We start from the raw sequence: 143,479 nt of genomic DNA on the forward strand, positions 1-143,479 counted from the left end.
AACAATTTTGGCAAGTGTTTGGCATGGTAAAAAAATGAGGGTTATCGAGCCACAAGGTGATCTTAAGTATTTAGCAGATATGTCTACCCTCTCTCTGCTTCTAGATCATCTTGTATTTACATTTCATCCCAGATTGTTGATAATGCAGGGCAAACCACTATTTTCAAAAGTGCAAGGTAGAAAATGCATTTGTATATAATTGGATCCGTTCTTGCACATTCAGCGTTATAGGTGCTTCTGAGCTTTACACAGAACTTTTCATGCCATGATTCTGATTAACAGTTCTGAAGACTGCATGTTGTTTTCCCTATAAAAGTTGCTCAGTTAAATACCTTGCCTGTTACATATACAAACTATGGAACAAATGCAGTTTTTAAGAAGGGGGCTCTTTTTTTAGCTCAAACCTATGTTTGATTTTTAATCAAAACTTAAATCAAAATCTCTGACGATTTGTTTACAAGCTTGGAGGAGACACACACTAGAAGTCATTGTTTTTTATTAAGTTTCATTTTGAAAATAGCACACCTATGAGAAGCGGAACGCTGTGCTGAGCACCTCTAAGTAAATGCACATAACGTGAGCGGGACTTTAGATGCAACATGCTTAACTTTCCATCAATCTGCAAAGTCTGCTACTCTAAGATACCATTTCTTTGCTTCTCTATTTGTGGAGGTATTTGGTTACTTACTGGCCTCTTCTACAAGCTTTTTGCAACCACAAAAGACAGGGAATGTGCCAAAACAACTGACCTGAACAATAAAGGGAAAGAGAGTTAATGGCTATAACAAAACCTGACTTGAGATTTCAAACTGGCCTATTCCACTCTTCAGCTCTGCAAGATTCAGTTTATGACTGTTTTGGGGTGACTGGTAAAGGGAGGGTGGAAAACAATCTCTCTTATCTCAACATAAATGTTACATGCCAGCTATTTTGCTTCCTAAAGTCAGAAGTTATGTGATCAATTAATTTTTGGCGTTGCCATTTGTATCACATTCACAGAGTTTTATAGGCAACTTTGGTAGTCAGTTGTTCTCAGGGTTTCAGCTTTAACTATTTTGGACAGGGCAGGGCTCTAAAAAGTGTGGCTGACAATTTAAATCAGACCAGCTGGAGGCTAAGTGGGGATGGGTGAGTGGTGTAAAACATCTGAGAGGCACTAGGTTGGTAAAACAGTTAAAATAGGACCCTGATTTAGAATCAACTCTCCCCATAGCCATAAAGCTCACCACGTGACTCTGAAACAATAACTATCTCTTGGTGTTAACCTACCTCACAGAACTGTTGTAAAGAGAAATGCAAGTGGGGTAGAATCATATGCTGCTGTGTACTTTGGAAGACAGGATGTAAATATAACTACCAGTGACAACTACATAGAAAAAGCGCTATGAAATATACTCTGTCACATCAAAGATTGGGGAACTTGTGGCCTCCAGATTTTTATCCACAAAATATAGTGAGTTTGGTTTTTGGGTGCCCAAAGGGGAGTTAATAACTATTTCTTAAAACAGCAGCAACACACAAATAGCTTTTGAATCTTTCAGAAGGAATTTTAGATGGGGCAGGTGAACTCTGATTTCAATGTTCAATAAGATTAGGTATGTGCAGCCCCTTTGTGTATAAGCAAATAGTTGTTTGGACTCCAGTGTCTTGTGAAAACATTTAAAAATTACTTTGGTGCACAAGTAGTTACCTAAGCGAATGGTCTTTTTTGCTAAACCAAATGCAGATGATTAAGGTTGCTTGGCAGCAATCATGTATTTGATCTTAAATACTAGCAGAAGCATCCCAGCAGGTACTGGAGGCCTTCTGTTCAGAGTTGTGGCATAACTTCCAGCTGTAGTTAATGGCCAGTTTTGCTCCTGGTACTGGGGTAGCCATTCAGAGCAGGGCTAGCCAACAAGGTGCTTTCCAGAAGTTGTTAGCAAACCATCAGGGTTTGTAAGAGTTGTAGTTTATGCTGGCTGAGGCCAATAGGCTCTGGAAAGCATCACATTGGCTGCTTGATTGAGGGCAAGCAGCTTTTATATCTGCAAGGACTAACTAAATCTCTCAGTTTTAGAGCAGAACCAGCAGTCCACAAGCATTAATGTGCGTGCATGTATTTTTCACTGCCCTGAGCTTCCATGCTTAACTCTACAACCTTCATTGGCATAGACATTAGGGTTTTTATTAAATATTAAGAGTGCAAAGCACACCCGGTCCCTTTTCCAGAAGCCAAGCTCTGAACTGGAAGATCTTAACCTAGATTTAGAAAGGGGATGTGTGTCCTCTGGAATATGTGTAGCACTGATAACATCACAAAAATGGGATACATATATGTCCAAGGCTGGACATTAAGAAGCAGTGTTTGGAGCAAGGCAGTTGCTTAAGATAATGTGCTGGTCAAATAAATGTAACTAGTGGTACCTTGTGACAAGTTCTGTCAAGTATATCCAAAGATGTGGCACATGTCAAGCATTGTGTTAGAACTTGTAGTACTACCCATGAGATGTGTGCATTTCACATGTGAATTAAGGGCAAACCAGCTGACTCCTAGCTCACAGCATTCCTGACACACTTCACACGTTAAACCAGTTTGTGGGATTTGGAGGCAGTTGCTTCAAAGAGGGGCAGAGCCTAATCAAGGGGCAGACAGAGCACTTGCCCCCCTGTATTCCCAGAAGTAGCTTTTTAGGTATGCTGATGCTGAGACACAAATGTATGTGTGTAATGCATAAACTGTGTGTTGTATTCATGCTATATTTTTCATAAAAAAAACAAGTTGCAGGAAACAAATTTGTGTTTTAATTGTAACCTGCTTTGGGAACAACTAAAGAGCCAACTATAAATTTCAAATTAAATAAAGGTGGAGATGAAATTGGTGGCTTGGTGGTGAGTTCAGACTGCATTTATTAGGCAAAGATGCCTAATGGAACAAGCCTACCTTAGCTTGTGGTGGTTTGCACTGGCGTTACTAAATTTTAATTCTCTTTAGAAGAAAGAGCTGGGCCCCAGTGAAGTTGCAAAATCCCACTTTTATTTAAATTTCCAAAAGGTGCATTTTAAACAGAAAGCGGGGGGTGGGGGTGGATTGGTGTCTTACACACACACACACACACACACACACATGCTCATAGATCAGTTTCGCATGCAAGAGAAGAGAAAGAGACAGACTAATTTCATCACACTTTTACAAAATCATCTCTGAAGCATAAACTTGATTGTACATGACATTTACATTAGAAAAAAGGTACTACAATAGTTACAGCTTCCAAAAAGCCTATTTGTGTTGATCCCTTAACCAAACGTTGCACCGCAGTTAGGACATCTTCGTTGCCTCAATGCAAGACAGAAGAGAATTCCAATAGGAAAGAATACGATGGCACAAAAGACACCGAGACAGGTGAATGTGTCTTCCAAAACACCAACTCTGCAAGAGAGAGAGAGAGAGAGAAAGTAAGTTCCTATAATTGCTCTTTAAAAAGAAAATGTATAAAATGAGCACCAAGCTTGACAGAATGGCAAACTTTCTGAAGATTGGTCTCTTGCAGCAATACAGTCTATAAAGCTTTTTAATGTCTCTTTTAAAGCCTTTTTAATGTCTCTTAGATGCACTTTTTTAATGTCTCTTAGATGATAGAAATATGTTTTCGAATAAACTATCCCTAACAAGTTGCTTTTCGCACACTCATCTTCAAAGCTAGCTCACAACTTTTTTTTTTAATTTTTAGCTACACGAAGACCTTTGCTTAACAAATACCATTGTACCTTGGTTCTCGAACGTAATCTATTCCGGAGGTCCATTTGACTTTCAAAAACCAAAGTGTGGCTTCCAATTGGCTGCAGGAGCTTCCTGCACTCAATCGGAAGCAGCTTCGGACATTCGGCTTCCAAAAAACGTTCGCAAACCGGAACACTTCCAGTTTTGCGCTGTTTGGGACCCAAAACGTGTAAGTACCAAGGCGTTTGAGAACCAAGGTACAATTCTAACTTAAAACAGCGCTACTCAAAGTGGTGGTCCCCAAACAACCACTAGCTGCTAGTCCCTGACAACTCCACCACAGCCCAGGTTGGCTGGGATGCTTCAGAGACCAAATATGGTACCAGTCCATGGACATTGGGGGGTGGGGAATTTGCCAGCCCACCACATTGGCTAGCTTTGAAAAGCACCAACTTACAGCACATTTTAAAACAGATAAAACCTTCAATACAAATCAAAACAAAACCTAAAAAATCAAGTTTTTAAAAATATGTGTTTAAACCCTTTGGTTTAAAATTTTATTTCTTGAAGTCAGAAATGTTAATGGACTACAGTAATGCAGCACTTTTTAAAAATTGCTTTTGAATTCCCATGCTCCCTCCCCTTACGAAACAACACTGTATTTTAGCCAAGAGGCCCTGTGATGACTTAGCATTCAATAGCTTTCAAAACTGAGATAAAAGGTCTCCCTTGTTTTGGTCGAGAGGCGGGCGCTTCTGCTGCCAGACCAGATGTTTTGAAGAAACGCCCTTCCAGACATGACTAGAAGCAATTCATGGACAGTCAGACATTACCAAGGCTTACTCTGCATGTTTAAAGTTAGGATGGGAGACGGAGAAGAAAAGAGATGTGGAAATTGTCGCCAAATAGCCCATTACGTAATATGTGCGACAAACGGGGAGAGAGGCTTCTCATCTGCACCAACAAATGAGCTTATTTCCTTTGGCAACTTCTTCGTTTGCTTCCCAGTCCAACGGAGGTCACCTCTCCTAGAGAGAGTTTTTCCAAAGCCGTTCTTAAGAGCCGTGTGAGATTCCTTCAGTCACACAGAAAGCTCACCCTTCACTGATGTCTCGGGAGAAACAGATCCCTCTGGGGGGTTTTTTGTTGTTGGATTTTCATAGTGGGGGGCAGGGGAGAGTTCTAGGCACTGAGAATCCGCTCAGATGGGGAAAGAGATAGCCTCAGCATTTTTACTCTGGGTAAAAGTCACAAGTTTTCTGCCAGGTTTTCTCAAGAGCAGAAGTGGAGCAGTGTTGATTTCACGAAAACAGTGGGCGTCCTTTGGCAATCACATGTGCAAGAAAAGCCAAAAAGAAAAAGAAAGGGAACTGGAATGACCTTGAAATGCAGATGCAAATGTGTTTCAGCAGGGGCCAGGTGCCAGCAATGGACTCTTGCCATTTCTCCAGTGATGAAAAGAGCAAGCTACACAGAACAATGGCACACAGTTGACAAAAGAGACACCGGAGGGGGGGGCTCTGGGAGAACGAGCGGCAGGTGGAAGGTCCATGGTGTCCAAACCTTTTTCAAAGAAGGCCAGATTTGATGAAGTGAAGGGCCGTGAGGGCCGACCAAAGTTGTTATCTTTTTTTTAGGATTAAAGTTGTGAGCCTTTTTTAGGATTTTACCCCAGGTTAGGTTTCGGAAAAGGGAAAGTTTATCTGCTCTACCCACTTTTGTCTCAAGCTCTGCCTACCATAGGGACGTGGCCCCCCAGAAGACTACCTAGAAGGGAATGCGGCCCTCGGGCTGAAAAAGGATCCCTGCCCTTGTCCTAGACCCTAACAGGCTGCATTGCTCCTTTGCTGCTAAAGTAGGGCAGCCATTTATGCATCACACCAAAAAAGGGGGACACAGATTCATATAAAATCTGCCAATGCTAATTTTAGGTGTAGCTCACCAATGTGGTACCTGTGGGTGCAGATGTGCCCAGAGAGGCCCTCCCTGGTGCCCATGAGGTCCCGTTCCCCTCACTGACTTAAAGTACCGTATTTTTCGTCCTATAGGGCGCACCGGCCCATAGGACGCACCTCGTTTTTTGGGAGGGAAATGAATAAAAAAAAAATTCCCCCCCCCAGCCGCGGGTGCAGCCCCAAGCCTTGCGCACACCTGCCCAAAGCACGGGGCACCCTCCGGAGGGCTCCTCGTGCTTCGGGCTGCAGGCTGCCGCCCCAAGCCTTGCGCGCCCGGCAGGAGGTCCCGCCGGGCGCGCAAGGCTTGCAGACACCCGCCCGAAGCACAGGCAACCCTCCGGAGGGCTCACCATGCTTCGGGCTGCAGGCTGCCTCGCGCGCCCGGCAGGAGGTCCCGCCGGGCGCGCAAGGCTTGCAGACACCCACCCGAAGCAGGGGGCGCCCTCCGGAGGGCTCACCGTGCTTCGGGCTGCAGGCTGCTGCCCGCAAGCCTTGTGAGTCCGCGGGAACTCCCGCCGGGCTTGCAAGGCTTGCGGATAGCTTCCTGAAGCCTGGAGAGCTAGAGGCATCGCTGTGCACCGACCCCTCTCACTCTCCAGGCTTCAGCGAAAGCCTGCATTCGCCCCATAGGACGCACACACATTTCCCCTTCATTTTTGGAGGGGGAAAAGTGCGTCCTATGGGGCGAAAAATACAGTATGTACTGGAAACCAGGCTTTTAGTGTTGCAGCGCCAGCTCTCTAGAATCAACTGCAAGCCAAAATCAGACAGAAGCCTAGTGTGATTATGTTTCGGTGCCTACTGGATACATTTTTGTTTAGGAAAGCTTTTCTTGTGGTGTAACCCAGTCATTTTGTGGTTTTTCAGAGTTTCAAGTATGGGTATTTTAGACTTTGTGAAACCAATTGAATTATTCTTGCAATTCCCACTAGCCCCAACCCAGCAGCTCCAGCATCCCACAACCAGGCTAGCTCACTGGATTTGCAGACCAAATATCTGGAGCTCATCAGGTTGCCAAGGGCTAGACATGAAGCCTAAGGGTGCTGCCCAATGAACACAGTGTTTGGTAGTTGTTTGCAGCATTCCCACTGCTTAATTGTAGGCTGAACATTTACTCCCCACTCCTTGTCCTGCCTGTCTTGAGTCTCAAGGTGCCACCAGTAGAGAAGCAGGCTGAGACGGGCAAGGAGAGGATACAGGAGGAAGCATAAAGGAGGAGGCTGAGTCCCAAGAACAGAGGCTGGAGGAGGTGGGTACCTCCCCCTTCCAGGATGTGGCTCTGCCAGCTGGGGAAACAGAACTCCCATCTCCCTGTTGCACAGCAACAGGATCCAGAAAAGGCATCGGCCCATCATTTGAGATGGAGGGACCACAGTCCAAAGAGGAGGACACTGACAACTCACCCAGGACCCGGAGACGCTTCTGTCGCTGGGAACAGCTGCATTCTCCCCAATGCAATGAGCATCTGCACACTGCAGGAGCAAGCACACTTTTCTCATCTTCAAAGGCTGGGTGTGTGGGTGTGCCAACCCATTGGGTCTGCTGCTTCCATGCAGTTCTGACCTCCTTGCCCTGATCTTGGACTCTTTCAGCTCAAGACCACTGCTTCCAGTCCAGCTAGCCTCGCTTTTCCTGCCACAGCAGCTGCCGTGACTCATTACCTCTTGCTGAGCGTGCATCTTTTCTCTGCCTCAATGGAGATTTCTGTCTTGCACAAGAAGAGCCCTGCTGGATCTAGTCCAGCATCCTGTTCTCACTGGCCAACAAGACATCCCTCAAGCAGGATCTGAGCACAAGAACCCTCCCTCCTCTGACTGTGGAGGCAGAGCATAGCCAACATGGCTAGTAGCCCTTGATAGCCTTATCCTCCAAGTTAGTGCCCATTTCCATGGGCAGAGCAGGGGTCAGGATACTACCTTAGCTCACTGCTACCCATATAGAGTTTTGGAAACACAAATAACACACTGTTTCCTTCATGGGAGTTTCCTCTTAAGAACAGATAATGAAGGAAGGGGAAGCCAGGAAGGGGACAGTAACAGGCTTCATTTAAAGACAGGCTAATCTTAGCTATAAAGTAAGAGTTTGCCTGGAGAACTTAAGCAGCTTTCCTGTGGCTTAAAGCCACGCCACTCCCAGAGGCTCTAAAAATAGGCAGTGTTTATTTATACCACAAGCAGGGGCCCTCACTTAAGCTGCCTGGCTGCTGCTGCTGCTGCTGCTTGGTGAACTATTAGGATTTATTAAATAGTTGTCCACAACACCTTTGGTCAAATGTCATTGCCCCTTTGCCAAGCCAGTGACAAAGTTCTAGAGTTAGCATCTCCCACACCAAAATAGAGGAATCTTGTCTATCAAGGACTACATTCCAGGAAGGATGGGGGGGGAGAGATCCATCAGGGGCCACATGCTGGCGGCCAGGGAGGATGATGCCCATAAAGACTGGCAGGACAGAAGGCAAGGAGCCCAAGCAAAGCCAATAACAGGCAGAGGCAACTACCGTATTTTTCGCCCCATAGGGCACACCGGCCCATAGGACGCAGCTAGTTTCTTGGGGGGGGGGAATAAAGGGAAAAAATTTATTTCCCCCCCAGGCGCAGGGCTGGGGCGGGGGAAGCCCGAGCTTCCCCCGACCCCAGCCCCCAGAACAGACAGCTCTCCGCAAGCCTTGGGAGACCGGCACGACTTCCCGCCGGGCTCCCACGGCTTGCGGATATCTGCCTGAAGCCCAAACCAGGTCGGGGAACAGCTGTCCCCCAAGCTTGTGGGGCTGGCGGCAGGGAGAAGCGGGCATCTCCCCACCGCCAGCCTCCAAACCAGGTCAGGGAACCGACCTGCAGCGCGCCCCAGGCTTCGAGATGCAGGCTGCTATCCGCAAACCTAGGGAGCCCGATGTGAACTCCCGTGGGCTCCCAAGGCTTGTGGAGAGCTTCCTGAAGCCTGGAGAGCGAGAGGGGTCGGTGCGCACCAACCCCTCTCGCTCTCCAGGCTTCAGCGAAAGCCTGCATTCGCCCCATAGGACGCACACACATTTCCCCTTCATTTTTGGAGGGGGGAAAGTGCGTCCTATAGGGCGAAAAATACAGTAATTCCACAAAAGCAACACTAAGGAGGAGTGCCACTTCTTGGACAAGAAGTAGGTAAGGCAGCAGACCGGGGGGGGGGGTTGGCAGCGCCCCACTTGCCCCAATGGGCCAGCTTCCTCTGGTTAGCGGGGGGGGGCGTACTCCCTTTCCCCTCTTTCTTCAATCACTCCATCTGTTTCAGGTTTCCCTCCTCCTGCTGTCTCTCTGGGCTGGGGAGCAGCTGTGGCTCTGAGGCAGAACATCGGCTTTGCATTTAGAAAGTCCGAGGTTCAGTTCCAAGCATCTCCAGGGAGCACCTGGGACAGAACCTTGTCTGAAATCCTGCAGAGCCGCACCACCTGTCCGTGTTGACAGTGCTGAGCTAGATGGACCAATGGCCTGACTCTGTATAAAGCAGCTTCCAATGGCCTATCTGGTTAGTCTAGCATCCTGTTCTTAGCCATCATGGCGAGTAGTCACCAACAGCCCTCTCCTCTTCACCCCTTTACTCCTTACAGCCGCAAGGGGAAAAGAGGTGCCTTCTCTCTACAACAGGGGTGAGAAGTCTGTTTCCCAGCCCGTGCTGTTGGAAGCCAACTCCCATCATCGGGCCCAGCCAGCATGTCCAAAAGCCCCAGTGGATGGGAGTCTGAGTCCAGCAATATCTGAGGGGTAAACAAGTTCCCCACCCTCTGGCTCCACAAAGATCATCTCATGACACTTGTGATTCCCTCCTATCCTTTGCAAACAAAAAACACCCTCTTGATACTTCCCAACACAGATCATTCAACATTTCGTTTTCCTCTCCAAATTCCCTTTTACTTTGATCTGAATAATTATAAAACAATGTCAACTGCGAGTCTGTCCCCCCAGAATATTTCACGGCCGGTCAGTCATTTTGCATCTGTGGCACAATAAGACATAGGGAAATATTGTGTTCAGTTTCCTGATTATAATGCTAGCACCTCTGTCCTGTTTTCTAATGTTCTTTTCACACCGCACTACCTGTTGTGATATGGGACTGTGGCTTTCTGGCCAAGACACTGGCATTTCATTCACGCCAGTGGGCATGGTGTGAAAGAACAACAAACTTCATTGGGCAACGTTGGGCATCCATTTCCACACTTGCCTGCTTCTGCTCCCCCACAAAAATGGCGTGGAAGAACTTCAGTCCAGGATGCTGCCTTGAATTTTGTCATGTTACTCCTGCCATTTTCTGGGTTAAGGGGGATGCAAAAGATTCCCACCCACCCCCCGGAAACTAATAACACTTCCTTCAGTGGACAACATAAAGTCAGAAGGTAGGTTTGAAAAAAAGTAATAATACAATAAAAAAACAAAGTGGTCAGTTTATCACTAGGCTGGATACTCCAGGCGTGCTTGGCCTTTTGCCTCTGGTCTCGAAAAACACCCTGACCTTGCTTTTCAACGCTGCTAACGAATAAGCCAATTAAAGTCATGATCTTTGCAACGTGGAATCCGCTGGCTAAGGACTTGACTGGTGCAAGCTGCTCCTTGCTCAGCAGCTTCGACATCTTGGTCCAGGCACTTGTGAGTGCTGGGATAAAACTCCCACCAGCCCCAGTCAATTTGACCAATGGCTGGGGAACCATCAAAGTCTAGTTACGTACTTGCCTGGTATGAGACATTTCGCTCCCCTGAGAGAAAGGATTATTTGCTGTCTGGAGCAAAATGAACTACTGTTACAATAATACAACATCACTATTGCATTTACCACCTGTATTTATTAAAACAGTTCGTTACGATCACAACTGGAGTGGGTCCAAACAAATATACAGCTCAGGTGCCAAAGGCCAGCATAAAGAGGCACATCTTCAGCTGTATAGTGAGAGTGCCAGGCACACCTTGGGGTGAGGAAAAGAAATTCAAGAACTATGGGCTGCCGCAGAGAATGCCTTCTCTCAGATCACCACCTTCCAAACATCTGAGGGAGGTAAGAACTACCAAGAGGGTCTGCTTTGCTGATCTTAACTCCCAAAAGGGCCTCTGCAGGAGGAGGTCTTTCAGAAACCTGGGGCCTACAACATGTATAGAAGCAGATTGTGTGGGCTGTTGCATCTTATATCAACACTGGTGAAAGGCAAAAATATTCCACTGCCACCTGAGGGCAGGAGGCTGGTTACTGGAAAACAGGACAAGCCACACAGCATACACAAGTCTGTTGTCCAATAGAAGGATCCATCCAAGGAACCCTGGGAGCAGCCATTTTGTGTTCTGCCCCACCCGCACAGCAGCCATTTCCTGACAAGAAGAATGCTACTTTTTCATTTAAAAAAAAATGCAGGGGAAGTGACTCTAATCTCTCTTGCTGCAAGCCTCCCCACCCCCCACTCCAGTTTCACATGGATTTTTAAGAGGCCGTACTTAAAAAGAGAGGTGTAACAGAAATGAGAACAGTCCTAATACCTGCAAGCTGGGCAGCCGCCAACGACAACGACGGACGTGGTGGGAGGTTGCTGGATTATCGTGTACGTGGTGTTGGGGTAGTTATGCGCCGGTGGACCCGAAGGCACAACATATCCTGGTGGGGGAAGAAGCAGAAAAGGAGCACGTTAAGTTGCTTTAAAAACATTTTGGAAATTAAGAGGCGAGGCCATAGTTGTCGATATCCGTCTGCCTTGAGAGACAATGGAGTGTGTCTCCGGGGGTGAAGTCAAACCACAGTGTTAGCAGCACCAAAGTGACCTCTCTGGGGTGCAAACCTGGGCAGTTATGTATGGAGGTCCTGGGCTGCCCAGATGACAAGACCCACCCACCCCTCTGAGCCTCGCTGATGTGGTCCAAAGGGAAGCAGAGCAAGACGTTTGGCACCAGAATGGCTGCAGGAGTTGCCAGGAGGAGGCACACAAGGTGCCATCCAACCATCTTAGAGACCCCACTCTGGATCTGTGTAGGGTTTACACTCCCTAGTGTAATGGAAAGCGTAATGCTGCTGGTCAACAAAAGAGGTTTAAAGACTGTCTCAAGGCAAGTCTAAAAAAATGTAGTATGAACACCAACAATTGGGAAACACTTGCCTGCAAGCGCTCCAACTGGAGAACAGCCTTTACCAAAGGTGTCATCGGTTTTGAAGACACTCAGACTCAGGACGCAAGGGAGAAACATACTAAGAGGAAGGCACGCTTGGCAAATCCACACCGTGATCAACTCCCGCCTGGAAACCAATGTCCCCACTGTGGAAGGACGTGTGGATCCAGAACTGGCTTCCACAGTCACTTACGGACTCATTGTTAAAATCATGTTTATGGAAGACAATCTTACTCGGCTACGAGTGATCGCCAAAGATGACACTCCCTAGACTTTTCTTCTCCTGAAGATACTCCGCCAAGGCGGTGGAGATTTAGGATCAGAGTTTTCCTTCTCCTAGATGGGCTCCTTCCCAAGTAGCCAAGTTCCATTTTCCCCTCTACACAGCACGTGTGGAAACTGCCTTCTTGACCATTGGACCCACTATTGGTCTCATCTGCTCAATCCACCAGTGCATGTCTTCGCATGCAGGCGACGTCCCTAACTCACCGAGGGTTTGAGACCCATCAGATGGCTACCCTCACTATAGTGTTGCCAGACACAGGGAGCACTAGTGTTGTGGTTGCAAAAGTTAAAGGAGAATCCTCTTTTTTTCTTGGGAACATTACTCTTCCAGAGTCTGGATTCAGGTCAAGTCACATTTTTGTTTGCTCAGTGGAGAAGTCAGTCAGCTGATTTTTTTATGGGGGGGGGGGAGCATGCAAAAAGAGACTGTACAGAGACTTTAAGCAAACAGAAACTGTTTGCATGTAGAGACATACCTCTCCTGAATTCTCTTATCTATTAGTTACAGAAATTGATAAGCATTTTCTGAATGCTGCTCTACAGTTCGCCCCATGCCTTCCGAACACCAACGCTTTCTTTTTTAAAAAAATATATTTTATTAAATTTCAAAAAAATTCACATAAATTTCCAATACATAATTCTTTCTTTTGTTCTACTGACTTCCCGCCCCATTTTCAGTGGTAGTTTGTTTTTTGTTTTGTTTTTAAATTCATCCCGTTGCTGCACCCAATCTTCACTCTTTTATTTCATAACCATAATTAATCTCCCCCTGCGTTCCCACTATCCAATGAAATAAAAATATTTATATAAACTGACGCTGTATATTACATAAATTAAATAAGGTAACTTATAACATGTGAGAAGTACTGCACATTGTGTTTAATTATTACTAGTAATATTTAATATTACTGTCAAAAAATAAACTATGGTTCGGTGTGATGTCTGAACGCAGAGTGTTTTTATTATTGAAAAACACTATTTATTTCAGGCATTCCTATCTGTTGAATAAAGTCAGCTTTCCAAAATGATTAAATGAGCCAAGGGTGGGGGAAGTGAAGGACAGATCTGTGTTAACACAGGCAATAAATAGGACAGTGGGGCCCTCCCCCTGCCTTGCTTCCAAGTGACCACATAGCTGATAAATCTTTATGGATTGGTATTTTTGTGGATTCATTCTTTCTCTCTCTCTCTTTCTCTCTCTCTCACGTGCTTCCTGGCACTCACTCACGCTCTCATGCATTCATCAAGATGGAACTGGGACAAAGTCTTCCAGATAAGACTTAATATTCACCATATGCAATAGCAAACTGTTCCTAGGTTTCAGTTCTCCTCCGTTTTCAGGCCTACGGACGTACACTCGGCTAATTATTAACTTCAAAGAGCATACTTTAGCACCACGGAAATGGCAAAAGAAAACCTACAGTTTGAGAACTCAGCCAAGGGTCCCAGTTCCCAGCCAAGAAAATGGATAAGTGCTTTATAATAATTAAAGAAACAGCCCACCTCCTCCTGCTTAAAAAAAAATCACGCACCCAGGATCTCACAGGCAAGATGGCTGTGCCACAGGTGTCACTACTCACTACTCACACACCCAGCCCTGGGGCTTTTCACGTGGCCATCAGACATTGCCATCAACATGTGGGGCTACCTGGAATTAAACTCGTTTACCCACTGTGACCCCCAAATAACCCCCCCCAATGGAAGTTAATTATCAGCATCGCTCTACATTGGGAGCCGAGATCTGTGGCCCTCCAGATGTTTGCTGGACTACAACTCCCATCTTGCTTGACCACCAGCCATGCCGGCTGGGGTGGATTGGAATTTGGAGCCCAACAACATCCAGAGGGCACCAGGTTGGGGAAGCCTGCTCTGCCCTCCATAGGCATGGCACGCGTTCAGTCCTTACTGTGGTGTTAATGGAGTGTTTATTAAATTCATATACCGCCCTTCATGCCCTCTTTGGAATAACTTTTTAAAAGTTAGGTTTTTGAAAGCCTCAGGATTCCCTCACGCCTCTTTGCCAGCTCCCCTCAGTTTTGACTACCACACCACCCAAGTTCACTATTAGAAAGATTTATTTTATTTAAAGGTGGGGTGAGGAACCTTCAATCCACAGGCCTAACTAGGCCCACCAGGGAGATCCATTTGGCCAGTGAGGCTGTTTTGGCCCCGCCTGCCTGTCAAATATGGCAGAGTGGCAATACAGTGGTATCTTGGTTTTCGAAAAACTTAGTTCTCGAACAACTTGGAACCCAAACACTGCAAACGAGGAAGTGACTGTTCTGGTTTGCAAACTTTTTTTCGGAAGCTGAACGTGCTCCGTTTTTAGTCCTCCGCTTCTGATTAGAGTGTTCTTCTTCCTGTTTGAATTTTCCGTTTCTGATTTAAGTACCCTGCTTCCAATTAGATATTTAGAGCTTATATTTGGCGCTTTTGTTTTTGATATGCGTGTTTTTGTTTGTGCAGCTATTTCGGTTAATTTTGTTTTTGTGACTGCATAGAACCTAGTTGAGCTACTGATTACGTTGATTGTGTGACTGCAGAAATGGATAAAAGCTGCAAAGCCAAGAGAACTATTAACCGAACAACCATAGAGGTAGTAAAATTCATGTTAAATTTCTGTTTGGGGGGTTGAAGTCTGGAACGGACTAATCCCTTTTGCATTACTTTCTACGGGAAAGCGCACCTTGGTTTTAGAACGCTTTGGTTTTAGAATGGACTTCCAGAACAAATTAAGTTTGGGAACCAAGGTACCACTGTACTCCGAATGGTTTAACAGCCGCTCTCTCCGCAGAGATTGCTCCAAGCCATTCTGGCATTCAGGTCACTTTGCCTGACTGGACTGCGCCCCCTGCACTCTGCTAACGCCTCTTCCTTGGCTGTACAAAGGTGGACATTTGTTGCTCAACCCACTCTTGCCTCTGACCCCACCTACAGTAGCATGTGGCCCCCCAGAAGGGAGTGGGTGGCCCTCAGTTCTCAGGTCACTCAGGTTCCAGAACGTTTTTCCCATCCACCCATCCTCCTTAACCGCAAGCTGAACTCCCCACGGGGTTACTAAAGAAGCATGAGCTCATCACCCTTTGAACTCGAACTGGAATTTTTGTCCCAAAGCACCCTTTCCTGGGCTATTTTTTACTGCAGCTATGACTTGTTGCAAGGGAACAAGATAACCTTTCCTTGAAGCTGATGTTTCCATCAAGGAAAAAATGCTTCTTACAGGCACGCAAGCCTCAGATATGTTGTGCTTTGGGGTGAGGGGTTGGGGCTGAATACATTCCCCACTCCCCCAGCTTCATGGAATGCAAGTACAGTAGAACCTCGGCTTACGCTCAGGTAACGTAAACTTCGGGTTGCGAAAGCGGCAAACCCAGAAGTATTCTTTTTGCCGCATGCACAGAAGTGCTCTACGCACCATGCGCAGAAGCGGCACCCCCAGTTGCGGAAACCTCAGGATCCAACCGGAGCTCCGGAATGGATCCCGTCTGCAATCGCAAGTTTCACAAGAACCTACTGGGCCATGCCTGTGACATCACCTTTCTGGGGTCACGTCCCCAACTCCAAGAAACACTTCAGCATCAAAGTGCTCCCTCATTTTACCGCTTTGAAGAATGTTGTAGTTCGTAAGAAATGCAAGCCAGCTCAAGGGGAAAAGCCAAGAATAAAATATAAAATACTGATAGATGCGAAAGAGAGATGAGCTTTTCCCCTCCTGGATGAGATTATATTATGAAGCATCTTGTCTGTGCTGGTTGAAGGAATGGCTGACATTGAAAAATTTGCATATTTTAGACTTAGAAGGTCATGATATTTTTGATTGGCACGCTTATTTGTGGTATGAAAAGATGAAAGTACATAAGGATTTACAAACCATGTAATCAGGGGAAATTTGTATAGACTATGGGATAAATATAAAAATTTATTGGAGACAAAAACACCACTTTGGCTCTCACCATTGGAAGCCATAGCAGTAAAGAAAAAGATTATGATGGAAGGTTGGGCAACTTATAGAAATTTATTAAGAGAGGAGGGAGGAGAGTTCAAATTTAAAGAATTTGAGGACTTATCAGGAATGTTAACAGCATGGATAGAATACCATCATTTGAACGAAGTATTTAAGAAAGACAGGAAATGAGGGTTTGGTGAACAAATGTCACACTTGGAGAGAGACCTTTTAGAATGTAATGTTAAAATGCTGTTTTAAATGTGTAAGATATTATTGGAATGGGAGACAAAGGATGAGCAAATAAAATCTTCAATGATACATTGGGCAATAGATATTGGTTATAATATAGATATGGAAGCATGGGATCAATCGTGGGATATGGATATAAAATTTACAACATGTTATGGTATAAGAGAAAATTACATGAAAATGTTATATAGATGGTATCTAACACCTAGTAGATTGGCAAAAATGTAAGAATAGAAGTCGAATAAGTGTTGGAAAAGCAAAGAGAAAGGTACTTCTTATCATATGTGGTTGTCTTGTTAAAGCTTACTGGGAAATGATATAAAATGAATTGAAAAAGATGTTTAAGATAGCATTTGTTTTAAAAAACCCAGAAGCTTTTCTCTTGGGAATTATAGGTGTAAAGGTAAAAGGCAGGTAAAGGACCCCTGGACAATTAAGTCCAGTCAAAGACAACTATGGGGTTGTGGCGCACATCTTGCTTTCAGGCCAAGGGAGCCGGCATTTGTCCGCAGACAGCTTTCCAGGTCATGTGGCCAGCATGACTAAATTTATGTATGCAACTATAGCTGCAAGAATGCTACATGGCCCAAAATGGAAAGAAGTCCTAATGAAAGAAGAATGGATACAAAAACTTAAGAACTATGCAGAAATGACGAAACTTACCGGAAGAATAAAAAATCAAGATAATAAACTTTTTGTAAAAGAATGGAAATGGTTTATTGAATATTTACAAACAAGTTTTAAACAGATAAAGACATTGGCAGGATTACGGCAATAACCTGCAGTTTCAAAAGAACATATAATTAAAATAGATGAATAAAACAGTAAGTTAATTTAGAATGTGCAGGAAATGGTAAAAATAAATTTAAGGAACCGCAGAAAGAGGAGGAAGTCGAGGTTTGAATTGTTACAACTATTGTTAAACTATTGAAATGTATATAAACGGAAACTATAAATAAAATTATAAAAAGAGAATAAATGCAAGCCAGCTAAATAGCCCGCTCCACACCAAACTATATTATCTCTGCCATTTTAGGGACTTTAAAAAACCAGTGGCCCTCCAGACATTGTAGACTACAACTCCCATCAACCCTATCATCTCCCTCTTCTCCCTCTGACCACTCATTGCTGTCCCACCACCACACCCCGGGCTCTGAGCCTCCTTCCCTTGGTGATTCCTCCCACCATTCCTCTGCGTCCAACCCAGGCTGGGAAGGCCGCATTTGGCCCCTGGACCTGAGGTTCCCCATCCCTGCTAAAAATAATAAATATGCTGCCTCTGAACCCAGAGTTTCAGTGCAGCCATCATGACCAGGAACCAATGGTACGGGGGATCAGAGGTAGTGGAAACCCGTGAGCCTGTTAAGACTCCCACTCCCATCAACCTCAACCAATATGGCCAATGGACAGGGCTGGTGGGAGTTCTAGTCCAGCGGAATCTGGACCCCCAGAGGATTCTAGAATTCGAAGAGTTCTCTAGAATTGTTGGACGAATAAACCATAACAAGGCCTTGCTGAGAGAGGGCGAGTGGAATTCTACCACCATAGAAAAGGCAATCGTAATTCGGAACCTGACCTAAACAACGCAGGTTCTTAGGAAGACTCAGGACTCAATTCTGGGAGACTCCAAGTTCAATTCACAACCTTCCAACTCTGGTTCCTTTTGTTTAACACGTCTCACCAACTCACAAGGCTCTGGCATATGTGCAATGTAAAGAGCTACAAACAAAACATTTCTAATGTACGGGGTGGGGGGGTATCTAAATTACATATATTTTGTACCTACAATTCCCCCAGACAGTATTAAGCTTTTTATTTTTAAAAAAATCATATTAAATGTTTAAACTGTTTTGGAAGCCTTTTCAATCAGCGTAGCCGGGCTGGCTGAATTTTTGCACTGTCCAATTTTTAACAGGGAAAACAGAAAGGGAAAGCAGACAAGCCTTTCTGAGCTGCCTTTTAAAGGCAGGAAATACAGCTTGTTGGTTTTTTTAAAATATAAAAACAACCCCTGGAATGTTTAGCTTGGGAGCTCTAACAGTAACTGGAAGAAATCCTACTTCTCGTGCAACAGCTTCTGGACTGTTTAAAATCTTAAATCTTAAATCTTAAATTTGAAGCCTTAAAATTATTATCTAGAAAAGTATGTTGTGAAATAACTGGCACTTTTTATTGTATTGTTTTAAGGCTGATGTGTTAAGGCTGATGTGTTTGCCACATTGGGCTCCTTTGGGAAGGAGGGCGGAATATTACTTTTAATAAATAAATTTTTCTACAGAAAACTACCATTCCTGGGAACCAGTTTACGAGTCCCCACTCTTGCATACAGTGGTACCTCAGGTTACATACGCTTCAGGTTACAGACGCTTCAGGTTGCAGACTCTGCTAACCCAGAAATAGTACCTCGAGTTAAGAACTTTGCTTCAGGATGAGAACAGAAATCGTGCTCCAGCGGCACGGCAGCAGCAGGAGGCCCCATTAGCTAAAGTGGTGCTTCAGGTTAAGAACAGTTTCAGGTTAAGAACGGACCTCCAGAATGAATTAAGTACTTAACCTGAGGTACCACTGTAATTTTATTTTTAAATAAGGTGCAACTGATTCAAGAATAAGAAAAATGTTTCCTAACCCAAACTTTTCATTTTTATTTTTTTTTAAGGCAGGAAACTTCCTCAAGTGTAGGGCTTGATGATTTGCATAACCCTGAAATCCCGTTTCCCCTTCTTGACATTGCAAAAGTTCTCCTGCTTGATAGCTGACAACACGCAACAAGAGCAGCGTTTCCTATCGCAAGAACTACCCACTTAGCCTGACTTGGGCGCCCAGTACCTGGGACTCACTCCTTTCCCAACACCCAGGGAGGGTCAAGCCTGTCTCCTGCCCTGACCACGTGACCCGCCTGCACCCACACCCCTCCCACCCCAAACCTCTGTCTGCTGCGGCCGCCAGCGCGCAGTGTGGATGGAGACAGGCGAGCCCCCCGGTGCCTTTGTGGGGCTGCAGCCCCCCATCTCCCAGTGCTCTGAAACCTGCCTCACTCCTACAGGTTCAGGAGAGGGGGTGATCCTCTCCATTAAACGCCCCTCCCGCAGAATCCACACCCAGATCCTCCTTGCCCGCCCCCCTTCTCCCGGCTTACCAGCTCCAGGACCGGTGGGGTAGGTGTAGGGCGGCGGCGGCTGGAACCCGGGCTGGGGCGCCGGAATGGCCCCGTAGCTGTTCGGCCCGTACTCGTAGCCGGCGCCCGCTTGGCTAGCGGGGCTGTAAGCCGGGGGTCTATCCTGGAGGAGGGGCTTGCTGTCCATGATCCTCGAAGGGGAGGGCGGCGGCGGAGGCTGCTCCTGGCCGCCCCCGCCGGGGGATCAGCCGCGAGGAGAAGCCCGCAAGGCAGGCGGGAGAGCGCGGAGGGGCGCGCAACTCTCCGAGGCGGAGAGCGCACGGCAGGCTCGGTGCCCGGAGGGTGGAGAGGGAGGGCGGGAAGGGAAGGCAGCCTCGCCCCGCTAAGCCGGCAGCTCCAGCAGCAGCAACAGCAGCAAGCCGCCTTCGCCCCCTGGGCATGGACGGATCCTGCCCACCCGCCCCAGGAACGCACCCGCGCAACTCCGGAGCTGCACGGCGCGCCCGCCGCGGCAATGTGCTTCGCTCCTCGCAGGCCAGTCACAAGACTCGGGCTCACGTGACGCCGAGGAAGAAGAGGAGGAGGAGGAGGAGGGAAGAGGAGGCTCCCCCGGCGGAGACACGGCGGAGACTCCGGCAGGCGCAGGGAAACCCCCTCTTAAAGGAGACGCCCCGGCGCGCATGCATGTGCGCGCGCGCACTCTCTCTCTCTCTCTTTACGCAGCTGACCGAGGGGGTTCTAGGGCCGGGTGAGAGCCTGGCGGGGGCCGCCCCGCTCAGGGGCAGGAGGAGGGCGGAGGTGGGGCAAGGGCTGGCAGGCCGCCACGTTTTGAAATAAGCGAAAGGAGGCGCATTCTCCCTCGCCAGTCTAACTAGATCAGAGGTTAAGGCCTATTGGATGCAGTGGGACTCATGGGCGTAGCCTGCCCCCCCCATGTCCTCTTTATGGGGTGGTTACATTAAAAAAAAAATCTCAACTATGATTCCCTAAAAAAAAAAAAAGCAAAAGCTGGCCCCTCCACCAACAAAATTCCTGGCTACGCCCATGGTGGGACTGCATACTCCTAGCATAGCCAGGATTTATGTTGGGGGTGGGAACACAGGACACTGTGAGAAGCCATGTTACAGGGAACCAGGCAGAGGGCCTTCTCTGTAGTGGCGCCCGCCCTGTGGAACGCCCTCCCACCAGATGTCAAGGAAATACAGTAGTGCCTCGGGTTAAGTACTTAATTCGTTCTGAAGGTCCATTCTTAACCTGAAACTGTAGCACCATTTTAGCTAATGGGGCCTCCTGCTGCCGCTGCGCCGCCAGAGCACGATTTCTGTTCTCATCCTGAAGCACTATTTCTGGGTTAGCGGAGTCTGTAACCTGAAGCGTATGTAACCTGAGGTACCACTGTAAACAACTCTCTGACTTTTTTAAGACATCTGAAGGCAGCCCTGTTTAGGGAAGTTTTTCATGTTTGATGTTTTATCATGTTTTTAATATTCTGTTGGGAGCTGCCTAGAGTGGCTGGAGAAACTCAGCCAGATGGGCAGGGTATAAATATTATTATTATTATTATTATTATTATTATTATTATTATTATTATTAAAACTACAGTACACTTCTTCAAGGAGAGGTTCAGGTCTCTCTGTTGGGGAAGTGGGTACCTTTTCAGGTCTGTCACCGTCTTCCTTTCGTTTCTCTCCATTTTCCCGGTAAGTCTTCTGTGCCTTTGCAAAACAGGGTGAAATTCAACAGGTGCAGCTTCAAAACTGCATCTTCAGATGAAGAGAATTGCTGCACCTTGCTGATTTGTAACTCTCTGTAGCAAGAACAGGAAACACCCCCACCCCTTTGCTCTGCTGCCTGGGCCCCGATGGGTGGGGGACCACATTCATATTAGCCGCTCCCCCCATCATTCCTGACAGAGTCTGGACCTTTGTCTGACAGGTTGACATTCAACTGGTGAAGTCCTCTGTCAATGGAACTCCAGGCTGGCACAAGGCTACACCGGCTTTATTTCTGTATTGTGATTCTCCCAAAAAGCTGGGGGTGGGGGGAGGCCTCTTCAAGGGGGGGTCCTGATCCCACTTCTGCCTGGGAGCCCCCACCATTGGCAGTTTCTTTCTGCCCTCTCCATATATTCCAGCTGAGCACACAGTGTCCTATTCCCCAAGGTTAAAGAACAATTCGCTCCCTATTAACTAAATGCCTCTCCCCCCCCCCACTTACATTTCCTTTCCTTCTCAATTTGCTTTTTTAAAGAGCCATATCAGGGTCTGTCTCTCGATTTCAGACAATTCACCCACGCGAGTTTTATGTTTTATTTACCGTATTTGTTCCTAGGGATATTTGTGAACTTCCAGCTCATAAGTAAAATATCGCAGAATGGTTTTCATTCCAAGTGAGTTGTAATCAATGAAACTTCTATAAATTTGTGCACAAGTAAATTCACTTTAAAAAAAAAGATTTCTATTTATTTAACGACTCAATAGCAAGGGGCATTTGGAGGGGTGTTCTAGGAGGGAGTCCCCATCTCAAAAGAGGCATTCTGTCCTTTGTGATTAAGTAAAACCACAAATTAATTAAAAAATAATGTTTGGTTAATTAATGACGCCCTTTTCAACTGAAAAGAAAATAATGGATTAATCTTAGCCGATTGATCTACTGATGTTGCAGTCCAATAAGAGAGACAGAACATAACAGCTCGGGTAGCCAGTGTGGTGTAACAGATTAGGACCTGGGAGACCAGGGTTCAAATTCCCACTCAACTATGGAGCTTGCTGGTTCTCAGCTTAACCTACATCACTGGGTTGTTGTGGGACTCAAATGAAGGGGAAAACCTTGTAGCTCCTTGGAGAAAAAGGTGGGCTATAAATGCAATTAGCAAACAAGCAATGACTTATATTACTAGTGCCACATTATATAGCTCAGTTGGTTAGAGTGCAGTGCTGATTGCACAAAGGTTGCAGGTTCAATCCCCATAAGGGACAGCTGCATATTCCTGCATTGCAAGGGGCTGCTCTAGATGATCCTCAGGGTCCCTTCCAACTCTATGATCCTTTGATTCTTTTGAATCGGAAGGGATAGCACCTCCCATACTCCCTATTGGCTAGAACCAATGTGAGCTGCAGTCTGAAAAATTGTGTTGATGTGGTTTGAGTTGAGAAAGTGGCCTTTCACAGGACAAAAGCAGATGTGATTAAGAGAGCAACATTTGCTTATTCAGGTTTCTGCCTCATTCACATATAAACTGAGCACCTGGAGTCCATTTGTATAGTCACACGAAGGGAAAGAGCTGTACCCCCTCCCCTTATCCCCTTGCAGTCCAACTATTCACACATATTTTGGGGAGCCGCTCACAAGCAGGCCCAAACACAAGACTCCCCATTATATGTCCCTAGAATACGTTATTCAGATATACAGCCTCTGAGCATGGAGGCTCCATTTAGCTCTCGTGACTAATAGTCCTTGCTGGACCTGTTCTCTGTAAGTTTGTTCTTAAAGGCCATCCCTCCTCTGTCTAGTAACAAGCGAAGGTGGCTGGCAGAAACTGAGCCCGAATCAGAGCACTGAGAAACCAGAATTGGCATGCTTGGCAGAACCCTAAGTTCTGCAGAAGTACAATAAATATTTGGGACCGCGAGGGCCATCTAGTACCAACTCCCTGCAATGCAGGGAGCCCCATATTGTCTGTTCTGACTGGCAGCTCTCCAGAGCAACAGGAAAATGAATTTTTGCACCCACGTACTGCTTGATCTGTTTTAACTGGATGTATAGCTGGATTCAACCTTCAGCATGCAAAGCATATGCTCTCCTGTTGTTATGGGTCTCTCCCTAAGCCCATCGCACACACATACCCTTTTCAGACAGGCTCGTCCTTTGTCATCTTTCATCAGCAGGAAATGTTCTCATTTCAAGGAAAGCAGCCTTGTCTGCTTAGAAAGGAAAGGGCGGGGAGACAGTATCAATTCTGCTTTCAGAGGCGGCTGCCATCTGGTCACATGCCGATGGATTATCAAATGGAATCCTTTTCTCCCTCCTTATTAAACCTCGCAGTCACACAGAACGGCGTATGGCAGTGTGTGGAAGTGGAAAACGGTGACCAGGATGTTATGAACAGGGTGAACGGGGTGCTATGAGCAGGAACCAAAGTGCATTTAATTTTCCCCAGACTTCGAGATGCCTCTCTCAACAAAGCTTGTGAGATGCGACCTCTCTCACTTCTTCCAAATCCTGCCCGAGAACCCACCTTTCCACGAAGACTTTGGCACACCTTTCTAGTTCAAAGGCCCTAAGTGAGAGGTGGGGAAACGGTAACCCTCCAGTTGTTGCCAGACTACAACTCCCATCGTCCTTGACTGAGGTAGGGAAACTTGGTTCAGCCCAGGGACCTCCTTCTCTTCTAGGCAACCTTGCAAGGTACACGCCAGGGCCAATAACTTTGCCTTTGTACACTGGACTTGTTTCTACGTGCCTTCTCTATCCCACTCCCTGCAGGCCAACAAAAGAGGTGTTATTAGAAAGCAAGGATGCATTCTCACCAGGCAGAATCAAAGCAAAACCTCAGAGAGAGTGCCAAAGAAAGCCAATGAGGGGTATGGCCAGGATAAGGGGTGTGGCTGAGGAGGGGTGTGGCCTAGAGAGAGCCAAGAGGGCGACATTTGGGCCTGGGGTTCTTGCTCAATATTATTAACCACCACAGGCCATGCTAACCAGGGCTGATGGGAGATGTAGTCCAATCTTATGGAGAGTCAGCATGGTGTAGCAAGAGTGTTGGGCTATGACCTGGGAGAGCTATTTCATAGGTAAAGGGTAAAGGGACCCCTGACCATTAGGTCTAGTCGTGGCCGACTCTGGGGTTGCGGCACTTATCTCGCTTTATTGGCCGAGGGAGCCGGCGCACAGCTTCCAGGTCATGTGGCCAGCATGACTAAGCCGCTTCTGGCGAACCAGAGCAGCGCACGGAAACGCCGTTTACCTTCCCGCCGGAGCGGTACCTATTTATCTACTTGCACTTTGACGTGCTTTCGAACTGCTAGGTTGGCAGGAGCAGGGACCGAGCAACGGGAGCTTACCCCATCGTGGGGATTCGAACCGCCGACCTTCTGATCAGCAAATCCTAGGCTCTGTGGTTTAACCCACAGCGCCACCGCGTCCCGAATCATAGAATTGTGGAGTTGGGTGGTCATCAAATCCAACCCCTTGCATCGCAGGAATTGTTTTTCCCAATATAGGACTCGAACCTACGACCCTGGGTCCCATGCTCTACCATCTAAGGGAGATCACGGTTCGAATCCCCACTCAGCCATTGGGTGACCATGGGGTCCACTGCCTCCCACAGCCTAACCTACCATGCAGGGTGGATGGGTGCGAGGATAACTGCAGTAAGCAGTCAGAGGGCTCGTTCATTTAGTCATTTATTCAATTTCTATACCGCCTTTCATCGTAGCATCGCGGGGCGGTTTACAACATAAGAGCACAAAACAAAGCACGCAACATATTCGCAGGCAAAAGCAATAAGCCCTTCCAGCCAACTCCTTCCTACTTCTCTTTTCATTCCAGCTGCAGAAACTGGAAAGAGAAAGTGAGGAAAAAAACCGAGAGCCAGATGGCCCACCACAAACCGTTCTTGCGCACACCCCTTGGCGTCATACGGGAGCAGCCGGTCGTGGGAGGGCGGACGGCTCGCCTTACGACGCAGGGGGGAGATAGAACACCGTGCAGGAAAATAGAACGCCATGTATCCATCTGATTCCGCCCGCAGCCAATAGCAGCGGAGGGCTTCGCGCTCTCGGCCAATGAGCGGCCGGCTCCTGTGGGCCCGGATTTCCTCGTCCTCCATCCAGCTTGCGGTTGCTGGTGGAGGCAGCGGCCGGAGCTGCGCGCGTCTCCTGCTGCCGCTGCTGCCGCTGCCGGTGCGCAAGACGTGGAGGAAAAGCCCAAGGCGGCCGTGCTGGACGTTCAGGTAAGGAGATTAGACCCCGAGCGGGTCTAATAGGCGAGCTTCTCGGGTTTGGCTGGGATGTTCCATCGTAGGTCGCAGTTCGCATCGGGCCCCTTCGCGGCCATAACTTTCGGTTTTCTTATGGTGGTCGCTGAGCTTTGCGTTTTCAGAGATGCAATGGCACATGACCGCTCCGACGCCTCGTTTGCTGTGGCAGCTGACAGCGCCGCCCGGTGCGTGCCTTCTCAGCAGCAGGGTCTGGCCTGAAGGCTCCAGGGTTGCCTCGCCACCTCCAGGCGGCAGGTGGAGGGGCTTGAATCTCCAGGTGGGCGGGGACGCGGTTGAGGATGATGATGATGATGATAATAATAAATGAATAAAAATCAAGAAGGCCGTGCATGAAGCTTGCAAGCTTCAGACTGGCAGGAGCCGGTTGCAAATTGTAGCATGGACATTGGGGAGGATTGGAGGTTTTTTTGCTACCCTCTTTCCCCCATCTCCAGGTCCCACCTCCCTATGACATCACCCGGGGCTGCCCCTTCAGTCTCAGGTTTGGTCCCTTCAATCTCAGGGTCTGGGATGCTCCTGACCTGGCTACCTGTTCAGTGGAGTGCGGCTTATCTCCAAGCAGGTGTGTGTACAGAATTACAGCGTAGGCTCGCTCCTTCTGCATCCGGCTTCAAAACCGAGCTGTGCTGATCTCTGCTTCTCTGTGCCAACGCAGTGCCCCTCTCCTCCCTACACCCTCTGGGCATTCTTTCTCCAAAGGTTAGTGAGGTGCGTACATTGCAGAGGGCCAGTCCAGCCATAAGAAGGACCCTTCTGGATCAGGCCAAAGGCCCATCGAGTCCAGCATTCTGTTCTTACAGCGGCCAACCAGACGCCCATGGGGAGCCCAAAGCAGGAGCCCACAGATAGATTTGATTCCATTTCATAGAGTCATCAAATTGTAGAGTTGGAAGGGACCCCAATGATCATCTGATCCAACCCCCTGCAATGCAGGAATCTCAGCTAGATCAGTAATGACAGGTGGCCATCCAATTTCTGCTTAAAAACATTCAAGGAAGGAGAGTCCACCTTCCACTGTCTAACAGCTCTTACGGTCAGAAAGTTCTTCCTGATGTTGAGTCAGAATCTGATTTCTTGTTACTTGAATCCATTGGTTCCCCTCTCCCCATGTTATCCTCTCAACAACCCTGTGAGGTAATCTACAGGCCATGGAAGGTAGTGGCTTGCTCAAGGTGACCCAGTGAATTTGTGACTAAGTGGGCACTTGAACCTTCTCCAATCCAAGTCCGGTATTATTTTGCTGGTTTTCAGGTCAGTTGAAGGCCTGACGCAAATGGATATTAAATACGGTGTCAAAGTTTCCTGGTTAAAAAGGTGGGGCTCTCCTTCAATAGAGGTATTTAAACAAAGGCTTGATAACCAAACTGTCAAGGATCCTGGAATTGCAGCCTGCATTATGGATTCTACACAGAGTAGATGGCTGAACAAAATGGTAGCCTCAACATTTTCAGACCCCTTGCATTTGGGGATCCATTTATTAATGTTTATCATATACAGTGGTACTTTGGTTTAAGAACAGCTTAGTTTATGAACAACTTGGATTAAAAATTCTGCAAACCCGAAAGTAGGTGTTTTGGTTTGTGAACTTTGCCTTGGAAGCAGAACATGTTCCGCTTCCTGTTGAGTGTGTTCCATTTGTACATTGAGTCTGCCGCTGCTATGGGAAAGCACGCCTTGGCTTAAGAATGCTTTGGTTTAAGAACGGACTTCTGGAATGGATTAAGTTCGTAAACCAAGGTACCACTGTATTTGTATTGTGCTAGTGCTACTGTTGTGACCTACTTTTTTATTTTTTATTAAATTAATTGAATTTATTTAATTCCCATACTGCCATTCATCCAAAGATCACCGGATGGTTTACAATAGAAGAACACAAAAATACATGGTTGTTGGCATCTGCCTGTCTCGAGAGACAATGGGATGCACCTCCCGGGGTGAAGCCAAATCTCTGTGTTGCCAGCTCTGAAGTGACCTCCCCGGGGCGCAGGCTTGGGCAGTGTGTATGGGGGTCCTGGGCTGCCCAGATGACGAGACCCCCCTCTTGGTCTGGCTGATGCAGTCCACAGGAAAACAGAGCAAGACGTTTGGCAACAGCTTGGCTGCAGGAGTTGCTGGAAGGAGGCATACAAGGCACCATCCAACTTTCACAGCAACAAACCAAAACAGTACCTCCACACACACAAAGTTTAAAAGGCCATGGATTGCTTAATTAGCCAGAGGCCTGGGAGAATAGTTTTTGCCTGACACCTAAAGAAATATAACGAAGGCCTCTCTGGGGAGAGCATTCCACAAGAGGGCGATCCTTGGGTCAGGCCATGGGGCAGTAGGTCCAAACCAGACAGTTGAAAACCAGTGAACTAGATGGACTCCAACTTATCGTTTGCCCCGTAGGACCAAAAATAAGGCTGCAAATCTTAAATGCACTTCCTAGGTCCCATGGATTTCTGTATGAATGTCTTTATGTGTCAGCACGCTTAGGACTGTGTTGTAAAGGCGGTAGCACACATTTATTAATTTATTGCATTTTGTTCTTCGATCTTCTTGGGCTGCAATCTGATATGCAGTGCTATTTTTCTAGAAAAAGAGGTGCTGGAACTCACCATGAACGCCTCCCTCCTTGTCTTAGAATGGCAATGGTGCCCACCTGAGAGGTGCTGGAACTGAGTTCCAATGAGTTCCCACTGAAATAAAAAAGCCCTGCCTATATGTATTGAAATTAGACTTGGTCTAATTTTAAAAAGTCGCCATAAGTAGTCAGGCCAGAACTTGGGCAAAAGCAGTCTGACCCTCCCCTGATAGTCTGTTGGGTGTGGAAAGAGAGGAAGGGGGGACCCTGAGAGAAGGGGGGGGCGACCAGCATCAGCATGCAGCACTCTACAGCCTTGCCCTGCAAGGAGAGAGTCTCTTCCTTTAAATTCCTAGGAGTTTATCTCAGTGAAGACCTTACTTGGAAAATCAATACAACCCAGGTGGTTAGGAAAGCCCAACAGAGACTCCATCTCTTCAGAGTCTTGCGGAAGAACGATGTCAATCAACATCTGATGATCTCCTTCTACCGGTCCACAATAGAAAGTGTCCTTTCATACTGCATCACGGTGTGGTACACTGGTTTGACATCATCTGACAGGAAGTGCCTACAGAGGGTGATGAATACAGCACGAGATATTATGGGCTGTCCCGTGAATTCGTTGGATGAAATAGCGGAAGAACGTTGCCTCAGGAGAGTGAGGAAAATTCTCAGGGATGATTCACACCCTGGCCGGCACTTTCTGGATCTCCTGCCCTTGGTCAGAAGATATAGAAGCATGATTAGTTGCACCAACAGGGTAAAGAACAGCTTCTGTCCATGGGCTGTTAGGCCGCTGAATGAGAAGATAACAACAGGGCAACTGACTTTCGGGTTTGGTGGGTGTGCGTCAGTAAACAAGGGGAATTAAGACTAAGAGAGCTGAGTGGGGGGTGCTCATGTAATCTCACTGTATACAAATTGTACAAGTGACAATAAAGTACCGTATTTTTTGCTCTATAAGACTCACTTTTTCCCTCCTAAAAAGTAAGGGGAAATGTGTGTGCATCTTATGGGGTGAATGCAGGCTGCACAGCTATTCCAGAAGCCAGAACAGCAAGAGGGATCGCTGCTTTCGCTGTGCAGTGATCTCTCTTGCTGTTCTGGCTTCTGGGATTCAGAATATTTTTTTTTTCTTGTTTTCCTCCTCCAAAAACTAGGTGTGTCTTGTGGTCTGGTGCGTCTTATAGAGCAAAAAATACGGTATTTCAATTTCAATACCTGCCTACTCAAAAAGTAAGTCTCACTGGGTTCAGTGAGTCTTACTCCCAGGTTACGTATGTATGGGATTTTACCCTTAAGCCTTTTGCATTACAAGCAGCAGCCTTCAATGGTCGGCCTGAAGCAAGGGGCAGACTTCAAAGAAACTGGATCCGGCCTCCATGCTTGTGCTTCCTTCCCTCTCCCTTTGCCTTCCCAGCCATGAGCACGTCCGGTTCTCTCCTGTGGGCAGTCGACATCTTCGGCCGCGTCTACACGCTCTCCACCGCCGGCCAGTACTGGGAACTCTGTAGAGATGGGGAGCTGGAGTTCAAGAGGGTTTCTGCCGTCAAGCAGTGCTGCTGGGGAATTGCGTGCGACCACCAGGTCTACGTTTACATCCACTCCAACGACGTCCCCATCCGGTACCAGGAAGAAACCTACGAGAATCAGGTATGCAAAAGAAAGGGCTGAGGCCACAATAGAAGCCGGCAGTTAAAGCTAAGAAGCGCCCTGCTGGATCAGACCCAAACCCTGTCTATTCCAGCATCCTTTGACCAGTCAGATGCCTCTGGGAAGCCCACAAGCATGAGGGCCATAAGCCTGTTGCTTCCCAGCAGAATTAGGTGGAGCCACCGTGTAAATATTACTATCTTCAGTAAAGTAGGCAAGTTTCTGTTGAGGGTCAATTTCGTCCGGGGGGTCCGGCACACTTCCTTTGCGCGCTGGTCTTCCCCCCTGGGACCTTTGACTCAGCAGAGCTTGTAAAACACAGCGGAACAGAAGCTTGAACGTTCTTCGTGCGAAGGCAATAACTCAGGCTGAAACGCAGCAGTCTCCTTATCTTAAAGTCTTTATTCCTTAGCAAAACACAACAGCTATAAATCTCCTGGCGACAGAGCGGACATGTCGCTTGCTCTCTCAACGGAGCTAACACGCACACTGAAAGAACACAGAGAAACCACTCCCTTCAGTGTTCTAAGCCCGCCCTCAGAATGTGAGGCGTCATCACTCAGAACTCTTAACCCTGTAAGTTCTGAGCCTCTCCTAACAGTTTCCACACACCCACTGTTACTCACGCTATTCTTCTCTGTCCTCTGTCCAAACAATGCATTATCAGAGTTCAAGGACACATTCCAACCAGGCAGAAACATTCAAGTAGGGTCAGTGGGTCTGGAGATGCCTGCCCTATATCTAACAGAGCTTCTCTTTCTCTTCATTCATGCTTTGTCCCGTATGGTAGCATCTGAGTGCAGAATGTGTTGGGTTTTAATTTGGCATTCCTTCAATGTTTTCCTGTTGCTGTTTTTTGTTGCAGTTTGTCTTTAAGTGCTATTTGAAAGTTTATCAGAAACCACAGGCAGCCTCGTGTAAATATGGTATCTATAGTGGGTTTCCTCCCCGGGTGTAGATACACCCTTATATAATTTTGGAGTCTTCACTCAAGCTTTTACTTTTAAAGGCCTATTCAGTTTGTGCGCATATATCCTGGAAATCCGTTGGCTGAATAATGGGGTACTTTTAATTTTTTTATTGTTATTTCTTAAATTTATATATTCATCTCAGGGTGGTTCACAAGATAAAAATTCAGGATAAAAGCACAAATAAATAGTTAAAACAGAAACAAAGCAAAACAATACCCCCAAAAAAACAATTTTAAAAGGCTGTGGAATATTAATCAGCCAATGGTCTGGTTGAAGAGGAATGTTTTCCCCTAGTGCCTAAAAATGTTTGATGAAGGTGCCAGGCGAACCTTCCTGGAGTATATCTTTGCATTCCACAAATGGGGAGCCACTGCAAAAAAGGCCCAGTCTTGTGATGCCATCCTCCACACCTCACATGGAGGAGGCACACAAAGGAGGACCTCAAATGGTGGTTGCAGAATCCGGGTCAGTTTATATGGGGAGAGGCGGTCCTTGAAGTATTGCAGTCCTGAGCCGTTCAACTTGTTCAGCTGAACAACGATTTCTTAATTGATTTAACCTGTTGAATATTGGAGCCCCAAAATGTACTCTCCAGGCAGAGGCAATCTAAGGTTACCAATGTGGGTCTAAGTCAAACATCTGTGGCCCTCCAGATGTCGCTGGACTACAACTCCCATCGTCCATTAGCCACACCAGCAGAGGACAATGGGATTTGTAGTCCAGCAATGCCTGAGGACCTGAGGTTAAGAGAGTGTACAATATGTGATTGTTTTCTTGTTTGCTCCCTGGCAGCGCTGGAATCCCGTGATTGGCTTCTGCGAGAAGTTATTGCCCAGTGACCGCTGGCAGTGGAGCGATGTGAGTGGGCTGAAGCATCAGATGCTCGAAAGCTTTGAGTTGCCGTCGCCTCACTGGGAATGGGAAGCTGACTGGTATGTGGATGAAAATTTTGGAGGGGACCCCACAGAGAAAGGGGTAGGTGCAAAATATCAAAAAGGGATCCACATCCTCTTGCGAGGAGGGAGGGGCAATGTTGACGGGGAGGGGTTACTATCTTGCTTCCAAAATACATTGCTGCATTCATACTTGCTACCCAGGGCATTGAGCTGGGGGTGCTATTTGTAATAGAAAGCAGGGACCACTAGGTCAAAGGCAGGGGCCTTCAGGGCGTCTCCAAAGGCTAGGTTTGCCCAGGAACTGTGACTGTACAAGCAAGCAGCCTTATGTTGACTCAGCAGTTGCACTGCTATACAGGCGCCTATTGGATAGTGTCTGTGACGTCACGGCAAAGTTGTGTCTCCTAGTACTACTTACTCCATTTTGGGAATATTACTGCTACCATTCCAGTTTTCTTTTCTTGTAACCCTTCTGCACTCTTTTTATGCTGATGCTGGAGCGCACGTCAAATTAACAGCTGATTAACCCTCCAGTGGCTGGAATGGTGGGTGTTGGAATCCAACAGCGCCGGGAGGTCCTTAGATTTGGGTAGCAACAGATGGCTCGTTGGCTTTAGTAGACAAATTTAATAAATAATAAAACATTCTTGTAGCTGCAAATCATATTGATGTCAAGCAACCTTCATTATGGTGTCATTCTTCTTGCGATAGTTCTGTGCATTGCGGTAATTAACAGATAAATGTGCAGAGTTTGTTAACTGCGGTTGTTTGGAAGTTGCACTGATTTCAGAGGGAGTTGCTCCCTGTGAAGTATAGTGAGTAATCTGTCTCCACTGATTTAAGTGGGGTTTACACCCAAGTGAGCATGTCTAGGATTGTAGCCTTAGAGGACAGGCCACCAAAATTGTGTCCATGGGCATCCTTGTGGCCACCAACATCACCTAGGAGGCAACGAAAGGTATCAGTAAATATCCTCTTCAAAATCTGCAATGCACAAGAGACTATTTGGTCTCAGCTGCTGCCCAGTTCACCTTTGCCCTGGCTGGGCATATCCTATGTTGAAGCTGTCATGCTACGCCTGCTGTTTTGTGACTGGCACCCACAGCACCGGGCTTTGACCCACCAGGCCAAAGACTTGCCTTAGGCAGCGGTTCTCAACCTGTGGGTCCCCAGATGTTGTTGGACTACAACTCCCATCATTCCTGAGCTCTGGCCTTGCTAGCTAGGGGTGATGGGAGTTATAGTTCAACAACATCTAGGGACCCACAGGTTGAGAAAGCTGCCTTGGAGGGATAGTATTGCTATTGCAGAGGTTAATCTTTATAAGTGTTAGAAGCCCAGCTTCAGCATCACCCAGCCTCTCCCTAGCCCAGTTTATGTGCAAACCAGCACTCGTGGTTTGCTTGGGAGGCTCCTAGCAAACCATGGTTTGTTCTTACCAACATGATTTGCCAGGAGACAGACAAACCATAAGCAGTGGTTCGCATGTAACGGCAAGTCAACCTCTAGTTTATTTCCTCTCTGGGCAGCACTGAAGTTAAGAACAGTAGAGAAGCAAAGTGCAAGCTCACTTTAAACCCTAGTTTACTTTAACCTATCATTTAAAACTGGGGCAGGGAACCTTTTTCAGAACAAAAGACATGTGTTCCATTTTGGTCAGTCTTCCTGGGACTGCGTGCCACTGCTGTGCAGGGTGAGGTGCAAAAGTTGGGCAATGGGTATAATTTTTTCCTTTGTACTGTACGCATTGACTTGCACACCCCTCTCTGTCCTCCATCCAGGCAAGGAAGAGGAATTGTCAGAGTTGAAGGGCAAATTCCAGCCAGGCAAAAAATACTCAAGGACAGTGCAAAGTCAAGCTAGTGACAGGTGTTGGCCTGGGGAGAAAGTATAGGCTGGAGAGAGTTCTGAGGGCCAGATAGCGAGACTTGGAGGGCCACATGGGCACCCCAAGCCTGAAGTTCCTATCCCCTGATTGAATGTGTCGCGAGAACCAGGCTAGGTTGATTAGTGGTTCTTATTAGGCTGGGCAGGCAATCGGATCGCAACATGCTTTAGCTGAGATTCCAATATTGCAGGGGGTTGGACTAGATGACCCACGGGGTCCCTTCCAACTCTACAATTCTGTGATTATGTATTGGCGGATTAAAAGCTGCTTTGTAAGAGCAGCATTGCTAATTTTGCCAGAGGTTGGTGCTTAGTTCGTGCCTAGAGTATATGGAGCTTTTTTTCTGGTAAACTCAATACTTGACAAAAATATTTTTCTGACTGCTCTGTCCCTCTTTCTTCTTTTTCCTTTTTAAGGGCTGGACATACGCCATAGATTTCCCAGCCACCTATACCAAAGACAAGAGGTGGAATTCCTGTGTGCGACGGAGGCGGTGGATTCGGTATCGGAGATACAAGTCGCGAGATACATGGGCAAAGGTGTCTCTCCCCCTCCCCCCCCCACATCCATTTTTCAAATTTGCAATGTGTCTGGAGGTGGTCAGGGTTGGCTCAAGGCCTTTCACAGTGGCTATGGTGCACAACCTAAGATCTAACCCCGGATTCCTTGCAGCAGGGCCTTTTCAGTGGTGTCCACCTGATTGTGTTGATGCGGGGCAAAGGTGATTTTATTCTTCCAGCCTCTTGGGGGATGCTGTTTCCGGGTTTTTCCGTTGCCTTCCATCTGGGTTGAGGCATTTAGTGTTTCTGAACACTAAATGTGAGTTTTGGCAGAAAGCATTTTTTAAAAAAATTTTAATGTCGCAACCAGTGGGACTTGCAGCAAGATGTTTCAGTGTGGAGGGTTCCAGCAACTTCACCTCTAATCCATCCTTTCATTCCATTCACATCCATTACATTTACCCCTGCATCCCATTGGCCGATTTTGTAGTAACACGCCCCCCCTTGGGGAAGGATAGTTGTAATATTATTTATATTATTTTTCAACCTTGGGTCCCCATATGTTGTTAGGGGGCGTATCGTAACACCAACTGCAAGCAATTTCTAAATGAGCTGCTCTTAATAAGAAACAATAAGTTCACCTGGGAAGAATGTCGACTCTGTACCAACAGGAAAGTAATTCAAAGCGTGTTTTCTGCCCTTGCTGCTGTAGATTCCATCCCAACAGGATCCCACACAGTTGCCGGATCCTTTCAATGATCTTTCCGTCGGAGGATGGGAGATTACAGACGAGCCTGTGGGAAGGTTGTCCGTCTGGGCCGTGTCTTTGCAAGGAAAGGTAACACCTATTTGCCTTCGGGATTCTTGCGTATGGCAAAAGAGTGTTGGTCCATCCGTCCGTCAGCCGGTCTACATCAGGAATGCAGAGGGCTCTAGCCAGTGCTGGTCCTACTCAGCGTAGACCCATTGAAACTAATGAACACAACTCATTTTAGGTTCATTAATTTCAGTGTGTCTTCTCTTCAGTTGGAGCAGTATTGGATACAATCTAGAACAGTTTTTCCCAACCTTTGGGTCTCCATTTGTTTTTTCAGACTACAATTCCCATCATCTCTGACCACTGATCTTGCCAGCTAGGGATGATGGGAGTTGTAGTTCAAAAACAGCTGAAGAAGCACTGATCTAGAACCTTTTTCATCCCCAAGAGATACATACCCATGAGGGCAACTTTGCAGCGGCAGCCTCTGGCAGGCAGGGGCAGGCAGAATACTTTAAATACGTTTTTGTTTTATTTTTTAAATTACAGGTGTTATTTGCCCCTCTAGGCTCCCATTTGGGAGGAAGGGCACGGTGGAAATTTATATAAAATATAAAATTAAATAGACAAACCTATAAAATCAACAGTTGCCGTTCCTGAAGGCTACACGTTTCCCCCTCACTTCAGGTCTGGTACAGGGAAGACGTCTGCCATCACAATCCGGAAGGTTCTTCGTGGTCTTTAATTGCTACCCCCGGCGAAGCCGTCCAGATCAGCTGCGGGCCGTACGACCTTCTCTGGGGAACTCTTTGGGAAGGGCAGGCGATCGTGAGGGAAGGGATTGACAGGAACAACCCTCAAGGTAAGCCCCATTTTGTGGGAATGTTCAGGGTGGCAGGAGAGGATATATTGTTTATTAATATCCTTCCTGACTCGCTCCAGCAAGTTCCTTTACTTAGCAGAGTTTACATTCCCCTTCTCACGCACAGCAGAAAACTTGTTGCAAACTCGTGTGAGTTTCTTAAGACAATACGCAATTCAAGCTGGCTTGTCCAGATCGAAATGTGTTCTCATATTTTCCTGGTAAGACCCCTTGAATCCTTCCTAAAAGAATAAAGACAGCACAGTCTTAAGGTAAAGGTAAAAGGACCCCTGACCATTAGGTCCAGTCGTGACTGACTCTGGGGTTGCGGCACTCATCTCGCTTTATTGACTGAGGGAGCCAGCGTACAGCTTCCGGGTCATTTAGCATGACTAAGCTGCTTCTGGCGAACCAGAGCAGCGCACAGAAACGCCATTTACCTTCCCGCCGGAGTGGTACCTATTTATCTACTTGCACTTTGACATGCTTTCGAACTGCTAGGTTGGCAGGAGTAGGGACCGAGCAACGGGAGCTCACCCCGTCGCAGGGATTTGAACCGCTGACCTTCTGATCAGCAAGTCCTAGGCTCTGTAGTTTAACCCACAGCACCACCCAGCACAGTCTTATTCATAAGCAATAAAAAGAAAGTTTACTCACGATCAGGCAGAGCACAGTGTGATCCCTGAAGGCAGGCTTAAGGCTTAAAGTTACAAGCATATACAAACAGGTTTACCCCATATGTGGGTAGACTTAGTGACTGCAGTTAGCAGTCCGGGAAGTTTGCAGGACGAAAGGAAGATGGAAAATAGAGAGAGAGGCAGCATGCCTTGTCCTTTTACCGAGTCTGGAAAGGTCACGCCCACCCACTAGTCACATGCGAGGAAGGATGCTCCAGGCCAGGAGGAACAGGAAGTTTCAACTGGCTGGACCAAACATCCCTTTGCATGTCCACTCTAGCAAAACAAGGAATGTTGTATTTGACTGCTCCCAGTTGTTATAAGAATTTTAAGGTCTTAGATATATACCGTATTTTTCGCACGATTGGACGCACCGGACCATAGGACGCACGTAGTTTTCAGGGGGGGAAATCAAGGAAAAAATATGATTCCCCCCCCCAGCTCTGGGAGCAGTGGACAGGCTGCACGCAGCCTGTGCGCTACTCCAAGACCTTCTCCCTGCTTTTGCGGGAGGTGGCAGAATTCCCCCACCTCCCGCAAAAGCCCACAGGAGCCCCGCGTGACTCCTGCAGGCTTTTCGACCAGGAGGGAGAAGGGACTGAAACGGCCCGTCAGTCCCTTCTCCCTCCTTGGGGAAAAGCCCCCAAGAACCGCTCGCTCTTTAAAGGCTGTGCGGCTCCTGCGGGCTTTTCTAGGAGGTGGGGGAATTCCTAGAAAAGCCAGCAAAGCCGTGCAGCCCCTTTAAAGAGCGCACGGCTTTTGCCTGCTTTTGCGGGAGGTGGGGGAATTCCCCCATCTCCCGCAAAAGCCCGCAGGAGGGAGAAGGGACTGACTCGGCCAGTCAGTCCCTTCTCCCTCCTTGGGGAAAAGCCCCCAAGAGCCGCTCGCTCTTTAAAGGGTGCGCGGCTCCTGCGGGCTTTTCTAGGAGGTGGGGGAATTCCCCCACCTCCTAGAAAAGCCAGCAGAAGCCACGGAGCCCCTTTAAAGAGCGCCTGGCTTTTGCCTGCTTTTGCGGGAGGTGGGGGAATTCCCCCATCTCCCCCAAAAGCCCACAGGAGGGTTGGAGAGTAGCGGGAAGGCGTCGCACGCCTTCCCGCTGCCCCCCAATCTCTGGGGCTGGCGATGGGGGAAGCGCTGCTTTCCCCACCGCCAGCCTCAAACCCGGGTTGGAGAGTAGCGGGAAGGCATCGCTGCCTTCCCGCTGCCCCCCAATCTCTGGGGCTGGCGATGGGGGAAGCGCTGCTTTCCCCACCGCCAGCCTCCAACCCGGGTTGGAGAGTAGCGGGAAGGCATCGCTGCCTTCCCGCTGCCCCCCAATCTCTGGGGCTGGCGATGGGGGAAGCGCTGCTTTCCCCACCGCCAGCCTCCAACCCGGGTTGGAGAGTAGCGGGAAGGCGTCGCACGCCTTCCCGCTGCCCCCCAATCTCTGGGGCTGGCGATGGGGGAAGCGCTGCTTTCCCCACCGCCAGCCTCAAACCCGGGTTGGAGAGTAGCGGGAAGGCGTTGCGCGCCTTCCTGCTGCCCCCCATCCTCTGGGGCTGGCGATGGGGGAAGCGCAGCTTTCCCCACCGCCAGCCTCAAAGAGCAGACTCTCCTGGCTTCAGCGGAAGCAACGCAAAGCCTCCGGAGCGCAGGCTTCGGAGGCTTTGCCTTGCTATCGCTGAAGCCAGGGAGCCTGCATTCGCTCCATAGGACGCACACACATTTCCCCTTCATTTTTGGAGGGGAAAAAGTGCGTCCTATAGAGCGAAAAATACGGTAATAAATGTTCATAAATGTACCAAGCAAACACGTACATAAATATATAAACCGCATGTCTGAAGCAGCACAGGAAGACAGTCCTGAAACCATTTTGACTCCCAAACTGACCAAATGTTTCTCTGCAAGGAGGGAGGAGGTGGGGAAAAAAAAACCTTCCTTGTTACAGGAATTTAGTAATCACCATTTCAAAGGAATGGGCAGACTACCAGGAAAGGCAATTAGATAAGGCATTATCAGATAACCTGGCAGACAGGAAAAACAACAACATTCAAATTTCTGTTGTAGACCATCTTCTCCGTGATGTAGGTATGATGTTTGTGGGGGGTGGTCTTGGGTTACACCCCTTCTGTGATGTGTGTATGATGTATGGAGGGGTGGACTTGAGCTTCAGGGCAGGGAATTTAAAATATATAAAATATATAAAAATATAAGGGCAGGCACACCTTAGTTCTGGGCCCTCCTCCTCTCTCCTGTGTGTGAGGGGAGCACCCTGTTGCAACAGCTTTAATAAAGATCAGGCTTATGAGCTGCTTTGCTTCTCAATAGTCTCTGGTTGGCCTCTGTTATTTTTTCCTACCAATAGGGAACCCACGTAAGGACTCTGTACGGGCTCTTGGATACCCCATAAGGGAAAAAGGGCAGATTTTGTATACAACACAGTGGATTACATCCCACACATTTGCGGTCACGGGAGGCTTTTGATGATGACCTTCAAGCGCTGAACTGTTTAGGATCAGGTGACTTAAAGGCTGTAGCTGCATTCGTTGCTCACCTGGCTTCCCATCGCCACGCATCTGTCGGTTACCGGGAGGGTGAGGAGCCAATCAGGTGCTCCGTTGCTGCGCCTGAACCTTGCCGAGCTCCCTGCCACCTCACCCTCTCGGTAACCAACAGCATCATGCGGCATTGGGACCCCAGGTGTGTAGATCCGCTCCACCCATTGCTACTGTTTAAAGTGCCACCTGCTTTTAAGTCCATAGCTTAAGATCTGCTTCAGAGACCCTGATTAGGTGCTCTCCTGCAAAGACAGTCTGCCTGGGGAACAGGGCCTTTTTGCTTGTGGCTCCACGGTTGTGGTATTTAATCCCACATGAAGTGAGGCAGGCACCATCCATCGGTAGCTCCAAAGAGGCCTTTAAAACCCACGGACTGAGGTGTAGAAACAATAGTTTGCTCTGGCTTTTGTGTGCTTAACTTATGATGGGTTATTGTTGCCTTTGTGCCAGCTTATTACTATGATTATGAAGGAGATATCTTTAAGTGGTTTTAATTTGCAGGTGTTTATTTTATTTTGTTAAGTTTATATCCTGCCCTTCTTCCCAAGGGAGCACAAGGTTCACATTTTGCTGATGGTTTGATGTGTATTTCGTATCCCTTGCTTTCCAAAGCGTGTTTTTCTTGAGGTCATAAATTTACAAAGTAAAAAGTAAATAAAAGCATCACATTTTTCTTCTTGTTTGGAACTGAACTAGGGTTTCAAATTGTTCTCTTGATTTTTCCTCTGACAGGAATTTCTTGGACGATTGTGGAGCCTCCGGTCGCAGAAAATGGAATCTTACATGTGTCAGTGGGTGTGAATGTTGTTTGGGCAGTTACCAAAGACCGAAAAGTAAGAAGCTTTGAGACACAATTGCGGTTTAAGGCTTCCTTTCATTTAGTGCTGGCTATGTTTCAAGTCCTCGTGACAGAAGAGAAGAATTGAAAACAACAATTTAGGATAACAGTCAGCCACTCCCCATCACCCAGGGCAGTATCTTCGAGCCTTAAAAAATGGTCCTGTCCCCTATTCCACTTTTAAAAAGACTGGGGAATCTTCATTATATGTTGCTGTGATTTATTAATCCAGTTCCCTTGGTTTCCTGGGAAGAGGAAATAATTGTTAAAACACTCTGGCAATTCTAGATCTTTGTGGGGAACGGGGGTCTCCTAGCCGCTCTCAGCACCCTCAACAAACTACAGTTGCCAGGATTTTGCGGGAAAGCCATGACTTTTTAAAGTGGTATGATTACTCCCTTAAATGCGTATTGCAAACAGAGCCCGTTGCCATTTTCTGTGTAACCTATAAAGTAATTCAGGAATGTGAGTATTGCTACTCTGCATAATTTATTCCAGTTTCAGAGTTCGATTGGGGAGGGGAACAGAGTTGGTAGACAAATCCGGAGCCACCAAGCAGTAATTTGGATATTCTCCCCTCAGGTCTGGTTCAGAAGAGGTGTGAACTCTCACAATCCTTGCGGCACCAGCTGGATCGAGATGGTTGGCGAGATGGTGATGGTAAACGTCGGCTTGAATGACCAGGTGAGGCTCCCTTGAAGACAGGCATAGGCAAACTCTGACCCTCCAGATGTTTGGGACTACAATTCCCATCATCCCTCACCACTGGTCCTGTTAGCTAGGGATGATGGGAATTGTAGTCCTAAACATCTGGAGGGCCGGAGTTTGCCTGTGCCTGCTTTAGAAGCAGCAGAGCAAGTATCCAAGCAGGTCTGGAACATTAGCCCCATTGGAAGTTGAATCAGGCCTGCAAAAAGAAAAAAAGAAAAAAACTTTGAAACCCGTTCATAGGATTGACTCTTCTACAACTGAACCGGGATGAGCAGAACCATAGCTCACTGGCAGAACACAAGCCTTGCATCTCAGGTTAAAAGGGTGAGGTCGTAGGTGGTTGGGTGTGTAGGAAAAACAATCCCCTCAACTTAGTTTAGGGTTAAAATCTGTAGAGATTTTATTCAAAGCATTTGCTAAGGAGAGGTGCAGAGGTTTCATTAGTCTGGTTTATTTCTATTTTATTTTTAATTATCTTTGCATTTTCTATTTTACATATCATCTTTTGGGGTACCTGTCAACTCAAACATTTTTCTTGGCCTGAGTCTCCTGTTTTAATTACTGCATGGTTTTAATGGGATCGTTTCACTGTGTATTTTAATTGTGGTTGTTTATATTTCAGTGTTCAAATGGGGCTGTTTTACTCCGTGTTTTGGTTTTGTATTCTAATTATGGCTGCTTTGTTTTCATACTCGCATTTTCATACCTGCAAACTGCTTTGAAGCTTATTTTGGCATTAGGCAGTATATAAATATATCAGATAAAGAAATATTATTGCGTCAAATAATAAAGTTGCTCTTACTTGCTACAGCGCAATGCCTGGGAGCCACTTCTTTTGTGATGTCAGCCACAAGGGAGTTGAACATCTCTTTTTCTTACTCTCTCACACATTTCTGCTTTATCTTCTCTCTCTCTCTCCCTGTCTAGGTCTGGGGGATCAGCTGTGAGGACAGAGCCGTTTATTTCCGCCAAGGCATCACCCCAAGTGAGCTGAGTGGGAAAACATGGAAAGCGATTGTTTGCAGCCGAGATAGCGACCGATCGCAGACTGGCAGCTCAACAAGTCTCCTCAGGTAACTTAGAAACCCTGAGAATGTGCTTTTAACAACAACAAAAACCATAATCATCTACTACAGTGGTACCTCGGGTTACAGACGCTTCAGGTTACAGACTCTGCTAACCCAGAAATAGTACCTCAGGTTAAGAACTTCAGGATGAGAACAAAAATCACGTGGCAGCAGGGAGAGGCCCCATTAGCTAAAGTGGTATCTCAGGTTAAGAACAGTTTCAGGGTAAGAACGGACCTCCAGAACAAATTAAGCTCATAACCCAAGGTACCACTGTATATATAATTTGGTTGGCAAGCTTGCTACTGAATGATAACAGGCTTGGATCCGGTGCAATCTCTTTCTCTTCACCCTTTCCCCAAGTGCTGGCTGTTTCTTCACGGATGACATCAAGGAACAAACCAACTCCATATTCCGAAGTGATGGAGACCTCCCGTCCGATATCGAGGCACCTCTGGTTCTGGAAAACGTTTGCCTGCCTGGGTGTGCGGCAGGTGACAACAAGCCCCCGCAGGCACCAGAATCGGACGCAGGCCCGGCTGTGAATCTTGTCCCATCCCCTCTTGACGAAGCCAAACCAGTGGCAGATAAAGGGCTGGCGGATGTCCCAGAAGCACCTGCCTTGGGTCCAGAGTCTCAACCTGCCGAATTGCAGTGGACAAACATTGACCTGAAGGAGGCCAAGAAGCCAGCTGCGGCCTCTGCAAGCGCCTCGGCTGAGGCATCCAGCCTGTCCTCTTTTGGCACGTTGTCCGTTGGCATAGAGGATCATTTGGAGGCCGACGAACATCCGTTGTGGGCCTGGGTCTGTGGCGGAGGCTGCTTTGTGGATTCACACAGCTCCCTCAAGTGGTTCACGGTGCAGTCAGGTGGGGGAGATTTCCAGTGTTTGAACCATCTCCATGTCCCCTTCTGAATGTGTACACTTCCCCTGTGGTCCTTCCTTCCCATTGATCCAGCCCTGTAAGATCCCACTTTTAAATCTCTATCCTTTGGTCACAGACTTAACGTTGAGACACACCTAAGTTTCATGGTAAACCTGTGTCTGGCCTGTACTACTTAAGACAGGAGATAGAAATTCACATGACTGTTCAGTACAAAATAGTTCAGTATACAAGGAAAACTATCCAGATGTTGCTGGAGATGGATTCTAGGCAACCTTTCCCTGACCTGGTGGTGGTGTGTTCTTTTCTTTTTGTGAAGGAGTATTGAACCCTCACAAGTGGCCTGAAAGTGTATATTCCAGACATGGGTCTGCTGTCTCATTCATTTATAAGAACTAGGCCTGAAGCCTGAACAAGTCTCTATGAGTAAGGCTGACCCCTTTCCCTCAGATTTGCAAGACTCCTGGCATTTGTGCGACTATCTCTTTGCTTTAAGTTAGCCTTCTCCAGAGCTGAGTCCCTTGATGGTGTTGGACTACAGCTCCCATCATCCCTGAAAGTTAGGCATGGTGGTAGAGGCTGATGGGAGTTGTAGTCCAGCAACATCTGGAGCTGGGGTCAGCAGACTTTTTCAGCAGGGGGGCCGGACTATTTGGGGGGGGGATGAACAAATTCCTGTGCCCCACAAGTAACCCAGAGATGCATTTTAAATAAAAGCACACATTCTACTCATGTAAAAACACGCTGTTTCCCGGACCGTCTGCGGGATTTAGAAGGCGATTGAGCTGGATCTGGGCCCCGGGCCTTAGTTTGTCTACCCATGATCTGGAGAGACAACACAGTGGCTTCTGATAAAACATAGTGCTATGTTTTTTCTCTTCTTCTTAGTAATTGGTCTTGGAACCCTACCTCAAACTTTGGTACTTACCTAGGGCAATGAAGTCTGTGTGTGGTGGTGGGATGTATGAAGTTGCCTCACATCCATGCCAAACACCAAACATAAAGCACTTGGCTTCGCCTAGAGAATCCTGGGAACTGTAGTTTACCTCTCAGGTAGCTACAGTTCCTGGCACCTTTCACAAACTACAGTTCCCAGAAACCCATGTGCTTTAAATATGTGGTGTGGGACATAGGAAGCTGCCTTATACTGAGTCAGTCTCATTGGTCCATCTAGCTCCATACTGCCTACACTGACAGGCAGCAGCTCTCCTGGGTTCCTGATAGGGAACATTGCCAGCTGTACCTGGGCATTGAACCTGGGACCTCCTGCATGCAGGGCAGTTGCTCTAACATTGAGGTGCTCTCCTTCCCCAGGTAGAAGCAATGGCTTACCTGTCTAAGCCAGTGTTGTCTCTCCTGACTTCCGGTGGCTCTCTCAGGTCTCAGGCAGAAGTTATCACATCACCAACTTCCTGGTCCTTTTTGAACCAAAAGTGACAGGGATTGAACTTGAGGCCTTCTGGTTGTTCTGTTGCCTAGTCCTTAATTATGTGCTCCTCCTTTTCTGCCATAGCCTTATCCTCTTCTGGGCAGTCCCTCTCTCTCTCCATCACCCCCGCACAGACTGCCGTGTGGCGGAAGCAGATCTTTCAGCAGCTCACGGAAAGGACTCGGCGGGAGGTGGAGAACTTCCGACACTACGAACAGGCTGTCGAGCAGGTAAGCCTGGAGAGAGGCTGCCATCTTTTCCTGCATTTTGACTTTCAAAATGAGCAAGCTGAGGGACTCTGAAGGACCTTGGAGATGGGCTGAAAACTCTCCAAACTACATTTTTCATGCAGTTTTGACATTATGTATTAAGAGCTTTATGGCTAAGTTCCTAATACAGTGGTACCTCTGGATGCGAACGGGATCTGTTCTGAGCCCCGTTCGCATCCTGAAGCGAACGTAACACACGTGTGCGCGTGTCACGTTTCACCGCTTCCACGCATGCGTGTGATGTCATTTTGAGCATCTGCGCATGCGCGAGCGGCAAAACCCGGAAGTAACGCACTCGGTTACTTCTTGGTCACCGTGGAGCGCAACCTGAAAATACTTAACTTGAAGCTACTTCAACCCGAGGTATGACTGTATATATTAAGAGTTTTATCGCTGAATTCCTAATAATAGTAGTAAACATGACTATACCTCTGTGATGGGGGCATGTTATGGAGGAGGGGAGAAGCAGGTTGAAGTCTCTTTAGGGCCAGAAAAAAAATTGATTGGATGCAGCATGAGGTTCTAGGACCTATGTCTTTGCCACCCCTGCCATACAGAGTGAGGCCAGAGGGGGATCAAGTTCCATGCCTCAAGATGCTTACAACCTACAGTTCTAACAATGGGTGCGCCGAAAGGAATTTGACCTGTCTAACCTACTTTTAAAGTTGTGTAAGTCGATCACTATCACCACATCCTGTGGCAAGAAATTCCATCGTTCAAGAGCGTAAATAAGTACTTTTGTCTGGAACCTTGCACCCAGCAACTTCGGTGGATGGCCCCAGAGAAGGGGGGGAAATCTCTGTCTGCTTTCTCTGCACAACCACCATAGTATAACCTTCTGCCCGCTACTGTCTGTAGTAGAGAGGAGGAGTGATGGAGGGAAGGGGAGCAGAGGTGTTTGGCCCCCTTGTGGCTTCTGCACCTAAATGATGCTGTTGGGTAGTTGTGGTTTTATTGCATTGTATTCATTGGACGCGGGTGGCGCTGTGGGTTAAACCACAGAGCCTAGGACTTGCCGATCAGAAGGATGGCGGTTCGAATCCTCGCGATGGGGTGAGTTCCTGTTGTTCGGTCCCTGCTCCTGCCCACCTAGCAGTTCGAAAGCACGTCAAAGTGCAAGTAGATAAATAGGTACCGCTCTGGAGGGAAGGTAAACGGTGTTTCTGTGCGCTGCTCTGGTTCGCCAGAAGCGGCTTCGTCATGCTGGCCACATGACCTGGAAGCTGTACGCCTGCTCCCTCGGCCAATAAAGCGAGATGAGCACCGCAACCCCAGAGTCGGTCACGACTGGACCTAATGGTCAGGGGTCCCTTTACCTTTACCTATTTTATTCATTTCATTTCATTTTTGCCTCTCCAGTCTGTCTGGGTCAAGACTGGAACCTTGCAGTGGTGGAGAAGCTGGAAGCCCTACAGGTGGGTTGATGTGCGGGTGGCCCTTGAGCAGTTCACCGGGAACGACGGCACACGGGACAGCATCCTCTTCATCTATTACATGCACTACGAGGAGAAGAAGGTACTGGCGCGCGGCCATATTCTCTCTAGAGACGCCACACCGAGCTCTCTGCGCCGTGTCCGTATTTTATACACTGATTTGCTTTGTAAATTTATAACGCGATGTGAGATGGATTTCCCACCCACCCCAGAAAACTTTTCAGTGCTTTCCGTTTCTGTGAAAGTGTCCGAAAAATGTGTTGTTTGCTTCATATAATTAATGAGCAGCATAATAAGCAGATGCAATACCATTCAAATGGGTCATTTACCAAATTCTTAATTTCTCCTCCATGAAGCATTCGCGCCTATATAACATATACAGTGGTACCTCTGGTTGCGAACGGGATCCGTTCCGGAGGCCCGTTCGCAACCTGAAAAGAACGCAGCCCGCGTCTGCGCGTGCATGGATCGCAATTTGCCGCGTCTGTGCATGCGCATGACGTCATTTTGCGCGTCTGTGCATGCGTGAGTGGCAAAACCCGGAAGTAACCCTTTCCGGTACTTCTGGGTCACCACGGGATGCAACCTGAAAATGCACAACCTGAAGCAAACGTAACATGAGGTATGACTGTATATGAATATCTCTTCCATTGTGCTAAAATTAGCATTTAGCATTTTTAAGTACAGTTGTGCATTGGAAGTTGAACGGAATCCGTTCCGGAAGTCCGTTCGACTTCCAAAACGTTCAGAAACCAAAGCATGGCTTCTGATTGGCTGGAGGAAGCTCTTGCAGCCAATCGGGAGCCCCGTCGGACATTCGACTTCCAAAAAAAGTTCGGAAACCGGAACAGTCATTTCCAGTTTTTGGTCTTTTGTGAGCTGAAACGTTCAGCAACTAAGCCGTTCGAAATCCAAGGTACGACTGTATATGACAAAACTGTTTGGAAAGGGGAGGATACTTTTATTTCTAATTATCCAAATACATGTTGGAGTACAAGGCACCATCTTAGATGATGGCCTCCTATGTGAGGAACGTGGGAATGTGCCTTATATTGGCAGATTCCTGACCACAGGCCCATCTAGTTCAGTATTGTCTACACTGGCAGGCAGTGGCTCCCCAAGATTCCAGACTGCAGACTTTTCCAGCCCTCCCTGGAGATGCCACAGACTGAACCTGGGACCTTCTGTGTGCAGAGCAGGTGCTCTACCACTGAGCGAGGACCCTTCACCCAGTGCTTTCCACCAGATTCTTTAAAAATTCCCAGATTCAGTTGTTATTACCGTATTTTTCGCTCTATAGGAAGCACTTTTTCCCTTCCAAAAATTAAGGGGAAATGTGTGTGCGTCCTATGGAGCAACTCCTTGGCTTCAGCGATAGCAACACGAAGCCTCCAAAGCGCAGAGGGAGCGTTCCCTCCATGCTCCAGAGGCTACGCGTTGCTTTCGCTGAAGCCTGGAGAGCGAGAGGGGTCGGTGTGCACAGAACGGGAACTCGCGCTGCGCTCCAAAGGCTTCAGGTTCCTTTTGCTGAAGCCGGGAGAGCAAGACTCTCCCGGCTTCAGCAGAGAGGGAGAGCTGCGCAGCGCCCCTTCACCCAAGCGGGAGGAGAAATGGAAGGGGCTCCATTTCTCCTGCCGCTTCGCTGAAGGGGCTCTGAGCAGAGAGGGGGAGGGTTTTCTTTTCTTGTTCTCCCCCTCTAAAACAAGGTGTGTCCTATGGTCGGGTAAATGCGCTCCTCAGTTAAAAAAAGCTTGTATATTGTGTGTGTGTGTGTGTGTGTGTGTGTGTTTTCCCAGTACATCCATGTGTTCCTCAATGAAGTCACCATCCTGGTTGAGATCCTGAATGAGGCCAAACATTCCTTCGCTCTGTATACGCCGGAAAAAACCAAGCAGCGCTGGCCCATCCGACTAGCAGCTGCCACCGAACAGGAGATGCACGACTGGGTGAGCTCAAAGACCAAATGCATGCTGAAATCAACAGGGCATGTTTTGAAATTCATCCCTTGTGTATAAGATTCGAATATTGTCTTTTTTTTAAAAAGCTCCCGTCTGCACTATACATTTAAAGCAGTCTGATACCACTTTATCACTCATGGCTTCCCTCAGACAATCCCAAGAAACGTAGTTCAGTGAGGCTGTTGAGAGGTGTTTAGACCTTTCGTTCCCACAATTCCCAGAGTTCTCTGGGGAATGGGATAGACTGTTAAATGATTCTGAGAACTTTACAGTTCCCAGTAGTTTAGCCATCCATCCCTCCTCCCCAGGAAACTCTGGGAATTGCGGCTCTGTGAGGGGGAATAGGGGGTCTCCTAACAACTCACAGCACCCTTAGCAAACTACACTTCCCATGATTCTTTAGGCAAAGCCATGACTGATAACATAGTAAAAAGGTAAAGGGACCCCTGACCATTAGGTCCAGTCGTGGCCGACTCTGGGGTTGCAGCACTCATCTCGCTTTATTGGCCGAGGGAGCTGACGTACAGCTTCGGGTCATATGGCCAGCATGACTAAACCGCTTCGGGTGAACCAGAGCAGCACACGGAAACGCCGTTTACCTTCCAGCCAGAGTGGTATCTATTTTTCTACTTTCACTGGTGTGCTTTCGAACTGCTAGGTTGGCAGGAGCAGGGACCGAGCAACAGGAGCTCACCCCGTCGCAGGGATTCGAACCGCCGACCTTCTGATCGGCAAGTCCTAGGCTCTGTGGTTTAACCCACAGCGCCACCCGCGTCCCAATGACATAGTAGGATGCTTTAAATCAGGGGTGGCCAACTTCCAAGAGACTGCGATCGACTCCCACTATAAATAAACTGGCAGTGATCTCCCCATTTTATTGACCAGCGTTGTTGAGCTTTTTCCGGTTGGACAGGCCTGCTTTAAATGTATAGTGTCATCTCTGGGTTTGTATTTTAAAGGAGCTGCAATGCTCAAACTGCTCGTGTTCCCCGTGGCTAAATGTTTCCTCCTGTCGTGCCTCCCAGCTGGCTCTCCTGAGCATGTCCTGCTGCGAAAGCCGGCAGCTCCAGGGCCCCCCCTCCCATCAGGCCATCTGGTCCGTGACCTGCAAAGGGGACATCTTCGCTAGTGAGCCAAGTCCTGACATGGAGGCAGCGACACACCCAACGCCGTGTGACCAAATGTAAGAAAGCTTTAATAAGTCTCCCTTGCTAATGGATTATATGTGTGGCTGCAAATTTGCCCTTTTTTTGCCGGGTTGGGGGGGGGGAATCAAACACATGGCAAATTTCGATTGACCGACAGAGGACAGGCCCGAACCTGTTCCAACAAACTCAGAGGTCTCTACTGGGGTTGTTTCCTAGTCAATTTAAGGGCTCTCTCTCTCTCCTTAGCCCTACCTTACAGGGTTGTTTTACGGCTATTGAGGGAGCCAGGTGTGCTTCTCCGAACTCGTTGGAGGAGGGATGGGCTAAAATTGCTAAAATAAAATAAAATAAAAGTTCATTTATAGAATAGGTGGATTGGTTTCAGTGGTTCTAAACTTGTGGGTCCCCAGATGTTGTTGGACTACAACTGCCATCATCCCTGAGCTCTGACCTTGCTAGCTAGGGGTGATGGGAGTTGTAGTCCAACAGTATCTGGGGACCCACAGGTTGAGAAAGATGGTTCTGTATCCTGGGGGAATGCTGAGCAGATTTTTTTTGTCCTGCAGGTTCTGGCGCCAGATAGGTGGACATCTCCGAATGATTGAATGCAACAGCCGCGGCATAGTCTGGGGCGTGGGGTACGACCACACCGCCTGGGTTTACACCGGTGGCTATGGAGGAAGTTTCTTCTCAGGTAAGAAATATATTTTCATTTTGATCTCTGTACTTGCAGGGGGGCCCTAGATGGCGCCCTGGGTGGGACATCCCTCCTGCATTATAATTGACAGGTGGGATATCTTACTATATAATAATATCTCTATGACTGCCATCACGCTGGTAACCCAAGTGCACATGTGCAGCAACCCCTTGCAATTCAGGAATCTCTACTAGATCATACATGACAGAGGGCTGTCCAACTTCTGCTGAAAAACCTCCAAGGAAGGAGAGTCCATCACCTCCCAAGGCAGCCCATCCCACTGTCAAGCAGCTCTTAGTGTCGGAAAGTTCTTCCTGACGTTTAGTCAGAATCTCCTTTCTTGGAGCTTGGAGCCACTGTTTTGGGTCTACCCTCCTGAAAACAATCTTGCTCCGTCCTACATGAGACAGCCCTTGAGATATTTGAAGATGGCTATCATAGCTCCTCTCGATCTGCACTTTTCAAGGCTAAACATACCCAAGTCCCACAACCATTCCTCGTAAGGCTTGGTTTCCAGACCCTTTATGAATCGCTTCCCATAAAATATCACAGTAAAGGTAAAGGACCCCTGACAGCCATGACTGATAACATAGTAAAAAGGTAAAGGGACCCCCGACAGTTAAGTCCAGTCATGAACGACTCTGGGGTTGTGGCGCTCATCTCACTTTACTGGCTGAAGGAGCCAGCGTTTGTCCGCAGACAGTTTTTCTGGGTCGTGTGTCCAGCATGACTAAGCCGCTTCTGGCAAACCAGAGCAGCGCACAGAAACGTTGTTTTACCTTTCTGCCGTAGCGGAACCTATTTATCGCCTTGCACTTTGACAGCATTAAAAACAATTCCATATGTAGAAACAATTTCAAATCTAATACAGATACAGACCGGTATTAGACACAGTATTATATTTTGTGTGTGTGTATTTATAGACACACACATGCATATACATTCATACACATTCCTGTATAAATTAAGGGAAGGATATCACTATTTAAAATGGGAAATGGATGTACAATATTAGGGTGTGATTAATGGTCTGGGTCTTGTAGGTCTAGCAAGCAGCGCAGATAACATTTACTCGCAGTCGGATGTGAAGTGTGTCTACATTTACGAGAATCAGCGGTGGAATCCTGTCACTGGATACAGCAGCAGGTACGGGGTGCCAAGGGGCAAACTTCAGAGTGACTCTCTTGGGGGACGTCCATTGGAGTCTACTGGTCTTACTTGGCTGACTCTATTCGGTTTTTTAGTTGTCGTTTTTAACAGCAAGCAAGCAACCATTTCTATTTGCTCTGCCCACTAGCGTCAAAACCTGGTTTTGATTCTGGATTGCGGTCCTTGCAAGATGACTTGCCCACATCTGTGTGCGTTTAATAATAATAATAATAATAATAATAATAATAATAATAATAATAATAAATTTGTTTATTTATACCCCGCCCATCTGGCTGGGTTTCCCCAGCCACTCTGGGTGGCTCCCAACAGTATATTAAAAACACGATAAAACATCAAACATTAAATGCTTCCCTAAACAGGGCTGCCTTCAGATGTCTTCTAAAAGTCAGATAGTTGTTTATTTCCTTGACATCTGGTGGGAGGACGTTCCACAGGGTGGGCGTCACTCCTGAGAAGGCCCTCTGCCTGGTTCCCTGTAGCTTTTCTTCTCGCAGTGAGGGAACCGCCAGAAGGCCCTCAGCGCTGGACCTCAATGTCTGGGCTGAATGATGGGGGTGAAGATGCTCCTTCAGGTATACTGGGCCGAGGCCATTGAGGGCTTTAAAGGTCAACACCAACACTTTGAATTGTGCTTCGAAATGTACTGGGAGCCAATGTAGGTCTTTCAGGACCTTTCAAACTCTTAGGTCTGATAGTTCACCAAGCTTGGGAGGCCTAGGAATTTCTCTGCACTGGGTAAATACTAGATTTCACCACTTGAGGGTGTATTTGCCCAAAACTTTTTAGCATGGGTGCCGGGACCAGGTGGTTGGGTGGAAGAAAGCATGCCTAGGACTTGCTATGTGGAAACTGCACGGCTCAATTTTGTTGTCAAGACAAACAAATCTTCTGCTTATATATTTGTCAAAAAATGTAACTTCTGAAAGATAAATCTGCTTATTGATTTGATGTATTTATATCTTGCCTTTCCCCCAAGTTGGGATTCAAGGTGGCCTAGCAACACTTTTAAAACATCATTATAAAATACACAGTAATAGAAACTGGTTAAAAACGGTATCTAAAATACAATAAAACACATTTAGAAGCAGCATTAACACCAACAAAGTTGATGGACTGCCAAAATGGCAAAATTAAGTGGGAAGCTCAGGAATCAAGAAGACAAGAAATTTTAAAAAGAATGGGAAAAGTTTATAATGTATATACAAAATCATTGTAAATAGGTCAAAACATTAGCAGGGTTTTAAATACACTTGTAATGTAAAAACGTATAGATGACTTAGGAAGATGAAAAATTGGAGAAGTACTGATATGCAGTTGAAAATAGAATTAAAAGGACCCATGGAAGAGATGGGCAGGCGGAGTCAGGAGATTCAGAGTAATCTCAGTATTTGGATCTTGTACTGTTTGATGTTGTATGTTTATATCCTTGAAAATCAATAAAAAAGATTTTTTTAAAAAAACAACACCAACATAATCTGTGCCTAGTTTTCAAAGGATAGGAAGGTCTTAGACTGCCGGCAGAAAGATGATAATCATCATAATAATCATCATAATTTATTACTTATACCCCGCCCATCTGGCTGGGCCTCCCAGCCACTCTGGGTGGCTTCCAACAGAATATTAAAAACACAATAAAACATCAAAGATAGTGAGGGAGCCAGTCCAACCTCTTTTGGGAGGGAATTCCGCAATCTTGGGGCAGCCACCGAAAAGGCCCTGTCTCATGTCACCACCAACTGTGCCTCCGATGTTGATGAAACTGAGAGAAGGTGGGCTTGGAACTAGGTTTCGTGCAAGAACTCTCATCGGTGACCTTGAAATTGACCACCTTCATTTTCCTGCCACGTAATGTAAGGAAGGGCCTGGATTCCAGCTCTGAAAATCACACTGGGAAATAGCAGAGGAGCAGAAGGGAGCCCAGAAGCTCAAGCACCGCTAAACCATGGTTGGATGTTACATGTGGACCCAACTCAGCAGAATCTCAAAGGCTGCTCCCTAATACAGTTATACCTCATGTTGCGTCCGCTTCATGTTGTGTCTTTTCACGTTACGTCCCGCAGCAACCTGGAAGTACCGGAACAGGTTACTTCGGGGTTTTGCCGCATGCGCAGAAGCTCTAAATTGTGCCGTGCGCCTGCGCAGATACAGCACTTTGAGTTGTGGGCATTTCACGTTACGGACAGGCCCCCAGAACGGATCCTGGCCATAACACGAGGTACCACTGTACGCTGTTATGAAAGGAAGGCATTTCTGGTGTGAAGTGGTTTCTTTTAGTCTGCAACACACAGGACTGAACTCCACTGAGCAGAGTGGGACTTAACTAACTGAGTCAGCACACAGAAGATCAGGCACTGAGCGTCCTGTGTGTGTTTTGTCTTACAGGGGCCTCCCCACGGATCGGTATATGTGGAGCGATGCCTCCGGCTTGCAGGAGTGTACAAAGACCAACACCAAGCCCCCGTCGCCACAATGGTCTTGGGTGAGCGGACTAGACCTTTCTGGACATTGCCCTGTTGCAAGGATAAACTGACTTGCAGCAATAGATTTTCTAGAGTTGCATCCTTCCCTGTCCCAGCTAGGTGCCTTTGGACAAGTCACAAGTCTGTACGCCATGTACAGAGTCAGATGATTGATCCACCTAGCTCAGTATTGTCTACACTGACTGGCAGCAGCTCTCCAGGGCTTCGGGCAGCGTAGTCTCTCCCTTCCATATCTGGCGATGCTGGGGATGGAACCCAGGACTTCCTGCATGCGAGGCAGATTCTCTACCACTGAGCTACAGCCAGGGAAGGTTCAAAGAACCATAGAATTTTAGAGCTGGAAGGGACCCCGCATCATCTAGTCCAACCCTCTGTGATGCAGGAATCTCAGCTATAGCATCCATGAGAGATGGCCACCTCTGCTTAAAAACCTCTAAGGAAGGAGATTCCCCCACCTCTTTGTGAGAGTCTCTTCCACTGTCGAACAGCTCTTACTGATATTTTGTTAGACTCTCCTTTCTTGTAACTTGAATCCATTAGTTCGGGTCCCACCGCTCTATTTGCTGCCTACTCCAGTTTCGAAAATGATATCGGATGATCCTGTGTGACAACTAGTTTTCCCCTAAACTAGTTTTTTTTTTTCCTGTTTTGCACTGGGAGTTTTTCGGCTGGGGGTGTATGGATAGGATCAGTGTGGGAACCCTTGGCTGCTGGTGTAGAACTGCCTTGGCCCACCCCCTCGCCTCTTCCCACCTCCCATTTTTTAATTTCCCATAATTCCCCCAAAGGGCCCAACCATAGCTTTCCTCCAGGTCATTGTGGTGACTTTAACCTGGATGAGTGGCTTTCCAGACCCAACTGCTGCTACTGGAGGAAGCCACCAGGGGGCACCCTGCTAGAGCTAGAGCTTTCTCAAAATTTATGTTGCTGGTCCTGGATAGGGATTAGATTCCTTCTCCTTCTGAAGTCTTGATTCTTTCTCCACTCAATCCAGGTTTCTGACTGGTACATCGATTTTAGCGTTTCGGGTGGCACTGATCGGGAAGGGTGGCAATACGCAGCTGACTTTCCAGCGTAAGGCTCATTGTTTTCTTTACTACTGCTAAAGGGTTTGGTTTGCATAAGTTACCTCCCCTGTCTCTGCTTATGAAGTCTTAAGAATGGCAACAGGAGCAGAAGCTTTTGAGAAAAAACACAGGGCAAAAATATTAGGTTGTAATCCATTCAAGGTTACTTCCACACCATACATCTAAAGAGTTCTTGTTAGACCTCTGTTGCCCTCACAGAGCAACAGTTCTCAGAGTGGCTTAACAATCTAATCCCTCTTCAGAGGGAACTCATGAAATTAAAGGGTCTCCTAACAACTCTCAGCACTCTTAACAAACTACAGCTCCCAGAATTCTTCGGGGGAAGCCATGACTGCTTAAAGCGGTATCATAGTGCTTCAAATGTGTACAGTATGAATGTGGCCCAAGATTCTCGTTTCTGCATTTATTGGGTTAAAATTTATTTTTACCTAACGTTCAGGCGGGGCCTGTTGCTGTCTGGGCCCCGCCATTTTCATTTCCCATGATGCCCTCCACAGTGTTGCTCCAGGGGATTGTGGGAAATTAAAATGGCATCTCCAAGAATGGCTGCCCACAGGAAGCATTCCAGTGGTAGGAGAAGTAAAAAGCTAAATGGAGAAGATTGGTGCTTGTACATTTTGCCTCATATCTCAGGTTCTACAAATGTTAAAATCTTGCTTTTTAAAAAACTAGGATCATCTTGGGGGTGGGGGGCGGAGAACAGCCCCCTTGTTCTCTTGGACACCCGTATGTCCAAGTGGCCCAGCACTGATTATAGCACATTTGCTGCCGCTGCCACCAGATTAATTCCACCAAGGCCTCCTTCGAATCTGGGGCTGAACCTCACTGCAAGGTTGTTGTGAAGACGAAAGGGACCAAGTTTGTGCACCTTGGAGGGAAATGGGGAGGATCAAAGTAAATTCAAAATCTGGTGCTCTTTGTCCCTGTATCAGTTTATGGAACCAACAGCAAGAAGATCTGAATTTGTTTCATTACTCATGTCGCATTAGACTGTACAGAACTCCATAAGCTCCATTTATACGAAAAATAAATCTGGCACCGGGGTGTTGCTTTGCTCTTTAGCAAAAGTTCACTCGTGACAAGTGGCTAACCCCCAACATGGGAGCCTGGTTGGCCGGACAAACCACCCTTTGTCTGAGAGGAGTGAAGGGCCAGGACCTCTTTATCTTTTTGCCGGTGGACAGCATTAAAAAACAGTGCGTCTCTCCTTCCTGCAGGTCTTATCATGGGCACAAGACAATGAAGGACTTTGTGCGGCGAAGGCGCTGGGCCAGGTAAAGCACATCACACTCAAAAATTGTTTAGGTACCTCTCAGGTATATTGCGGGAGGGGGAAAGAATTTCCCCTTCCTTTGCACGTACATTGGCCTGCTTCCCTTACCACACACTTTTTCGATTATTAAAATCTGATTCTATTCTTTACTGCTTTAAGTATAGTTAACGGCCTTACAACGGAGTCATTGGCAGCTGTTAAAGGATGGTTCATAAGAATCTACGAATAGCCCTGCCATCCTGTTCTCACAGTGACCGACCAGATCAGGGGTCGGCAAGGCTTACCGGGCATGGGCCAGATCACTCCCATGGAGATCCTCCGTGGGCCGGACTGGCGCAGCGCAAGGCCGGAAATCACGTCTGCGCATGTCCGCAATACCAGAAATTGCTTCTGCGCATGCCCAGATGCCGAAATTGCGCCTGTGCAGAAGCAATTTCCAACGTCGGGGTATGTGCAGAAGCGATTTCCGGAGCCGTGGAAGAGAGTACCCATGTCGCACTGCACTGATTTAGTGCAGCGCATGGGGACTTACCAAGCGGGCAGCTCGTGGGCCAGTTAAACAGCCTCTGTGGGCTGCTTCTGGCCCATGGACCTTGGGTTGCCAACCCCTGGACCAGATGCTCATGGGAAACTTGCAAACTGGACGCGATGAGTGCTCAGCAGCATTCCTGCCCCACTTGCAATTCCCAACAACTCCTATTCAAAGTTATAATGGTGAATATGCAACCTCCCTGATCTCTCTGGTCTTTGTGAGTTTCAGTATGAACGGGCCCCCAGCCCCTGCCCCCTGGACTAGTGCAAGGATTGGGGCCATCGCTCGCCACCGACCTGGCAAAATGCGCCTGGCCATCGAGGGCTTTTAAAGTCAACACCGACACGTTGAATTGTGCTCGGATACGTACTGGGAGCCAGTGTAGATCTTTTTGGACCGGCCGTCCAATCTCCACTCACCCCCGCCCCCCCCAAAAAACAAAGCAAATGTAGGAGGAACAAGTTGGGTAGTTTTTTTTAATTTCCGTGCCAAGGTGGAAGCCATCAGTGCCCTGACCATTCTCTTTGCCCTTTGACCTCCCGACCACCACACAACAGTGCCCTAATTAGCTTGGCTTTCTAAGTATCTTCTTGTGCTGAACTGCTGTTCATCCAGGCCCAACATTGCATCATGCTCATTTGGCTAATCGGTAAAACACACATGCCTTCGTTAGCTTCTGTAAACCTACAACTTGAATTGCTGCCCACTGCAGTTTTTGGCCTCCCCTTGGCTGCAGGTTCAGGTTTTTCTGGGCCCTGAAGCGCCAGTTCCTGGTGCTTAGCAGGGCTCCCTCGGGTCTCAAACCGTTGTATATCCTGCAGCTGCAGATGGGGAAAAGAAGGGGTTGTTTGGCCCTCGAAGTTCAGCCATGTTCCCCACTGCGCATCAGGTTTTGAAAGTGTTTGCACCCTGCCACCCGCGATCCTTCTCATAGTGCTTCATAGCATCATAAATGTTCATGCATTTGTAAGAAATTGATCCTTAGTATTGTCTGCTCTGGCTGGCAGCAGTCCCAATAATTTCAGGCAGAGAGTCTCGCCCAGAGCTACCTGCAGATGCTGGGGATTGAACTTTGGACTTCCTGCGTGCAAGGCAGGGGCTCTGCCATTGCCCTTTTACTCACCTCCTTTCTCTCTCCCTTGCCTTTCCAGGAAATGCAGATACGTCACCAGTGGTCCTTGGCTGGAAGTCCCCCCAATAGCCCTGTGGGACGTTTCCATCATTCCTGAATCTCTGGCTGCTGAGAACGAGTTTGTGGCTCTTTGGGCTATCAGCGACAAGGGAGATGTGCTTTGTCGACTATGCATCACGCCCCAAAACCCAGCTGTGAGCTTTCATTTTCTTGTGTCTTTGTGCAAACTGAGCACCTGAAATGAATCTAAATAACATCACTTGTGCACTTTGCTAGTTTGTGTGCTCTTGGGTGAGCTCCCGTTGCTCGGTCCCTGCTCCTGCCAACCCAGCAGTTCGAAAGCACGTCAAAGTGCAAGTAGATAAATAGGTACCGCTCCGGCGGGAAGGTAAACGGCGTTTCCATCCGCTGCTCTGGTTCGCCAGAAGCGGCTTTGTCATGCTGGCCACATGACCCGGAAGCTGTACGCCAGCTCCCTCGGCCAATAAAGCGAGATGAGCGACGCAGCCCCAGAGTCATCCGTGACTGGACCTAACGGTCAGGGTTCCCTTTACCTTTATGCTCTTTGGTAATCAGTTATAAATGTTGTTTTTTTAATGGGGCATGTTAGGGTCAATCTTCATTTAGTTCAGGCCTGGGGGACCTGTCGCCTTCCAGGTGTTAGGATCACATCATAGAATTTTAGAGTTGGAAAGGGACCATGGGGGTCATCTAAGTCCAACCTTCTACAATGCAGAAATCTTTCACCCAAAGTGGGGCTCAAACCCCAACCCTGAGATTAAAAGTCTCATGCTCTACCAGCTTGGGCTCCAACTCCCATCAGTCCCAGCCATAACTTCATGCATCTGATAGATGACTATAGCCCATAAATGCTTCTACTACCAATAAGGTGGCTACCCCCTTGGAAACTGTGTCAGCTGTGCAAGTGTCACTTCAAACATACCTAGGGGGACCCATGGAGTTTTATCTTCTTGCTAGCTATCTTTCTATTCAAGTACCATTTCTATACTCTGAATGCCACCTCTTTTTTGCCATTGTGTTCCATTTAAATCTAATAGACACGGCACAAAAGGAAAGGGGGAAGAGGAGGGCCGATGAAAATAAGTGAATCCAGGAGCCAATGCTTAACGTTACACAATTGTAGCAATGGCAAGGTAGAACGACCACTGAAGGGAGGCAGTGGTGGGATGGGGGGAGCCAAGTGGCAAGTGACCCCCCCCCACTGAACAAGGCCTTGCTGTCTTGCCTTTGATGGAGACAATTCTGGAAAGTGGCGGTTTGGGGAAAGGAAGGATTCCAGCAGCAGATGGAAGCAGAGCCAACGATGGCCATATTTATAGCTTTGTCCCCATTCTCCCACATAGTTTTACAAGGGCAGCACTGAGGCTGAGGAGGAAGCAGAACAGACAGAGCCACATTCTGGACCAGTTAGAAAGAAGAAAGGCTGAGGTTGGTGGGGCAGTGCCCCATTGCCCTAACTGAGCCCAACCAGGTCAACAAAGGGGATCTGACTGGGTCCCCTCTTCCCCCAGCAGCAGCCTGAGACCACATCTAGCGTTGGGAGTTTTGAACTTCAGTTCTTGTAGCCAGCCTACCTTGCATCTAGAACCAAATGCTTCTTTGACGAAGTCCTCTTGCATTTTTAGTAGGCCGTTCCAATCTCAGGACGCAGTCATGCAACTTTGCTTGCCCTAGGAATTGCTTTGCAGAAGGGTGAAATCCTCTGTTATTGTTACCTGGCTTAGAAGTTCAGGAGCCACTGAGATTGGGCAGCCCATGCATTCTCTCTCTTCCCCTCCTATGCCCCCCAATTAGGGAACATCTTGGCTACACGTGGGAACAGATCAGCCCTTCGTTTCGGTTTCCATCGGAGCATTTCACCAGGTCTGGGCCGTGGCCCGCGATGGCTCCATCTTCTATCGCGGTTCAGTATCGCCAAAGAAACCTGAAGGTAAGTGTGACCGCTGGCCATACGTTTATTTTTTTAGTTAACAAAATTTATGCCCTGCTTTGATTGAAGTAAAACCTCTCAGTGGTTTGCAAGAAACATTTAAACCACAGCTGTACCTCGTGTTACATACCGCCCCCCTTACGAATGCTGTGGGTTATGCGCTCCGCTGACCCGGAAGTAGATGCCCCTTGTTGTGACCTTTGCCCCGGGATGCGAGCGGAAGTCACGCTCTGACAGTGCGGCAGCAGCGGGAGGCGCCATCAGAGAAAGTGCATCTCATGTTATGAGCCGTTTCCTGTTACAAACGGACCTCCGGAACAGATTAAGTATGTAACACAAGGTACCACTGTATTGGCAATATTAAAACGATTAGAAATATTTTTTTAAAAAAATATTATTTTATCAATCAATACAGTTAAGAGCCATTAAAAACATTTGAAGATAATTAAAATTAACAGTAAAAAGAAAAAAGATGGAAGCACATCAACACCTGCATCCCTGCACCTACAAAATTAGCATGTCCAGGAGAAGAGTTTTAGGCTTGTTTTCCTGTGTGCATGGACCCAGATCATTTTGCCCTCTCTGGAGTGATGTGGATTAGGTCTTGCAGAAGAAGGTGAGCAGATGGACAATGGCAAAAAGGTGAATCCACTCTGGGAGGGGGGTCCTAGTGGGGGAATCCTGTGCAAGCCCAGATCTAGAGCCACCACTGAGTATGGTGAAGATAACGTGATAAGCCAAAGTATAGCTGCCCCATTGGAAAAGGGCCAGAACAGGCTCTCTGCTGTGTTGATTCCTGCATGCAGGTGTTTCTGAAGGTTCTGGGTTTTGCATCACTGAATATAAATCATGCTGTAATTATTAGTGTTGTGTCATGGCTGTCTGGCTATCTATGTCATTGTACAGGTGACTGCTGGTACCATATTCCTTCACCCCCAAAGCAGAAGATAAAGCAAGTCTCTGTTGGACGAACCTCTGTCTTTGTTGTGGATAAAAATGGTGAGCTGCTTGCTTTCTGTTTCCAGAGGGGTGTAGTCCACAGTTGTCTTAAACCAAAACACAGCCAGGAATCTTATGGCACCTTAAAAGATAAGGGGTGTCTGCAACCAGTATTGAATGATTATGTGTCAGGAACTGAGATTGTGCAGTAGCACCAGGTGTGTTTTGATTATGAAGTTGGAAGGGAACAAGAGGAAGTACATGCAGGTCCCACTGTCGGAACTCTCATTATCTGAAATCTCGGTTATCCAAACACAATGAATTGTACCTGAATCTTGCTACACGAACAGCTGATTCAGATATCCAAACATTTGGAGTTTGCCACTTACTTACTCGTTTGTGTTTTGATGGTCATCCACAACCATTTCAGAGGGAAACCAGGGAGGGAGGGAGAGAAATCAGACAAATCACGGATTAGAAATGTTCCCATAGGAAATAATGGAAATCATCAGCTCATTATGTGAACATTCACCTAATGATTGATTTCCTGGGAGTGCATGATGTTCAGAAAGTGGGATCTGTGTGTAATTTTGTTCCCAACCCAGGGGGTGAGAGCCAGGGGTTTCTGCAGACATTGGCTGCCAGTGGGAATTTTCTTGCATGCAGCCAATGTTCGCAAAATGCAGGCTTCTTCTCCCCCTTCCCATCAGTTGGTGGGAAGGGGGGAAATAAGACTTTGCCAGCTCAGTGATCAGCACTTCGGGAACCAAAAAAAGTTCACCGCATCTACATTACAGGATTGTCTTTCTTTTTTTTTTTTTAAATAATATTTATTAAGATTTTCAGAGATACAGAAAGAAAAAGAATAGAATACATTCAAAGCCTTCTTTTCAAACACCCTCTTTCCGGGACTCCCTCCTTCCCCCACCCCTACCATATTCCCCTATCATATTGTTGGCTCCACAAGTTCTCAGTTCTAATTAAAACTTAATTTGTTTAAACCATTATTCAAATTTAAATTTAAAATTATTCAGTCCTCACCAGTACCCTTAATAAAAGACAAGAGTTCTCTCCCCAGGGCCCACCCCCTTTCCATTCCACAATTTCCCCTTTTTTTTAGTGATAAAGACACCTCACACAATAAAGAAATAAGAAACAAGAAATAAAAAGTATAGTAAATGAAAAAAAGCCAATTCAAAAAATAGTTGACAAGCCTTTGGGTTCTAGTTCTCCCCCCCCCCGTCCCCGGTTTAATTTCCCCCTGACCACTAATCCATATTGTCTGCCTGGAATTCTTAAAGTCCATAAATCACATTTTCCCCCCGATTCCTTGCTGGCTTTTTTCTTTTTATAATTATTTTTAAAGTTATTTTTAAACCATTTAATTTCCAATCTTTAATAAAGCTCCCCCCATTGTTCTTTCCAAGTTGTAGTCCAGTTTCCTCTTGTTCCGCTGCCAAAACGTTCTAATTCAGAAGTTTAGTAGGTCTGCAGGGATTATTGTTATTCAGGAACAAAAACATACGTTCAGTCCCTTCCTTTCTTCAATAGAAAATTCTATTGTTTAGCTAAACACCCTGTAGACACAATATTGTTTCCGTTTCGCAGCTTTCCCAGAAGATAACCAGTCCTGTAGAATTCCAATGGTATTTTTCCACTTACGACCTTCTTTGTAATGTCCCGAGACTCCTCTAGGGGGATTGTTGTAACTTTGTTTTCTCTAGTCCAAAAGTCCGATTGTTATCCATGTTTTCGCCATTTTATATCCAAGTTTTGACAAATTGTAACAAATTGTAGCAAAATTAACCAGCAAAGTCCTCATAATCAAGTCCTCTTTAAATTTCGGACTTTGACAGCTACTTTGACAGCTGTCAAAATCTCCTTCGCTTTTCGCCAGGCTCTCTCCTCAATCACCCCGGTTCCCAGGGGGGGGGTTACGTTTTCCTTCTCCCTCAATTCTTCCTCCAGCACAGTTCTTGTAGTTTCCCATCGTGGAATTCTTAGTTCTTATCAGCAATTCAATTCTTTTTGGACCTTGGTTTCCCAGTCCTTGTTTTGGAAGGTTTACAGTAGGGAGGGGGACTGACTTCCTTTTTGGATCCCCCCCCCGCTCGTATCAAATCCGAAAAAAAAATTCTTTTTTTCTCCTTTTAAACCCGGTTTCCAAATTACTCACGGGTTGTTGTTACAAATCCGAATTCTCAATGGAAGAAGTCAGCGCTCTCCGCCGGATGGCATGCGGCTTCGCTCGGCAGGGATAGCAGAGGACTCAAAGCACCACGCTTCTCCCCGGCACCCGATCCGTAGCCTTTAAAAAGGCTCCTTCACGAGTCGGGAGGGCGCTAGCAGTGCCAGCCGAGTCTCCATGTCCACGGCCTCCGTGGCCGTGGTTTTTAAGGGTCCCCGCGTCGCCGATGCGGTAGGACCCAGCCCCTGCCGAGCAGGCTCCCTCCGGAGCTCGGAGGGAGTCCGCCATTCGGCGATGGCGCCAACCCGGAAGATTACAGGATTGTCTTTCGACTTTTAAAGTATGATGTTCACAAATGCAAGAACAGGGCAGATCACCTCATGCCCATGCCGAACTTTTCCTTTTATAGGTAATCTGTGGTATCGCCAGGGAATCACACCAAGCTACCCTCAAGGCTCCAGCTGGGACCACATTTCAAACAACGTCCGCAAAGTGTCCGTTGGGCCTTTGGACCAGGTCTGAGTGCGCCGTCAATGTATCTCTTTGGAACGATGACTGAAGGGGACACGATAAACTTGTTTTGTAAAGGATTGTTCGCTAAGGTTGTTTATTTACCTTAAGGAAAGGTCACAGACCACCCTGGTCTGTGGTGAGTAGTGCCTATAGTTAGACAGGGAGGTCCAACAGTAGGTGGCGCCAGAGCCAATGTAGGTTGGCAGAGCCAACTCATTCTGGTTTTGCCCCCATCTTCTGTGCTGAGTTCTACAAGGGCAGCACTAAGGAGGATGAAGGTGATAGCCAGGGCCCACCCCCTGGGCTCATAGGTAGGCAGGTGGGGGCCAACTGAGAGCAGCCTGAGGTTGGTGGGGCAGGGGCACACTTAATAATAATAAATTTATTATTTATATGCTGACCATCTGACTGGGTTGCCCCAGGTACTCTGGGCGGCTTCCAGCAAAATACAACAACACCATCAAACATTAAAAGCTTCCCTAAACAGGGCTGCCTTCAGATGTCCTCCAAAAGTCAGATAGCTGTTTATTTTCTTGGCATCTGACGGGAGGGCGTTCCACAGGGAGGGCGCCACTACTGAGAAGGCCCTCTGCCTGGTTCCCTGTAACCTCACTTCTTGCAGGGAGGGAACCATCAGACTTAACCCTCATGGACCAGCTTCCACCGATCCTGGCCCAGCCTTGAGAGAGAGAGAGAGACAGAAAGAAAGAAAGAAAGAAAGAAAGAAAGAAAGAAAGAAAGAAAGAAAGAAAGAAAGAAAAGGGGCTTGTGGAAAATTGTAATGTGGCTCCTTCCACTTCTTTCTGTCGGTTTTCGCAAGTAATAAAGCAAGATTTAATTGCTTGGTGCTTCTCATTCATTCTGCTCTGTTGTGACATTGGAATGGTCCCCATGATGCGATACATCTACATCAGAGTGCATCTGTTTGGTGCCCGCCAGATCTTTTGGACTGCAATTCCCATCAGCTCCAACCAGCATGGAGAATGGTCAGAAATGAGGGAAGCAGAGGTGGTTTTAGGGTAGGGCGAATGATCCATTCGGACTGGGTGCCGCACTGAAAAATGCCGTAGAACGGAATGAAAGAGGCGAACCTTTGTGTTGCACAGGGCGCTGCTGGAATTTGGGGTGGGAGTTGTAGTCCAACGACATCTGGAAGGCCAGAGTTTCCCCATCCCCAGTTTAAAGCCACTTCACATTTTCAACCCAGCCTGAATGAAGATCGTTGCATTTGCAACATGCGAGTTTCTCTCTCCTCTTTCTGTTTGCATGTTTTGGAAGCTGGCTGCAGCTTGCCAGCTCCCAAGCTGCACCCATACATAGCTGACTGCATCTGGGCAGCATGTAAATTGCTACATGGACGTGCCCTCCTTTTGCACAGGGATTTTGGTAATGGGCAAAGCACCCCCCTTGGTTGGTTGTATTGTATAGTATTCGTAATCAATGGTGCAGGAAGAAATAACATGGTGTGCGTGGCATCATCAGCCCTATTCCTGTTTTCTAGGTCTGGGTGATAGCTGACAAAGTACAAGGGAGCCATAGCTTGAGCTGTGGAACGGTCTGTCATCGGACGGGAGTCCAGCCAATGGAGCCAAAAGGCCATTCCTGGGACTACGGCATTGGGGTGAGTACCGCAATTCCTCAAGGACCACCTCTCTCCATATGAACCTACCCAGACCCCGGGATCAACTTCTGAGGCCCTTCTTTGTGTTCCTCCTGCACAAGAGGTCCAGAGGGTGGCAAGAACCTTTCCTGCAGTGGCTCCTGGCTGGGGAAAGCTGTCCCCAGGGAAGCTTGCCTGGCGCCTTCATTATACACCTTTAGGCACCAGGCAAAAATGTTCCTCTTCAGCCAGGTCTTTGGTTGATCGACATCCAATGGCCTTTTAAATGTGTTGTGGAAGTGGGGGTGATTGGTTTCTTTCTGTTCTCACTTCTGTTAGGGATTTTGCATTTTTTTTTTATACTGTAATTTTATGTTGTGATTGGCCCGAAGATCTACAGCAGGGGTCAGCAAACTTTTTCAGCAGGGGGCCGGTCCACTGTCCCTCAGACCTTGTGGGGGCCAGATTATATTTTGATAAAATAATAAAAATGAACGAATTCCTATGCCCCACAAATAACCCAGAGATGCATTTTAAATAAAACCACACATTCTACTCATGTAAAAACACGCTGATTCCCAGACCGTCCACAGGCCGGATTTAGAAGGCGATTGGGCCAGATTCAGCCCCCGGGCCTTAATTTGCCTACCCATGATCTACAGGTATAGGGGTTGTATACTACTAATACTACTACTAATAATAATAAAAGACACAAACAGCTGGAATTCGTTACGTGCCCCATTTGGAGAAAATTTGTAAGCAGAGCCGGGTAGAACAGCCACATGTATGGTTGGCAGGTGCCTAGACTGTATACACACACACACACCCTGCACCAGGGGTTGCCACTATGGTGCCTACAGGTACACATATGCCCACAAAAACATTCCCCTGGTCCCCGGGTCTTCTCTTCCTGCTGAAATTAGGACTGAAAGAAGCATTCCATTATAGCAATAGAGCAGGTTGCTTGGCTGCAAGCATGTGCGATGCCCGTGATATTTTCTCTTTTTTAATATATATAACCTTTAATGAATTTTCTGTTTTACAATTTAGAATATTTGTTTAGACAACCTTAAACTATCAATGACTTCCCTCCGTCTTTTTCCATGGTTCATTTTGCATACTATTCAGTATTCCATTATTACTTCCATCAAAACTAATTTACACTGTTGAATTTCTCTTAATGCTGCCATCGTTTTCAAGTGTATACAATTCCCCCCATATATTCAGTAAACATTTTCCAATCTTCTTTAAACGAATATTCTTCTTTGTTCTCTTATTCTATAAGTTAGATCCGCAAGCTGCGCATATTCCATCAGTTTTAAGTTGCCATTCTTCTTTGGGACCTTGCTCGTTTTCCAGATATTTTCCCTGGCTTGTAAATCTGCCCATGAGTCCATTTACAAGAGAAAAGGGTGCTGGACTTAAGTGGGCCATTGGCCTTTATCCAGGAAGGCTCTTCTTGTATTCTTAAAGAGGCTTTACTTGTCCATGTCGGGTAGCTGCTGCACAGCAAAATCTTTTCAAAACATGTAGCTGATTTTTTCCTTTTTCTTCTTTGGCAGGGAGGATGGGAGCACATCACAGTAAGAGCGAACGCCATGGAGAGCACCAAGGCTGTAGCCCAGGAAGCCTCCGCAGGGCATCCCACTGAGCCCAACGAAACTGAAACTGGAGAGAGCGAAGGAAGAGGAGACCCTCCCCAAAACACCGTCTTGGTGGACACGGCTCAGGGCTTGGACCAGCATGCTGTGCAATGTTAATGCGCTCCATTCTCTAGAGACGTGGGTGTAGCATTTTGCTTCCTCTCCACTCACTTCACGCACTCCCAATTGGTGTAAAGTTTCAGTGGATCTGTGCCTGTTTCTGAACACTTTAGTCTTGCCTGGACGGAAGAGGGAGTTGTGTATTCGCGAAGGCTTAAGGAGTCCAAGTCTGCCTAGTTCTGTGGTTGGTTGTAGACCTTTGGTTTATTTCAGTGGGTTTTGGGAGACTGTAATAGAAGACACCCCCCCATTCAACCCCCCCTTGAAACACTGAGGAGTTTGCACAGCCACAAGCCTCTGCAGATCAGGACCCTGGATCCGGGGAATCAAACCCGGTCCTCTCCGATTGCTGGGGGACTCCAGCTCCCATCAGTCCCAGTCAACATAGCCAATGGTTGGTGGTGATGGGAGCTGTAGTCTAACAACAACATCAACAGCAGGAGCGTCCCAACTTTCCGTCCTTTAGATGCATTGTTCATTAGAACTGGATTTTTCTAAGTGAACCTTTTTTATGTTTGTTTTTGTGGGAGGGCGTTGTTGTTGGGTCTTTTTCGTAATTAATTTATTCTCTTCGTAATATTTATTATGCACAACACTGCCGAATAGGCTACGATGATGCCAGATCTTCCCAATTAAGCTGAGCCCTTTTTTTAGGCAGCTGCTATGAAAACTGAGACGAATGTAAATAGGACTTGTGATGTCCTGGTTCCCCATCCCCTTTCATCAAACCTGTGAAATGATGATCCCACTAATTTCATTGGATCTGCTGTGTGAGGTCAAGTTATTGACCGGTGAGAATCCCTCTACCTTTTCGGAGGTGATTTGCTGAAACTGAACCTCTTAGGATTAATCCTGTGTAACGTGCTACGGCTTTCTTCTTTTCTTTTGCAGTACCAGTTAGATCTGCTCTAAAATAATAGCAAAACAAAGTTAAGTCCGCAGCACTGGTCGGCAACTGGCTGCCCTGTTTCAGTTGGCGCCCATGAAAAATCACCAGCACATCTTCTAACAACTGCAAGTGGGGCAAGCACAGATAGAAAGCACATTGGATGCTCCTGCACCTTACCTTGCCCGCACTCACCCACTTTAGTAGTGCCAACCTGGCACCCTCCAGATATAGTCCAATAACATATGGAGGTCACCATATTGTTGAAGGCTTGGATGGTGCAACTTGGCTTGTTATTGAGGCAGAGAGCCAAAGCAGCCTGACTCCTTGCCTCTTTTGAATTGCCCTGCCAGCCAATCTAGTTGCTGATCACAATCACTCACCTGTCTTTCGATTTTGGAGGTTAGGCTGGTCTGTAATAGGGGGGTGGAAAGAGGAAGGTATATTACAGGAATGAGGAACCTGTGGCTCTCCAGCAGTTGCTGAACTACAACTCACCTTAGCCCCAACAAGCTTGGCCCAGGGATGATGGGAGTTTTAGTCATCAACATCTGGTTGGGCCAAAGGTTGCCAACACTTAGTTTACTGCCTTCTTTTTTAAAAGAAAAAAAGGACATTTCCTCATGTATGCAGTTTAATAAAAGAAAACTGTAGATCAACTGATAACAACAAATATCGACACAACTTCACTTCTCAAAACATTAGTCACTTACACCAGGTGTGGATAAACTTGGAGCGTTCTTGTTCTTTGCTGCTTATTTTATCTCTAGCTCTTCTCAAGATGCACTTTGAAATTAGACCTTCCTTTTTGGAGAGATAAAAGATGCACGCTTTGTTCCTTGTTTGCTGCAGCAGCAAAGCAGTTCGCAGGAGCTGTTTGGGCATGAACCGTTGCGCTGCCACCCCATTTAGTGCTCCCAGTCCAGGTTTGATCTTTCGCAGAGCTTGGGAGATTTGTATTGCCACGAGTGAGGGACCTTGCCAGCCGCGTAGGGCACCCTACAGAATCATCCACAGTTGCCCCTAGAGCAGAACATGTTTTACTAATTTCTGCTTGATCTGGACAATCAGTTCCATGTTCTGCTGGGCCCTAAATCGGTGCTGGTAGAAGCCTTCCTAGACGATACCACTTCAAAATGCAGGAGGGGGGTGTATATGACCAGGATATGTTTTTTTTAAAAATGGCACATTTAGAGAGAAAAACACACCTATATCCTCACTTCCCATGATGGCATTTCTGACATGTTGGAGCCTTTCAAAGCAGACCTATGATGGCCTCCATGCATATGCCAAAGTGGTGCAGTTGAGGTGCAGCTGTGCCATGCAATATTTTTGATGTTTGGTTCAACACGGACAGCCCAATCTTGTGTTTGCTGAAAGAGTCTCACGGGGGCTTCTTCATTAAGGCTTTCTCCAACGCGTGGCTGCCCTGGGCTACATGCTGGATGCAAGTCAGAATCGAAAGCAGGAAAATGATCAAAAGTTCACTACTGGGACTTTGCAGGTTGCAACTCTTGTACTTTTTATTTTTTAGAAAAAAAACAAACTTGCTAAGAATGTGAAAGGCACAGATTTTTGCCATCACAGAAGCCTCATCAGAGCAACTATTAAAGGCACAGCTGCCTTGATCAGAAAAGGAGCTGTTTGCTGGACACCTGAGCCAGGTGGAGTCTAGAACAGGCTTCCTCAACCTCGGCCCTCCAGATGTTTTTGGCCTACAACTCCCATGATCCCTAGCTAGCAGGACCAGTGGCCAGGGATGATGGGAATTGTAGTCTCAAAACATCTGGAGGGCCAAGGTTGAGGAAGCCTGCTCTAGAAGAATGTAATAGCTGTGAGAGGTTGATGGGAGGCATCTGAGTTGAAAACTATGCCTTCCAATTATCTCAGGAGTGGGAACCTTTTGACCCTGCAGATGTTGCCGGATTGCGACTCCCATCACCCCTTTTGACATGGGCCATGCTTGTTGGAGCTGATGGGAGTTGTAGTTCAGCAACACAGGGAGCGGCAAAGGTTCCCCGCGCCTGAATTAGCAGGCCAGTGGATTTAAGCTGGTCTAAGGAAATACCTTGGTTTAAGAGAGAGCTGCGTTGCTGAAGGGCCTATTCTGCACCGCAGGAATCCTGGGATTAATTTCATTGACTCCATTGGTCTGAGCCAGGAAACTTTGTGAGGGTGAGGTTTACATTCTGCGTCTTTCTCAGTCCCGTGTGATGGCATGCGGAGAGGGAGGGAGCGAATTTGCACTGTGGCATGGTTTTAGAGCAATTCTATATTTGAAGTAAAATCAGTTAATGTCGCATGTCCTTCCATTTTAGAGAGCTTCTATATGTAAACGTATTTGATGCCAAGTAAAAAAAAAAGCGACGTTTCACAATCAAAGGTGAAGACTGCAGCCTGCCTCTTTCTTTCTCTCGTGTTCTCCTCTTCCCTGTCAACCTTTCCCACTTTGGAGCAGTCTTATTTTTGATAGCCCCCTACTCCAGTTCGGGGTGGGATCCAAAGTTGTTGTTTCATGGTATTGCTTTAGCCCTATGGTTGTTGTTTTTTCGCTCTGCAGTTATAAAGAAATAACTATGGCGATTGCACGAATCTCCAGTTAACGTGATGCGTTTAGATCACCGGTGGGAAACCTCAAATGCGGCCCTCGAGACCTCTCCAACTGGCCCTCGCAACTCTCCTGAACCCCTCACTACCCCTGCCTTTGCGCCCTGAGTGTTTTTGGCTTGCCTTGAACTTTGATAATTCCTCTTGCCTGCCTGGGTGGAAGACAAGAGAGGGAAGGGTGTTGAAAATGGGCCTACAGTTCCAAGACAAAATCTGCCCTCTGCCCATTTTTGCCTCTGGCCCAGTTGGTGGGAATTGATCGATTATTTATGTACAGTGGAACCTCTGTTTTCGAATGTAAGCCGTTCTGGAAGTCCGTTCGACTTCTGAAACATTCAAAAACCAAGGATCAAATGCCTGTCAGCAAGTTCAATGGGGAAAATTGAGCTGTTCAACTTCCGAGGCGCATTTGAAAACGGAAGCATTCAGTTCCAGGTTTTCGGCGTTCGGCTTCTGAAACATTAGGCAGCCGGGGCACTCAAAAAACGAGGTTTGACTGTATTGGATTTATGTATATTCCGCCTTTCTATCAGGGCACCTAAGGCAGTTTACAGTTTGAAATCAATAGAAACAAATACCTTATTTTTCCTTTTATAACACCCCCCCAAGTATAAGACGCCCCCTATTTTGGGGCACTCAAAATTAATAAATTGGGGGGAGATTGCCCCCATGTATAAGACTATCCCCCCTTTTTAAAAAATTATTTTTTAGTAAAAAAAAAAAGTACGCTACATTATATATGCGTGACAGACAGTGTCCTTTCAGGTTCCCCAGGATACAGTCATACCTCGGGTTACAGACGCTTCAGGTTGTGTTTTTTTGGGTTACGGACCCGCTGAAACCCGGAAGTGCCAGAACAGGTTACTTCCAGGTTTCGGGGGGTTGCGCATGCGCAGAAGTGCTAAATCGCACTTTGCGCATGCGCACAAGCACTGAATCACAACCTGTACAAATGTGCATCCTGTACGGATCACGTTCGCAACCTGAGCGTCCACTGTAGTTTGGAAAAGTCGCCTTCGTACTTATTTATTTTTAATTGGCACTCCGGGGTTCTTTAATTGCATAAATACTTTCCCTCCAAAGTTGGCATTCTTAAAAGTAACCCAATCTCAGAGTGCCAACTTCCCCTCCAGCATTTTTCTCCCTCCAGTGCCATTAAGAAGCAGAGCCTAACAAAGGCAAAGCTGATATTTACTCAAGGTAGGTATACACTTTAAGCAGGACGCTCTGTACCACTTGCTAAACTGTTAGTCTAGTGACCGCTTTGCCAAAAGCATTAATAACTTTGTCTTCCCCCTGCACAAGGACACTGTTATAAAGTAGGTAAGGTGATATCTTTTTTCCCCCTTCCTTTTTGGTTCTCTCGGGTTAAATTCCTGCCTGTGAGAATGAGTCAACTGCTCAAGTTTCACAAAGCTGTATTTATTTTTTTAAAATTTTTAAAGGAAAGAATGTCTAGATTTTGTGAAAGGTGAGCTTTGGAAACCAACCTTCAAGCTAGACTTGCGGGTACTGAGTTCGAGTGCCATGTCAGCTCTCGTATGAAAGGAGGACTCCATATTGACTATGCTTGCCTTAGTGTATGCCCAAAGATCTGTTGCACATAGCAGAACTTGCGCACCATGCTTTTTGAAAATGAAGCACTTTGGTTTTCAGTGTTCCTAATTCTTAGCTTTCATAAAATCATAGATTTGTAGAGTTGGGAGGGATCACAAGGGCCACCTAGCCCAACCCCCAACGTGGGGCTTGAACCCGCAACCCTGAGATTAATGAGTTTCATGCTCTACCAACTGAGCTATCCCAGCCTGCCAAGCATACAGAACAACTCCTCGGTATTTTCCCCATGTGCCTTCTCCAGTGTAACCCTAGGAGCCAATCCTTAGCAGCTGACTTGCCTCATTTCACTCTCATTGGCTCCAATCTGTTACAAAAAAAAACCTGATTGGTTGGCTCTAAGACACTGGAGTCTGAGGGTGGATCTACACACATTGGGGAAACGCTATGATTAAGTCAGAAATTAAATCATCATAGCAAAAGAAAAAAAACGCTATGGAAAATCACAGTTGTTGTTTTTTTACTCTCCAGCGCCATCTGGTGTTGCATGTTTATAACACATTCAAAATGCTGTGTTTTGACTGTGTTTAACTGAGTCCTGAGACACTGCTGCAGGAATAAAAAGGTAAAGGGAGCCCTGACCATTAGGTCCAGTCGTGGTCGACTCTGGGGTTGTGGCGCTCATCTCGCTTTATTGGCCGAGGGAGCCGGCGTACAGCTTCCGGGTCATGTGGCCAGCATGACTAAGCCGCTTCTGGCGAACCAGAGCAGCGCACGGAAACGCCGTTTACCTTCCCGCTAGAGCGGTACCTATTTATCTACTTGCACTTTGACATGCTTTCAAACTGCTAGGTTGGCAGGAGCAGGGACTGAGCAACGGGAGCTCACCCCGTCGCGGGGATTTGAACCGCCGATCTTCTGATCGGCAAGTCCTAGGCTCTGTGGTTTAACCCACAGCACCAGCCCTTCCCTGTGATCCTGGCCACTACACCTCTGTTGACCACGCATTAGCCTGCCACAGAGCTACTTCCTCCCTGTGGATTACAGTGGATGGCAACCACACCTTTGCATCAGCTTACAAGGGCTATGCATGTACAGAGGATATAAGCGAGATACAAACAGAGCCACATGCTTCCAGGGAAAGCTAGACCACAATCGAGCAAAAGCGAGACAAACAGTGCAAATCTGTGGGCACAACTTCTCAGATACAGACTTCCATTGACTTCAGTGGGGCTGGTGGAGTCCCAAGGAAGTCCTATTGAAAGCAACAGAAAGGAATTCCTTAGCTGCTGCTCAGCGGTTTAATGTTCTGCCACATCCAGTTAGACATTAGCTCTGGCTTTCTCTCTCTCTCTCCTTGGCTTGCGTCCAGAGTTATGTTAGCCAATCAGATGTGACATTTGAACTTAAAATGCCACTCGAATACAATCCAGGGTTCTGTATGTGCGTGAATATAGACGAGAGATTGTCTATAGGAAAGGATCAAACACTTGGTGGCAGATCAAGTTCCCTGCAGATCCTATTAAAACCATTTTGCCCGCAGTGAGGGCTGCATTGTTCATGCTCATTTTGCAGCCTAATAGCCCTTTTCCTGTTCTTCCTAAATGATGCAGATGATTTGACTTTTAGCAAAGGTGCCTTTGCCATAATCTCTTGGGAGCAAACAATGGTGACCTTTCTCAACAATTCTTCCTGCTGTTCTTTCTCTCTTGCCTGTTTTGTGTGTGTGTGTGTGTGTGTGTGTGTGTGTTTGGTCTTCTGCAGCAGCAGCAGAAGTAATTTTTGAGCCAGTTACCAATGTAGTGCTCCTAGAAGTTGTTCTACTACTACAACCCCCATCCAGTAGTGTAGTGGCAAATTCAGGGGCCCTTTGTGCAAGTTACAGCCCTGCCCCTTCTAAGGGTATGCAAGAATTCTATAATCACCTTATTTTTCGCTCTATAAGACACACCAGACCACAAGACGCACCTAGTTTTTGGAGGAGGAAAACAAGAAAAAAAATATTCTGAATCTCAGAAGCCAGAACAGCAAGAGGGATCACTGCGTAGTGAAAGCAGCAATCCCTTTTGCTGTTCTGGCTTCTGGGATAGCTGTGCAGCCTGCATTCGCTCCATAAGACGCACACACATTTCCCCTTACTTTTTAGGAGGGAAAAAGTGAGTCTTATAGAGCGAAAAATATGGTATACAAAAGTGATAATTAGGGGTGCATTGCAACAACCAATGCAGATCTCCATGAGTTGCCTGTCCACTAGGTCTACTATGTTCCATGCACGTACTTGGCCAAATGATCTGGAGTGCTCTGACATCTTCTTTCGGAATGACTTACGTTGTGTTTTGCGTGAAGGTCCATTGTACATAACAGAACTTGCTCACCATTCTCTTGGAACAGAAATGCCCTGTGTTTTCAGTGTTCCTAAATGCTTAGCATTCAAGCATATAGAAACAACAACTCTTTGGTGTTTTTGTTAGAATTCCTGCTCTGTGATTGCAGTCATGGGATTTTTGTCTATCACATGACGGTGTATGTTTTGACTCCACAGAGTGGGAAGTGATGGAGACAGGATGTTTGTGTTACTGTGTTCCGTGAAGTGGGACTATTGTCCTTTGTTCTTTCTCTTTGCTGTCTGATGCTAAAGAGCGAGGGAACCATGTTGCAGTGCTCCGTGTGTGTTTATATGTAAATAAAGTAGAGAAGAGAAGACTCCCTGGAAAAGACCCTGATGCTGGGAAAGATTGAGGGCACAAGGAGAAGGGGACGACAGAGGACTAGATGGTTGGACAGTGTTCTCGAAGCTATGAACATGAGTTTGACCAAACTGTGGGAGGCAGTGGAAGACAGGAGTGCCTGGCATGCTCTGGTCCATGGGGTCACGAAGAGTCAGACACGACTAAATGACTAAACAACAACAAAAGTAGATTAGCCAAAATGCTGAGTTGCTGAGGTCCATTACACAAGCTGCGAAGACTCTGAGGATCCCTAAGTGTGCCAATGTCTGTTGACATCGGTCACTGTGATGTTCGGGCTGAAGAAAGCTTTTGAAGCTCCCAAACAAACAACCAGGAGGGAGAGAACATGCCAGTCAGGCTTGTATCTCTGCCAGGGTCCTACTCGAGTGTAGGATGAGTTCCTGACAGTTTTAAGCATGCACCTTCTCCAGAGTGGCCCAAGGAGCCAATCCCCAGTGGCTGACTTACCTCATTTCGCTCTGATTGGCTCCAATCAGCACAAAGGGTGAGAAGCCTTCTCAGTGGCCAAAAGCTCCTCTTCCATGCTGGTGGGGCGGTTATAGGATGCTGCAGACTGGGACCCTGCTGCAGAAATAGTAATGGGTTTCCTGCAGCCCCAGACCACAACATCAGACGCAGCCAGCGTGGCCAATAATTGGGAGTGATGGAAGTCGTGGTTCTAAAACGGGTTACCCCATGGGTAGGCAAACTAAGGCCCAGGGACCAGATCCGGCCCAGTTGCCTTCTCAATCCGGCCTGCGGACGGTCCGGTAATCAGCGTGTTTTTACATGAGTAGAATGTGTCCTTTTATTTAAAATGCATCTCTGGGTTATTTGTGGAGCATAGGAATTCATTCATTCCCCCCCCCCCAAAAAAAATATAGTCCGGCTCCCTACAAGGTATGAGGGACAGTGGACCGGCCCCCTGCTGAAAAAGTTTGCTGACCCCTGGACCCTGTTTTAGACTCCGGGTGTAATGGTGTTTTTATTCATGAGGTTGTAGCCAACTGTCAGGGAATGCTCTGAAGACAAGGACTGGGGAATGCATTCTATGGCAAACCAGCTTCTTTCTGATGGGGAGCTGGAGGGGGGAAAGTCGCCCCCCCCTTGCCCACAGTGTTTAGAAGCCAGAGAGAGAGAGAGAGAGAGAGAGAGAGAGAGAGAGAGAAGCTGAACAGATAAAGGAGGAGTTACCCAGTTACGAGATAATGACAACAGAACCATAAGGGAGGGAGCAGCTAGTTGAGATGGCACTTGAGAGCATGGGGGACCCCACCCCCAGAGGTCTGAACACATCAGAGAGCAGAGGAGTCAGAGGGAAGGAGGAACTTCCCACTGGCGCCCAAAATGCTACAGAAGCCGAAAGGAGGGTTAGACCAGCCAACTGGCCTCCTTGCGAAGAGCTGAGTATTTGTGTTTGCAACATGACGCTGTAATAAAAGGACTATAAATCTATCAACTGCTTGTTGATTCTTACTTTGGAAGTTACGGAAGGGAAGGGAGGACTCTCCACGCCTGACACCAACTGACTTCTACTCAGAGATAGACCCATTGTCGTTCTCGGCACTAAGCTAGTTGTGTCAATTAATTCCAATGGGTGGGCTCTGAGTTGGACCAGCATTGGAGACTGGGCCAGGCCAATGGCTTGTCTACTCCAGCATCCTCTTCTCACGATGGCCAGCTAGATGCCTATGGGAAACCCACAAGCAAGACCCAAATGCAAGAGCACTTTCCCCGCCTGCAGTTTCCAGCAACCAGTGGAGGTAGACCATAGCCGTTGTGGCTCACAGTCACTGATAGCCTTCTCCTCCACAAATTTGTCAAATCTTTTAAATCCATCCAAGTTAAGGGCCTTCACTGTCTCCAGTGGAAGTGAGTTCCACAGTTTAACTAAGCACTGCATGAAGAAGTACGTTCTTTTGGCTGTCCCGACTCAACGTTCATCTTTACTGGGTGTTCACATGTTATGGTGTTATGGGACACAGAGAAAAAACCTGTCTCTATCCTCTTTCACCATGCAATGCATAATATCATACATGTCGATTGAGAGCATTTGCTCTAAATCAAAAAGTCCTAAATGCTTCAAGCATTTATTGTTCCGCCTGGCCTTTGGCTTAGAATCAATTTGACTCCCTCCCCTTCTTTCTTTCTTTTTTCCTTTCTCCTCCTGTGATGAGGCTGCATTTTAATGTTTTAGTGTTGTATTTTAATCTTGTTTTTTAAGTTGTATTTCAATCAACCTGTTTTTATTATTGGTTGTTAGCCGGCCTGAGCCCGGTCCTGGCTGGGGAAGGTGGGGTATAAATAAAAATTAGTAGTAGTAGTAGTAGTAGTAGTAGTAGTAGTAGTAGTATCTCCTGTATTATTATTATTAGTAGTAGTAGTAGTAGTAGTAGTATCTCCTGGGTCATCTTAATCTCCGGGGTCATTTTCACTGTGCTTTGCTGGACATTTCCCCAACTCCACAATACCCATTTTGGGGGGTGTAGTGACCAGAAGTATATGCCCTGTTCCCAACGCAGTCACCCCAAAGATTTGTATAACGGCATTATGAAAGCCGCAGTTTTACTTGCAATTCCTAATAATCCCTAGCAGGGAATACGCCTTTTTCACAATTTCCTTTTCCTTCGCAATGGAGCAAACATTTTTGTCTCTCCCAGCTTCTGGTTCTCATAAGCGGCATCGGTGCGAGAGATTCTTTGTATTATCTTATGCAAATAGGGGCTGCATCCTGCACCCATTCCACAGATGATGGGGTCGTCAGTGCACAGATATATGCCTGTGGGACATTGGTACATCTTATTTAATTTCAAAACAATATCAGATAGGCTAAAGAGGTCCTTCCTAATTAACTGGGCAGCAGAATTTTTTTGGGGTGGGCAGATGGTATTAATGGAAGTGCTAAGGAAAAACTCCAGCAGCTAATGATGGTAAGGTATTGCAGAAGGTTGGACTAGACCAGGGTCAGCAACCTTTTTCCGCAGTGGGCTGGTCCACTGTCCCTCAGACCATGTGGTGGGCCGAACTATATTTTTTTTGGGGGGGGGGAATGAACGAATTCCTGTGCCCCACAAATAACCCAGAGATGCATTTTAAATAAAAGGACACATTCTACTCTTGTAAAAACACGCTGATTCCCGGACCGTCCGCGGGCGGGATTTAGAAGGCGATGGGGCCACATCCGGCCCACGGGCCTTAGGTTGCCGACCCCTGGACTAGACAATCCTTGGCAGGCCACAGGTTCTCCACCCCTGGGATGCACTAATGTATGAATATGACAAACCCATTCACAAAGTCATATACAGTGGTACCTCGGGTTACATACGCTTCAGGTTACATACGCTTCAGGTTACAGACTCTGCTAACCCAGAAATAGTGCTTCAGCTTAAGAACTTTGCTTCAGGATGAGAACAGGAATCGTGCGGTGGCAGCAGGAGGCCCCATTAGCTAAAGTGGTGCTTCAGGTTAAGAACAGTTTCAGGTTAAGAACGGACCTCCGGAACGAATTAAGTACTTAACCTGAGGTACCACTGTAATGAGGCAGAGAGCCAGGGTAAATGTATTAGGCTGCAGGCTCAACCGCAGATCCAATCCCAGTTTGGTTTTCAAAATAACAGCTGTGTGCAGAGCTGCCCTCTCTTCCTCAAAAGAAGCCCATGTTTGTTTACTTTGCAATTAAAGCATTTCAGAATTGGTTTAGCCTTGTGTTTGACTTTCCATAGACTGCAGTAAAATGTGTGTGCATGTGTTTGTACGTGTGTGCGCGCGCACACATTTGCATTCCGTACTTTCCCGCAAGACACCATTACAATACATTGGTTTGTACCAAATGAAAAATGTAAAAATCTTGCTGATGTGCTTGGTATCACTAAGGGTCATTCCGGATGGTACTCTGTGCCCCTTTCAAACCTGCAACAGCTACAGCTAAGTGGTGGAGAGCAATAAACCAAAAGAGACTGGGCTGCAGGGTTGTCTGAGAGAGAAAGCTGGAAACTTGAACGTGAGAAGCTCCACACACAGAGAGAGACAGAGAGAGGTTTAGTTCTGTGCTGCTCTGCACTGGACTTTGGGGGAGCAAGATCTGTTGGGGGGATAATGCTGTTAGTCTCCCCCTCCCATGCTCATATAGAAATAGAACCATATGTTCCAAAGACTCCATAGTCTCACTTAGCTTCATTCCAAAGAAACAGAACCCTGGCTAAGCGCGGGAACCTTTGGAGAGAGGCTCTCATCACTCAGAGGTCAGGGTGGCATGTAACAACAGCAGCACTAAGGGATATTGCTTTACCAAAACATGAATGTAAGGAGAAATTGGAACAAAAAGGATTGCGAATTTTCAGTAAACATATGGATGTGTTTCTCTTTTTCTTTTGCATTTTTTAAATTTTCTTTTTTCTTTTGACAAGGTAATAATCATAAATAAAGAAGAATAAAAATGTGCACCCCACCACCGAGACCGTTCCATTGTACCTCCCAATATTTCAACACCTCTTGCAATGGTTTGACCCCTTTCCATTTTAACAGGACGAATTCTACAAACACTTTCCATATCTCCTCATAATCATTTTTCCTGCACATCGCCCGTCTTACCTTAATGGCAGATGTTAATTTATCATTAATAGCTATATCCCACACCTCTTTATACCAGGCTTCCATTTTATACTCTCCTTGCCCCTTCTACTTCCTAGCTATCATAATTCGTGCAGCTGTCAATAAATTTGTGAGCAAGTGGATGTGTTTTAATTTGTTGGAAGCTACCCAAAGTGGCTTGGGCAACCCAGTCAGATGGGTGCCTTATTATTATTATTATTATTATTATTATTATTATTATTATTACTACCACTACTACTTATAGCTGATAAATGAAGAATCAGAAGTTCTCTTTTCCTTTTCCTTCCTTTCTCTTTCTCTTTTTTCTTTTTTTTCTTTTCTCATCACCTGTTTTTCCCCTTTTCTCTTTCTGGTCTGTGTCTTTGTTTGGATTAGCTTTTTCGTCTTGATAAAAAACATATCCGACATTAATCTTTCTTCCAAATTTTAATAAAATCTTTATTTTAAATTTTTTTTTAAGTATATGGATGTGGGAAAAAATCAGTAACAGAGAGAAACCCAAACTGACAAATTTCCCCATTCCTAGCAGCAGTATGGGAGAGGGAGACGCAAGGATCCTGCTTCAACTCCTGTCAGCCCTAGATGATGGGAGTTGTAGTCCCGTAGAATCTGGAGGACCACTGCTTCCCCATCCCTGGACTAGAGAAGATCCCGCTTGGTCTTGCAAGGAGAGCTGCCTATAAACCTGTTCTGTTATCCACACTGGTGCAGAGTTTGAATCCGTAGTTAACTCGAGAAAAGAGTTAAAAACAAGAAGAAAACAAAACCGATTCTTGATTTAATAATTCCTTTCATCCTTTTATTATGCTTCACAGTACAAAGGGCTTTATTTTCTTTGACAACACTGGCTCAGAATTAGCTTAATTAATCACACCCTTGATTCCCCATTCCTCTTCTGATCACAGAAGCCGCAAGAAAACGCTAGTTAGCATTATTTACCACCACCTACAGTTTATAAACAGGGGAGCACCTTGTACTTTCAGGACTTAAGTCGTGCTAGGTGCTATACACAGGTAAGTACAAAAGGCCTATCTAGCATCACAAACTGACCGCAGGGCAGATAAAACCCACTGTTAAGGTCCTGGTTGCTTTCATTCAGTTAACATTGTATGCAAAACTCAGCAGTAGAACACATGCTTGGCGTGCAGAAGGTTCCAGGCTCAGACATCGGCATTTCTAGGCATGGTAGGAATAGACCCTTGTTAGGAATGCTGGGTAGACCACACTGAGCTACATTGGCCAATGGTCATAACTGGTTTTTAAGGCAGCTTAAAGAGATTTTTGACAGTGGGCTCAGGAGATGGCAGGCTCTTCTTTGGATGTGTCCAAGCACAGAAGCATAGGGACCTGCCTTCTGCTGAGTCAAACCAGTATTGTCTACACTGACTGGCAGAGGCTTTCCAAGGAACCCGGGACCACCTGCGTTCCAAGCTACCCCAGAAATTGAATGGCCATCTGTCAAGGATGCTGCTATGGTATCCTACAAAACAGATCCTCCATCGAGCACTGGGGGGGGGGCAAATGACCCCCCAAAGGTCCTTTCCAACTCCATGTTTCTATGGATGGAAGATCCCACAAGTGAAACTGCCTTACATAGAGTCAGACCAGTGTTCTGTCTGACCTCTTTTGTCCACACTGAGCTCTCTGAAGTCTCAAGCATCCCAACTTCATTCTCACTCGACATCTTTTTAAACTGGGATCGGATCTGGGCCCTTAGCTCCTCTCTCAGCTGGGCCTGTTGCATTCATCCTGGACTTCTTTTTCTTTTCTTTTTTTTGGCAGGACAAAAGGGATTTCATTTCAATTTTTTAAAAGTTCACCATAGGAACAAGTCTCTTTGTTTTTAAGAAAAAGGAAGATGTCCCCAAAACGGTTGAAAACTAAGCAAATACAACTATGAGCTAAAAGCTGGCTTAGGGAGAGAGAGATGGGCCAAAGGAACAGGTGTATACAACACAGGGAAATACAGTTTTTAAAAATACGCACTCTAATGCAGCTTCCATGCACTTATTCGTAGCATGATAAAACAACTGGAAGGTGGTAGTTTTGCCTTCACTGGAAGTTTTTATACAGCCATCTGTCTGGGATTTCTTAAGCTGTGATTCTCGCGCTGTAGAGGGTTGGACTAGATGACCGCTGGAGTCCCTCAAAACCTACAATTCTATGCTACTGTGAACTGAAATCTCAAGTGTCTACTGCACACACAGTTCCGTACTGCCAAAACAGAACCACAGAGGTAAAAGTGATGCCACCAAATGTTCATGTGTCAGCATGCTCAGAAGGTTTGCTGAAATGCAAAAAATAAAATAAAATCCAGCCCAAAATCCCTGAATGGACCACCTCCTACCACCCCAAAAAATATACTCCAATGAGGGCTGAGTATGTTCAAAAGCCACAGAATTTTAGTTAGAAAAGAAAACAAAAAAATCTGTGAATGGAGGTGGTGGCGAGTATCATGGCCTTCTGGGGGAACCGGAGAGCTTTTGCCTTGCAATGTGTTTGGTCACAGAACCCACTTGTCCATTGCATAATCCAGCCTCAGAATTGTTCGGTGTGAATTCACAGGTCTTTTCAAACAAACAAAGGGGAGCAAACATAGCCTTCCCTAAATCCTTTCGCCACGCTGTTGATTGACCCTTTTGGGTCTTTCCCTGGGAACAGGAAACACAACCAGGGAAGACCCTTGTCTACCCTCTAGCTGCCTTGCCTGAAGCTGTGGATCTGGGTGGAATACTTCTGCAGCTGCCCCGCGGGATCGTCGTCTTCCCCGCAGTGCTGCTGGTAGTGTTCGTACAGTTTGGACCTGCTCCCCGCACCGGGGGCCTCGGCGGCAGGGATGTGCCCGTTGGACATCCGGAGAATGGTCGAGGTGAGAGACTTAATATAGTTCTTGGCCAGGGTGAGGGTCTCGATTTTGGAGAGCTTGTTCTCCGCCCTCACATGAGGAATGACCTCCCGCAAGGCCTGGAAGGCGGCGTTGAGCTTGTGCATGCGCTGCCTCTCCCGCTCATTGCTCTCCAGCCTCCGCAAGCGCCTGTCTTTGCTACCTCCCCAAGGCAGTTTCGCCGGCCTGGAAGGGCTCTTCTGGCCCTCGTTGTTCCTCTTCTCTTTGCGCCTCAAGCATTTCCCGAGTTCCTCCCCGCCAGGGGCTGGCTCTTGACGCAAGGTGTCTTCGGGGATGGTGTGCCGACGTTTCGCACCTTTGCTTTTGGCCTTCATCGTCGGCGCGACACCAGGAAACCGGATCCCAGATCTATTTCCTTGTGGAAGATGATTCTGGCACCAACCAAAGGGCTGTTTTAAAAAGAAGACACTAAATTAGTTGCCAACAGAGCCAGAAAATGCATTCTCATCAGATGTCACTCAACAGGGGTCTGTCTGGTTTATAAATTCAGGATATAGAGGCAGTGGAGTCCTGAGTGTGGTGGAAAGGATTGTCACTGCAAGGGTGGATCTGACTTTTGGAATGCAAAAACATGGGTGGGTAGGCTGCATTTATTGCACACTTTTTTGTTGTTATATGCAGGCAACTCTCTACTTGTGCCTGACTGCACACATGCATTGTGCGGGGAACCCGGAAATGGCACGAAAGAGCTGGAAAGTCTGTAGCTCATGAACAGACACTACCCAGAGCCTGAAGAAGATGGCCTCTTCGGGCTCTGGGGAGGGTCTCCTCACAAGCTGGAGGCGCAGCAGGACTTTGCTGAGGCTGCTCAGCCTCCCTGCCTAACAGCTGACACGTGGGGTAGCGCAGCAGCCACCACTTTCTTGCACATCAGCTGATAAGCCTGCATGCTCCTTTGGCATGCAAGGAGACCCTCTCTGGAGTATGAAGAGGATGTCCTATTTGGGTGCTGGAAAGGGTCTCCTCATGAGCCATAAGGGCATAGTTGCCAACTCCCTGAGGCCCTGGGCACCCAAGCACCCACAAAATCCCCCATGAAGGGGCCGGGCACCCACAAATTTCCATGCCAGGGTCATGCACACTGCATGACACTCACAGCCCCAGGTACCCACGGTCGCTGGGCCATGCTGGCATTCCTGCATGAAGGTGTCTCCAGGGTGCTCCCCACTTATGTGCATTTCACTTATATGTAGGGGCCTGGAACGTAACCCCCAGATAAGTGGGGAGTCACATGTGTGTGTTTGTGTGTTTGCATATTCCTTTTGTATTATTTGTTTATATAAACCGGTATCCGTAAAAAAAATATAAAAGTCAATTTACAATAATAACACATAAAACTGTGCAGTTTAAATCAGAAATCAGCAAACTATTGTGGGAAGGTGTATTCTTAATTGCCTGAACAGGCCTGAAGGAACTGAGAAGTTTTCAGCAAGCGCTTAAAACAGAAGGTGCCTGCTGAACCTCTCTTGGCACAGCATTCCACTGGCCTGGGAGAAGGACATGAAAAGACTCACATCCTCGTTATTGTCAAATGTGGAAGTGATATATATTTTGTGATGTTTTGCTGCTGTTGTGACCCGCTTTGAGCTAAATTTGATTGTTGGGGAAGCAGAATGCCAAATATTAAACCCAAAGCTAGAAAACTAATAAAAGCAGGGAGAAGGAGCTGGGATAGAACGTTCCCCTGCTATGCTTTGTATTTTGATTTGGATGGGATTTCTTGCATGGAGTATTAAAAATGGCAACCTCCCCCTTCTAGCTCTCTTGCCTGCTTGGGAGCAGCACCACTGATGGCTCCTGTGTCTCCCAGTCCTTTAAAGCCAGGACAGCGAAGAGCCGGGAGAGCCCAGGTGGAAAAAAACTGTTTCATACTAGTAAAATACTGCAGACCCTGAGCCCATCTATCCCACCTCCAGGCAGACAACAGATGCAGAGACAATGTTTATCTTTCTCATCTGCACCTGCCATTCCTCAAAGGGAGCTCAGGCAACACACTTGGACTCAACCTATTTATCCCACTCACAACTCTGCAAAGTAAAAGAGGTTGGAAAATACCCAATTGCCCAAGAACCACCCAGTGAGCTTCAAGGTCAAGCAGAGAGCTGGACCTCATGAGCACCTCCAAGTCTCTCGCCACTCTCACCCAGGGATGGAGAAGCCTGTGGACGCTCTAGGCATCTCTGGACTGCAACTCCCTTCATCCCCGACTGTTAGCCATGCTTGTGGGGGCTGATGGGAGTTGGAGTGCAAGAACACTGGGAGGGGGGCAACCAGTTCCCTCCCATCCCTGCCACAAAGAACCCCAAGCTGAGATGGGAAAATCTGATAATGTCCGATTTCCATTGTGAAGAAGGATTAGTACCAGAACCTCCCTCTGCCTGGGTGCAAACTGCAATAGCAGAAAAATGCAAGCAGCAGATCAGCATTTCAGAATTCTAATTCAACACCTGGACATGAGAAGAGTCTGGAGGATCAGGTCAATAGCCCATCTAGTCCAGCATCCTGCCCTTACAGTGGCCAACTAGATGCCTGTGGGAAGCTCCTAAGCAGGATGTGAGCAACAGATCACTCTCTGTTCTTGCAGTTTTCAGCAGCTCGTATTCAGAAGCATGACTGCCTCTGACTGACTACTGGAAGCTGAAAAGCTCAAATTCAACGTTTTGCAGACTTTCTTGAGAATCTTGAGACAGAAAAAGTTTACCGACTTTCTAGATCAGGGATGGGGAACCTGTGGCCCTCTAGATGTGGTTGGACTTCCAACAGCCTCAGCAAGCATGGCCAACAGCCAGGAACGATGGGACAATGTCCAACAACTTCTGGACGGATGTGGGTTTCCCACCACTGTGTCTAGATCCAGTTCTATTTCTATGATACTAACAGCATCCTTAAAAGGGGTAGATTGGTAGAGCTAGATGGATGAACTCATAATTTCTAGAAGCAATGGAGCCATCAAGTTACTATGACCTAAGCCTGGTCTCTGGAAACATTTGCTACATATGAATCCATGTTGGAGAGAATGGTCTTCACCACTGAACAACAACCAACACCAAGCAGCTATATTTGAGAGGAGGGCTGTAGCTAAGCTGTAGAACATCTGCCCCACATGCGGAAGGTCCCAGGTTCAATCCTGGTCATCTCCAGGTAAGGCTGTGAGAGACTCCCTGTCTGAACACCTAGAAAGCCACGGCCAGTGTAGACAACAGTGAGTTGGATGGATCTGACTTGGTATTAAGGCAGATTCCCATTATCCAAACAGTTGTGTATTCAAGATGAGGTTTTCAGGCAAGGAGGTCAACTCAGACAATGCTCAACCTCTTTGAGAGGCAAAATGCCATTAAGGGTGGGAAAGTAAGCTTGGCTTCTCTATATAGAGCAGAGCGATTAAACCATTTGACCCAGCAGAGTTTGATTAAATACTAGCAGCAACAAAAACAAAGCAGGCAAGTTCATATGCTGTCCACTTCCTAAGTCCTCAAAGATGAGCAGACGGCTGTAGGAGGCACCCAACCCCAGCTATCCAGGGATAGGAGAGCTGCCCACACTGTTCCAAGGTTACTTTTAACTTAGGGTCCGCTGCCCCTCTCCTCCAAGCTTTATTCTTTATCTCCATAAAATCATAGAACTGTCGAGTTGGAAGGGACCACAAGGGTCATCTAGCCCAACCCGCTGCAATGCAGGAACGCGGAACTTGAACCCAGAACCCTGAGATGAAGAGTCTCATGCTGTACTGACTGAGCCATTCTGGGTTGGTACCTCGATAATATATAACACATGAGCACGGCAAATACTCAAGTATGTATTAAGTACGTTCAACAGGCAATTGCATTGGGCTGCAGTTCCTTGCTGAGTGCACATGGTGCAGCAGAACAAGGCGCAGGGAGTCGGTTGGGCATGTCTCCTGCCCTCTCTCCCCTCTTTAGGAAGCTGCCTTACGCCACATGAGACCAAAGGCTCCATTGAGCTCAGTACTGTCTACACTGACTAGAAGTGAGTCTCCAAAGTTTCAGGCTGGGGACATTCATCAACATACTTGGAGATGCTGGGGAATTAAACTATTGGCCTTCTACACGCAGAGCAGGTGTCCTAGCACTGAGCCCTTCTCCGTGCTAGCAGTACTCTCTTTTCATGACTTAGGTCCCCGTATGCATTGTACATGCCAAGCAACATCAGACCACTTTACAAGGGTCCCCCCAAATAATCCTGGGGGAAATTGAGTTGTTAAGGGTTGTTAGGAAACCCCCATTCGCCTCGCGGAAATACAGTTCTCAGAGTGGCTTAAGAATCATTGCCTCTTCCCAGGGAACTCTGGGAAATACAGCTCTGCAAGGTTACTAGGGCTCTCCGAACAACACTCAGCACCTTTAAACTACAGTTCCCAGGATTCTTTGCAGGAAGCCATGATTATTTAAAGTGGTATCGTGCTGCTTTAAATGAATCATGTACAGTGGTACCTCGAGTTAAGAACTTAATTCGTTCTGGAGGTCCGTTCTTAACCTGAAACTGTTCTTAACCTGAAGCACCACTTTAGCTAATGGGGCCTCCCGCTGCTGCTGCTGTGGCGCTGCTGCACGATTTCTGTTCTTATCCTGATGCAAACTTCTTAACCCGAGGTACTATTTCTGGGTTAACGGAGTCTGTAACCTGAAGTGTCTGTAACCTGAAGCATTTGTAACCCGAGGTACCACTGTAGATGGGGCCTTACTCTGTTGCATCTGCATCCCCAAAGATCTCCAGCAAAAAGCTACATACTTGAGAGCTTCTTCTTTCTCACTATTCTGTTCACATTCCACTTCCCCCTCCCCAGGGAGCCAAAGGGTCGCATGCATAGCTCTCCCCTCCATATCTTGTCATCACAACAACCTTGTGAGGTAGGCTAGGCTGAGAGGCAGGTCAGGCTTCTTGGCGATTTGGGTCCCAAACTCTTAATTAGCTACACCACACACTGAGCCCTGGCATAGTTAGGACCAGTAAAAGATGTTCCTGATCCAGAACGAGACCCATTCTAAAAGAAGAATGGATTTTTTAAAATGCCACGTTTTGCACTGATAGTTTTAAGAGCATGTGTGTGATCAACCCCCCTTGATTGCTCTCCTGTTCAGATTCCAGTCTTTCCACCAGGATTTTCGATTGTGAGCGGTTCTGAATAAAATATAAAATATGGGGCGGATACCTACCCAGCAATGGGGCAGATGACGGCAGCAGCATCCTTAACTCCAAGCTGGTGTCTTCGGTGAGCAAGGTGCTCACATGCAGGAGAGCAAGTGCTTTGAATTCCTCTGCCTCTTGCAGACTGCTTACCGGGGCTAGGACACGTCACTTTAATGCACAAACAGGTGAGAGAGGAGGAGTTTGGCTCGGTCAAGTCTTTTGCAAATAAGCCAAGAGGTGTGTGTGGCAGTTGTGAAATTATAAGAGTGTTTCGCCATGTGGCTGAAGCTAAGCAAGGATTATGCAGTGTGGGCAGGGATCGCAGAAGCAACATGGGCAACCCCCCTGTTTGCTGCACAAGAGAGAGTGGGCAGCGGAGGGGGGTGGCTGGTGGCCTCGCAGTCATGAAATGCGTTGTTGTTTCTCAGCCAGCCAAGTGAAGCAATCGGGGCTAGGTCAGCTTGACACAGACCATAGCCTCCAACATTTCTCCGATGAAAATAGGGATGTCCTATTCAATAATAATCATAATAGTAGTAGTAGTGATCATTCTTATTTATACCCCACCCATCTGGCTGGGTCGCCCCAGCCACTCTGGGAAGGTTCCAACATCTATAAAAACATAATAAAAAAATCAAGCATTGAAAAACCTCCTCTATACAGGGCTGCCTTCAGGTGTCTTCTAAAGGTTGTATAGTTACTTATCTCCTTGGCTCGGGGGTCGCATAACTCCATACCCTCCAACATTTCTCTGATGAAAATAGGGATGTCCTAAGGAAAAGCCGGACATTCCAGGATCAGATCAGAAACCGGGATGGCTTCTGTTAATCCGGGACTGTCCCTGGAAATTAGGTACACTTGGAAGAAAGATACACACACAAACACACACACTTTTTGCTTTCTTCCACATAGAAAAACTGCAGACTGTCAGGCAACCTGCACACAAATCACACACGAGTGTTACTCTCTAGCTCAGGCATTCGCAAACTCGGCCCTCCAGATGTTTTTGGGACTACAACTCCCATCATCCCTAGCTAAGAGGACCAGTGGCCAGGGATGATGGGAATTGTAGTCCCAAAACATCTGGAGGGTCAGGTTTGGCAATGCTGTAGCCCATTGTGGAAGCAGCTCTCAATGCATTCTTCCATCACAAGCAAGGCATACAATTATTATAAATTACATTTGTATACGGATGTGTAACAACGTGCTTCCAACAGATGTAAAGAGAAATGGGCGTTACCCTGAGGTTGGATAGAATGAACATATTGGTAATGTGGTCTTCGTTGACAACCCAGCCACTTAGAATTTTTAACGAAGCTGAATAAAGCTTAATAAACAACTATCAGACTTTTAGAAGACATCTGAGGCAGCCCTGTTTAGGGAAGCTTTTAATATTTGATGAATCATTGTATTTTAATATTCTGCTGAAAGCCGCCCAGAGTGGCTGGGGAAACCCAGCCAGATGGGTGGGATATTATTATTATTACAAAGTGCTACTTTCAGGTGAAGCTACATCTTCTCACCTGTCAGTGACAAAGCTGGGTGCTCCCTGCAGCTCAAATGTGCAACTAGTTGAACTCAAATGCTCAACTACGACACAAGCAATCTGTGCCAGAGTTCTGGAGAAAAAGCAACCCACCTTTGGGTAGCAGTCGACAGTGTTTGCCACCACAGCAATGGCATCAGGCCTGAGCGAGAGCAACTATGGCAAACCCAAGGGACACAACACAGCCAGGAGAGAGAGGAAAAAGCAGGTGTGTGGCATGCCATTTGTACCAGGGCCAGTCCTCAAAACTTGTCAATCCTGTTGCTGATATCTGGCTGTGCTCCCTTCACCATGATCAAATGCCATAATTGAAGAACCTGTTCTATTCACCCTAGCAAGCTGTCAACGTCTGTGCCACCACCCAACCTTGAAGACTGGTTAACGGTACTTTGTAAAACAACTTAATCCTAAAATCTCCTGCATCAACAGATTTTTTAAAAAGTGAAAAAAGATGTGGCGTCATTATTGTAACAATCACCCCACTTGACATATACCCAAAGGCAAGGATGAACCATAGCTCATTGGTGAAAGCTTCACGTTCCCTCAGGTTAGGTGGCACAGTACAAAATGCAGATGGGACACCAGGATTTATAAATATATACCTTTATTTTTATTTTGCATATTAAATAAGGTTCTTTAAATTACAAGCAGTCTTGAATCACACTATGCATGATCAATGTACAGTAGAAATATTACAGTTTTAAAATTTACACAATTTAAAGACAAATTCGACCTGAAATTTCATTGACTAGAATATTGCCATAAACCTCATACCTGTATTAAATTTCCAATAGGAAAACCTCTCCCCTATGATTTTGTAACATAAATTTCCTCATTTACAAATAGAGTAAAACATTGTATATACACACAGATACCATTTACCATTAAGTGACAGCTACCACTGTGCAAGATCAGACGATTTATTAAATGGAACCAAACATCTTAAACTCATTCAAGTTTCATTTGAAAATAAAAACAAAAACCGGGCTGGTGGTACTGAACACTTTCTCCTCTCTTCTGTACTCTCATCTCAACAATTTGCCCTTAAAGACTTGATTATTATTTTTAAAGAAAGGTTATTTTATACAACTTAAAGCTGAATTTATTTTTATCTTTATTTTTTACACTCCATTCTTATTTTTAAGGCTATTTCTTATAAGGCTAATAAGTTTCCAATTCCACCTTCCAATCTAAATAGCCGTTTTACCCGCAATGCAATTTTAAACTGAGTGCATAATTGTGTCTACCCCCTCCCAAAAAAACCTTCCTAACTAAGCTGTCTCCCTCCCAAAAAAAGACAACAGGATCAGAACTGCATATAAATCAATCTAAAATACTGATTTTTAAAAAGTAGGCATGAATGGCTCTCATTAGTGCTTCATTAAGTGTTTTTTTTTTTAAAAAAGAATCCATTCATTTCCAATAAAAGCGGTGGCTTTCCCCTTCTCACTTGTGCACAGAACTTGGAAAATTATTTATCAATTAAAACTCTCTTCATTTTGAACTGCTGCATTGCAAATGTTACTTTACAGGGGTGGGATCTAGGTGAAGGAACGTATGACCTACTGAGTTGTATCCAAAGCTAACCCAACCCAAGAGTATACATCCATTGGAATGAATGAACTTGACTTTCAGCGGGTCTACTCTGAGTACAAGTGGCATTGGATACCACCCTCCATCTTTCAGCCTGAGCCTCTTTGAACTACTACACTACCCTGGCCATTATGAGAAGTCCAGCTCCCATTTACAAAACACATGCACGCCCCACGGCCCCTGCAGGGGAACAGCAAGAGCACAGATGCACTGGTGCAACTGTGGCACTGCTGCTCCTGGTTCCAGGGCTTCTTAACCCCACAAAATTTAGTGTTAAATAAGCTATTGCTAACGCCTTGCTCTGTTCCCTAAGTGACTCCTCCTCCTCACCTTGGAGCAGCAAAGACAAGAGACCCCTTCAACAGCCAAAACTTTCTGGCTGGGCTCCGGTGCCTTCAGAAGAAACACAGGAGGAGAACTCTACAACATAAAACTTCTTCCTAGCAATTCATCCTTAAAACTGGGGGGGGGGGATTAGGGTGGAATTGCTTGCTAAAAGTTTTAACATGCAGCTGTTTAAAATGTACAGGTGATCTACTGGGGGGCAGCGGGGAAGGGGAGAGAAGCAGGAACCCTAAACACATGCAGCAGCAGCAGCAGCAGCAAAAGTTGGGATAAGATTCCCTCATGTTAATTCTTGGATTTGCACGTCTGGTCCTAAAGTCACTATCCTCCTTTAAAAACACAGGCTTTTAAGTCTGAAGGAAACCTACAACTCCCCACCCCCACCCCGCCGCCCCCTTGAAGAGAACTGTTACTCGCAACCATCACAACGAATGCTAACCTGCTCAAATCTTGCAAGACACACAACAGTCGTCTGGGTAACTAAGGTGCAAAAAAGGACACAGAAGTCAGCTTGTGAACCATGCAGTAAAGAAACCTCTACACGGTTTAAAAGGTATAAATTTGGGCTTCAAGTGATGTGTTAGGGCTAACTAGCCTGGATTTGTGTGTGCGTGTGTGTGTGTGAGCTTTAAAATACACTCGTTTTAAGAGCTTTTTGTTAGTTACAGGTGCCTCACAATATCGTTTTGCCCACTATGAGAGAGTTTTGTGTTCATGGGATCTAATCTGAAATTCTGCCTTGCTACTCTGAAATTCTGCCTTGCCTTCTTCTCACCACAGAGTGGAAGAACAAGCGTCAGAGATAGCGAGTTTGCATTTCATATGGCCAAAGCAACAAGTGTGTGTTAGGTTCCATCACGGTCTGTGGAGATTATTTTTTTTTTAAGCCTCCCTCATGATTAGTGCCAGCCGTATGAACCCATTCCAGGAAGTGTTTTCTAATGCCCGTCCCCCGTCCCCCCAGACAGCCCTGAAGCCACTCAATGCACCAGATGTTAGGCTTGTGGCTGGCTGCATCTCCAAACTGTGTGAATTCCAATCCAGGACTAAGCAAGCCAATTTCTATCTGCAGCATGAGGCTCTGGAGTGCCGATTTTTGGCAAAAGGGGGCAGGCACCCAGAGAAAATGCAGTCATGAGGAATGCACACAAGTGAGATTAGGCTATTCATAATTTTCACACTTTAAAAAAAAGGGATAAAAGCAAAGAATACTACCAATGCACCCCTTTACTCCATAAACCAGGGGTGGCTAAGCTGTTCCTCTCCTGAGGCTGTAGGGCTACAACTCCCATCATCCCTAGCCATTGGCTATGCTGGCTGGGGCTGAGGGAGTTGAAGTCCAACAGCATCTAGAGAGCCACAGCTTATCTCCTTGCCATAAACTAAGTCTGAAGTCATAAACTACAAAGTTAGGGGGGGCTATACTTTCTGCTGCACAATTCCATATATTGTTGAAAACTCAGTAGGGCAGGTTCACTTTTGTGTTTCCTTGCTTTTAATTTTATTACATTAAGAAAAAGCAGAAAGAGGGGGAAAACAACCTAATCCGACTTTAAAAATCTCCCTACTTGACTCAGGCCTGTCCAAGAGAGGAACAACCATTCCAAATAGACCCAAGGTTGTAATGTGTATTTTGAAAATTAATTCAGTGCACATTAAAATTTGCTCTTCCAAGAACAAACATTGCGGGATACTCCAAACAGACAGTATAGCTTTAGAGAAAAGTTGGCACATGAGATCATGTTGCGGGCAAATGCTTGAAGCAATACATGTCTCAAGCTGTTCTATTACTTTTTCTTTAGACAAATGAGTTCCTTGTGTAATGGGGGAGTCCATAACTCACAATTTTAATGCACTTCAATTTCTGCCCTCCACAGGGCTCATGAGAACCAGCCTGGCTGAAGGAGAACGGCAAAGGAAAACCCTCAATACTTTCATACATTCTTTGATGAGAAGGTTTAAAAGCTACCAATTTTCATGCCATTTACAGATGTTCTCAGACCTGAAGCAGAAAGAAACCTGTGCAGGTCAGCTGGATAGCTTAATTTTTAAAAAAACAAAAGAAAACATTTTTTTACATATGTCTTCCCCCACTGCCAAAGCTGAGGCTGCAAAACACATTTTACAGTTCAAGTGGTCATTTTAAAAGTGAGACGGGGGCGGGGGACCCTGCAGCTTATATTCTGAGTTCACACACTTAGGAGAGCTATACACTAAACCCCTTCCTATTTTATGAAAGCCAGAGTAGCTTTCCATCAGCAGAACAGGGCTCTGGCAAGGGATTTAAAAGCTCTGGAAGATCTGGGTCTAACAACACACTGCCAATTAGCCCTTAAGTTTCTATTAGCCATCCTTAAGGTATTAGAACTACCAGTTTTGCATGGAAACCTGCAGTATGTGCCAACTACAGCTGGCACAGAAGACCCAAATCCCTACTGAAGATTGGTTCTCAAATATCCACAGGTGACGCCTGCTCTGCTAAAGCTGCTTCTTTAGAGAATCCCAACTTCAAACACAAAGAGAAAGAGCAACTGCATGAGTCAACACATCCCCTTTTACATTGCATCAGCAGAAATGTTAACACTTCCCTGAAGATGAGATGAGCGATTCAAGAAGTTACCCAGTAACCAAGACCATCATTTAAGGACACACACACATACACAGATATTGAGTCTTCCAGACGTCTTGGGTGCAGAGGGAAGCAAACAGAAGAATGTTACAACACCACAATTTTTTTTTTAGCCAACTATAACTAAAAAGTCAATTCGTCGACCACTGTACTGCAGATGGGAATATAAGAAAGTGAATTGCCCCTTTAGAAAAGTGGATAGCATACAAAGCTCCAGAAATTATAAAAACAGGAAGACTCAAGCTCTGTACACCCCAACAAGTACGCTGTGCAAAAAAGGGGCACAGGAGCACAAAGCAAACCAGTCAGGCAGGTAAAGGACCCCAAACAACTTCCATCAATCAAGAAGCAAAGAAGAATGGCTTTGTACAATGCAGAAGGACCTGGGAAGGGCAGTTACTAGTGCATCTGCAGCTAAGCAAGGTGTGAAGTCTTTGAAATATGGCTTTCTACACAACAGCTCTCAAGTCAGGCAGCTTCAAGTGACATAGCCACCTTCTGCTCAGCTATGTACAATTTTACATGTTCATAGAGATAATACATTGAGAATACAAAAGGGTATGGTACAATCCTATATATAAACCAGAGCATAACTTGTACATATTTGTTACAAATTGTCTGCAGGATACTTCAAGTACTTTGGGGGTGGGAGAGGGGGGAGAAGGGGAAGGCTAGCACATATATATTTTTAAAGGAAATGCAAAATGCACCAGTTTTCAAAAAAAAAAGTACACTACAAAAAGTAACATCCACCTTCAAGTTCAGGTCTTGATCTAACATTGCCTTCAGGGTGTGCAAACATCTTGATTATTGGATTTCAGCAGGTCTGCTTTGTTTTCAGATGCAAGAGGGTAGTCGTTGTTGTTTTTGAAAACGAAAATATTGGCTGTTAGGCAAAAAGCAGAAGTGACCCCCCACAAAACGATGACCATTCACCGAGGAAAGAAGCTTCAGTCTTTTTCTCCGTCTTCACTGCTCCCTGTTAGGAGACACAAGGCTATTATTAGAGGGTGAGGCTTTGGATATTCTGCCTCCAGAATGAGTTCCTTAAGACTGTGGATTCCTCTCAAGGCCTGTTTCCCAGGGACCTTTTCCTGGACAAGCTCTGCTGAAATTGCAGCAGGCGGGTGTGAAAGTATTTAAAAGAACACGGGTGCATTTTTGTGCAAATCAAATACAGATTGTACCATAATAGTTCCCCAGCAGTTTGGGCCGTTTCCCTCTCCTCCAAAAGTGAGATTCTGATGTTTAAAAAGCACCTGAATTATCCATCTCCTGTTATGAAATCAACCCCAGGGACACAGCTGGAAGTCTGTCAGGCACAACTGTCTAAATCGCACAGTTCAATGTCAGGACATAATAGAGCTAACCGCACTATTTAAACACTGGCCTTAATGATAAACAAGCAAATACTCCTATCTAATCAGGACTCCGCTGAACTTAATATAAGCTTATATACCAAACACCAAGGACCCACAAGCACCAGGGGCATTTAGGTGCTCAAAAATATCCTAGTTTTATGATTAAAAATAATAATAATCTAGCCAGTCGTGAACTTGCTTATTTGGTGTGCTTTAAATTCCAAAGGACTTGGGAATTCTTTTGGGCAAAACAGAGTCAGTTTAGGGCTTGCACCAGTCCTATTCGTTTCCAGTGAAGACTGGGCAAAAGAACTACCTGGCTGGGCTAGACATATCTACCTGAGATTTTACTCTCTGTTCTGCCACCTAAAATCCACCCACCTTGCCACACGGTGAAGCCACTTCTACAGGCAAGCTACAATATGACACCAAAGAAAAGGAAGTAGTAGGTATAAATCAGGAAAGGCAAATACACAGGGATTACAAAGGAGAGCCATGAACAACAACAACAACAGGCAGCAGCTATTTAGGAAAAGGATGGGCAGAAGGTAGATCTACTTTCCTTACTCAAGATTTTATCATCTTTTAATAATCGCTTGAGCAAGCATTGCTCGAAAACCATACTGATGTAACAAACGAGTGCTTAAAGGAAAATACTTGCCTCCCTGTTCAATATCAGAATCCGTAAGGTGAGTGAGCGAGAAGCTTGCAATGTTTGCTGGAGAGATAGAGAACCTGGAGTAAGGTAAAGGATTCGACCAGTTTTGTTCAGAGCTTCGAGGCAGTGGTGGTGGGGAGAAGTACTTTGAGGTCTGAAGAGAAGGCTTGGAACTAATGAGGCTGTTTGCTGCCTTTGCTATGAAAGAGGGCTCTGGAGAAGAGAAGTCGTCGTCCCATTCAAAACCTCCACCTGGAACAAATCACACACACATTAAAATAAAATAAAAATCTGGAGAAAATGCCGAAATCTCCAGGGAATGGAACTTGCAATTAGTTCAGAGAACATTCTCTTCTCTCTGTGGATTAGGCTTATAGCCAGTATCAGAAATCTTTAAATGCATCAACTGAAGCAGATGAACTGTATGCAAAATTGGACATATGATAATAAAGCACACACATGCTATATTTTCCTACTTCTAAGAGCACAAAACCAGATTTTTGAATCCTTAGGTAGACACATGGGCAAAATAAGGGCCTATAAAAAAAATAAGGTGATGTATTACACTGATTTTTGCAAAGTGAAGCACAGTGTATGTCACCAGATTCCCATACATATTCACTTTGTTAGGGATGGATGGTATACAAGGAACAAACTCTTCTGATTGGTTTTCTCCTTGCAGACCACCACACTTCCTTAAATTTTAACTTAAATCTGAATATTTACACTGAAAAGTGGAATTTCTCTTCAGCATGTGATCAACATTTGAAAGCTATTTCAGAGCTTTGTGCTTTATGTTCATATAGTCAATAGAGTGGGTGACCAAGCAAATTCTAAAGGCATCAACAGAAGCTTCACAAGTGAAAGGAAACAAAGTAAGGGCGGTTATCCTATCTATACAGAGGAAGCTGCCTCATAAGGAGACACCCCATTGGCTTATCTGGCACAGAACTGTCTGGCATCAACTCTCTAGGCTTCCAGACAAGATTACTATCCCTATCCAATCTAGCGATGTCATTAGTTGAAGCAGAAACCTTTTGCATGCAAAGCTCTGCTACTAAGCCATGGTCCTCCTTTTAAGATCACTTTAACACCAACATCTTTATGGGGAAACTGAAATTGGATTAAACTGAAGCAAGCTTGGTTTTCGATTAATCATTGGTCGTAATACAAAATTCAAAGTTATCTACATCACCGATGAACGCGGTCAGTTAGAACAAGCATTCAAGCAAAGAAACGAGTGGAAGAAAACGTACTCGTTTCGCTTGGGAACTCTGCATCTTAATTTTATAAAGGAATACCCTTAAACTTGCAAGCCAAATATTAAGTACCTTCTTCATCTGTAGAACTTTCTGAATTTGTAAATTTATTCAAGTAACCAGGGCCTGAAGCAGGAACAGGAGTGTTCTCAGAATCTGAGTGGTTTGATTCTGTAGCACGATTTCCGAGCTCTTTGGTTGGTGTTTCCTAAAAAATAATCCAAAGAAATACTATTACTTCCATTACTGTATGCATGTGATGCTTCACCAGTTGAAACCATATTGAAGATCTACAGTGTGGTATTTCAAAGCAGCCCAGATTTTCTTGGTTTTGGGGGATAGGGGTGGGGATGTTGATGTACTACCCACCGAGTTCACAGAATCATAGAATTGTAAGGGACTCTAAGGATCATCTAGTCCAACCCCCTGCAATGCAGGAATATGCAGCTGTCCCATATGAGGATCGAACCTGCAACCTTGGCATTATCAGCACCACGCTCTAACCAACTGAGCTATCTAGCTAGCAACTGCATCATCATGCATTTCATTTTACAACTGTTTACCGTTGTTACTGCATGGCATTTACCGTACTCTTATTTCCAGGGGCTGCAAGCCTGAAGTGGGCAGGGCTAACGCAAAAATAGGTGCAGCCAGGGCTGAAAGTCAGCAGGGGGGTCCCATACACTCACCTTCACCTCAAAATAAAGGCATCTTCAAACCTAATTGCCTGATGGGGAAACTTTTGGTATGGGGAGTCACCATACACGGGGAGGGTTACCAACAGCAGCAACATCTTCTGTGACCGGACTTCCAGAAAGAACCACAGCTCCCACAATACAGCACCCCCAAGTACCAAAAAGATTCCTACCGTATAAAACCTTTTGTGTGGATCAACAGACCAAAAGATCTTGGTAAAACATAACTCAATTATTTTGGACAGCACTCAAAAGTTAAGAAACTCTGCACCATTCCGCAAACCTAATCATCGTTCATTTCTAGAGGTTTGGGGGGGGGGGTTGTTGCTTTTTTTATATAATTAAAGGCCTCAATTTGCTGTGCTAGTTTGCTTTCCCACAAGGTATAAAAGGCACCTTGTGGCCTATCTTATTACAGAAGTAGGAACTAGATACACAACCTTGGACTTCTGTAAAGTAGGTCAACTATTTTCAGAGAGCGGGAGAGGGAGTGTACACACACAACTGTTCTAACTCAAAGAACTACAGGCAACCCCAGTGTTCTTCACAATCACAACTGTAGGTTACAGTAACCACCAATTGTTTCAAGCCCCGTGTGCTTCTTTGCTTAAATCATTGCCATTTAGTGCAACTAGGAGAGTTTCATACAGTTAATGCAGCATGGCTCAGGATGATATATTTCTTTATAGAAGGCCACTTCTTAGTGGGACACTGACTAGGAAAATTACAGGTAATCTGAATATTTTAGTTGTATTTAATTGTATTTGCCTACCTCTGTACAAACGAGGTATGGACTAAACAGGATAGATCGAGGAGCTGATAAACTTGTTCTATGATGCTCTTATTTTAGAATGAACGATCAACTCCACTCGTCCATCTTAGTTCAAACCCTTAAAAATCATGTGGGACAACAGGAATTCAGGCTTTTCACTTTCTTTTATGATTTAACACAGCTTACGTGTTGTGGCAATGATTTATTGTGAAAGCACCAAACTGTATGAAGAGGAAACAAATCACAATCTCTGGCTTTAGCATTACACCCAAACTAAGGTTTGTTTCAATCCAAAAGGAAGTCATCAGAGCAGAACCGCAATCTGTACTTTGGACATCGTGCTAAGCCAGAGACAGCAGAGTGGGCACAATCAAATTGAGCACATCTTTTTATGGCTTACTGTGATCAGTGTGCATATCCATTACTTGCACAGCTTTTGAAAACACAAGAAGAGTCTGCAGGATCAGGCCAGTGGCCCATCTAGCCCTGCATCCTGTTCTCACAGTGGCCAACCAAAAGTCCATAGGAAACTGAGCTTAACAGCACTCTTCCCGACCTGAGATTCTCTTAATCTCTATCGTGAACTCCCGCAAACACACAATATTTAGATTCTATTTTTTTTTCTGCAACAAAATATTTGCATAAGAAAGATTATGAAAACTCTGGCCTCTGAGATTATGTGGCTATTCTGTCTTCTCCTCCCCTACAATCTTGCACAAACTTCCATTTGCCACAGTGAGCCCAAGGTTTCCAAATTGATGGTGACCTTTCCACCACCAGCAGGCATTTACATTTTAGAGAACAAATAACGAGAAAAGCATCAGATACCTGATCGAAAAGATAGACTGTGACATCATCAAAGAACGTTACGGCTTTCCTCTCATTCTTCATAAAGTTTTCAGAAGGGCTGTTCTGCCCTGGTGGCTTCGCATGTTTTAACAAGCTCCTTAGATGTTTGCCATCATCCCTATCCGTAAGGATCACCGGTACTTGATGGACAATTTCCTCATCGCTGTCAGAGCTAAGTCCATGCAAGTGGAAAGTTCTCATATCATCCTCAGAATCATCACTGTTCTCATCTTCTTCATCAGCATCATCTCCATCCACTGATAGATCAAGCATCCCAGAAACATCAAGTTTACCAAGGTATTTTCCTTCGATGTCTGGCTCTTTCAACTTATTATGACCTTCAAAGTGGCACACTAAGGATTTTTCCAACACTTCAGCAGGGCCATACAAGTTAGGGGTGAGCTTTAGATCTCTCTCAGGAAGGAAGTCTGCTGTGTTAGTGCCTGTGCAAGAGACACTTCTGGGGGAATCCTCATATATGATCTCAATGTCATCTTCATCAGTAGGCTCTAGTTCTACCACAGGTAGCAATGAAGCTGTATTGTCTTCTTTATGAAGACACTCTTGCTTTGTTTCAGCAGTCTCCAGCTTCTCCTCCAACTCTAGCTGCAAGCGTGAGTTCTTTGTCAACTGGTCACTGGCTACCTGATCATCACTTGACCGATTTTCTGCATTTTTATGCTCTTCTATTTCAAAGTAGTCACTGCACATACCACCCTCTGTTCGTACTTGAGTGTCTGCCAATGTATTTGTGACCTCAGATTTCTTATCTAGTTCAGAATCATTATCAGAAAAATAGGCGGAATCTCTGTACGAATTCTGGATGCCACCAAAAGATGTCTTAGAGATGCCTTCAAATGTATCCATGGTATTTGCTGTGTCTAAGTCTGTATTGACATCTGATGACAGAATGATCATAGGCTTATCACGCAAAAGACCATCACCAGCAGCACTGGACAAAGCCATGTCTTCATTGGAGTTGCTGCCAACAAGGTGTGAAGTCCATTCAGGAGACTCCAGGTTTTCAGTTTCATAGCCACTGTCAGCAGGTTTATCAGGTGGCAAAGGTTTCTGGGGGCTCTGACCCACTAAAGACTCTAGGACCTCAATAACATCTAATGAATCCAATGAGTCCGGTGTATCAATAGACTGCCCCATACTCTGTGTGGGAGCTGATAAACTGTCCTCCAGTAGACTGTCGTGACTTGTACGGTCTGAAGGAAGGACAGACGAAAGCGCAATGTCTTTGATCGGGGTCTCCTTGTTACATTTCTGAACCTTGGTTAAAGCTTTGTCAGTTGGCTCCAGAATATACTCATCACCTTGCTCTAATCCAGATGGCTTATTCTTCAGATCCGCAATCAGCTCCCCCCAAGAACTACTATTGCATTTAAGTTCCTGCTTATTCTGCTGTCTTTCTTCCTCTTGAGCATGAAGTGCAATGCTATGACAGGGGCTACTCCCATTAGTTTGGTTTTTGGCATTCATGGAGAACGTTTCATTAAAGCCAGCTTCAGAGACTTGATTCATGTCAAGGTAAGAGTAATCAATACTGCGGGCAGAGTTATCATTAACTTCTATGTTAGGAGAGGGTTTTTCAGTTCCTGATAAGGGGGATACCTGCTCCTTATCCATCGCAGGTGACCTAGGAGACATTTGACCTTGCATAAGGGGCTGGGGCGGAATACTTTTGTTTTTATTTGTGCTCATTTGCACAAAATGTTCGTCTTCATGGACTGGAGAATTCCCATCCATTTTAAGTTCAACCCCCAGAGAGTTTGTATTTGGTGGATCTAGCATTTTTGTGTTGTCAGATGCTCTTTTTAAGTCACCACCACCAGTTCTGTTACTCAGTGCCCCCTTTAGTAAATTATTCTCTTGAAGGAAAAGAAAGTTATCCGACAGCTCTTCTGAAGTCAGTAAGCTAGGATCAGACTGCATTATAATATCCTCCTGCAAGCAAACAGCTTCACTTTCAGAAGCATGTCTGGGACTTCTCTTCTGGAGCTGATCAACTACAGACTCCTCAAGACCTGAATATGAAACTGCTTCAAGCTCGACATGAATATCATTTAGATCAGCCAACTCAAACCTATTTCTCATATCTGTAAATTGTTCCATTCTGTCGATATCACTAAATATATCTTGGAAAGGACTTTCAGGACAATGAACATGGAAATCCTGTTCCTTGGGATATGTATTGTAATGGAGAGAGTCCCTATCTGTAGTGGATTCAGCAGCAAAGTCCCCAAGAACTATGAAGTGAGAGTTTTTGTCCTTTACAACTGCATGACTGTCCATGTTAGTCATCAATATAGAATCTTGGTTATCAAAGTTTACACTATTGTCTCTGCTCTTCTCTTCTAACTGGATGTAATAATCATTTCCAACAGAAGGGTTTTGGGCATTAAACACGGGAAGTTCGCCACGGACACGAAGCACATCCTGCCCACTTTCAACTTGATTCCCAGGTCCTTGCTCCGTAAGTGTGTTCTCAAAAACCTCCACCGGGAAGAAGATATTGGTGTAAGTCATTCCCTCATCAGGATTTGCCTGGCTGCATTCGAAGTGGTCTTGTTTGGCTGCTTCCCAGATGCATTCAAAGTTGAGCCCTCGACTTGTTTCAGTTACCGTGAGAACTTCTTCCATCTCACGGCCAAACCTGTTGCCTGTGAAATGATCCAGGATTGGAAAGGCAGAGTTACCAGAGGACTCTCTGTTTGAAGTATCAGGCTTGAGATCATTCCACTGTTCAGGATCAATCACCGAATCCCTTTGACTTTGCATACGGAGATACGTTAGAAGCTTATGCACTTCGTCTGCTGTTGCTCTCTTGTCTGGAGACAGCCAACAGAACTGTAAAACTTCATACCTATGAAAAGAACAACATATTCCATTTTCAATAATGTAGGTAATAATGGCCATTAAGAAAAGTCAATGCTGTATCAGGACAACAATTCCTTTCAATAGGCAATAAGTCTTCTTAAGTTTGAGAAATGTGCCAATTGTTTAACTTCTACTTATTAAGTGCTTGCAAACTTTTTACTACTGTGAATTATTTTTGGCATTACAAAACAGACCTCCCAATATTCAATATCTGCTCAGTCACAATATCACTAGATGGTCACAGGGAGCCACAACCTGCCCTTTCCTATTAGTCTTAAATAGCTATTTTAAAGACCGATGAAATTAATGGAATATAACTGGATATAGACTTCAGATACTCAAGTTTTACCATCTATCAGAATATGGCTGCTCAAGACGAGGTTCTGAAAGCTTTGTCTGCTTCTCTTTTATGACCTGCACCAGGACTTCATCGTCAGATAAATGTGAGTAAGGCTTCACAGCACCGCTGAAAAGCTCCCATAGCGTTACACCTAGTGACCTGCAAAAATAAAAGTCTTCAATAACAAGATGCCAGAACACAACACAATTATCCCATCATGGTACTCAGTCCATAAGCTATGTCGAAAGCGATACCAAACACTCTAGGTGTGAAACTCATTCACTAGCAAGGTCTAGATCCCTAACTCCAAAAGCTCAAATCATCCAGCTGTGGAATGATGTGCAAAAACCTATTTCAGTTCTACTACTCATAAGTAAATCCCAACCCTGTTACATTTTCAGTAGAATTAAAATGGGGCCTTTGGAGATATATATTATATATGCATGCTAGCAATCCACTCTGCAGAGTTGTTTTCAAAGGAACTGCTGAACAGTTCTAACACACTCCTGTCAGTCAGAGGAATGGCTGAAACAATCTCAACAATCTCTGCCTTGCCCATTTTCTCTCTACCTCCTCTGTGTGCAAGGACAGAAAACTTCCATTTTCCCTTTAGAAAGAGGCAGCAGTTTGCCATTACATATGAATTCATAGGATTGTGGTTTGTTCTGGATACAATCAGCTACAAGAAACCAGAGTTTCAAACCATGGTTTGAAACTCTGGTTTATTTTTAACGTATGGTATTTTAAACAAACCAGAGTTCTTTGAGTTTGTATAAAGCAGCAAACTGCAATTTGCTTTAAGTGAAAGCAGAAGCTCTCTTCCCTTTCCCCTCTCACACAGAGGAAAGGTAGTGCCAAAGCCCAAGTCTACAATCACTTATCAATGATTTTGACCAAATATGGGTGATGGTGGTCCCTTCAGATATTGCTGGACTCCAGCTCCTATCAGCCCCAACCAGCACAGCCAAAGAATGACAGGAGCTGTAGTCCAACATCTAGAGAGCCACAGATGTCCCAGCCCTGCCCATGATCTCCCTCTAAACCAGGCCAAACACTTTCAATTAAGCAAAGCTTTAGACTATTGTTTTCATACCAGATGTTACTGTACTTTGTTTGCTCAGCTGTTAACAGTCTGTCCTGAAAGCTAGTCACCAGCTCTGGTGCAGTCCATCGAAGAGGCACAAGCTTCTTTTCATCTGTTTCAATATAATCTTCCTATTATATCAAGGAAAGAGACAAAAAATTCAAAGGGCAAACAAAAAGCACACATTGTCAAATGCTGTTTGTTCTCTCATGCCTCAGATTCCTTGGAATTAGAGAACCCTTGAATTGCCTTTGCAAAAAAGAAGGGTCAGCACGAGGGAACCAAAGCCAAAAAAATGCAATGAAGGTTCAAAATGAAACTAAAGTTGGAGGGAATATTGGGGATTGCAATGTGCCCAACGTGTTTTGGAGTAGAGTCTTTCAGAAGCAAATGTCATAAATAAATCACTACCCAAAAATGATCAGAAATCTCTTTGCCCCAGAAGGTGGAAATACTCTGAAATGTATTGGGCAAAATCCAATATTTAATTCTATGGCTGAATTTCCTATTGATTTAGTTCAACTGAAAAATCAGTAAGTAATGATTAACTTAGTCTGTATAACTGAGGCTTTGCTTCCTCTTTTTGGCTTCTGTAGCTTTTGGCCAGCCTTTCTGCATTGGAAACCTGCAATTCAGTGCTCACCTAGACATCTCTGGCAAGTAATAATTGCCTCTATACTTCAGCACTGCTGCCATAGGAACTGAGCTAGTTGCACAACCTCCTTACTACTGTCTCTTAGCAGAGAAGCACTGTGGAAGCTATATAGTGGAAGGGGGAAAGCAAAAGCATGTACAACATTATCCTGTAGCAACAGAGAAGTGCTATGGTGGTTGGGTGCATGGACCATGTTCAGTGCCATTTGCGGCCAGAGAGATAACTTGGTGACAGCAGAATCAGTAGCATGGATACAGGAAGAATAAGATTGGGTCAATCAATCAGAATGTCCAGGCAGTGTTTCCTATGAGTGTATGTAGGTCCACATTACAGAAGACTGCTCAAGAAACAGACTGGTAGCTAGACCACTAAATTAAAGCATTTAGGTGGAACCTAGTATTTTATTTTATTGATCCATGGCACTCAGGTTTTATAATGCAAAAACAAATTTAAATTGTTTACCAAAAATGAGAAATTTAGCTGTGTGACATGAAGATAATATTTATTCACTCTAATGCCATATATTTCATCCAAACAAGTCTAAATAACCAGTATCGACTATCATCGTATGGATATAAATTCAGGTACATTTGATGCTCATTAAATGCACTACATGGTGCAAGCAAAGGCGAAATGAAGCTCCAACAAGTTTTCTGATTAAATGAGAAGCAGCCAATAGTGGTTTGCCATTTTTACTGGAGGAATGACAGGAGGGAGGATGCAGAAAAAACATCCAGGGGAAGGATTAAGCATGTCCTCTCTATGCCTCAGATCAACACCAGAGGCTGCTTTTAATTTTTTTAAGGGTGTTCCTAATCCTACTGGATTCAGTTACCAGCACAAGATTGCACAGGCCTTAATATCAGCAGTATATAGTACCTCTTAAATGGCACAATCCCACTGACATATGCAAATTACTGCACTAGAACAAAGAGTAGATGGAGAAGATCAGCAAGTCCAACATGCACAGATGCATCAAAGAGCAGTATAAAAATGGAGATTACAATGTGCACCATTATCAAGCTGCAGAAAGTTCAGCAAGCCCACATAAAACAGTAATTTGTAACTTTAGCCACTGCCATTCTGTAAATGTGTCAACTTACCTTATACCTACTGAATCCTATTCCATAATCTCCCACTTTTACGTTTAGATCGGATGTAAGGAAGCAGTTGCGTAAGGCTAGGTCACTGGAAAAAAATATCAAAAATGCTGCAGTGAGAACAAAAGTTCACAATAGCTCCTATGATTAAAAAAAAAATCAATAATGTAGCCAAGCTCATCTGACACAGCACAGTATTAGATTACAGCTTTAAATTTAGCATCAGCCATTCAAAAATCATCATGGAACATACGCATGTGCTTATCTGAGCCCTGGAGAACCAGAATGGTGAAATGGATCAAATATTGGACTTTGGCTAGAAAGCATGAGTGAAGCTGCAACATTCACTTGGTGATCTTAGGCCAGTCTGCTGCAAATGACATCTTTGTGAACAAACAGCAGCTGGAGGGTGGGGGGAAAAGGGATATATTTGGCAGGAAACAGGGGAAGGGGTCTAGATCAGGGTCCTGCAGCTGTTTTTTCTTCAAAATAGAAAATAGAAGTGGCCAGCTAAACACGCTTCTTAACAAGCAAAAATAATGTAGTATGTACTTTTGCTTTTCGAATACTGTTGTACAAGTCATCCAGGGAAACCTCAGACAACCACTGCATAGACAGACTACAAGCAATTTCATTAGGGTTGAGTTTCAGTGGAAAAATGGCAGTTCAGTTACCGGCCACATTCATGTCAACATTTTATTCATACATAAACTGTAAAATAAAAAAGGGTTGCGATTCAGTTGAAGAAATGTGTGCATTTATAAGACTATGCTGCAGCCACAACCTCCACTTTGTGATCTTCCAACTCATGGATGGAAGCAAAACAAAAAACAGAACCGAAAAAGTCTTTATATTCTCTGGTGAGGGGTAGCGGGAAATGCAAATAAGAAGGTTGCTGCTATATTCAGCATGCCTTAGAACCTACTAAATCTAGTATTTCAGAACTAAGGGATTTGTCTTTGTCTTTTATGTAATGTACATGCAAAAGCATTATTCATTTGGAAGCCATACCCATGGACAAAATTATGTTTATGCATTATGCAGAGTCCAGCTGCAATCTCACACGCCATCCTCTGTAGCAGCATTATTTGGGAATCTCCTTTAATGTTCTCCTGTTCATTGCAAAGGTACGTTTTTAGGTCACCCTGTAAAACAAGAACAGTCATCAATGCCTTCTCAAGCTGGTTGCACTTAACAGTTATTTAATGAAGCAGCAGCTAAGCGCAGTTTAGGTCTTGCCAGTCAACAAGGTTATAAATATTAGTTATAAATAAGCTTGCAGTCAGAGAGCACTGTCGTCAAATTTCAAGTCTCTATAACGTTTCTTTAAAAAGGCAGCCAAGGTACACACCGTGACTGTTTTAAAGCTATTCAGGACTTATTTATGCACTTATAATAACTGGTCTGGTATAAAGTTATGGGGAAATGAAAAATGGAAGCTATACCCAAGGTCTTCTCTGGGACAGGAAAAGAAAGGGGCTAAGAGGATAAGAGGCAAGAATGACAATGCACAGAAGGATGGAGAGCAGCACTGATCTCTGTGCAAAGTGACTGTGCTTCTGAACCTGTCTCTCTCATATACATTAGCCACTACACTGCACCAGCCCTGTACATAAGGGCTTGATTAAAGCAGACTCACACCACACTCAAGTATTCTGAAAAACACATCTACTATACTAGGATCACACGAACTGATCTGAGAGAATAATACTACAGTACTACAAATCTTGAGTTTCAACATTTATTCATTGCATCAAGAGGGCATGACACTTATCAGTAGTCTGTATAAGAAAACTGCAGACAGGTGAAAGGAACACAAGTTCCACGGTAAATTTCAAAGTGTACACCTCTCATTCATAAATGGATGCCCACCACTCAACTTTTCTATGTTTGTTAACCGGCAGCTGAATGCCTGGGCGCAGCTGAACAGCATTGGGTTGGAGGAAGCATCTAAATTCTATCTGGCTTCTAACCTGCAATGCCTCAACCCATGAACACATTACAGAAACATGTGCACAAAGCAAAGGCAAAACCGCTTCACCAACCCTAGATGGCAGCAAACTGTTAGGCAAAGTCACAGTAGCATAAGAGAAGTTTGTTTTACAGCAAGACACCATTTGCTGAATTACCTCCTACAATTTGCAAGTAAAAATGATCACAGGTTGTTAAATGAGTCTACTGCCCTATGTTTGGCGGGGGGGAGGTTATTTTGTTTTTTAAGGAAGCCATTTCTTCTGGACGGGCTTCTACTCAAAATTCATTTGCACTAAAATAGCTCACACAAAAATGTACTTTAACCCACACCTTCTAGAATGCAAGTGTAAAAAGCAGAGATGAAGAAGGGCATGAACAAAGCTTGACTGGGAAACTGCTTAAACACTTCCTCTGCACAACAGCAGGCTGCCAAGTGGCCAAAATAGTTCTGAGCATAATGGGTTAGCACAGTCTGGAGATGCATCTGTTAATTTGCAATGCACAACATATTTAGTGTGCAACATACATTTGCAACTCTTTTGTTTTAAGAACCTGCACTTGAATAACACAGTGTAAGTTTCCTTTTATAGTTTCTGAAGACTCACAGCTAACAAGATTAGTAATCAACTATGGGCTGTCAGGTTCAAAGCAAAATCCTGACAGGCTTGCCTCTGAAGGTACACTCAACAAGAAAGTCTGGCCAACCACAACTCCCTGACAAGCATATGGTTGCAAATGTGAATTATGTTGCATTCATACTTTTAAAATATAAGCTAACTTCTTTATATCCTGATCTTAACTTGGGGCTCCCAGCATTCTCTCCTCTAGCCCTCCACCAGTTAACTTCAAGTGCTCCCAAACCATTCAATCAGCCCTCCATTCACCTTTACACTCATTTTTTACATTTACAGTTAAGACTATATTATGCGTGAAGTGGTCCTAATCCCTTCTGAACTTCAGAAAGAAAATGCTAAAGATGTAACAGGAATCAGTATACAGTACTTTAAGCTTCTTTACGCAATAATTTAGTACAGTCACGTCCAAAGTCTGGCCTGGGGGTCTAATCTGGCCCTCTGGTTGATTTAATCTGGCCCCTGTGGCAGTTTATTCAGTGGGCAAAAAAACCCAACAACTTCAATTTCAACCCTAAAAAAAGCTCAACAACTTTGGTCATCCCTCACACATGTTCACTTCATCAAATCTGGCCCTCTTTGAAAAAAGTTTGGACACCCCTGGTTTAGTAGAAATTCATGGGCTTCTGCATACAATTCCAAATTGCCACTGTGTGTCTCTTCAGCAGAAGAGGAGAGAGGAAGGCAGAGGAAGGAAAGGATATACAGTTTCTACCACTGGCATCCCAGAAAATTTAAGGCTTCCTTCAGGAATGGTGCCAAGTTAGAACTATTCATTGCTCATATTCGTTACCCACACAGTAATGACGTTTTTCAAATGTGCTACAGTAATTTTTCTGGAATTAATACATTAGGTTTCTCCAATACCTGGTTTGGAAACTGAATCTCAAAAAGGCACTAGTGTAGCACGACTGACTTGCTCTTACCTTGGTTCCTGTCGTATGAACTGTTAAAAGCCAACTCCCTCTAATGATCCCTACTTTACTGTTCTAGTTTAACTATTTAATCAAACTGTTTGACTGAAATACACGTTGCCAAGCAAGACGCTCCCAATTAAATGTTAGCAGATTAGGCTTTGGAAAATATATTTAATACTAGTAGTAAGTTATGCAAACTGCAGTTGGAAAGAGCTATCTCAGAAGAGTCATTCTTCCTGAATTCAAGGGAAGAGGAAATGTCTTTTCCAAGACACATGGATCATCTTAACACACACTGCTTCTTAAGAACCATTTTTCCACATGCAAATGTTATGCAGGAGCAAAAGGACGAAATTCGAAAACAATGGAGACTTACCCCCCCCCCGCTTCATCAAGCAACTGAATTTTAAAACCGAATTGGAAAACCAGAGCAAAAAAGAGCTGCTACCTGGAAGCCACTTAAATCCTCCCTCATGGCTGTCTTCTCTGCATACACAGTTGTTTGCATGTAATGGCTTGCCACACAACAACCTTCACCACATCATTGCAAACTTCCCCAATGAGGAGAGGGGGAGGGCTTACCTGCCCGTATGGACCACTACCTGCCAGTAACTTGCAACAAGGAGAAAACCACTAGAGGGAGATATTTAAAGAACCTGCTCAAGCTATAGAAATGCCTATACATTGAAACTCCATTACTGGAGCAACCATTACTGTACTCTTAGTACACCATCACTGTATGTTTTTGCTTTTAGATGCCTGCTGAAAATGTTTCTGTTTCAGAGGATCTATTCAGACACATGCTTTAACTGTTTGTAAATTTGGTTCACATGTTTAGATTTTTTCTAAGTTTTAAAATGTTTGTTAAATCATTTATTTTGCAGGTAGCATGCTCCTTGTTCCAACTCCAGTAGGTTTTTTTAAATTTCCTCTTATGGTTCTCCATTTCTCTCACGACTCATAAGGTAGCTGGGATCACTGGTGATGGTTTTTCTGAAACATTTTCCTATGCACATTAGGGTTAATTTGCATTAGAAAATGTTCTGATGCCTTCAGAGTGATCTAATGTAGTATGCTTATTTTACTTGTATTTAGCAAACAATTCTTTAAAACAGCCAAGCTGTGCTAATATTGTATGTGGAATTGGTATCTATTCACAGCTGCTCATGAACTTAGGAATGAAAAAAATTTCATGGAAAAATAAAGTAGTGGAACATTTTCGGTTTTGGAATTACTGGCTGGAATTAAGCTACTACTGATGGGCATGATGAGAGTGATTTTTACAGCAGCTAATTGATCTATTTGGGGGTAATTTTTTTGAGGGTGGGGAGCAGAATAGTTGTCTTATTCTTTCAAAGCTTTGCAGAGTTTATATGTAAACTTCCTTGGGCAGTCCTTAAAGGAGATATGAGTGACTTAGTGACAGAGGGAGTCAACTGGAAAACTAAGCTGTATGAAAGGTTCCAAGATTAGCAGCTTCTTTAAGCATCAGTTTTCACAGCAGTAAGGAAAATCCTGAGAACACACCAAATCCCCATGTATAGCAACAGAGAATAACAGCCAGGAAGTATATCCCTGTTCTAAAGCTACATTTGGAAAGTGTGAGGAGGGGAAGCAGGGTGTTTGGGGGGGGGGTAGAGAATGTGTATGACTATGGCATGGGAAGTGCCAACATCAAGCAACTTTAAGGAAAGGAGCAAATGTTGTTGTTGTTTAGTCGTGTCCGACTCTTCGTGACCCCATGGACCAGAGCACACTAGGCACTCCTGTCTTCTACTGCCTCCCGCAGCTTGGTCAAACTCATGTTAGTAGCTTTGAGAACACTGTCCAACCATCTCGTCCTCTGTCATCCCCTTTTCTTTGTGCCCTCCATCTTTCCCAACATCAGGGTCTTTTCCAGGGAGTCTTCTCTTCTCATGAGGTGGCCAAGGTATTGGAGCCTCAGCTTCAGGATCTGTCCTTCCAGTGAGCACTCAGGGCTGATTTCCTTCAGAATGGATAGGTTTGATCTTCTTGCAGTCCATGGGACTCTCAAGAGCCTCCTCCAGCACCATAATTCAAAAGCATCAATTCTTCGGCGATCAGCCTTCTTTATGGTCCAGCTCTCACTTCCATACATCACTACTGGGAAAACCATAGCTTTAACTATACGGACCTTTGTCGGTAAGGTGATGTCTCTGCTTTTTAACATGTTGTCTAGGTTTGTCAAAATTGGGAATGGAGTATGACAAGGCTGTATATTGTCTCCCTGCTTATTCAACTTATATGCAGAATTCATCATGCGAAAGGCTGGGCTGGATGAATCCCAAGCCAGAATTAAGATTGCCGGAAGAAATATCAACAACTTCAGATATGCTGTCTAGGTTTGTCACTGCTTTTCTACCAAGAAGCAGGCGTCTTTTAATTTCGTGACTGCTGTCACCATCTGCAGTGATCATGGAAACCCAAGGAAGTAAAATCTCTCACTGCCTCCATTTCTTCCCCTTCTATTTGCCAGGAGGTGATGGGACCAGTGGCCATGATCTTAGTTTTTTTGATGTTGAGCTTCATACTATATTTTGCGCTCTCCTCTTTCACCCTCATTAAAAGGTTCTTTAATTCCTCCTCACTTTCTGCCATCAAGGTTGTGTATTTTGCATATATTGCAAAGGAGCAAATGCATGGGGGCTAATCCAGAAAAGGAGAACAGAACGAAGAGCTTGTAAGGGACAGAATCTAGAAACCAGCAAAATACCAGAGGTTGAGGGAGTGGCTGAGGGACACTTGCATATAGAAAGTTGGGTAGATAAATAATCTAGGAGTAGTACACTGTATGGAGGGGGAGGACTACAATTCCCATCATTCCTGACCATTGGTAATACTTCCTGGGGCTGAAGCCAAACAACATCAGGAAAGCACCATGTTGGCTACCCCTAGAATAGACATCTAGGGTCTTTCTTTTAGCTCTGGAGAAAATAATCTAGGTTAAAAACAATAATTGATGTGAGCCAGTATGACTGTCAGTTTTTAAGCCTTCCCACCCATCACTTTTGTTTTTTTAACACAAGACAAGCTTTCCCATCTACGTACTACTCTTTTCTAGAAATTTAGAATCAAGCAGTCACAGTTCTAGGAAGGATTAAAGGTAAACTGTACGCTCCGAAGAGTGAGTGCACACTTGCTGCCCGGAACTGCCAACTTCTTCTTCTCATTCTGCAGCAAAAAGTTCCTGATGAGCTACTTTCTATGGAAGCATACCCAGTTAACAGGCCGGCCGGCCAGCCTTGCCTTAATAACGTTACATCCACTTCATAATACGATTCTTTGCTCCTCATTCGTCATGCTATCAACAAATAATTCTGTGCGCTGACGGAAGATTGGCCACATACAGCTGGGTAATATATTACAGTTAATAAGATGGTTACTACCCTATTTTTAACCTGGTACAACCTCAGGACGATCGGAAATGATACACCATTAGTTAATTATAGATTAAGAGGACTGCCACAAACATGCCATCTAGTTCCTACACAATCATTTGAGACAAGAGGAAACTAAGGAGCTATTGCTTGTTTTAAGAAGACAGCAGCAGCTAGACCTTATGAAGGGCTAGGAGAGCTCATGAGCATTTTAAACAGTATTCTGTCAGATGTCATCACAGTTCTACTTAGGCACAGTGGATCAATTCTATTTTGTTTTATATTTCAGGCAATAATGGTGGGCAATATGCTTTAGTTGAGATTCCTGCATTTGCAGGGCTTGGACTAGATGAGCACTTCCAACTCTACAATCTTATGGTTCTAAGACAATCAGGTTTTTAGGTATAGACCTGCATCTTCCCAATGCAATTGTCCTTGTTTGGATTCAAGCATGTAGGTAATAGTGAAGGTACAGAGAATTACGATGAAAGCAAGTGAAAATCAGTCTCAATGAAGAACTTATATGCATTGGTTGTCAAGGTAGATTATTTTTTACCACTGAGGAAAAAGCCACCACCACGCTGCAGAGGTTTATAACCACCACTAAACACAATTTTCACTGCCTGTTAAGAGCCAACTGTACAGCAAAAAAAAAAAAAGGTGTTGTGGAAAACATCCATCTATGTTGGTCAGAGAAAGCACTTACTGTCTGATACTTATTAAAGTTGCACAAAGTTAAGTGCGGCTATAACTGCCTATGTTAACAGGACTATGTAGCACAGCATGCAATTAACACCAGCTTCACATCCCACTCTCCTCACTTACAAAAGTTACGCACATCTCACATACTTGCAAGTAGCAATGTGTTTTTGCAGCCGCTAAGCCGTACATTATTCCACTTCTAAGACAAGGTTTGGTTTAATCGAAGCAGGCTGTAGCAACAGGATTTTAATTTGTATGCCCGTCATTTAGCAGCGAAGTTTATGAAGGCCAGTTCCTTCCCCAAAAAGCTTACTGCACAGCTACAACAGAAATGTATTCTATGCCGGCAAGCGAAATCCTCGCCTGGATTATACATGCCACAGAATCACGACAATTTCTGACATGATGTGCTAAGCCTTCAAGCAACTGGAGTATTAACAAGTTATATTCTATAAACTATGACAACTTGAATATGCAGGAGCTTCCTGGAGACCAATTAAATACATCAGAAGAAGCATGACACAATGTATGTACAAGTAAGTTATCGAATAGCTGCCAAGTAATTTAAGATTTTCACAGTAAAAAGGTCATGTCCTACACCCACCCCACCTCCAAAGAACAAGAAATGAAATGAAAAACTAATTAGCACCGAACACCTCTAGGGACACAAGAAACTTATTGCAAAAAAAATTAACTAGGCCAGACCCACGATCCACCTAGTTTGTTAAGATTCTGAAAGGACACTTGTTCCAGGCACACTAGACCACCACAGACACTTAAACTTAGAGTAAACTCATGTTAAATAAACACACAACACACCTGACTGCAAGGCCTGCATTTTAAATGAAATTAAAACCAACCTAGAATACCAGAAATGGTCATGCCAGGAAATGCAAACAGCTGTTTACTGCCAAATGCTGATTGTAAAAGCTGTTGCGTGTAAATGTGTAAAAACAACACAGTGAATTAGGAAATCTGTGTTAGAACGATTTCCTCCTTCCTCCTCCCCCTCCCCCTGAACAGTGCCTGATTTAGTGTGAGCTAGGATGGTTGGTCAGATATCAGATTTTTTTCTACAGGGCCTATTTTTACAAATTCCAAGAAGACTGCACTGGTTCAAATTAACCCCCTGACAAGTCTCCAGGTCAGCCTTCCCAAACCTGGTTCCCCCACCCTCCTCTTCCCCAATCCCTTCCCTTTTGCATAGTCTTAGTCTGCAAGCCTGAGGGCAAGAACTTATTACTGAGATTTGTAAATCATTCTGGGAGCCTTTTTTTTGGCTGCGGGCGTGTGTGTGTGTGTGTGTGTGTGTGTGTGTGTGTGTGTGTAAAAAATGCATTAGATAAATGCAGATGAAAAGGTATGAAAGTTGGAAGTAAAGTATCTTTTAAAAATATAGCTACAAGGAAAAGCTTTCTGAAGCCCTAGAGCAGGTATGAGTAACCTTTGCCCCTCCAGATGTCGCTAAACTACAACTCCTATCATCCATGTCAGGCATAGGCAAACTCGGCCCTACAGATGTTTTGGGACTACAACTCCCATGATCCCTAGCTAACAGGACCAGTGGACAGGGATGATGGGAATTGTAGTCCCAAAACATCTGGAGGGCCAAGTTTGCCTATGCCTGATCCATGTGATCATGCTGGATGGGGCTGATGGAAGTTTAGGCCCCAACACCACCACCTGGAGGGTCACCCCTTCCCTGTTCTAGAGAAGAGTTCCCTAGTGCAGTGCTAAGCCAGTGTGTTGTGTCTTTTGGACTTCTTAGCCTGAGAGCAGGGATTTATCACTAACATTTGCAAGTCTCCCCTCCCCACCCTGAAAAGTGGGATAAAATGCTTTAAATAAATAATCAAGTAAACATCAAGCTCTGTGCTATTACAATGAAATGGCATTTACTCACCAAGTCACAAAACTCAAATACCAAAAGATAGGGAATGGCCTCCACACACTGCCCTGCACACTGGAGGACGTTTGGATGCTGAAGAATTCTGCAGGGAAAGAGAAACAAAGAGAGGCTCTTCAGGTCAGGCATACTCCATTTCTTTCCAGGTTTATGAGTCAAGGGGATCTCGGAAATGCCCACCACAGCAGCACACCTCATCTTCAGTGAGCAAATGATTTCTGAAAGTGACACCCCGCTCCGAGCTATCGGTAAATGAAAGGGACAGAACCACAAGCCTTCCATACAGCAGCTTAGCATACATGAAGGAGGTAAGAGGCAGAGTGATAGTATTCAGAATGCTGCACCTGGACTGAAAAGATCAAGAGTTCAGACTTTTGCTTCAGCTATAAAAGCTCACTGGGTAGCCTAAATTTATTCTTTCAAGCTCACTTTTTCATGTGCTCCACAATGAGCACATTATGTGCACCATAGAGGACAAGGCTATCGGTGGCCATTGTGAGAAATATGTAACGATGCATTTTCACGAAAAGCTAAGCATGCCCTCCTACTCTGCACTGCTACTGAGATGATACTTACAAGTATGGCTCTCCATGCCTCAAAAATCGTTCTTGCTCCTTGGAACTGGCACTTGCTTTCAGCTCCTTCACAACAACTCTGGCCACGCTGGAGCCTGTGTAAACCTCCCCAAGCAAAACCTGAAAAACAAGCAGCAGGTATTTGAAAACATGGAGGAAGCCATTGTGTGCACAAGTAAAATAAAAGTCACTACAAGGCATGTCAAGAAGACGGAGGAGGCCAGGAACTTGCTTATACCATTGTAGCTGCTATTATTTTCCCACCCTTAACTGTAAGGTCTCAAGTCAAACCACTGCGTCCATCAAGCCTGGGGTGACCTACTCTGACTTGCAGCAGCTCTCTCCAGGGTCTCTAAGGCCTCGGCTTTTTTTTCAATAGCTCCTTTAACAGGAGACCACAAGAGGTGAACCTGGGGTTTCATGCAAGCAGAGCATGGTCACCAGAGTGGACACTTATGGAAAGATTTCCCTAGATGTCCCAGATCACTATCATTTCACTGACTAAGCAGAATGGAGACAGCTGCACACAGACTTCCAATTCTCTGTACCCGTCTGGTACATGGATTGCTCATACACAACACTGGGGAAGGGGGAGAAGAAAAGGGGTTCTTATGCCTCATAAGGTTCCCACCATGAATGGGTGTTGTGCACCTTGAATTGTTCTCCAACATCTTTCATTTGTTATCTAATCTGTCCTGCTACAGAAGTTGGCAAACTTTACACTCTTCGAGCTGGCAGCAAAATGTCAAGTTTCCAGAATGAAACACTGGACTTTGGGAAAAGAGAAGTCAGATTCAGGATAGTAGTGCATCTCAGGGCTACCCCATGAACTCTACCAAAACCAGAAGAGGGGTAGGAAAAGGTAATCTCTCTCCCACTTCTTGTAAACTGTATTGCCTTTTGGTTGGATGCTTTCTCAGTATACAAGAACTGTAGACATCCTATAGTTCGAACTGTAAGTTTCTGCAGTTTAAGCACTCAAAACATTTTGAAGAGCTGAAGGGAAGCAGTAATAATATGCTAATTGCTGCTGCAAACACATTCTTTTGTGTTAAGAGTTTTGAGAAATAATGTTGCACCAGGTTCCATCAAAATCTGAATTTTGAAATTCAAATATCAACAGTGAAAGTTCTCCACTAAAGCTGCTTACCGACACATTGGCAAGCTCGCACTCCACAATTTATTCAAGAGCTGTTCATCATAGAATCAGAAAATTAACTGGAGAAATACAACAATCAATACAGACTTCTTACCTTTCCAAACCAGCCATTTCCAATTTCTTGGATATAGTTGAGATTTTGACGGACGACTTGGGATTTCAACCCTTCTGTTACACAAAATAAGACAATACATCAACAAGTGGCCACAATCTTGTTTTTTGATTAACTACTTTTGTGCTCCCCCCCCCCAAATGCATAATACAGTAGGTTGCTACAGTAATACGAAAACATATTTAAAACCCCAGGTGTTTTCAAACTTCATTTTGCATGTGAAGAGAGCATACACTTGCTGTGGCCAAAGTTCTTGTGGACCACCTCCCTGCTCCCCATTCCTTTTCTATGGTTAGAGCCACATAGTGTAGATTTACAAAGACTACTTATGTTGATAGCTATGTATATCTACATATATATGTGCTCCCCTCCTGTGTATTACAGGATGTCCCACTCAAAAGGAGATGGATAACCAAATTCCCAATGCAGGAGAAACCAACCTCAGGCCATGCCCACACTTTCTCAAAAAAGCTGGTTTCGCCTTAATTCAGCACCATGGGAATTACAGTCCAGCTCCACGCCTGTTTACCTATTAAAAAATCTGATGGTGTTCAATAAGTTATTCTCAAATGTACACAAGACCATAACACAAGGTCCCAGGCAGTTTAAAAAAATTCCCCGTAGCTTTGTCAAGTCATACATTTACATTTATGCTAATAATTGAGAATAGGGTGGCATGGCCAAAAAGGATTAAACCCTGCCCTGCAGTCCATCAACTGATGTCACCAGTGATGTCAGCTGATGGGCAGGTGGGCATGGTTTGCGGAGGCCAAATTAGATCCCCTGGAAAGCCGAGAGTGGTAAGCAGGCCAGAGGTTCCTCATCCCTGCTCTAAGCCAAGAAAAATAAAAATGAACTGCATACAAATCCTACCCAAAGCCTCCGCAAAAAATCTTATTGCTTGTTTCCTACTCCCAGTGTTGAGAGAAAGTCACTCACAACGCCATCCAAGTAAAATACACGTTTAGAAAGTTTAGATTTTTTATGTTCAGATTTTCCAAATGGTAGCAAAATGAAAGCTATTTTTATCAAGCCTTCACTGTTCCCATTTAATATATTTTTAGAAGTAAGATTACGAAAGATCATCCTACCGGAATAGCATTCTGTGGGTGACTGATAAAAGGGAAAAAGGCAGAGGGGAGGGACATCTAAAGAAGGCATGGAAAACAGGAAAATACATAATAGGCATGCTATTTTAAAAAAAACCAGTTAAGTCAGGAGAAACAGAATCCTTACACTCTACCATGTATAGAGGATTATAGTTAAGAGAATGAACTGTGAGCTGTGGAAGTCTTTCCATAGCCAGCAAGTCACACTCTCAGCCTCATGTGGCTAGCTCACAAGCTGTCAGAGGATAGAAGCAGCACCCCCTTTGAAATATGTACATTTTGCTTTGGCTCGGCTATCAATACTACAGCAAAGCTTCAGTCACAAGGCAGAGAATCAATACTGGCCATTGACCAAGGATCAGAAACTAGTCCTGGGGTGGAGGGGATGGGGTAGGGAAATGCCTTACCTGTAGGAAGCTGGAACTGTGATGGAGCTGGTAAAGAAACAGTGGGAACTGTAAGTGTGAACACTTCAGCTGGGGACTGGACAGATGGGGTATCTTCCGCAGGTGGTGTAAAGTCTATTTCATCATCAAAATTATCTTCAAATTCCTACAGAAGTAACGAGGCCAGAAGAACAAGGAGAAGTTGCCTGATTCAGAAACTTAAACCAGCACAGTATTTATTCCATGTGCCTGATGTGACCCATAATATTGGTTGAAACAATACTTGAGTTATCACACTTAAGTTGCCTGCCCCAGCAACATTTTCAGCAGCAAAGTGACAACCCTCATTGCTGTGAAAAGGATCGTTAACTCTAGGCTTGCCATACGTCGAGAAAATTCCTGACATGTCCTGGGTTTTGGGTGTATAAATGGCGTTGGAGGGTGGGGGATTTTGCCAAATTGTCAGGGAATACCCAGATGCATGGCAAAACAATGGGAAAAGCAGTGGAATCAGCTCTAAAAGCTTAAAATCACTATTTAGGGGGGAGGGTTCCTCCAAAAAGCTCAACAATTTTGGGTTGTTCCCAAAAACAGCTTAACAATTTTGGGGTCTTCCTAAAAAAAAAAAAAAGCTCAAAAAATTTACTTTTTGAAATATGGCAGCCCTAATTAACTCCTGTGGTTGTTTCACAGGTCATGGCTTTTACATATTTTAATTATAAAGGTGAAGAAGCTGAGAAACATTAAAGCAAAGCAGTTTTGGGAAAAAGAAATCAAGTTGTAATCAGGTCACAAAGATGTAAAGTACAGCTCAGCATAGCATAAAAAATATATTTATACTGAAGTTTATCAGAACGGAGGGCATGTTTACACATTAAGCTGTATATGGGATAACGGCCAAAAATTCTCTGAATCATAAGTTAAGATCTGTTAGTTGCATGGACGTAACACAACTACAGAAGAAGCTCACACAACCTATGACCTTGCTGTGAAATTGTAAGGGCAAAGCAAGAAATAACTAGAGCAACATTGTTTTCCTAATACTTTGCAATTGGTCTTGGTCTAGAAAGAGCAACTGTTGGTCTATATTCCAAGGAACCTATTTTTGACCATCTTTCAGCCACGTAAAGCAGCCCATGAGTGAATTATGAGATCTTGTTTTATTGAACTGCTGTTTATTGCTGCATTTTGTGCCAATATAATGCACACTATTTAAATAAATGAATGAATGAAAATTGTTTACTGAAAAAGTAATACAACTTGGAAAATATACTTTAAAAGCTTTGGTGAACACTTTGAGCTGAGCCATAAGCAAGCTTCATTCCTCCATGGAAGCAGACACATGGAAAACTGGGAACAAATGACAAATCCATGTGCATTTATAAGATCTGAAAACGGAACCAGGATCCAAAGATTTACTTTTAAGCAGGATCCTTAACAGAAGCAACTCTGCTATTGTTTCTCAATCGCTCAATATCTTTTTGACATTCTTGCTTTTGACTTTCAGGTGTCTCTTGAAGATCTTTTTATGCTTATCAGCATACACAGCTCTTTAAACTTCCAATCAGCCAGGCATTTTAACGATTTTGCACTGTTTTCTGTTTGTGTGTACATATACTGCTGTGTATTTTATAAGACGGCTGTATACTGTAGGTAGATAGATAACTACAGTACACTGGGGGGGGGGTGTTTTTTATGTTTTGGATCCTGCTCAGGTCTTTCCTAGAAAACCCATGTGAATTTTCTGCTAAGCTTTCCACCTGTATCCCTCTTAAGAGAAATAAGTTACAGATTTCTTCTGTATTTCTGTGAGTCTATTACAGATTCTCTAGTATAGATTTCCTCCTACACAGGAAGTGTCAACTTTCACTGCGGTTTAGCTACTTTAGTGTAGCTGGAAGCAAAGGAGAATACCACAGGGATAGTTCAACATCCAAGGTAAAAAAAACCCAACCCACTAATAAAGAGATTCTTTCAAGCTCAGCATCCAAACTCTGTTTAGCTAGGTAGCTCTGTAGAACAATATCCTGTTTGTCTCATTCTTTACATTCCAAAACCCCAAAACAATTCATACCTTGAAGTTTCTATCCTCCGGCTATGACTCTAACCTCAATGAATACTCATCTGAAATAGGCATTGCATGAAGATGTCACAAATAGTCTCACAGATATTACAGAGACTATTTTCTTAATTGAATCCCCATGACTCTTGTGCGTTGTTGCTTATTAAAAAAAAACAATAACATAACTTCCTCGAAGGGGGGTATTTTTCATCTATTTCAAGGCCAAATTTCCCAGCTTAGAAAGAAAGAACAAGTTACAGTGGTACCTTGAGTTCCAAATGCTTCAGGTCACAAACTCCACTAACCTGGAAGAGTTACCTGGAGTTGAGAACTTTGCCCCAGGATGAGAATGGAAATTGTGTGCTAGCAGTGCAGCGGCAGGCAGCAAGAGGCTCCATTAGCGAAGGAACGCCTCTAGCTAAGAACAGTTTCAGGTTAAGAACCTCCGGAACGAATTAAGTTCATAACTAAAGGTCCCACTGTACTTTGACATTTGGAGCACTACACATTTACGTGTGGCTTCTGTGGCCGTTTGTTACTGTCAGTTTGGCTCTCAGCACGGGCTGGCAAGATCCTTGCCTTAAAAAAGTTTCCCCTTTTACTTGATTGCTCCAAAGCAGGCAGAAAAGCCCATCCCCTGCATGCTCATACTTAAGTGCTCTGAAAATAAGTTAAGTGCAAGAAGGCAAGTCATCAAACAGAATAAGTTACTCAGGACTGCACAGCAACAGTAGGTCATTAAGCAGACTTGAGAGCTACTTGTGACACCTCAAACTCCATTGCTTTTGACTGACCACATGAATGTTTGGCATTGCACAGTACAATTATATATGTCTGTGTTATCAGACTCCAGTACTAAAGGGATACAAATAATTATCTCCTGTACTCACCTTGAAGTTTATCTCTTGATCTTTACAACAGGATACACAGTTCACAAGCAGAAGTACCAAGCCTAAAAGGCTGCAGGCAGAAATAATCACCAACGCGAAGGGAACTTCAGTCACTGCTGCTTCCCCTAGAAAACAAAGGGTTGAAATAAGCATGGTGTCATACATTGGAACACAAACATGTTAACTATAGAAGAGAAATTTCAGAACAGTTATATAGTTCTGCAGTAAGGCCGATAACATTTGTGATGTACGAGTTATATTTTTCTGGTTTTATGGATATTGATTTTATGGATATTTCTAGACTTAGGGGCTCCAAAAATAGGTATTGTCTCTCTCTTTGCCTTTACCTTTTCGCAAAACTATCATGCTTTCTCTGTTGAAACATCTATCATTTAGAAAGTTTGAACTTAAAAAATAAAATAAAAACCAAATACTTCCCCATGGCACTTTGATAGTCTCAAGTAAACTATGCTGATTTCATTGGAATGTGCTGGTTCTGCATTACTGGCAATGTATTTTAACACGTTTCACCTTCAGCTATCATATAGGGTTACCCAGTTGTCAACAAGTCAAAATTAAATAGAAACGCATACAAGGCCCTGTATTGGCAAAAGAAGTCTGCCATGTATTAAGATAGCATTACATAAGAGATAACATTCACATACAATCCACAGCCATGCGAGTTGTCATTGAATGTAGACATCAAATATGCTGAATTCCTTACTTGCTGGGTATGAATACACGTTAAACACATTCACTCACATCTTTTCCTCTCGTGGAGGAAGCTAACCTGCTATTAAAGCTCTTATTGATTAATTGATGAAGGTAGTGCAATTAAAGCTTGAAGCCCTCCTGTATCAAAGTTCAGAATGTACATACGAAGGTAAAAGATTATCATTGCTCTTCAGCCAAGAAAGGGTCCCACAGTGGGTGACAAATCTCAGTAACAAGACAGTCCCTGCTCTCAGGTTCACAATCTAAAAGCCAAGGCACTAACAATTAACCAATACTTAGTTAAGATACTTCAACAAGATGGAAAGGCAACCACCAAGTCTTCATTTCAAATTATCAAATGAGTCTGAACTTGTTTTATCACATATGACGTGGGAACCAATAGCAGGTATTGGTTCCCATGTAGGAATAACTTTCTTCATGGAATGGTATACATCAGAAATATTTTTTTATGACAGACACTCTGGAATAAAGTACTTCTGCCTTTACTTGCATTTCCCCTAACACTTCAACCAATTCATAGAAAGATCCCGCAACTGCTCTAAATTTCAAGTTGCAGCAAAGTCTGAGCAACTAGTTTTTTGAGGAAGTTGGTACATATTTCTGCAGCTTTTAGTGGAAGGGGGAGAGACAACTAGAACAGAACATTGTTTTAACACAAGATCAGTTCAGCTATGAGAAGAGTCACATTAACTCACAATCAGCATTTTTCAAAGACAAAGCCCCCGAGATTTTGTAAAATATGGGAAGTGAGATGACAGAGCTGCCATTCTAAAGCAACCAGCCAACCCTAAAAGATCAAAGAGTACATCTATCTTTAAACCTCATTTCACTTGAAGGCATCCTTGCCTGCAGAAACTAAATGGAAACATGCTTACACAAGTATGTATCATATTTTACTAGAAAGCCACCCTGAAGTATGGACAGGTTATTAATTTAAAGCAACATGTGCATGAACATGTCTAAACCTGCATATGTAAGACGCTAACAGAGAAGGTACTAAGAAACCAGAGGCAGGTGTCCACAAAGGCCAAGAGAATATTGACACCACACAGAAAAATGCCAATATTTATAGATGACTCTTAAAGAGATGTGCATCAAAAACCAATGTATTGTTGAAGAACTTGTGATACATTCCACAATGCAGGGATAAGGAACTTGTGAACCCCTAGACGTTGTTAGACCCAAAAAACCATCAGCTGTAGGTAGTATGGTGAATAGCATTCCTGTCTTAGTGTATTCAGCAACAGGAGCTCATATTTTCAAATATTTCAAAGCACTCTTTCAACACACTTTGGTACCTCCTATAGCAAAAGTTGTTCAACTGTCATCTAGTGGACCCTGGAGTTATGTTACCTTCGGGTAATGTAACTTTTGGGTTGCAAATGTGACAAACCGCAGCACGCACATGTGCAGAAGCGCTCTGCGCACCACGCGCATGCACAGAAGTGGCGCCTCATGTTGCAGACTTTTTGGGGTACATAAGGACCCCCGGAATGAATTAAGTTCATATCTGGAGGGTCCACTGTGTATTAAGCAATAAAACGAATCTACTCAGGACAAAAAGTAGAGCAGTTACCAAAATATTTGCATGCACACACAAACCCCCAGAGACTCTGAAGATGCACGTTATCTTTCCATACAGGAAAGGCTATTCAGTGCTGGAAGATGTGGAAGGATGTGGAAAGCTCTCGTGGTGTAAGAAAGATAACTGCAGGGATGAACAGACTAGATTCTCTCACCAGTCCATGAACAAAGTTGCCACCCCAGCAAGTATGTCCCAGTATCTTCAAAAATAACATCATCTACTGCAAATAGAGCTGAGTACATGCTAATTTGTTTTTACAGTCTGAACTCCAACTGCTTGATTCACCTAAAACACACAAGAAGTAGGTTTAACCTAACAAACAGGCTTGTCAACAAAGTCAGGTGGCTCAGCAGTATCAGTTACCTCTTTGACCATGGTCAAATATTCTCTCAAATATCGTTGCACATTACATCAGGGTTGCTCTGATGAGAAGCTAAACTGCAACACCTATCAGCTAAAAGGCACAACTTCTATAAGCAATATAGCTCTATAACTCAATTAGTAAAGTAATATCAAAATTACTTAATGAGTTTCACAGTTGACTAGTTTTGAGCTTCACAGTCCCAAGCTGTCTGGGAACAGGATATTTCAAGAACTGTCAACTCTTGTGTAAACCTGCCCAGTTACTAAGATCAAAGGTCCAACCAAGTTACTGCCCCTTTTGAGAGGTGATGGGTGGCTACCTGGGTTAGGACCTTCTCAGTGATGATCCCTCAGCTATTCACTACCAGTTCCCCTGATGTTCTTTAGGACAAAAGAAAGTCTTGTTTTCCTGGGCTTTGAAGAGTTTTTAGAATGGCTTTTTGTTGCTTTCAGTAAGGCTACTATACTAATGAACCAACACAGCTTCCTACAACTCTTGGGTGGCATCAGCCTCATGTGAATAAGCATCCACTTGCATGAGTCTTCCTCATTCTCTTCTCATCCTTTCTCCAATCCCCCACAAAAGATTTTGGGTGTGCAGAGCAGGGCAGACACCACTGGATATCTCCCTTTGATGTTTAATATCTAACTGCTCAAATGCCAATAAATATTTCTGGAAAACATGAGGCACCTAGGTAACACAGAGTACCATGGGCATCTCACCATCACCCCCTAGTCTCAATTTCTTCTTCATTAGACATTAAAATTAGGTCTATGTATTTCTGTTGAAAATCTGTGATGTATTTCTTCCCCATCATTGGTAATGACTGGAACACATTAAATAGTTATAATTAAAAATAGAAAAAGGGAAGATAATTAAAGGCAACAGTTCCAAAATAAGCAAGGAATTATAATTTTATTAAGCCAGTAAGATAGACTTCAGGATAATTTTGAGTTAATGAGGGCAGACATGAATATGAAGTTTTAATTTAAGTCTAAGGAGTTGTATCCAGCTAACATTTACTCTCAGTAGAACCACTGAAATTACTACATTCAAATTCGTAATAATGTGCATTAATTTCAATTAGTGCCACTTAGAGTAGATGTTGGATAGAACCCAGGGTCTGTATTTTAACACAAGAGGCTTGTCAACAGGCACTTGTCAACAGAAAAGGAAGTGAAGAGGCTCCAGGATCTTTGCTAAACTGTGCATGTTTTCTCTCACACGCCATCATCATGTCACAGTAGTCAAACATTTCTATACACAGGCAAGCAGGAATAAAAACTGAATGTGGGCTACTGACATTTCTGGATTTACTTGCAAGTGTAGATTACAACCAAATCTACTAATTTGCTTACTAATATAAATTCATTAGAAAATGGTTCTATAATGAGGAGTTACATACACTAATAGAGTATTATACCAGACAACGTAGAAGAGTGTAGCACAGTCCAGGTACACAGAGGTTGCCAGCTCAATGTGATAGAGCAATCCTATGAATGTTTAGTCGGAAGTAAGCCACATGCTCACTGAGGTTTACGCCATCATAAATGCGTTTATGATTGCAGCCTGAGTCAACCATTTTACTGGATTTAGTAAACCAATTACATCACACAGCTGGGTCTAAAACAACCTTGTCAGAAACCTGCTGTGAAGCTAATGCAAAGCACAGACTAATTCAATCTACTTTGGCAATTAGGCCAACTCTTTGGCTGAATGTAGATATCACACCAGGCCACTGCTTCTGTTACACATAATTTGGAACCCCAACCATGGGTTGAGTGTCCAAACATACAACAAGAAAATTATGGTTCCAATCTGTCATGTCCACTTTATCCTCCATCATCTGAGCAGGACTCAGGTTTCTAAATTCATTCCCACCTGAACGGTGCTGCAGCCTCCAAAAGCAGGCAGTAACTCTTATTTTGTCACATCAAGCAATGATTAACATACAACAGTGTAGTATCTGAACTTGAGCTCAAGAGCTTCTGCATCGGCACTAACTTCAACTTCGAAATGAATATCCAGCTGGCAATGTCTATAAAGAAGCAAATTCAAAGCAGCACATGCAGGAACTTTCACTTGAAATAGTGCTGTGCTTTGGAGACAACCAAGTCACTTCATTATTATATACACAGCTAATATAAACATTGTAATATCTTCAGGAGGGACGCGGGTGGCGCTGTGGGTAAAACCTCGGCGCCTAGGACTTGCCGATCGTATGGTTGGTGGTTCGAATCCCCGTGGCGGGGTGCGCTCCCGTCGTTCGGTCCCAGTGCCTGCCAACCTAGCAGTTCGAAAGCACCCCCGTGTGCAAGTAGATAAATAGGGACCGCTTACCAGCGGGAAGGTAAACGGCGTTCCGTGTGCTGCGCTGGCTCACCAGATGCAGCTTGTCACGCTGGCCACGTGACCCGGAAGTGTCTGCGGACAGCGCTGGCTCCCGACCTATAGAGTGAGATGAGCGCACAACCCTAGTCTGGCAAGACTGGCCCGTACGGGCAGGGGTACCTTTACCTTTACCTTTAATATCTTCACGGGTAGTTAAGAATTTAGATAACAAAAGTACCATATTTTTCTGTCTATAGGACGCCCCCGTGTATAAGACACTCCCTATTTGGGGGGACTCAGATTTAAGAAAATGGGGAGAAATGGCCCAGAGTATAAGACGCCCCCAATTTTTGACATATTTTAGGGAAAACCCCTATTATACACGAAGAAAAGGGTATTTAAAAATCTTTAACCACATCAGCCACAACAGCAGCTATGAAAGCCACAGAGAGTTGAAGCTCATTTTCACTTCTGTTTTCCCAGTTCCTGTGAACAGAACATGAGGATCAGAAGAAGCAGGTCAATCCCACCCCCACTGAACCTTTAAAAATATTTCAGCAACAGCACAATCAAGGACAGAATGGGGCAGGGAGCAATACAGGTAAGAAGCAGAAATCTGACCTGCGACATAGCTAGAAAAATGCAGAGCTATAAAGCTAGAGAAATGCAGAGCTGTAACATAGCAGGCAAGCCTTCAATACTGTAACTTGCAAAAATGTAAATTACCAGGCAAAAGGAATGGCCTGCACCTCCCACAGGTCCTACAAAACAACCCATATATCCCTCTCTCATCTTGACTTTCCCCCTTTAAATTCTATACAAATCCAGATACTAACTCATGCAACTTAAAAGATTTATGCAAAATGGTATATAACTTGCTCCTAGTTTTGTGGCACAGAGTATACCCAGCCTTGACTACAATGAACACTAGACCAACTTAAAAGCCCTTGAAAATGGTCACAAGGATTTGGGGAGCTGCTAGCCCCTGCCAGAACTGCTTGCCTTGCTGAACAGACCGCTTGGCAGAGAATAGAAAAGCAATTTGCCAAGCCAGACACCCCCATTAAGGTGTTAATTTGATTTGTAACATGCCCTATCACCCAGGCTTGGAGTTAATTTCTTTTTTAAGCTTCCACAAAACTACATTTATTGAAACATGACTCTCATGCTACCCTATTCCCAGTTTATAGAACATGCTCAGAGTTTGGTTTCCCTGCATTATCAGGTTGATGCAGAGCTGGTAAACCAAAAAAGTATTCTGCATTAACAGCAAGGTAACAATGCACCTCTTACACCTACAGATAAAAATACCTTCACACTGTTCAGAAAGAACAAAATGAACTCTTTAAATACCGAAGTGGGAATATTACTTCCTAGAAAATTAAAGGTTACTTCAATTTCCACAATATGTTTTCAGCATGGCCGCCTGGTAAAGCAGAACATCTGGAGAGATGTGTACACGGAAACATACTGGGAAATTATAGCCAACCATGACTCCCTAGCACATTGCCACCCTTGTTTATAAATGCATATGGTTCTCTTAACATTGCAATAATCACCAAGCAATGCACAGCAGTTCTTGACAGAAGCAGAAATAAAGCAACTCCACTGCAGCAGTACATTTTACACACTTGACTTTGTGCAACGGAAAATAAATTTATTGTTGGCTTGGAGGCAGGAGAAGGGGCTTCAAATCCGTTTTCACCTATGCTGCTGAGCAAAATGTCAAATCCTTTGTAAACTAAAAAGATCTGCACAGATGACAGAATGTGGGGGATTTTCAAAATTATACATTGTATGTGAACATTTTCAGCAAAAAGAAAATTAAGTGATTATGTTAGTGCCACACATACCCAAATGCCAGCTTTCAATAAACATGGATGTATAACAACAACAACAACAATTTTATTTATACCCTGCTCTCCCCGGCCAAAACCAGGCTCAGAGCAGCAAACATCAAATATATAACATATTAACATAAAATCAGGCAATCAATTAAAATACATCCTAAAATCAAATCAGAATCAAAGTGAAATCCTATCAGATGGCAACCCACAGATTAGGGTTGGGAACCTTAAATGCTCACTGGCCTGTTTGTACTGATTTTATATGAACCTGTGAGAAAAGCTGGGGGGGCACTTTCATACAAGTTCTTATAAGGAGCGAGGGGGAGTCAGACTGGACCCCAACCAAAGGTCTGGTGGAACAGCTCCGTCTTGCAGGCCCTGCGGAAAGATGTCAGATCCTGCAGGGCCCTGGTCTCTTGTGGCAGAGCATTCCACCAGGTCAGGGCCACAGCCGAAAAGGCCTTGGCTCTGGTCGAGGCCAGTCTAATTTCCTTGAGGCTCGGGACCTCCAAGATGTTATTATTGGCAGACCGTAAGGTCCTCCGTGGGGCATACCAGGAGAGGCGGTCCCGCAGGTATAATAAAATATTTTGGTTGTTTACTGAGTGGGGAGCAATTAATGCCCCAACCACAAGATAGCTCTAATAGTTACCCCAGCAGCTATGTAGACTCAGTTCAGAAGCAGCAGAAACATGTCTTCTGCTCACATGCTCCCCCTTCCCTTATTTCATGTACTATGGAAGGAGACTGAAATCTCCTGCCTTTGAATTTACCACAATTCCCCAGGATGTCCAAATGCAGGAAACGGTAGATTGTGTACACTGTAAACTTTTCACCACAGTTACAGAAATGTAGCCGTGTTGGTCTGCCATAGTCAAAACAAAACAAAATTTTTCCTTCCAGTAGCATCTTAGTTGGTCTTTAAGGTGCTACTGGAAGGGAAAAAAAAATTTTTTTCACCACAGTGTGAGACCAAACCAGGATCTGAAACTAAGGACTGATTCTGACTTGTTTCACTAAGCTTAGTTTAAGTCACTGTTACCCAGGGTTTTGACATCTCAGAAAATTGTGATTAGTTCAGAAGCAGCACACAAAAGACAAGGAGGTGCAAGTGTGTGGGTCCAAGGCTCACATAGGCTTGTCTAAGTTGAAGGAAATTGTGGTTTCTTACAACTGGGCTGCAATGTTACCAATATTACTTGCTCAATGACAGTCACAGAAAAACTTGAGCTGTGGATACACCTAATTTTAAAGCTGTACATGAACTATAGACAGACACCACTACCTTTAAGATGAACTAAGGGTGCTCTCCTAATTAATCAACACCTGTATGTCATGACTGAACATGTGGGACCCTCAGTAGCTATGTAACAAATGTGGAAGTTCCTTTCTAATTCAAGTGTGAATATTTTCCAGCAGCACTGCAAGACAGGGGTAGGGAATCCAGCAGCCCTCCAGATGCTGGGACCACAACTCCTAGCAGCACCATCCAGCATGGCCATTGGTTAGGTTTGATGAGAGGTGTTGTCCAGCAGGACTTAAGAGGGCCGGAGGCTCCCGACCCCTGATGTAAGACTTACCCTGCTTGGTCTGGCTTTTAACAGCCACAACCAAGTCATTTTAACGAGGTTTTGATATTTCATATTGTAAATAGAATACTTTAATGCCTTCATGCTTTTGGTTTTAAAGCTTATTGTTGGAATGGGGAAATATAATTCAAATTGGCAGAAGTCTTCAAAAAGAAAACATGAGAGACAATTCTGAGCCATTAAGTCTATGCTGTAGCATGAGGTATATGTACACAGGAGAAAAATACTACGCTTAAAGGATGCAGTCCAATAGAAGTGGCAGAGAAGATATGCAAAAGAACTGCAGCAGCAGAGGAACAAAAGATTATACTAACAGTAAGCAGGAAAGGACTCTGCAACGTACAATGTGTGCCAGGCCCAAAATTAAAGTCACAGTATGGAAAGAACACTGCATGCCTCTCAAACTCAGCAGGTTACAGCAGTTATGTATGACTAAAATCTGGGAAGAAGCCATCCAAATCATCAAGGCCTGTAACACAGAGATTGGGGATAACTTTTATTTTAGCATGACATAAATGTGATGTTTGAGAGACCATGAACACATGATCAGCACACATGATGCTGTTCCTTAGACAACAGAGCAACTCTGAGTGCATAAGTGAGTTCAGCTGAGAAAGTAATACTTGGGAAAGAAATAATGATGATTACTGCTTCTGGACACATATTCCCTTTCTTACAAAACACAGCATCCTACCAGCTGAAGTTTACATTACTTTGTGTCCAGCCACACCACATTCCCATTTTGTAAGGCAGTAGCTGCCAAAGTAGTGTTCTCCAGGTATTGTTGACCATTCTGGCTGGGACTTGATGGGAGCTGGGGCCCAACAACACTGGGAGAGAACCATGTTAGCTACCTCAACTGTAGAAGAAGCCTGTGCACAGCTATTCCATTGATTCTTCATCTATGTAATCGTATCAGAGAAGGGATATACTTCAGTGGTAGAGCACAAGCTTTGCATGTGAAGCTGTTGGTTAGAGCATGTTCTGATAATTCCAAGGTTACAGGTTTGATTCCCATATGGGACAGCTGCATATTCCTGCATTGCAGGGATGATCCTCAGGATCCCTTCCAACGCTACAATTCTATGATTCTATGAGTTCCAGGTTAGATTCCCGACACCTCAAGGTAGGACAGGTAAAGACTCCTATGTGAACCCCAGGAGATCCACACCAACTGATGAACAATATAGAGCTAGGCGGGCAAAGGTCTGACTATATACAGTACAACTTTTTTCACTCTTAGCACTTCCATGATGGGATTCAAACCTGCCTAGAAGTCTTACATTTGATCTGAAGGCTCTGCCTCTTAATTCAGATGTTTGCTGTGCTTTTTCGGTAAAGAATTCTGCACAAGCTTAGTTGCAGTACTGCTACTTCACCTATTCCTTCCTTCCTTCCTTGTATTTCCACGGTTCTTCACAGCAATTCTACCACCTGTGCTCTCCATAACCACACCCTCCTGGGAACACTCTCAGGATCATTGCCCCTTAATAAAACATGCGGGAGTCCCATGCCCAACACATTTTTTTAAAAAGTATTTCCTACAGTGCAGACACCCTCCCCACCACCATTTGGTTTTAACACAGCTCTTCTTATTTCTATTCCACATTACAGAATATATATGCACACACAGAAGGCTCAAAGGTGATTTTCTGTGTCATGTGAAAGTGCCCTTTGACCACCTGGTAGCAGAATGGACTTTCCCTAGCATTTGGAATTGAGAATGTAGTTCACTTCAGTGACTGCAGGCACTATTTCTAGCAGACTGGATAAAAAGAACAAGGCTTCTCTGCCTGTAATAGTAGCATACCAGAGGGAAGTTCAAGAGGTACAACTTCACATACAACAAGCTAAACCAGCTGAGGAAACTGCCAAACAGAAGTAAGAGAAACTATACCTGCTGAAAATCCCTCAATTAAATATCTATTAAAGGGTCTGGGGCATTGTTCTCCCTCGCATCTGATCACCATAGCACCGAACCAGGAGAGAGGCAATTCTTACAGCTTAAATTACTCAAGTGTGACACAGTTAGCATTTGTAAACCAGCAGCTCAGTTCAATGCATGTATACTTGAAAGCAAGGCCTACTGTGTTAAACAGGGCTTACTCCCACTTTCCAATTATGTTTGCATAGAATTGTAGCTTTATCGTAGGCAGTGGAGGTTGGTATCATTGGGACCAGTAGGAGTGAAGGCAGGGAGCCCGAATAGTAGGTGGAATTAAAACCCATGACAGGCAGAGCCAACTAATGCTACTTTTGTCCCCCACCTCTTTTCTGAGTTCTACAAGGGAACGCTGAAACTAAGGAGGAGGACGTTTTCAGGAAAGGCCCCTCTGTGTAAGTAAGAAGGCAGGTGGGGGCTGGCTGACAGTAAACTGGGGTTGGTTGGGCAGTGCCCAATTTTCCCTAAAAGACCAGTCTCCACAGAGTTAAATTTGTTAGAAGGAAATTATACTTTAAAACGGAAATAAATTTCTCAGGCAACAAACAAGTAGCAGCTCAGCTTTGTCAGTTTCAAGGTAACTGCACTTCCTGTTTCCTTGTGGACACAAGAGGCTCCAAGTGAAAGCTACCGCCCTGCCACCGAGCTTCATGCTTCCCTTCTCTCTTGCCTACACACAAACCCCTGAAACACATCTGGGTGCTGCTAATCTCAAACTGATAGATACCCCTCCTGTCTAGCAGAGTGAATAGCTGCTGTTGACCTGTGGTCACATTTTTTACACCAACAAAATGTTTCGTGCCTGTGTTGCATTCTTTCTCCATAATCTTCATTCCAATAACCTCAATGTAAGCATGGTATGACTTTTGCTGGAAGCAACAACAACAACAAAAAATCCAATAGCTTGGGGAAAACTGTTGGGGAAATGCCATACATACTTGCAGAAATGTATATTTAATTTCAACTGTGTTTCAGACCAATTATAATGTCCAAGATATACAGATATAGACATGACAGAAGATTACTCTGTCAAAAGGGCAAAACAGATCCAACTGCCTTACTTATCTGTAAAGCAGTTCTTCCCCTTGGAGAGACTGACATTTGAAACACCTCTGGAAATTATTCCTTTACAATGTGTAATTTCACTGAAGAAGATATATCCATGAGATGTGGCAATGGCCAGTGGCTGCTCCGGAGGATAGTTTTAAAATGGCTTTTGAAAGATTAGCTAAATCCATGAAGGATAGGTCTATCAGCAGGTTCAGAGGTAATATGGCACTAAATGACGGTTGCAGGGAACAAACAGTGAGGGAGGGATTGTGTCTTTATGCCCACCTTGTGGGCTTTATTTGAAGGATTAAAAGGACCCTTGGTCTGAGCCATTATAGCTCATCTTCAACTACGCTATTAGACACATTATGTATACAGTCAGAATGAGCACAGGGAAATTTTGCCCAACAAAAGAGAAATCTTTATGTATATGAAAAAGGAAATTGATCCTGGTCATCTATGAATACTGGCGGTCACATATATGGGAATTTCTTACATACATGATGGGCAAAAAGCCTTATTGCACCTGTAAAAGATTTATTGCAGCAGTTTTCATGAACTTTCACTCCAGAGGCATGGTTGTCTATTATTTATATACCAAATACAAGGGTACAAGAGAAAATGTAAATGAGGCCATACAACCATTAAATGCAAGAGGCATATTAGGTCTGTGAAACTTCTACACAAGATCTAAGTTTGCATATGAAATAAGAACTGTGGTCATTCTTAACAGTAACAGCTGACAACATAGCTTTCCTTTTACCTCATTTTTTCTTTATGCCTGTGTGCAATTGCAATTGTGAGAGATACGGAAGTGTGTACAGAGACAGAGACATAGCATTTCCAACATTCTTCTCTCCCCCTCTGTTTCCCTATTGCGAAGCAGGGACTTATGCACATCATCTATGTATAAATGATGATACTGAGGTATAATAATAATGTTATACGGTACAATATCATGAGGTATAAACAGTTAACAGCTAAATCCTCACTGATGTCAGTGGGTCTACCCTAAAACTGAGTGAGGTGGGGGGGGGCAGCCCAGAGGTTGCCTCCCTGTCTCCCCACCCCCTTTCCTATGTTCCTTCTTGCCTTTAGCAGCTCAAGCCCCACGGACAGCAACTGGCCTACTTTAAATATGCGGGGCGTCTGGGCCCAACCGTAAAGGTTGCCCCCGCTGAACTGAAGGCTTTAAGTAACGTCAGTGGGTCTACCCCAAACATGGGCCCAACCCAGAGGGGTCGCCTGTCTCCTCTCCTGGCCTGCCACTGAGTTCCATAGGTCTGCACCTTGAACAGGATCCGACCCCCTCGCCCGCTTCCCGGGTCTCTCTCTCACCTGCTTGCGGAAGAGGAGCCGCCTCGCCGCCTCCCAGCAACGCCGACAGGAAGCAGCAGAAGAAGAGGCCGAGCCAGGGGGGCAGAGGCCGGCCCAGCCGCCCGCTGGCCCCCCGGAACCGCCGCCGGCGCCTGCCCCGCATCGCGCCCTCAGCGCCGCCCGCCGCCAGGCCTGCCGGCGCCCTCCGCGTCTCCCCTCAGCCCTCGCGGCAAGGCCGTCCCCGGCATCGGTTCCCGCCGAAACAGCGATAAAGAAGCGGAAGCAGCAGCAGGAGGGGGGGAAATGTTCCCGCTCGCCTCACGCAGCCCAGCCGTCCGCACCGGCGACAGCAGCGGCGACAGCGCCTCTCGCCGCCGCCATCTTCCGGGCTACCTGAGAGGGCGAGGCGGGGCGCCGGAGGAGATTGGCACGCCTCTGCGCCAACCGGCGCCAGGTCCGCTCCCGAGGAGGAGGCGGCGTTGACGGAGTCGGCTCGAGCCGGCTTGATGGGCTCGGCCAATCGGATTCGCAGGAGTCAAAGGGCGGGCTTGGTCCGGAATTGGCAGGCGGAGCGACCAATGAAGCCTCTCCTTTACATTTATCTAAAAAAAAAATTATCGGCGAAGGTGTGCTGCACCGTGTGTTATATGCCGAGGACGTTAGTTCCGTGATTGGCAGCCAGTTCCGCCAATCGTGGCAACTGCAGGGATGGGGTGGGTCTTGAGAGAGGAGATGGAGCTGCCACAGCGGTGCGTGATTTGCTAAAAAAATAAAATAAAAGGGTGCTGCGGTTCGGGCACCTTTAAGAAGCCGCATTCTTTGACCGGCAATATTTTTCTTTCTTTTTTAAAATATTTACACCCCCCTTTCGACCCCCCACACCTGCTTATCTTTGCGAGGGAGTCAGATTGCTCTTCCCAAATAAAGGGTTCAAATCTGGAGATAGTCTTGGCCCCAAGACTGTGTTCTCCCTTCAGAAATCTCCAGCCCTATATTAAAACCATAGTAAAACCTCATAGTAAAACCATCATTAAAGTAAAAAACCTATAGTAAAACTATAGTAAAACCTCATAGTAAAACCACTATTAAAGTAAAAAACCTATAGTAAAACCATCATTGTTAAATATCGTCTGGATTGGTCTGCACTTCTTAGATCTGTTCCACCAAAGGTTTTCTGAATATTGAATTTACTGAAGGAGTGATTGATAATGACGTAGTAAATCCTCTTAACTCGTTCCACCCTATTCTGCACCTCAGTCTTGTGACAATAACAACATGCTGGTACAAGCAGAGCAGGTTACTCAACATGACCTCCTCGTTAGGAATGGCCACTGCTGAGTATCTTTGTGGTTAATATTACCTTGACATAGCAAGTGGTTTGTGGTGTACAACAGACTCGACTTTGCAGGTGGTGTCATGCAGTAGTTCAGAGTGTGAGCTGTGAGTCAACGAGTCCCTAGTTCAAACCACACCTGACACAGGTGGAATTGTTTTGTGCAGTACTTCCTTATGGCTTATAAAGTTATCTGTGGCTGCTAGCCATGATGGTGATGTTCTGCCTCTATGGCTGGAGGCAGTAATGCTTTTGAATACCAGTTGCTGGAAACCACAGGAGTGGAGAGGGCTTGGGTCGTGCCTGAGGGTTTCCCGCAGGCATGTGGTTGGGCACTTTGAGAACAGGATGCTGGACTAGATGAGCCAATGGCCTGATCCAGCAGGCTCTTCTAATGTGCACTTATCTCAGGTCCTGCCATTACCAACAGGCCCAGTTCCCACCTCTTCCAGATTTCCCGTGGTTCTTCCTCTTCATGCTCACAACCTGTTCTCTCATTAGTTAGGTGGAAAACACCACTACATCAGCTTCCCCCAACCTTTGGACTAGATCAGTGATGGCCAAACTTGGCCCTCCAGCTGTTTTGGGACTACAACTCACATCATCCCTAGCTAACAGGACCAGTGGTCAGGGATGATGGAAATGGTGGTCCCAAAACAGCTGGAGGGCCATGTTTGGCCATCACTGGACTAGATGCTTTGGATCACGACTCCCATTAACTCTAGCAAATTGACCAATGGCCAGGGATGATGGGAATCATAGTGCAACAATGAATGGAGGCCATTAGGTCAGGAAAGGATGCATTACTTACACCTTTAACCCATGCAAAACATCGCACTACCAAAGTACAAATTGGAAATGGCTGATCACTAGGATCTTATTTGACAGTTTCTATACTGTTTCATTAGCATTGTCTCCAAGCGGCGTACAAGTAACTCAAGACAACAAACCCCCATCCCCAGAAAACAGTTAAAACTATAAAAATCAGAATTCTGTTAATGCCTACTGAAGATGTGGGGAGGAGAAAACTTTTTAGGTTGCTGCAAAAATAGTTGCCGAGTCAGATAAATTTTCTAAGTAAGCATAACTGTATATAACTCAGTTTGCTCTAGACCAGCCTTCCTCAACTTGGTTTTGCAACTCCCATTGTCCCCATTGGATCAGCCCAAAAGCCTACCTACTCCAGCTTCCTGTTTTCCACAGTGGCCAATCAGATGCCTACGAGAAGTCCACAAGCAGGGTATTAAAGGATGAGAGCACTCTCCTGTTGTTGTTTCCCAGCAACTCGTATGTGGAGCCAATCTTTGAGGAAGCTTATTGCCTCCCAGTAGCCACTGATGAACTTACGCTCCATGAATTTGTAGTTATAGTGATTTGGAGAGCTGGTGTGGTGTAGTGGTTGGAGTGTTGGACTAGGACCTGGGATAGGTAAAGGTAAAGGGACCCCTGACCATTAGGTCCAGTCGTGACTGACTCTGGGGTTGCGGCGCTCATCTCGCTTTATTGGCCGAGGGAGCCGGCGTTTGTCCGCAGAGCTTCCGAGTCATGTGGCCAGCATGACTAAGCTGCTTCTGGCGAACCAGAGCAGCGCACGGAAATGCCATTTACCTTCCCGCCGGAGCGGTACCTATTTATCTACTTGCACTTTGACATGCTTTCGAACTGCTAGGTTGGCAGGAGCTGGGACCGAGCAACGGGAGCTCACCCCATCGTGGGGATTTGAACCTCCAACCTTCTGATCAGCAAGTCCTAGGCTCTGTGGTTTAACCCACAGCGCCACCCACATCCCTGTAGGACCTGGGATACCAGGGTTCAAATCCATGCTCATCCATGAAATGTGTTGGGTGACCTTGGGCCAGTCACAGTCTCTCTCATGATATATTGTAGGCTTGCCTTGAGGATGAAATGAGGAGGAAGAGAACCATGTATGCCACTTTAAGCTCCTTTGAGGAAAGGTGGAATATAAGTGCAATGCATGAATAAAGTAAATAAATAATGCCAAAGTAGGACCATTTTAGTGGTTCAGGAACTGCACAGGTTAGGCCTCATATGAATAAACCGTTACACAGAGCCATTGCTGGTTTTAATGTCTATTTTCCAGCAAACGAATTCTGCATCCCATAACCCACACCCACACCTATTTTTAGTGCAATAACCCCAGTAGAAAATGGTGTGGGGGCTGATGATGCATAAACTCCAGATTACGCAAGAGTGCAGGTGATTCAGAATTCTTTTGAAACCAATATGCTACAATAAGTGGATTCGCTGCCTTTAAAAAGTCAAAATTTGTTTGGCCTTTAAAGCAACATCCTCCTTATAAAAAAGGGCACTGTTAAGAAGCACAATATGGTTAACAGAATTAGATGCTTAATTTCAGTGCAATCATGTAACAAAAATAGCTAATTACATCAACGTTAGATAACAGCCTGGCAAACATAGGTTTTCTAGAGACCCTCAGAGGTGGCAACATTGTAGGAACTTTTCATCTAAGAAAATGTATGCATTCTTACGTGAAAAGGAGAGCCCTTTAGTCAAATCCTGCAGCAGAACAAGCATTATGGAATCAGTGAGATTAAGTTTGACACTGTTGGCATGCTGATTTAAACTTTTGAAGCAATCATTCCCTAATATATGCCCTGTATAGCAGTTACCTACTCACCATCTGTGCTTCCAGCTTCACTGCTTGAGATGTAATTGCAGTATAAAATGGGAGGATAGTAACGCTGACAACAGTATTTAGAAACATGTCAGCTATCTTTGTATTGAAAGCATGTTTATCAGGCTCCAAATGTGTTAGCTTGGATATATGATCTAGACAGAGGCCTCTGATTGTTGTTGCTTAGTCATTTAGTCGTGTCCAACTCTTCGTGACCCCATGGACCAGAGCACGCCAGGCACACCTGTCTTCCACTGCCTCCCGCAGCTTGGTCAAAATACCTCTGATATGGTGCTGTATATAGCCAATTGAGCATGGAAGCATCTTCTAAAGGTTAACTAACCTGTAAATAAGGGCATCTTCAAAGCATCTGGGGATCTCAGGGATCAAGAGAACTGATAGACTGCACTGGATAGAAGTTTGGATAGGAACTGGGGAGATGAGATTGCTGGTTATGCATTGCCAGAAAGGAAGTAATGCATCACCGAAAGAAAGATGACAAAAGAAGACATCAGTATGCATAAAAAGTACATTTAGTAAGATCAGTGCTTACTGTGCTTACAGTAACAACTTCATGGTGAGTATCGGCACCTATTTTTCTAGAAAAAAAGCACTGGCTAAGCTAGATAGATTAGTGATGCATGGAAGTGAGAGCTGGACCATAAAGAAGGCTGATCGCCGAAGAATTGATGCTTTTGAATTATGGTGCTGGAGGAGACTCTTGAGAGTCCCATGGACTGCAAGAAGATCAAACCTATCCATTCTGAAGGAAATCAGCCCTGAGTGCTCACTGGAAGGACAGATCGTGAAGCTGAGGCTCCAATACTTTGGCCACCTCATGAGAAGAGAAGACTCCCTGGAAAAGACCCTGATGTTGGGAAAGATGGAGGGCACAAGGAGAAGGGGACGACAGAGGACGAGATGGTTGGATAGTGTCTTCAAAGCTACAAACATGAGTCTGAACAAACTGCGGGAGGCAGTGGAAGACAGGAGTGCCTGGCGTGCTCTGGTCCATGGGGTCACGAAGAGTCGGACACGACTAAACGACTAAACAACAACAAGATAGATAGATAGATAGATAGATAGATAGATAGATAGATGATAGATAGATAGATAGATAGATGCACATTAAGAAATTGTGGGTTGTATTCAACTAAGTTATACTCCAGGCTTAGGCAAACTCGGCCCTCCAGATGTTTTGGGACTACAATTCTCATCATCCCTGACCACTGATCCCATTAGCTAGGGATGGTGGGAGTTGTAGTCCCCAAAACATCTGGAGGGCCAAGTTTGCCTATGCCTGTTATACTCAGAGTAGACCCCACTGGAATTAGATTATGTCCATTATTTTCAATGAGAGTACAGTGGAACCTCGGTTCCCGAACGCCTCGGTTGTTGTACGTTTTGGTTCTCAAACACCCAAAATCCAGAATGCTTCCATTTTTCGGAACCCAACATTTTTCGGAACCCAAACGTGCGATGCGACTTCTGCTGAGTGCAAGAAGCCCTTGCAACCAATGGGAGGCCATGCCTCGGTTTCCAAACATTTCGGAAGCTGAAAAGGCTTCCGGAATGGATTTCGTTCGAGAACCGAGGTACCACTGTACACTGAATGCAACCAAGTTACTATAATAGAAATAGTTACAGATAGGTAGCCGTGTTGGTCTGCCATAGTCAAAACAAATTTTTTTTTTCCTTCCAGTAGCACCTTAAAGACCAACTAAGTTAGTTCTTGGTATGAGCTTTCGTGTGCATGCACACTTCTTCAGATACACTGTGTATCTGAAGAAGTGTGCATGCACACGAAAGCTCATACCAAGAACTACCGTATTTTTTGCACCATAACACTCACTTTTTTCCTCCTAAAAAGTAAGGGGAAATGTCTGTGCGTGTTATGGAGGGAATGCCTACAGGTGGCATGCCTACGGATTTTCCTCCTCTAAAAACTACGTGCGTGTTATGGTCGGGTGCGTGTTATAGAGCGAAAAATACGGTAACTTAGTTGGTCTTTAAGGTGCTACTGGAAGGGAAAAAAAATTTTATAATAGAAATATAATGCATCTCACCATTGTGGGGAAGGCTGTGGCCAGGTGATTGGTAAGCAAAGCCAGGGCCCTTGGTTCTCCCTTCTTACAGTTCTTTTAACTTTAAACCACACTTGCTTCAGACGGCCCTTCAAATACAGGCTTGTCTTCTGTAAAGTAGGATACATAGCCACCCCGTTGGAAGATCTGGTTTCAGATTCAAACTCACAACAGGTTAGCCTTTAATTCATTTTTATTTTTTGTCTCGGGTCCCCATCCGATTAAATAGGAATGATGGGCTGTAGCCAATGCTAGTCCTACTCAGAGTAAGTCCACTGAAATTGATAGGCACAGCTAACTTAGACACATTCATTTCAGCAGGTCTATGCTGAGTAGAAATGAGTTGGCGACAACCCTTTGTTTGGGTACGTTGGAAGGTGTATGAGGAACATCAGGGATTGCAACTGACAAGAGCTGAACCCAAGAAAAGGTTATAAACCCTTTGGTAGCAGAATGCATGGTAACTACTGTGACTGTGTTTTTTAAATATTCAAACAGTGTTTGATGTGGTGAGCCAAGGAAACGCCATGCTGATAAAAAAGATAATCAGGGCTGTCTCTTTCAGTGTGGAATTTCATAATTCCACTTTACAATAATCACAAATCACTTCTGTACAAGAGCAGTGGAGCAGTAGTCCCCCATAAACCAAACCATTCTGTTATAAGACTTTTAAGGTCTCAAATAAATAAGAATAAATATTCATAAATGTACACATAACTAAATATATGAACCATGTGTCCAAAATAGTATGGAAGATCAATCCTGAAGCCATTTTGACTCTCCCGATGACATCAAATATTCCTCTGCAGTATGGGAGGCAAATGGTGAAATCCTTGCCATTGTCTTTTTGCTTGCAAATCCTATCTTAATAAGGGTGTATTTGTGTATGAATAGAATAGAATAGAAACTTTATTCGCCTCAGCCAATGGCCATAGCAGCAAGAAAACATTACAATATGCACAGAAGAAAGTGAAAATTATATATAAAAGCACAGTTTAGGATCCTGAGTCAACAGTCAGATAATGGACCTTATTCTGATTAGGGTGAGCCTGTGACCTGGATTCAGGGACTAAAGTATCAACCATCACAAAAGAATGGCCAGACTGCCCAGGTAGTGCAATCAGTGACCATTATCAGGTATCCTGGCAGATGGAATTTCTGCTGTAGACCGCCTCCTTCTGTGATGTATGTAGGATGTGGTTTTTTGGGGGGTGGGGTCTTGGGTTACAGGGTGGGCAATTTCAAAAGTCTATATAAGGGCTTGTGCACCATTGTTCAGGGTTCTCCTCCCTCCTGCGTGTGGTGAGTGGGGACCCTGTTGCAACAGTTCCTTTAATAAAGATCAGACTTACTAGCCACTTTGCTTCTCAATATACTTCTCAATGAATCTAATGCACACCTCAATTTTCGCAATGTAATTTGGCCGAAAAAGGTGAGCATTAGATTTGATGAACAGTGGGATTACAGTCATACCTCAGGTTACAGATGCTTCAGGTTGTGCGCTTTCTGGTTGCGCACCGAACCCCTGAAGTACCGGAATGGGTTGTTTGCGGGTTTCGGTGCTCATGCGTGCGCAGAAGCACTAAATCGTACTATGCGCAGAAGCGCCAAATCGTGACACACGCATGCGCAGACACGGCGCTGTGGGTTGCGAATGCTGCGGGTTGCAAACGTGCCTCCCACACGGATCACGTTTGCAACCCGAGCGTCCACTGCTGTTGTTTGTGTTTTTTGAGTACAGCTCCAGTGCAAACTGACATATCTGTTACATTATATAAATGTTGCTAGCTGCTTTGAGGACTCTAGTTGAAAAGCAAGATATACATAAACCATATATACAAATACATCACTGAACAATCTTTGAGCTCCAGGTGGCCTTGAGGTGCAAGAACAGTAGGCTAACAGGATAGGCCAGAATGCAAAAAAATTAAAAATTAAAAAAGCTTTAAGCCACCCTCCTATACACACCCACAAACTTACTAGGGAACAAATCTCATTGAACAGGATTGCACTGTTAATGTAAACTGAAACTTTTCAAGCAGGTATATTTACAGAAATGCAAGAAGAGCTGATTTTTTTGGTGTGTGTACAAGAAAAATGGGTTATCTTACTGAACAGCTGCATGTTTCTTAATTATGCACTGCTATCACAACCACGTTGCTTCTGCTGCTTTTGTGTGTGGGAGGTGTTTTAAGAGTCTTTTTATAGACAAGGTTAATTGGATCAGAGAAACAGCATGCTTTTACTTTTTCTTCAATAGTTTTTAACAATACCCTTTGCAGAATTGTGATCTAGGATGCGAAACACGAATACAGGCACAAGTTCTTTGAAGTATGCTACTATTATCCCTGTTCACCATTAATAGCTTTTCCAAGGGGCAGTGTAGTGTAGTGGTTAGAGTGCTGGTCTAAGACCTGGGAGGCCAGGGTTCAAATCCCCACTTGGCTATGAAGCTCACTATTGCATGGCATCACCCAAAAAGTCATTCTTTCCATTTTTAGTTGAGTAATATTCTTGCTGCTGTAGTAGCATACATGAATAAGTTTCTACACAGTTTAGGTAGTTCTGTCCCTATAATTCCCAAAAGAAAAGCTTCTGGGTTTTTTTACAAACATTATTTTAAACATCCTTTTCAATCCATTATATATCATTTCCCAGTAAGCTTTAACCTTACTACAAGACTACCACATATGCTAAAAAAGAACCTTCTTTCTCTTTACATTTCCAACACTTATTTGATTTAGATTTATACATTTTTGCCAATTTACTCAGTGTTAGATACCATCAATATATCATTTTCATATAATTTTCTCTTAAACCGTAACATGCTGTAAATTTTATATCCAAGTTCTACTATTGTTCCCGTGCTTCCGTATCTGGATGCCATATTTCTGTTGATGCAGCCTGGAATAGCATTAGCTGCATCACACTATTGACTCATATCTGGTTCCACATAATTGTCTAGCCTTGATAAGTAACTGCCTGTTGAACTGGGTAATACCAGGAAGGAGCAGGGAACCTCACACAGGGCTGCTGTTTCCAGCAGCACACCCTTGTTCCCTGTGGCTGGACGGTGACTGGCCTTTGGAGCCAAATTGGGGAGCTGTCCAGCAGCAGCTGCAGCCATCAACAGGCCTCTCACTGAGCAGAAAAGGAGCTGTCCAGAAGACCGGCAGTCTTTGAGCATCAGAAACCAAGCAGCAGTTGAGGGTTCAACTCCTCAGCTTGTCTGCTCCACCAACCCTTCTAGAATGCTAATGGGGCCTTGATTCTAACAGTACTTAGTCTCACGATTCCTTCTGCTGAGTAGGGCTCTGACTTGGGATGCCTTATGCACGCAAGTGAGTTCTGCACCAACCAGAGTGAGCTTCATTTAGTGTCCATTCGGACTTCTTTTCTTAAAGATCTGATTGGTTGGGTTGGAGAACTGTTCTGGGGCTACTTGCAATGTGTGTTTCTTTTTCTTTTCTTCTTTTTTTCTGAATTTGCATATTATTTAATTGTTAACATTCTTATATTACATCGGTAAACGTTGTAATATTACATTACGTACAGGAGTTACTATAATATAATTTCCAACTTGTATACAAAAATTATATAGAAATTTTATATACAGTGGTACCTTGGGTTACATACGCTTCAGGTTACATACGCTTCAGGTTACAGACTCCGCTAACCCAGAAATAGTGCTTCAGGTTAAGAATTTTGCTTCAGGATGAGAACAGAAACCGCGCAGCGGCGGCACGGCAGCAGCGGGAGCCCCCATTAGCTAAAGTGGTGCTTCAGGTTAAGAACAGTTTCAGGTTAAGTACGGCCCTCCGGAACGAATTAAGTACTTAACCCAAGGTACCACTGTACCTAGAAATAAAATGAAACAAAAAGAAAAAAGAAAAAACAAAGAGAAAAAACAAAAACAAATTCTCCCCTCAATCATATACATACCAACACACTAGACTTCCTGTCTATCCCGTTGTATATTCCGTTTTTACAAATGAATGTACTCTTATTATTGTATATGTCTTTACATTTTATCTAATACATGTTCGGGGGGCTCAAGTTCGACCGGGGGTCCGGCACACTTCTCTGCGCAGCTCTGGTCTTCCCCCTTGGAACCTTTGACTCCAGCAGAGTAAACACAGCAGAAGCAGAAGCAGGAACGTTCTGTCGTGTGGTGGCAATAACTCAGGCTGACACGCAGCTCTCCTTATCTTAAAGTCGTTATTCCTTAGCAAAACACAACATCTATAAATCTCCTGGCGAGAGTTCGCCCATGTTGCTTGCTCTCTCCTTGAAGCAAACACGCAGACTGAAAACACACAGAGAAATCCACGCCCCTTCCGTGTTCTATGCCCGCCCTCAGAATGTGAGGCGTCATCACTCAGAACTCTTAACCCTGTAAGTTCTGAGCCCCCTCAACACCCCCTCTCGAATCACATTCTGAGAGGACTTCTGAGTGTTCAACACCTTCCCCATTGCCTTCCGCCCCTTCCTGGCATCGTTGTTAGGCACCTGTTGAACCTCACAAACCTTAGGTTCGCACTGTGCGAAACCAACCCACGCATTTGTGACCTGAAACCTCTCAGGTGGAATTCCCTTTGTTGCCCTTGAAGACCGCCTGGGCACAAACTGGGGTGCTCCTCCTGACCCACTGGGGCCAGCATTTGCGTCTTCCTCATCAGAAGACTCCCCCTCTGACTTGACACGTCTGTGAGCTTTCTCCATTATGCGCACAGGAGATGAGGGCTCACTCTTGGACACTCCCTTAACAACCTGTGGAGACGCCCTACTCTGTTCAGGGTCCTGGTCTCCACCAGCAGGTTCAGGCTCTGGCTCTCTTTCCTCCTCAGAGTCAGACAGACAATCTGAGTGAACGTCAGAGCG

The 143,479-nt window shown here is 45.1% G+C and overlaps 4 protein-coding genes across 5 annotated transcripts; 1 reads left to right on the forward strand and 3 right to left on the reverse strand.

The window, feature by feature from the left end:
* Positions 1-2,994: 2,994 nt before the first annotated feature.
* BRI3 (brain protein I3) lies at positions 2,995-20,019 on the reverse strand. The gene is made up of 3 exons (XM_053365497.1): positions 19,382-20,019; positions 11,145-11,259; positions 2,995-3,409 (listed from the first exon to the last, which is right to left on the reverse strand). Exons 1-3 carry the CDS (start codon positions 19,545-19,547, stop codon positions 3,277-3,279), a joined length of 414 nt encoding a protein of 137 aa, XP_053221472.1. The 5' UTR covers positions 19,548-20,019; the 3' UTR covers positions 2,995-3,276.
* A 4,916-nt stretch (positions 20,020-24,935) lies between these two features.
* TECPR1 (tectonin beta-propeller repeat containing 1) lies at positions 24,936-66,791 on the forward strand. Its single transcript, XM_053365493.1, has 25 exons — positions 24,936-25,313; positions 29,348-29,580; positions 31,344-31,526; positions 33,752-33,874; positions 34,548-34,673; positions 35,280-35,454; positions 39,401-39,501; positions 40,089-40,190; positions 41,145-41,290; positions 41,648-42,153; positions 43,682-43,827; positions 45,226-45,381; positions 47,096-47,245; positions 48,283-48,440; positions 48,972-49,099; positions 50,146-50,248; positions 52,655-52,751; positions 53,747-53,826; positions 55,058-55,114; positions 56,797-56,971; positions 58,593-58,728; positions 59,635-59,727; positions 62,265-62,371; positions 63,870-63,989; positions 65,531-66,791. The coding sequence occupies exons 2-25, from the start codon at positions 29,350-29,352 to the stop codon at positions 65,726-65,728; spliced, it is 3,597 nt and encodes a 1,198-aa protein (XP_053221468.1). The 5' UTR covers positions 24,936-25,313; positions 29,348-29,349; the 3' UTR covers positions 65,729-66,791.
* Positions 66,792-80,432: 13,641 nt separating this feature from the next.
* On the reverse strand, positions 80,433-86,505 carry BHLHA15 (basic helix-loop-helix family member a15). Its single transcript, XM_053365496.1, has 2 exons — positions 86,198-86,505; positions 80,433-81,412 (listed from the first exon to the last, which is right to left on the reverse strand). The coding sequence occupies exon 2, from the start codon at positions 81,335-81,337 to the stop codon at positions 80,813-80,815; it is 525 nt and encodes a 174-aa protein (XP_053221471.1). The 5' UTR covers positions 81,338-81,412; positions 86,198-86,505; the 3' UTR covers positions 80,433-80,812.
* Positions 86,506-91,139: 4,634 nt separating this feature from the next.
* Positions 91,140-132,908, reverse strand: LMTK2 (lemur tyrosine kinase 2). 2 transcript variants are annotated; one of them, XM_053365492.1, is made up of 14 exons: positions 132,547-132,908; positions 119,766-119,890; positions 116,835-116,979; positions 115,301-115,374; positions 114,049-114,167; positions 113,470-113,557; positions 104,955-105,088; positions 103,947-104,031; positions 102,198-102,319; positions 101,114-101,263; positions 97,858-100,750; positions 95,635-95,770; positions 94,307-94,555; positions 91,140-93,263 (listed from the first exon to the last, which is right to left on the reverse strand). In XM_053365492.1, exons 1-14 carry the CDS (start codon positions 132,686-132,688, stop codon positions 93,235-93,237), a joined length of 4,491 nt encoding a protein of 1,496 aa, XP_053221467.1. In that variant the 5' UTR covers positions 132,689-132,908; the 3' UTR covers positions 91,140-93,234. The 2 variants fall into 2 exon arrangements, with proteins under 2 accessions (XP_053221467.1, XP_053221465.1); XM_053365490.1 differs by having other exon boundaries at positions 91,140-93,259; positions 94,303-94,555; positions 132,547-132,907.
* Positions 132,909-143,479: the final 10,571 nt, after the last annotated feature.

Source organism: Podarcis raffonei, chromosome 14 (genome assembly GCF_027172205.1).
Source record: "Podarcis raffonei isolate rPodRaf1 chromosome 14, rPodRaf1.pri, whole genome shotgun sequence".
Taxonomy (NCBI): Eukaryota; Metazoa; Chordata; class Lepidosauria; order Squamata; family Lacertidae; genus Podarcis; species Podarcis raffonei.

Excerpts from the sequence above, each read along its gene's own strand:
- LMTK2 (XM_053365492.1), bottom strand. The coding sequence starts at position 132,688 with ATGCGGGGCAGGCGCCGGCGGCGGTTCCGGGGGGCCAGCGGGCGGCTG. Across the intron at positions 119,891-132,546 it reads GGCTCCTCTTCCGCAAGCAG|GGGAAGCAGCAGTGACTGAA; the intron begins GTGAGAGAGAGA and ends TTTGTTTTCTAG. Across the intron at positions 105,089-113,469 it reads TATTTGAGTTTTGTGACTTG|GGTGACCTAAAAACGTACCT; the intron begins GTGAGTAAATGC and ends CTTGTTTTACAG.
- BHLHA15 (XM_053365496.1), bottom strand. The coding sequence starts at position 81,337 with ATGAAGGCCAAAAGCAAAGGTGCGAAACGTCGGCACACCATCCCCGAA.
- TECPR1 (XM_053365493.1), top strand. The coding sequence starts at position 29,350 with ATGAGCACGTCCGGTTCTCTCCTGTGGGCAGTCGACATCTTCGGCCGC. Across the intron at positions 41,291-41,647 it reads AGCTCAACAAGTCTCCTCAG|TGCTGGCTGTTTCTTCACGG; the intron begins GTAACTTAGAAA and ends CCTTTCCCCAAG. Across the intron at positions 53,827-55,057 it reads TACGCAGCTGACTTTCCAGC|GTCTTATCATGGGCACAAGA; the intron begins GTAAGGCTCATT and ends TCCTTCCTGCAG.
- BRI3 (XM_053365497.1), bottom strand. The coding sequence starts at position 19,547 with ATGGACAGCAAGCCCCTCCTCCAGGATAGACCCCCGGCTTACAGCCCC. Across the intron at positions 11,260-19,381 it reads CCCCACCGGTCCTGGAGCTG|GATATGTTGTGCCTTCGGGT; the intron begins GTAAGCCGGGAG and ends TTCCCCCACCAG. Across the intron at positions 3,410-11,144 it reads GGCGGCTGCCCAGCTTGCAG|AGTTGGTGTTTTGGAAGACA; the intron begins GTATTAGGACTG and ends TCTCTCTTGCAG.